This window comes from Aythya marila (genome assembly GCF_965140915.1).
Source record: "Aythya marila genome assembly, chromosome: 11".
NCBI classification, from domain to species: Eukaryota; Metazoa; Chordata; class Aves; order Anseriformes; family Anatidae; genus Aythya; species Aythya marila.
Genome location: NC_139052.1, coordinates 20,355,212 through 20,466,722, shown reverse-complemented (window position 1 = coordinate 20,466,722; position 111,511 = coordinate 20,355,212). Strand labels below are relative to the sequence as shown.

General features: G+C 47.1%; 3 protein-coding genes and 1 long non-coding RNA gene across 5 annotated transcripts in view; all 4 read right to left on the bottom strand.

Moving 5' to 3' along the window:
* Positions 1 to 1,036: 1,036 nt before the first annotated feature.
* Positions 1,037 to 52,146, bottom strand: PIAS1 (protein inhibitor of activated STAT 1). 2 transcript variants are annotated; one of them, XM_082768717.1, is made up of 14 exons: positions 52,110 to 52,146; positions 32,636 to 33,080; positions 19,830 to 19,914; positions 19,158 to 19,205; positions 17,592 to 17,682; positions 16,823 to 16,957; positions 13,901 to 14,006; positions 12,327 to 12,400; positions 6,919 to 7,079; positions 5,217 to 5,347; positions 4,720 to 4,897; positions 3,670 to 3,812; positions 3,308 to 3,345; positions 1,037 to 1,779 (listed from the first exon to the last, which is right to left on the bottom strand). In XM_082768717.1, the coding sequence occupies exons 1-14, from the start codon at positions 52,131 to 52,133 to the stop codon at positions 1,483 to 1,485; spliced, it is 1,956 nt and encodes a 651-aa protein (XP_082624843.1). In that variant the 5' UTR covers positions 52,134 to 52,146; the 3' UTR covers positions 1,037 to 1,482. The 2 variants fall into 2 exon arrangements, with proteins under 2 accessions (XP_082624843.1, XP_082624844.1); XM_082768718.1 differs by having other exon boundaries at positions 1,037 to 1,579.
* LOC309882051 lies at positions 38,904 to 51,297 on the bottom strand. Its single transcript, XR_014318226.1, has 4 exons — positions 41,855 to 51,297; positions 41,676 to 41,753; positions 41,389 to 41,521; positions 38,904 to 41,296 (listed from the first exon to the last, which is right to left on the bottom strand). It is a non-coding gene; the product is annotated as an uncharacterized lncRNA (long non-coding RNA).
* Positions 52,147 to 70,842: 18,696 nt separating the features above from the next.
* Positions 70,843 to 74,917, bottom strand: SKOR1 (SKI family transcriptional corepressor 1; the record flags this gene model as incomplete). The annotated part of the gene is made up of 8 exons (XM_082769476.1): positions 70,843 to 70,940; positions 71,062 to 71,127; positions 71,497 to 71,571; positions 71,669 to 71,743; positions 72,023 to 72,094; positions 72,185 to 72,292; positions 72,747 to 72,846; positions 72,935 to 74,917. The coding sequence occupies 8 exons, from the start codon at positions 74,915 to 74,917 to the stop codon at positions 70,843 to 70,845; spliced, it is 2,577 nt and encodes an 858-aa protein (XP_082625602.1).
* A 7,881-nt stretch (positions 74,918 to 82,798) lies between these two features.
* The window catches only part of MAP2K5 (mitogen-activated protein kinase kinase 5), a 127,060-nt gene continuing 98,347 nt past the window's right edge, over positions 82,799 to 111,511 (bottom strand). The window contains exons 20-22 of the mRNA XM_082769607.1: positions 105,200 to 105,261; positions 102,623 to 102,668; positions 82,799 to 83,437 (exon numbers count right to left, since the gene is read on the bottom strand). Coding sequence (XP_082625733.1) covers positions 83,333 to 83,437; positions 102,623 to 102,668; positions 105,200 to 105,261 — 213 coding nt within the window. The 3' untranslated portion in view covers positions 82,799 to 83,332. The remainder of the gene's footprint in view (positions 83,438 to 102,622; positions 102,669 to 105,199; positions 105,262 to 111,511) is intronic.

Genomic DNA, 111,511 nt, shown 5'->3' with positions numbered 1-111,511 from the left:
CCCCCACTCTTACTTTAAAGAATCTCCTGAAAAACTGCATTCCAGCTATTTACACATTTCTCTCTGTAACAAGAATGGATCAGCCCAAATGATCCACCAGTTCTTAAAAAAAAGATTTTCCTATGTCATGCACAACCTAAAAAAAAAAAAAAAAAAAACAGAAAAGAAACCAGGAAGTAAGTGTGGCTCAAAAAGTTCAACATAAACATACTGAAAAACTGGGAAATCAGTAATTGCAAGTCCAAAAAGAGAAAACTGAATATGAAACCCGCTACCCTAAGAGACTTCAATAGGCAGAAATTCATTTAAGTGCAGGGTAGGGCATTTGGGATTAGTTTTTGGTTTAGCAGACTCGCATTGGACATGTAGTATCAACGTAATTTTGATGAATGTGAAATCAAGAGACAGTGTACCAAAACCATTACCAGCTGCACAAACCATGCAATAGCGCGTTGGTATTTGTATTTTCTTCCTTTTGTTGAAAAGTTCGCTTTTAAGCAGGAATTTGATCTACGGCAGCTAAAAGTAGGTTTTCCCAGACAGAACGAGATAGGCCTCGCTTCAGTAGGCCGCTTATACACGCATGGCTAACTGGAAAGCACAAGCAGTTCCACAAAGTTAAAACTGACACATGCTTAATATTTTGATTAGGATTTTCAGTTATTTTCAAAGGATTTCATAGCAAGTTATTAGAAACAAAAACCTACAGTCAAATATGTCGATGCTTTTAGTCGGGGCTAGATTCTATAAAAAAATTCTGTCTTGTCCCACATAAGCACAGCCAAGTAATTTCTCAGCCTAAGATTTTATTGAGTCTGGCCCTCAAGAATAATTGGTGCACTAATGAGCTTGCAACATGCCTGATTGAAGCATGGAGTTCCAAAAAAATGTCATCTGAACAGAGGGTCACACAGAACCAGAAGTGACAAAACACAGTCCTGAAAGGCTGTCCTGCAAACAGAGGGAATGGTATGGAACAGTCTGGGTAGGGTTTATTCCACTTCAAGCATAATAAAATTCTGCACGAAAAATGAGATGGGGGAATTAGATTCCACCACCACATATAAATGTCTCTAAGAGGCAAAAAAAAAAAAAAATACCCTCCTACACGTTTGAACTTCAAAAGTTCAGTTCCTTTCCCATTTATGTAACTGTGAAGAAAAATAATGCCATTTGTGTCCAAACTAAAGGGGAAAAAAAGTAACTCACATGACAAATGCACAGGTGTAAAATCTTCAGCATCCATAAAATTGAACTGAAGTTCCTTCTTTTTTTTTTTTTTTTCCTTTTTGTGTTTTTTTGTTATTTTTACCAGTGAGGCCATTTTAGGTTTATATACAAAAGTAAAACTGAAAATATAGTTTTGTTCTCTGTACATGTAAATTTTTTTCCCTAAAAAAGGAAAAAAACTTGTCTATGTTTCTAACATAAAGTAAAATCAAGCACAAAGACTTCTGCCGACAAGTTCATTTGCTCCAAAAATCAGTCCAATGAAATAATGTCTGGTATGATACCAAAGATAGACGCCGTGTCCGTGCTGCTCCTACTTGCAACTGGATGACCATGACTCTCTCGCAGGCTGTTGGAGGAAACAAGACTGCTGTTACTGCCACTATTGCTACCATTTGTGGCTGGCAGAGAACTGCTTCCTCCTGCATTTAGCTGATCGAGAAACATCTGAGATGAAGTATATGGGAAAAAACGAGAGTGTAAGAGTTCTTGATCATCTGATGCGGAAACTGCCGCAGCTGCAGCAGCAAGAAGGGATGTGTTGTAATGCTGGGGGGGGAAAAACAACATTTTCAAGTTACATTTCAGACACCATAGTTTTGATTCAGACCAGCACAAGAGAATATACTTGTAAGCTACAGCTCTGACAGCTTCTGGATTTCACACCAGCTCGTCTACTCAACCTTTCTGTAAGGTAATTGGACCGATGCAGTGAACTTTTACCTCTGCAGCCCCTGATTTCTGAAGCCAAAGAAAAAATTGGAAATACTGGCATTAGCAAGCATAATCACTAGAAATGTAACAGTACTGCAAGACACCCAAACAGAATTTGTAAGAAGCAGCACTCTTTTACCTCTTCATAAAATTCCTTGTTAGAAAAATTCCTCAAAATTCAAAGAATCATTTTGCCATCCCTTTCCTCCACTCAGAGGTCACCAACCAGAGCTGGTAAAACTATGTGCTAATCACTGCTGGTGGAGGAAAGCATACTTCAGTGAAAAATACATTTAGAAATAGCACGTTTAGCTCCATCAGAAGGGAGCAAGGGCTGTCTGAAGTTAATCTCTTTGATAGGCAGCCCCCAAAACGCAAGAACTTCAGCTATCAATAATCAGATTTTAAATGCAATTTACCTGTAAGGTGATTTTACTCTTGGTATTTCACTTATTATCACTTTGATGAAACATCAAGCAGGCTATTTGGCCTTGTTCCCTGACACTCACGCACTGGTATAGTTATGCCAGATTTCTGTAGTACTCATTTCAGAGTAATTCTCATGTCTGTGTTTTTTATTGTATATCAGGATAGTCAAGACAGCTTTTCTGAAATGAAATTCTACTACACAGGCTCTAGTCAGAATTAGCTTTGTTATGGAAGTATCCCTTCTACATTTAATAGGATTCTCCCACCTGAGATGGCAGAACAGGCATGAAGGGATAAAATGGAAGGTGAACTACCCCAGACTCCCCTCTCTTCTTGAAGGCACAGGAGAAAAGCAATCAAATGAGAGGGCTTGCCAACCCAGACTCCCTTTGAGAATGAACCGTTTAGTTCCCAAAACTGGAGGAGAGAGCACCAATCTAGCCTGTTTCAGTAAGCACTTACAAAAAAGTGGCAAATGGAGTGAACAGGCAAATGACCTCAAAAAAAAGGAGCTGCCCTGACTCTCAGAATTGCATAGAGGACTGTCAAGAGTCCCAGTGGTGGGGCCCAGCGCCGTCAGGCAGCAAAAGGCCAGACATAAGGTCTGAAAAATTCAGGAGGTGGCTGGTGCATTGTAGAATGATCCTCAGCCATGGCTGCAGGTCCAGCTGCAGATGACAAGCTTAAAACCCTTGAGAAGTGAAGTGTTTACCTATGTTATATCTTATCCTACACCAATAGGGTGGCAATGCTTATGTCTGCTTACAGTTTCTCTGTATATGAAAAAGCTGCAGCCTGCCTGCACTCACAACTGCATCATAAGTCTGCTCCTTCCTCACCTAAACACTCATGCCAGCAACCCCTTCTCAGAAAAGAAGTCAGAAAAGAAGTCAGAAAAGAAATCTGCTATATGACTTGATTCTCCTCAACTTACCTGATTGTCTCCTGACAGGAAAGGGAAGAAGTCTAAACCTGTAAAGAGCCAAAAAAAAGAAGTTCAGCTTCTTTAAAAAAGCACCTCCCATTTTTTTTTCCACCCTATTTTCAAATGAAATAAATGTAATCAGCATAAAACTGATGACACTTCTTGCAACCTCTGGTAATGAAGAGAGTCTGAAGTCAGGCTTTTAAAACCTTAAGACACTAACCTAAACTTTCTTTTAAAATACCATTTCATCTTCTGTGGGTGTAGAATAGTATTTTGTAGTACTGGATTGTAAAATGACTGTTTACATCCTTTTGTAATGGTATTGCTTAGAGAACTGTACTTACAGCTATGAACAAACAGAAGCTCACCTTGCAAGTCATAAGGCATAGGTGTCATATGGAATGGATGCCTGTAGTCTTGGATAAGCGACGTGTTGATGTAACTGGTGTCAACAGCTGGAAGGCTTGGTGTTCTTGACACAGGAGATGCTTGATGTGGTAAGTTTAAAATGCTGGAAGAAACGAGGGCTTGTTATGAGTGTAAAATCTAATATTGGCTTTAAGGCTAAAAGTACAGCATCTGAAAGTTTTTACTGCTGTCCCATGCAGGTTATACCTATTCTCAAAATTAACACAAAGTCAACTTTTCAATACACATAATGAACATTGTGAGAGATGTGCAACAACTCCCCTACTAAATCTCAAAGCTTCACTGGAGAGTACCAAGATGCTGCTCCAGCACCTCAGTGAGTCTTGCACTATCTCCAGTGCTCCAGCACCTCAATGAGTCTGCACAATCCCTTAGATTCAGCCTCAATTTTCATCCCTACGTGTTTGTGTAAACAGTGTGCTATTAACAGCTTGGCTACTTAGGTATAATCAGGTTATTCCAGCATTCTTGATCACTATACTACTGGTAGTAATCACTGGCAAAACCCACACTCCCATACCACACCCAAGGTCGTTTCTCATTGCTCTCTCCAGATGTGCTGCTTTTCTGTTTCTCCATAGAACAAAAGCACTTTCAAACCCACAAAAACATACTTCTAAGCCACCACCTCTTGCATGGTTTTATACTCATTTTCACAAATGCAATTAAAAAACTCCACTGTTACACACCTAAAAACTCAGTTACTTTTTCACAACTATAGAAATTTGTATATATTTATCTTTATGTGCTGCACATCCCTTATATATGTAATAAGTATGATACCTTCTGTTACATACAACATATGTAACATTCTTGTATTGCAATCTTTTCAGGCTTTCCCAGAAGAGACTGAATTCCTTTGCTATTAACTTCTAACTTAGGATGTAATCTGAATACAGAACTTTCTAGATACAATTTCTCTTGAAATTCATCAATATTTCCATTGTGAATATGTTCTCTCTGCATTGGTCTGCATACTTAATTCTCACCCCTTATTATTCAATGGTGATGCTGGAGATATGGAAGGACAGCTTCTCTTCGCAGATGGTTCTTCCTCCTCTTCATCTGATGAGCTATCAATGGTTAAATCGATCACTTCTACCTTCTTATTTTTATTTGATTGTTGGTGAGAAGACACCTGATGTTCCATGGAAGAGCTTATGCATCCTACACAAAGTCAAACAACATTATTAGCTGTAGCTATCAGCAACCCTACAATCATCGTAACATCACAATTATGATATGCCTTCATACACAAAGCTTACAACTTAGAATAGAAGACAATATTATATAACATTGCTTATACCTTAGAAGTAACACCAGCCCCAAGCAGGTATTACTCAAGTAATCTTTCCCACAAATGTTTATCAAAAGCTACAAAAAAAAGGGCAAAAATAAGCACCTTGTATCAAAGTTAAAGGAATACCAGCAAGTGCAACGTTCAACAGTCTGACAGTCAGTCTGTATGTCCCAAAACATGACTTACCATCAACTCCATTGTAAGATGTAGTTACTTCCTGCACCTCCTTCTTCGATCTCATAGGAGCCCACGATCCATCCTCCTTAAACTGAATTTCATCGCAGTCTGTACAATACTTCAGGATCTCCATGAACAACCTGTCGATCAAAATTTTTTATCAGTCCTCAAAAAGAGCTTAGCTCATTTCTAATTCAGTAAATTCACTATCTTTATTATTAGCATAAGTTTGAATAAGTTTTGAAAAAGACTCGAGAACTTTTGTTGTTCTAACCTTTCCTTATCTGATTCCTTAAGAAACTATTGAAAAATAAAAATAAATTTACAATACGAATCTGCACATTCACTTAAACGACAGGTGTAGGATCCTCCAAATCTCAAAACACAGAACCTTCCATTTCCCAAAACGAAGGAAAAATGAAAAATCTCAGTTACTCCTATTTATATTCAACAATATTTAACTGAGGAAGTAATTAAAGCAATCCCTACAGCTGAATATTTCAAGGCTAGTATTTCCTCTTTTTCCTTTTTAAGTGAAAACTTCCTAACAAAGTCTGAGCATGGGAATCTAAACTCAGACTCTTCTCCCTGCTGTGCCTCCTAAAGCGTCTAGGATGCTGGCACAACATCACTCCCAGAGGGAATTCCAGCTTCTGACCAAGACTATTCATGTGGTTCTCGCCTAGCAAAGAGTGTTGCTTTAATTAGTGAGAAAGTTTGCTTTTTCCCAGATTAAAAGATTTTCTAGAAAGAACTTTCTCTCTGGGATTCTGCTGCTACGTCACCTAAATGCCACCATCCACACTGGGCAACACAAGAAGAAATAAGGATGATACTGTTTGAATTATTTACTCTTAGCCTCTATTGGTATAGGCTGTAAAGCTAGAAGAAGGAACCCTACAGTTCCTTGATCCAAAGCAGAGGACATGTAAGCTCAGGGCTCCCTGAATCTAAAGCAGCCTGTGGAAGCCTTAAATGTCTCCAAAAAGGCTTGTGGGTGGTTTTCAGTTTTGTTTTGTTTTATTTATTCTTTTCCATAAAACATTCATACATAGTTCTCCAAGATACTCTACCTGTTCTCCTCCTTTATCACACTCCAGAAAAAAGGCTCCTGTCTAAGGAATCAAACTGCAAACCCAGGAATTCTTATCCAGCATTTCTTCATAGAGACTGATATTTGTTTCCTAATGTTCTGCAGGTAGCCAGTAGGAGGGAATCAATCTCTGTCACTTTCTCTATATAGCAACCCCTCAAGTGTGAAATCGTATGTACGTCCTGGGGGCAAGGTGGCAGTATCAATTTGATCTAACATGAATGTCTTATCAATTGGCAGATCTGTGCAGTTGCCCCATTTAAAAAAAGGGAAAAAAAAATGGAATGTGCTGTTTTCACCTAGAAATCCAGAAATATGGAATGTTAAAAAGAATAACTGTCCTTTAGGCACAATAGCTCAGAAAGTCTACCTGGGATTGAAAAGAACACCTTTCATTGCTCTTAATTATAACGGTCTGACCACCACAATTCTTCCAGGACACTGAATGAAGATGCAACTCATTAATAGTTCTTAACAGCAGGGAAATTAAAAGACGAGGTAGCTTAAAGCAGCTCATAGCCGGATAACCAGGACTGCAGAGCAACATATTCTGTACTGCACAAATGCAGTAACATAAGTGTAAGTTATACCCTTCGTTTTGGTTTAAGCTGTACTTACCCATCAATAATGAGATGTTCGTAGGGAGCCTTCTTGTCGCAGACAGGGCAAACCCAAGTTGGTTTCTTTTCATTCATTTGGATATACAAAGTGGCATCAAAGCATTGCAGGTGCGAACAAGTCAAGGCCCTACACGGTATAGTTAGCCGCATTTTACCAAGCTTTAAGAGAAAAAAACAACAAGATTGCATCACTTTGTCATTAAATTAACAAGCAGGGCTTTTCTGTCTTCTGTCTGAATAGATACAGGGACAGGATGAATTCTACTTGAGAAGGAACTCACAAATTTAAGTTTCAATTAGAACAAATGCCATAGTACATTACTCCCTCCTTCCTCATATGTAGGTTTGATTGTCAACACAAATGTTACTAAAAATCAAATTTTTAACTACATTTGATCGAGGAAACTGAGGACTACATCCTCCATACTCCCCTCATCAACATGCAGAGCCCACCAACCATCTGTAGCATACCAGTGTCCTGGACAAACCACAAAAAACAGTTCTCTGTGATTGTTAGTGTTGTAAAATCTGGTGAACATGGGTCAGTCCTCTCCTACTCATTCATAGTTGACAACTGACAAAGTGTGCATTCAAACTGCTGTCCACCTTGCATCCATCAGGGCACTGCTATAATTACTTACTCGACTTTACACTCAGAAGCAAGCATACAGAAATGCATTTGCAGTGTTACAGCTCATTTCCTGGTACTTTTCTCTGTTATTTTCACTGCCTTCTCCAAGGAGCTGTCAGAAAGTGACTACTCACAAAATAAGTCACACCTGTTAACTCTTAAGAAGCTATTTTATACGTCCTCCCCTGTGCTAAACACCACTGCTATGCATACACTTGAGTTACCCTGAAAGTTTGCTGCCCTTTTTCTGATGTAAAATACAAACAGCTGACTATCCCCTATCACACATTACATCTTTTCAACTTTATAAAGTGTCTGCAAATGTTAGCTGAAGATGACATAGGAGAAAACAAGTTCTAAATAAGCCTTCAGACGGGGAGCACCCTTCCTTCGTGTTTGTAGAAGAGCAGGAGGGCAGCAGGGGTCTGCAGGCCAGCAGAGCTTCCCCAGGCTTACTACAGAAAGCACAGCTGGGTGCTTACACAGAGCAGACAGACACAGGAGTGGTACCCACAGGAGGTGTCCAGACTGAATTTAGGAACAGGAATATCTTGACTTGGATTAGATTGATCAATGATAAATCAATGATAACCCGAACCAAACACTGACATATGATTACAACGAATGCAAAATTGATTAGGCAGTGAAAGTCCTCTCTCATTAATCAGATATTTTTTTTTATTATTATTTTTACTCCCCAAAAAACAGGCAGCTGTTTGCTGATGAAGTGCTTATGCTGCAGTTAAGGAAGGACTTTAACTGACCTCACTAAAACCAAGAAGTAGGAACATCTAAACAGGACTTTCCCCTCGGTGGGGACAAAAAACAAAAACACAAAAAAGAGATTTATTAAGAACTATTTATACCAAGGATTTTGAAGTTATATGTAATTGATCAAAATACACGATTACTTGATTTGAAAACCTTCAGCCAACTGCAGCAGCAGCTAGGAGGAGGAACTGTTTTTGGTTTGGCCTAAGCAAGCGATGTGGTCATGCATACTGATTATGAGCAATACAAGACGGGTGCCACAGGATGGCACTCAATCTCAGAATATCAAAAAACTAAAAACAATATCAAGAACAAAGGCTCTCCTCACAGCCCACTACTTCCTCCATGATGCACTTTTTATTTTTTTCTTTTTGCATCTCCTGTAAGCAGAAACCCCTCCACCCTGTTCTCAGCAAACTCAGCTCAGCTACAAGATCTCGCTTGTTTTTCTTCCCCCCCTGGCTTTCAGTCACTGTCACAAAACTTGCCACCAGATGGGAGGGGAGCAGAGAACTCCCTGGGGAGTCTGCAGTAATGGTGCTGGAGAGCTCAGGCAGCAGGAGGTGCTGGATGCGCCATGTGGTTGGCACCCCCTCCCCCAAAATCCATGACCAAGCACATTATTTCTATCACATAATCAACCCCCGACAAAGCAAGGCCCCCTGATCCATGTCTGTTATGGATTCTTATCTCCCAGATGGCAGGTCAATGGCTCATTTGTCTTTTGGGCACAAAACGAGTCTCCTAGCTCAGCAAGGAGCAAGAGTGAGGGTAGGGGAGATAAAACCTGGATGCTTCCATGCGATGCAAAAGAAAAGCAAACAGGTCAAAGACACATGCTGCAGGGAGAACAAACGCTCCCAAGTGATTTAAACCAGAAAAAAATCACAATTTTTTGGTACAAGAACCGTGCCTGTAACTTCTATGCAGCAGTTGGCTTTGACAGAAGCGGCACACACAGCGTTAACGAGCCACGTCTCCTTTCCCCACTTTTGGCACTGAACATCCCGGATCAGCTCTGCCACACTGGCCAAGCTGTGCCAGAACTGACAAAAAGGAAAGGTCACAAAAGAAAGGATGCATCCCAAGTTTTGAAAAACTCTTTCCCAATAGTGTTATTGTTTGATCCCTGCCTCCCATCAGCTGAAGAAACACTGCATTATTATTTTTATTTTTTTTTTTACTAGCTTACAAAACACTGCTATCTCTTCATGTTAAAAAATGCACCCAGAACAGGAGCTAAGAATTTGTAAACAACGCTGCAAAACTTACAGTAAAATGCTAGATTTGGAATTTTTGTTCAGCTAAATATTTGGTCCTGCTGCAGAGCCCGAGGATTTATTTATTTTTAATCCAGGGGGGAAAGAGGAGGGGGACCATGAATCCAAGTGCCTTCCTGAAACGCAGATTCAGTCCAGCCTCCTTGCCTGCTGATTCTTAGATTCAGCCAGCAGTTAAGGGCAGCTTTTTCTCTGCGCTACACGGTCTCTGAGGGAGAGCAGGCCTCTGTGCTAAAAAAAGCTCAGCAGCAATCCAAAACACATTCGGAGGAAGCTGTCTCGCCCTGCGCTTTTTCTTAGGGCAAAATAAAGGTTATAAAATCTAAACCTGCCACTCTTATTTATCCAGCTATCCAATTCCACTTATTTTGTTAGTACGCACATGTACATAACATGACAGAATCACACCCATAATGAATGAGATACGAGGAACAGCATCTTCACATCAACAGACCCGAAGATGCATTATATTTTAAGCTTTGGTTCTGCTATTGGAGACTAAAGCATATTCAAGGCATACTTTCGAGGCATCCACTTTCCACTCAAGCATTAGAAAGTGAGCACAAAGTACAGGCAAAAAAAAAATCTGCCTAAGCCAAATGATTACAAACCAGCAGGTGAAAATATGGAGCTTATAATAAAAACGCATTCAGACCTGAGGACAGTCTGAATCCTGCTAGCCATCCTTCCCTTCACAGGACAGTTTGAAAGGGCCAGGCTCTGTCCCAAAGAGCTTTTGCAGTGATGGATTATTCCAAGAGCTACAGTGAGATCAAACAGCACAGAATTCGGAACGTGCTGGAACAAACTCAAGCATACACGTTTTGTAAGCAGTATTAAAATGACAGAGACAAATATGTTGCCACAGACTGTTTGTATGCCTATCAGATAAGAACTACGTTTCAAAGAGGAAATACTGAAGAAAGTAGCACTTCTGATAAGCTGCAGCCTAATGGTTGATTAGTTTTTCATTTTAATCCCTGACAAAACTGATAAAGACAAGTAGAACTTGACGCGTTTGTTTTTAGGATTGCAAGTTTACAAATACCTAATCTTGTATCTTCCTGCTTTAATAACTGATCTGAATCACAGTCAGCAAGGAGGAAGATGCATTTAGAAATCAAATGGACACAATTAGGGCAAACTGAAGTATGCCAGAAAACTTAAGACAGGACAGAAACCTGACTACCTGAAGTGGCAGTTTTGACAAACTAAGTATGGCTGAAGTAAAAAAAAAAAAAAATTACAAAAAAAAAGTAATTCCAGAAGATGCATGAAGATTAGGATAACGAATTAATCCACAGGTACTTCTAAACTCTTAGAGTCATTTAATTCCTACTAATTGTTCACTACTTTTGTCTGTATTCGAAACTAATAAAGTGGGAAAAACATCATGCCTGAAGAATGACGTAAAAAGCAGCGGGGTTATTGCTGTGATACTTTCTAGAATAACAAAGTATTGACTGCACAACAAAAATTAACTAAAGCGACTCAGCAAAACGAACTACCAGGTGTGGACCTGAAACACTTCAGTGTTCCACATCTGCAGTAGTTTCGATGTGATTCATAGTGTTATATGTTTCTAAGATTTCAAGTTATGAGGTTTTAAGTTTACAGATCAGGATTTTATCCAATTCCTAAATCTTATAGAAAGACAGAACATGCTTGTAAGTAAATATATTACTTGCAGTTCTCCATATTAACATTGATGGTAAGTGTTAAGACTGAAGATTGTGCAAATACCACACAGATAATCTACTTTTTTTTTTTTTTAATAAAAAGTAACCACTGTGTTAAATGTGCCATTAGATATAAAAGGTTTGCTTTGTAAAAAGTTTATGTTGTTAGAGTATAAGCAGGTATTTAGTAACTTGAAAAATCATTTTCTAAGAATAAATGAAGTCAACTTTCTTTAGATTTCAGAACTGAGAATTTCGTGTCAAGCTTGAGTGGATTGAGCCAAACCAGGAAACAGATGCATCCTTAATCTTGACGAGAGGTTAAAAAGTTATACGGCAATAAAGACAATGTGTCAATCAACACAGAACAATTCAGTATTCTGGAGGTGCATGATATTTAAAACAAGAATAGCACCATGTCCCAAAGCTTAAAAGAAAGCACACATAATATTGATATTGTGCAGTTCAGACAATGGTAACAAATCCAGGTACAACCTACTGCTTATCCCTGCATGTATTTGGTTAAACAATTAACAGGCCAAGAAACATTAAGCCTGCCTCTTCCACATTCACTGGAATTGGACTCTCCCACTTCAAAGCTGGGACAAATTTTGTTTGAACATCCTCTAGGACATTGCTTCATTTTTCATCTAAGTTGATGAAATATTTTAAGTGTACACACGTATATAATTAACTAAAAGATGCTCAACTCTTGGCTGCAGATGCCGCCTGAAGAGCTGTTTTTAATAGATCGATTCACCTACCTTACTGCTGAGAGTGGTTTTATCACAACCAAGGACCCAAGCTGCACATTCACATGATCTAGTGATAGATTTAAATGTATGCTTACATGTAATTTTGCACAGCATTTTCAAGTAAAGGGAGTAACTCATCTGCTCAGGGCCAAAGCACATGCTTAAGCTCAGTACAGAATCCCATCCCCACAAAGGTAGTGCTCAAGCTAACCTCTATAAACACTTGTCTGTGAACAGCTAGTTTTTTCCTTTTGATCAGAATCAGTTGTGAGGGTATCAAGAACACTTACTGGACAAAGAAGAGAAACTCTTAAGCTTGTTGTTGCTATTTCGCTGTCGGGATCTGCGGTCAGTTTCTCTTTAACTGTTATTTGAAAGAAAAAAAATGTTAACTTTATAGTGATTTTTTAAAAAAATGATGACAAAACAGATTTAAAACTCTGTGCTAAACAATTTACCGTATCTACTGGAAGCAAACAGCAGTACCTACTGTTTCAAACCTGCACAATGAATATGTAACATAAGTAGTCTTTATTAAAGATCATAAATGATAATTTAAGCTAAAACCAGGAAAAGTTCATCTTAAACTAAGATCCCTAGAAAAAATATTTACACAGAGATGTGTCTTTCCATACATACACAAATATATAGCTGGAAGTTACTTAAAATCCATCAATAAAATGAGCAACATTAACACTATTGCTAACTTCAAGAAAAAAAAACTTTGGTAATTCAAACATGGACAAGTCTATGTAAACCTCTGCAATACTCATCAAGCAATCCTGTGATTCAAGACTGAAGAGCAAACTGAGAAATAGAAAACTACAGAAGTACCCTGACAAAATTTGTGTTTTAAATAACTGCAGTGAAAATAACAGTGAAACTACAGAAGTCTTTCATCTCTGCCCAACCTCTATTTTTATCTATAAGGACTGTTTTATAAGCAGCTTTTGTTTAAATGAACAAGTCACAGCTCCACATTCTTCCTGCTCTATGAACCGTACCTACACCCATTGTCCCCTTGTAGACAAAAAGCAGGAGCCACCTGGAAAAACTCTGGATTTTTGTGCATTGTGAATCATACTGGATTAGCACGAGCTAATGCCCGGTGCTATATACCACTGGCTTTGTAGCACTGCATTTACTGGTGGGCTAATTTCTTCCCTCCTGTGGAAGGTCCCGTGCTGTGCACAACGCACATCATCTGAGCATCCCCCACCAGGGCATGAACGAGTCTGACCAACAGCTGCTGGCAGGTGTTGGTATTTTCATCCTTTCCCTTGAAAAGAAAGGTGTGTAGCAGATTCTGTTCGCATTTTTATTATACCGCTGTGTACTTGTCAGAGAAAACAACAAAGCAGCAAACCTCACACTAAATTTGGAAGGAGGGGAGTGGAGGGAGCATTGTGCCAGACTCTTTATCTCCAGGAGCCCTCTCCACAACCACAGTACCGTGCCAAAGGAACAGAAATCGTGTTGACGACGACCTTCCCCCAGCACTTCAGCATCAAGGTTCAGTATTTGCCATTTAGTTCAGCTTGCTCGAGGTACTGAATTACCAGTTAACTATGTAAATACAGTTGTTGTATTCTGAAGAAACAAAGCCAGCATGACTGAACTGAAAGAGATTCTCTTGCATTTTTCCCTACACAGTGTCAACAGGGTTCCTGGACTGGCTCCTAGTACAAACAAAAGCCTCTGAGTCTTTGAATTGGAACTGAATACAAAGAACACCACTATCAGATTCTCGAAACTCAGAGAATTGTAGGAAGTCCAAACCTCGGTTAGTATTTCTATTTCTATTTCAAATCTTCGCTTACAAAAGCTGTTTTTCCTTTTGAAATGAGAAGTGCATCAGACGTACTTAGTGCTCGAGAGTGGTCGGGGTTCCGTATGCCTTTTGCTCGCAACCTCTGCAGTAACACCGTAGAGGATAGCTGCTTAACCAGATAGACTGCCATGGAATAGTTCTGGAAAACAGGACAAAAAAATCAGAATAAAAACCGTTTTAATCAGGAGATAGCTTGCATCTTATGCAATGTTTATGCACTTTGTTACACGATGACAGGGCCCTGCAATTCTGAAGGAGTTAGGGAACGTCAGGAGGCAGTTTTCAACCTAAACAAAACCCACGGTGCTGCAGGAAGCTCACAGGGCTGCAGTTTTAGAGATGCAACAAGAGCGACTTCGGGCTTCACTGAGATTAGATTTAGCTGCAAAACAAGCTATTCCTTCAGCTATCAAAGGAGCACTTAGGGCTCTTCTACAAGTCTTACATCTAAATCAGGACATGTAGCCTACAGCCCATTTTAAAAGGGTAATTTCACATAAATTATGTTAGGTGCTACAGCTGTGCAACACATCCAAGGGAAGCTGTCAGACCAAATATGATCTTTTTTTTTTTTTTCTTTTTAAAAATAAAAGCTGATTTCTTTTTCAAAAGAGGAAAAAAACAACAGTTGTGTCTCTCTGAAAGTAATAACTAAGATGCATCATCTGGAGGGTCCCCTACTCGGTCTGGAAGCACTGTTCAGCCTTCCTTTCTTAATCCTCCTGCACTTATCTGTCTGTGAAATGTCTGTGGCTAATCCACTGCCGAAGCTCAGCAGCAGTAAGGCAGTGAGAGCTCAGCAGTGCCAGGGGGCCAAGGAATACTCTCAGGATCCAGCAAGGGGGGCAGGAAATCACCACTCCCCACCGCCTGTCCTTCCCCTTTGGCAGACCAGACCAGGCGAATGTTCCTTATTTGTGTCAGCAAAGAGCCGGAGATCTTCGCTTCTGCCCCTCCAGAAGGTGATTTGGCATGCAGGCAGGGCAAACACCTCCCCACCAGCTCCCCTTTTGCTACAGGGACAGGGCAGGTAGGACTGGCACCGTGCTCCTGCTGGCATCCCTGAGGGGTCTCAGAGCACCACCTACGGCTCCTGAAGCTTTCATTTCTCTTGCAAGCTACTACCAGCAGGTAAGACCATCCTTCTAAAAATGGGACGTTGTACTATGCATTCACCAGCATCATCACCACCACCCCCACACCCTAGAAACAAAAAGGGAAGCACAGAATTTGCATGCTCGCACTTACTTTTTGATATAAAGAGCGTTCTCCGAACCTGTAGCTGCATCCATATACTTAAAATTGAGAAATGAAAGAGCTGCGCCCCCCCCCCCTTAGCCCCCAGCAACTGTCATGTAGGTTTCCACTAACAAAACAAATCCAAAAAATCCATCCAGTTGTGACATCTACCACTATTTAGGATGTCATCAGAATCCAAAGACAGGATTTCAGTCATACATCTTAGTATAGAATTACACAAATGGAAATAGCATCAGAAACACATTTTAAATATTTTATTCTTGCAACGAATGCCTCTCACATCGTTAAAAACCACTACTGCTTTAACTTGTTTGTTTAATGCCTCAATTAGTATAGAAGTTAGAAAAAAGCTAATTAACATTGTGAAATTATTTACAGACAGCTTGAATCTACAAAGCTAGGAACTTGCCCAAGGCATCTTGTACAGAAGGCTCTTGAAACAGATTGTGTAAAAATCACCATTCTGACTTCAGGAAAGGTAGAGCGCACGAGTTGAGGCATGCAACTGACTCTTAAGGGGAGGGGAGGAGGGGAATTCAAATTTTCTTCCACACAGGCACATCTAAAAATAAAATTCCCCAGATTTAACTGTCAAGGCCTCCAACATTAGGAAGCATTAGATCTTAGGAGTGGGGAAGTTCTGACCAGCACATAATTCTCTCATCAAGGACACCAAGAATTTGCCCCTATCTTTGATTTCATACTGTAAATTAGAAGTTAGCCATTATACTCCTTTACAGCTGAAATATCTATGAAAGCTGAGAAAAGAGCTAGCTCACAAGGGAACAGCCTGGAGTCCATGCAGACTTGACATTTATTTTCCCTAAATTCATGTTAAGCAAAAGCACAGCTCCTTCCTGAAAGCAGTAACCAGATTCCTCAATTTGTGTGCAGATACTTCTGCAACAAACCGAAATAGGTATATTTTACATCATTATTTCTGACACCTGTGGTTCTCGTTAGACAAAAGACAACTTTGAAAAAACTCATTCTGCCATTATTTATTCTGTGATGTAACTGGCGGCTGTTTTACACCCCAAAGAAATCCATCATGACACAGAGGGAGTGAAATACCACCGGGATGTTTTACGACTGCCTGCTGTGCGTGGTTGAGCTGTGAGCATTTTTCCACACTGGTTCAGGAGTCCTGGGCTTTGCACACAGACCAGTTCTTGGACAAAGCTGCATCTCAGGACAATTCACAGGACTTCAAAAAAAGCACGGTTGCAGTGGCAAAGCCAGAATTTTTCAAGCCCATACAGATGCCATAGTGCACATCCAGTGTTTTGTTATCAGCAGAAACAATGCCCTGATTCAAGGACTGACTTGTTAAAGTTGGTTTTTGTCAAGTCCCCAAGTCAGGAAGTGCTTAATGCCTGAAGTTAGGATAAATAAAGAAGTTTTATTTCTTGAACTTGTTATCTGTGCCCTCACCAAGTCAAAGACAGGTGGGCAGTGGGTGAAGGAGAGCTCGCACTGCCAAAAAATTGGAGGACTACTGATCTAAGGGAGCGTGTCCTATCTGCCTAGCATAAAGTAACAGAAACACAACCAAAAGAAGGAACGTCCTACTGTTAAACCATGAAGCATTTTCTGCACAATTAAACTTGCTTATCTTTCAAATCTTTCAAGCAGATGCCAAAGCAGAAATCAGTACGCTTCAGACAGCACTGTGCACCAAGCAAAGTCACTTACTCTTCCGATTTCTGCAGTCCACGAAACAACGATTGTGTTTGGTACCGTCGTCGATAATCTGACGAGTGAGGTAATGTTGATTGGTCTGCTAGGTCGCTTTGGTTCAACACCATTTTTGGTTGGTGGAAGATAGCCCTGGGAATCAAAGTACTTTTTCTCTCAGCAAAATAAGAAAAGTGCTTTTGCCTTCTCCCTCCCCGCTCCCCCCAACCCCACGGCAGTATCTGCTGTGTCCCACCTGAGCCAGGCTCCCTCTTCAGTTTAAAAATACACCTGTCGGACAGCAAACACGAGATATTTCACAAGTCCTTCTTCTTTACGCTAAGCCTGACACTTTCCAAACCCTAACCCTGCCTGCTGGAATATTAAAAGGCAGCTTTGCTGTCTCTCAGTGCTCTTATTCAACCTGCCAAGCTAACATTGCTCAACCCAACCCCGTGCTTTGCCCCAGGACTACTCCTGTTGGTCACTGATGCTCTGTTCCCAGCACACGCAGCCTCCAAAATAGTCCAATTTTAGCCAGGCTCGGCGGATGCTTGTCAAATGAAAATTTACTGTCATGCTTTCAGAGTATTAAATCTTCCTGATCTACTGGCTGGTCTCCTGAGAAACAATTTACTTAATTACCTTTTTCATTCATCTATCCATCTTCATTCAAATGCTCCAAAACGTGAAAACAAAGGTTAGGATACATTCTCAGGCAAACTCCTGACAGACAGCTCTTACCACTGCTATCCAATTATGTATGTCAAAATAACATCTTACTTACTGGAAGGCTGCATGGTTTCCCATTTACTTTCACACACAGATTGGGTGGGAAGTGATCTTCTTGTGGACAACTGGTTTCTGATAAACAAAACCTAAAAGCAAAGAGCTTCCATCACCACTCATTTCTGATGTAATTTAAAGACCACCACTTGCTAGAATGAACATTTTTTCCTCCCACTGAGTTGTGAAAACATGCCAAATCTTGCTAAACAAAGTTCCCAGATTAGCTGTGCGGATCATTAAGCAGGAAAGCACCCCAAAATTACAGGTTTGGATCTAGGCAGTCAGAGGTTTCTCATCAAGATGTCTTGAATTCCTCAGGCTGGGTCTGCCTAACAATGGACTCATTCAGATGTGCAGGTTCCTGTTACAAGAGAGAGATCATCCACGTTTCTTTCCCACCACTTTTCAATGCAAGACCTTCGCAGAGGACAGCACATACAGCCTCTTCAACGCCAGCAAACACCATCAAATGCTATCTTGGTGCCTACCTCAAGCTTCCCAGTTAAGCTCGGACAGGCTTTGATATTTCAAAGGCTTATTTGCTGGTGGAGCAACAAGAAAAAAATACAGCTTTGCTTGCCCTATAAAACATGTACAGGCCAAGAGAGCAGACCATAGATATTCAGAGGACAAACCAAGAGGAGTTTCTTAGCTCCATTGGGCTTCTTCCAGGGGCCTTCCCCAGCCACCCAAAGCACCCCCTGTGGGGGTACAGCTACTCAACACTGACCCTAACAGCCTGCTGCTTGCAAGCAAGGGCTGCTGCCTTCTGCTCCCATCTTCTGCCATTCCCTCCTTGTCCTGTTGTCCACCTGCCCCCACACCAAGCCAGCCCGACCTGCTGATCAGCAGCAGATGGGGGCATCCCAGTGAACGAGCCCCAAAAGCAGCTGTTTTCTGCTCACTGTGGGGTCGTGCAAGCACCAGACCCAGTGCAAGAGAACTGAGACAGCCTCCAGGACCAGGAGGATGAAAGGCAAGACAGCCAGTGTGGAGGAGAGTAAGCTGTGAAGTCACCTTTACTGACTGCCTTACACAGAATTACATGGATGCGTAGGATTTAATCAACTTATGAATCAACTAAAATAACTGATGGGTTAAGACCAGAACTGGTCACTCCCGAAGTCTTGCCTTCCATTCCCTAAAAAAAAGGAGACCGTGGTTTGCCACAACCAGCAGATATTGTGTTTGACCTCTCTGCTGAAAAAATAACCCTCCCTGCACATAAATTGTGAAGGCCCAGGCACCTCAAACCTGAGGGTTGCAGCCTAAAAGAGAGGAGCGTACGCAAAACCAAAAAAAAAAAAGGAAGAAATTAGCTGGTTACAGCTAAGTACATGCAGACTTTTTGACGTGCCAGATGTTGGGCCACCAGGAGCTTCAGGAAAGCTGCGTGGAACAGAGACAAGTAGTTAAGTCTTCCCTTTTTTTCCAAGGGGGCCAACAGCAAGCTTTGCAGCAGGATGAGACTCTTCTCCATACAGGAAAGCCTGACATGTCAGGGAGAAAATATTTGGCTTTTTTAAAATCAAAAACACCGAGAACAGATCACAGGAATACATACCTTAGCTGGACCTGTACTGTGAAGTCACATTTGGTCCCAGAAATATCCCTAGCAAAGAGAGAAAACAAGTTACAACATGCTGTTTGTGTAACAGGTTCTTCCATGTTTTGTCAGGGTTTGCTGTAAGAGGTACGTAAACCCCTTTACATACCACACTTGCCTTCTGGTCAGTCAAAACACCACTCAAGATACAGTGCACTTTTTATTTTTCCAAGGTGAATAAACTGGTTATGTTCTCATCTGCCTACCTTTTTTTTTTTTTTTTTTTTTGTATACTATAAAGAACATTCTGTTGGTCACTTTTAGGAGCATCTTTACACCAAATCTACATAGAACTTAAAAGGATCTGACCGAGGGTGAGAAAGGGCTGCAGGTAGGGCAGTTATGAATTTACACAGCACTTAGTACAAAGGAAACCACCAGACAGTGGTGGTGTTATTTAGTTCCTCACCCTTTTCTTCTCCATCAGTGTACATGCAAAGGAGAAAAACATTCCCCACATGAGTATTCTGAGACACTTTGCATACATTTGTGTTGCTGAAGATCGCATTTTAAAATGAAAGATGTGGAGTGAGCTAGGTTTATGCGGGGTGAGCTAGGTTTGGTATTTGAGCTTTTTTTTTTTCCCCCCCTTGAAATTTAAATGCTGTATTTTTGGTCAAACTCACTTACATTGAGCTGCTGATTTGTTGCACTTGCTGTGGCGTCAGTGCAAACGCAAAGCAGGTTTCTCGAAATCGCTGACTGTTATCTGATGCTAGAAGAGAACAAGAGATCATCACTTTAAAAACAGCAAATAGAGAATAATTAATAGAACAACCTCCTTTCATTAAACCTTTACATATACATACACTCATTTTTATGGCAAGCCCACTAGTTCGGCTTACATCTGTTTCTGTAAGCCATTTTACAGCCAACAAGAAGTTTGCCATTTAATCCCTCTTGTAAATAAAAACACAATAAACAGATGTTATATTCATATATAAAGTATACATTAAAAAAGCAATACAGGCACAAGCAAAACTGAGATAAATCAGCTTAAGACCATCAGTCACGGTAACTCAACATTAAGCATTCTTTGATATTAAATAAAAACAACCCTCTTAGGAAGTCTCAATCACTTCATTTCCTTTAACACATGAGATCATGGATTACCCTGTAAAAGCTTGCAGAAAGACAAGTACAAGGCATGCAACTTCTCACATTTCCAGAATCTATTTTGTGGAGTTAGATGCACCAAACGTATAATATGCAAACAGCCCCAACGGAGTGCTTATATCAGACACCCCTTCTGGGGGGCTGCAGGCACCACCACCCAGCAGAACCATACCCAATGGCTATGAAAATGAAAAAAAAACACACACCAAAAGCATCACCATCTTCCCAGAGAAGTGTCTGACAGGTGACAACTTTCATTTCAATACCCGTATTGATGAGCAAGTTCACCGTTCGATTTCGTTATTAGCATTTGAATGTTCAGTACAGAACCATTGTTCATAGCCTAATAAAAATTTATCCTTTTTTGTTTTACTACAATACATTTCCTGACTCATTCTTAAGTGACAGCTGAGTGAATACTTCAGGGTGATACTTCAGATCCTTGGTTAAAAACAGCATGTGGTAGGCTGGAACCAACAAAAGGAGAGACGCTGACTTCGTATAAATATTAACAGCAGCAATCGCACAAAATTACATTTATACCTTTCTCGTATGACAGCAGTACAAGACCTTGGCATTTTATTACATTACATGCAGCATCCACGTGCAGTTCATTTATCAGCTGCTCTAAAGCCAGATGGGCAAGAATAGGCAATGTATCCTGAACCTCTATTTTTGTGAAAATATTAGCTATAGCCAGTGTTTCTAAAAGCATTAAGTTATATGACAAAATACTTGTTTTTTATATACATGTATTTATTTTTTTTACTAGTCGTTTCCTACACAAATATCGTAACGGGCATACCGTGAGTGCTCCCTGGAGTGCAGAAATAGGAAATAAAGCACAGGTATTAGTAACAGGTTGTGCTGTCAGGTCCAAAAGCTCTCGCTGGGCTGGGGTGCAGCACAGCCTCAAGTGAATGTTTCCTTACACTCCTGCCTGCAGTGTCATCCAACACCATTTTTATTTTAATATATTCTCAGTTCCATTTCTTCAAGTGAAAACACGCAGGACTCGAGATGACAGCCAGACATAATATCACAGTGTAAAGATTTGTGCAAACACAGCTTACGCAATGTGTTATAAAAGATGTCATATACGGGCCACAAACAATAAAAGTTATAGCTACTTTTAGTTACAAAAGGGAGGACCAGAGTTATGTCCTGTAATCAAGGCGAGATAAGTCAGTTATGTTAAATAATGCATTGCGGGCCAGAGAATGGAATGAATATAAATTATTTCATATTTTTAATATCTTTAAAAGTGGCCTGAATTTATTAATTTTGTTTTCTTCCTATGTATTATTTGCTTTATCCTAGAATTTGCCAGCTCTGGTTTTCTTACAGAAGTTCTGGAAGGTCTCTGGAAGCTTTTGTTGCTAACTCCAATGCCTTTAATACAAGGACAAGGCATCGAGCTAAGGCTATCTTCACTAAAAACTAAGAAAGTTAAACAGCAGTTCCCAAAAATCACAAAAGGAAAGTCTAAAACCAGATTTCCCAAGTAATCTTGTTTCCCTGTCAGCTGCTCAACTTTTGGCCTGCTCCAGTTTTGCAGCATTCCCAATTTAAGGGCAGAATTAACACAGATTTCTGCAAAGGCTTTCTGGTGTAGCGAGGAACACAAAGCAGACCAGCAGAAGTGATCCCAAAATTCATTCCCTTCCCTCTGTTCGTTACTGGCTAGTACTAAAATAATGCTTATTTTTGCTAAATAGTGGGATTTTGCCAAGAGAAGCTGTGGATGCCCCATCCCTGGAGGTGTTCAGGACCAGGTTAGATGATGCCCTGGCCAACCTGATCCAGCGGGTGGTGTCCCTGCCCGTAGCAGGGGTTGGCACAAGGTGGTCTTTGAGGTCCCTGCCAGCCCAAGCCATTCTACGATTCTTTGAAGTGAGTTTCCAGCTTCAGTTTCATCATGTTCCTGATTCAGTGAAGTTAAAGCATTATGTATTAAAATGGCAGAAAATGAGAGTTTCTTCCTCAGCGCTGACACGGGAGCTTTGGTAATTCAAGTTCAAGCTGCAGTTCTGGAGGTAAGGCAGTGAACTGCCTCTGCTTGAATCAAGTTCTTTTGCAACAGAAACCCAAAAGCTTTAAAACATCACAGAGGTGAGCGATACCTGGAATTGTGCTGCACATATTAGAGTTAAACTGACCCTTAACTAGAGCCCACCTCGAGCAAAAAAGGGACGGAGGAAGGCTTTGGGGCTGGGCTGGTTTCTTCCTAATATCGCCAGCTGAGGCTCCAAGAGCAAGCCAGCCCCCAGCACTACTTCTTATACTGGCTGTTACCTTCGGATGCACTCATCCCAACATCTGTAAGCACAAGTCCACGGCCCCAGTGATCAGCGATGAGCTCCACCACGCGCCGCTCAGCCTTCCCTCCCCGGGAAGCAGCATTAATCCCCCTCGCAGCGTTTCCAATCTGCTGCTTTGTGTACAAGCAAGCCTTGCGATTACCATGGGAGCGAGGCCAAAATGCAAAGGAGGAAGAAGCAACTTGTTAATTAGAGCAAGATGATCCAAACGCTGATCTTAAAAGACTGCAAAACCCTTGATGGATGGAGCAGTGCAGCCAGAGGAGGACGACGTGCGGCCACACCGCCCAGCACCTCTACATTATGCTCTTGGCATACTGGGAACCAGCAAGAGCAAACAAACAGCCAGGAGCAACAGTGGAAACCCGAGGGTTTGGGGCTTGGTTTTTCAGGTTGTTTTCTTCCCCCTCCTGTTTTTAGGGGGTGTGGGGTGACAGCTCACACATCCTCACGGCGTGCTGCAAACAAAGCGCGAGGCTGTCCCGGGAGGGGAAGGAGGATTTTATTTTATTTTTTTCATTTGTGGTTTTCTCCATACATTTCCTCACTATCTTTTTATATCCTTATCTATTATTTCTGTATCTATTTACCCTACAAACGATGCATGAAAGTTTCAACAAAACAAATTAAACGGAGCTAATTTAGCAGCTCCACCACTCAATGCGAGGCTTCCAAGCTCATCTCTGACTGTACGAGCTCCCATTTCTAAGGATTTCAAGATTTCCCACAGAAGAGATACTGGAAGCCTGGACTTCAAGAGAGTAGAAGAGATAACAGGTTTCTGTTAATTCACCTGGTGTTATCTGCTGGATTTAGGAACACCAAACAGATCCTGATGAGACAAACAGGGTTTATTTTCACAGTTCTGGAGTACAATTAAAACCAGAAATAAGAAAATACAGTTTCATACTAGAAAATCATTTTTTTTATGGTTAAAAACCTCCAACCATGCCCTGCAAACAGCTATGATTATTTAACAAAAGAAAAGCAGAAATAGATCCCCAACTGCAAACTGAGCAGATTAAAATAGAATTTGTAATCTAATAAACCTGGAATCTAGCCAAGGCAACAGTTCAGATGAACACCCTGACAAAAGTTGCCAGAAGCTTTTTTTTTCCCCATAATTATAAATTATTCAATTTTATAACCTTTTCTCCAGCACTCTGTGAACGCTAGAGCTTGCAGGAGGGGTTTGTAGGCCACTTCTCTGCAATCTCAGGGAGGAGGCACGGCGCACGAACGTCTAGCGGGTGGGTTTTTGTTCTGCATTTACATATTAAGAACAAAGAATTTCAAAAAAAAAATGCCATGAGTCGCAAGTATCGCTTCACCTTGCTGCTAAAAAGTTTCCTGAATAATTCAGGAATTTGGAAGGGTAGATTTTTGAAAGTGCATACGAGAAAAGCTTTCCGAGCAAAGTTGTATAATTAAATGAGCATCAGCGGGAACGGTCTCAGACAAGCCATACAAATACCCACTTCCCAGCTCACAGGGGGTGCTGCAGGGAACGATTCGCTACTACTTCATTCAGCCAGCTTCGAGCTAGGAAGAGCAACGAAGAAAATACACGTTTCCTTGTGGACACGTACATACATTCATCAGGAATCAGCACATGCTCAGATCTGTTGCCTCTGCAGGTCCCCAGCATCAGTGCAAGACGCGCTAACATGCCGAAACGTTGCACAAACATTGCAGAGCAGTGTTTTTCCTCCAAAATAATTCTTTTTTTTTTACCATTTCACTACCACCACAGTCTCCCGAATTATTTCGTGCTTTCCTCCTTCAAGTAATGATCCAAACAACATATGGGATTGGTATGCATTAAGGGAGAGTGACTCAATTACGCCTTGCTGCTTGCATATTTTATTGAACGTTTCACACAAGTGATGAGTTTTCAAAATTTGAGCAAAAAACTAGTTTAATACATTGGAATACCACTCATAGGGCTACAACACTTTATTAAAAAATCTATATGAGTATTTTATATATGAAGATAATGAATATAAGTAATAACGATAAATCTACCAATTCTACTCTTTATTTTGAAACAAAATAAAATCTACAGCATCAGAGTGAAAAAAGAAGTGGCTCGAATGCAGCTCAAGTGGCTGCATTTTCCCCAGCTCTAAAAATATTCTGTTCCACCTCACCAGTACCCACAGCTAAAAATAGCCACACAATCTCTCTGCAGTGAAATACCTCTCGCTGTCTTGAGGAAAAAGCCAGCCTTTAAAGTCCCATTCAAACCCAGATACCTGCACGCCTTCACCGATGCTTCCTAACGCGACAGCAGCTGACCATCAGATGGGCAATAAACTGAGGCTGATCTTCATCCATCTGCACGGAGAGTAGCTTATTAAATAGCAAAGGGAACTCATTAATTTCTTATGCAGAAACACACCGGCTAAAATTAAGCTTGCATTTCATAGCATAACAATTACCTTCGCCTTTCTGTTGGCCTGAGCTCTCTGATTTGGCCTTTTCCCAGCGATTCGGAATAATCGCATGTTTATTTCTGGGAGCAGCAACAGTTATGTTAAGCAAGAGGAGCAGCACTACAGCAAATTTTTGCTCGATGCTGTAAGCTAAACAAGAGCTGTCTAATTGGTTATTCACTGAGCTAATCGAGTACGTAATTTTGATCAGTTAATTTTGTCAAAATATTGACCAGAAAAGCCTAAGCGCTGCAGAAGCTGTCAACCCAACATAAATACTCGTGTGCATCTCCCCCCCCAGCGTAAGGTGCCTCATTTTGTTGCACCAGACATTTTGTTTCTTCGTCCTTTCCAGCTCCTGCAGAAGGCGTTGTACCAATTCACGTTCGAGCCCCTTTCAAGTAGCACCGCTGAAAATTTAACACGCCGGCTCCACGCTAGGAAGAAAATTGCCGTGTTCAGATGGAGGCACAGCAAACATTCACCTTTTAAAAAGGCAAAATTCAGGCAGGCTTTGGGTTGTGCTCAGCAGCAAGAGAACCAGGAAATTCATAACATAATGTACGTAAATACTGATAATGCAGCTCGCCCAAATCCTCTTGCATCGATCCAGGAAGGGGCTCAGCTGCACACCTGATTTTTGGAGATTTTTGGGAGGTGAGACCGAATGCGTGCTACAGCACCTGGTAACAGCCATAGGGGGAAAAAGCAAGCTGCTGAGTGGCGCAGAACCGAGGAGACACCGATACACCTTCACTGGGGACCCGCAGCACCTCCGGATGCCCCAGTAGCGCTTTTAAAACCACCACAATTTATGAAGCTCGTGGGTAATGCAAGTGTTTATCCGCCAGCGCTTCCTTCCCATTAACCGCAGCCTTTCAGCGCCGAGCAGCACCGCCGCCACACCAAGCGGGCCCAGAGGTGCTGGGGGTGACAAGGACCCTGCCCCAAGGCCCTGTGATGGGCCCAGGCCACCCACAGTCCCCACCAGCCCACTTTTGGACACCTCCAGCAATGGGGTACTCACCGCCACCTCTCCGGGCAACCCGTTCTGGGTCTCACCTCCTCGTACCCAACTCCTGAGGGCCACCAGAGCTGCACCAGCCCTGTTTGAAGCAGGACCGGGTGCCAGGCAGGGCAGAGCAGGGCCGTGGGGCTGCACAGGGCTCTTCCTACCTGAGCTGTGGGCACCGGGACCACCGCCGAGCCCAGCCCCTGGCACCCTGCGTGTCCCCAGCTACCACTTCTGCATCACCCCCCTGCTTGCTGCCATCCCTCAGTTCCTTTACTTCACCCCAACCACTTACCCCAGCAGACACCGCACAACCTTGACACCTCGAGGCACTTCGAGACCCCTCAGAGGGAAGTGTTTTAAGGAAATTTAAACCCATTCTGCCTTTGTTTGCAGGGCCCAGCTCCCAGCCCGCTTCCACGGCTCACAGCTGCCCTCACAACCACATAGCATTGCTGTCAAGTGACAGCATCACATCCTGGGGCTTAAAACAGATAAAAAATGAGCTCGGGTTCTGGTCAGTCTGCTGCACTCATCTCTGAGGACCATTTGCAGATTCTACTTGACTTTAGTCACCGCTGCTAACAGTTAATACTCAGAAGCAATAGGCATAGCTACAGTGGGGGTGGGAAAGGCAGGGAGTAAAGAGAGCTTATTTGAAACAGTGCCTAAATATACACGTACAGAAATAGCCTGGAAATACTCCAAGGGCTACAATTAATTCATAAGTATTATGCATTTTATAACTTCTCATGATATGTTGTATAAAAAGACTAGATCAGCTGGAAGCTCCGCGCAATTGGACAGACATTTATGGGGTTTTTGGTTTGTTTTCTTTATGTCGGTCACATACTCCTGCGTTTCTGAGCAACACGGATTTCTGGCGACCAACAGGGCCAGCTCCACGCCGACTGTGAGTGCCAGGGCTCTCCCCCTGCCATCCCACCCCATGCACTAAGTGGCCCCAAACCCCATGGGCCCACAGCTCCCCACTGCAGACCTTTTCCATCACGCTGCTGGAGGGAAGGAGCCCACCGGAGCCTCCAGACCCTGCTCAAGCCTCTTGATTGACCCAGACACCTCAATGCATGTCCCAAAAACTCCACTGCTGCCACTCGGGCTGGGTAGTCTTGGCTTCTACCCCTGTGAGCAGAGGCAGTGGGTAAGGACCCCAAGGGAGCCATGCTACGAAGCTGGCACTGCCACATCACTGCCCACCCCCATTCTAGCGTGCTTTTGGTCTTAACAAGCTAGCAACGAGTTTTATAATCCTAGGAGGAAGGCAAAACAATAAATATGAAGTTTATGATTAGATAACAGAGTCCCTGCTGAGCTCGGTACTACGAGCAGCACAACCCACAACACCTTTTCCTGAAAGCCACCCTAACGGGAGGTTGAAGTATCTGTAAGGGTCCAAGCTGAAGACTGGAAGTCCCAGCAGCACTTCTAGCATCTGTGAAGTGATACCAGCGCCTCAGCTGCAAGTGGAAGTCTTAAAAATACACCTTGTAATAGCACAGCTTCCTCCCTCACGCTGTGTGAGCAACACTCCCGAGCCCCAGCACACTCGGATCCTGCTCCGAGTTTATCCACCGAGTGCTCATGGATTCCTTGTGTATTTTGAGTAAATTGTGTGGTCTGCCATAATTCCTTCTACTAAAATTATCAAAAAGATACCCTAATCTGATCCTGGGAAGCGAGGTAGCTTCCTAGCTCCATTTATATCAGAGTCCTGGGTCCTTGGAACCTGGGCATCCAAGCATGGGGAGACAGCAATCTGCTGGGGTGAAGAGGAAGAAATAATTCTCCTTTTCTTTTAACACAGCTGGGTAAAACTACCTCATACTCGAGAGAAACAGGCTGCAGTCGATGGAAAGATTCTCTATATGTGACCTTGAAGCATACCACATGCAAATAAAAGCTGAAGCCAAAAAGAGAAAGCCCAGCGCGCTGTAGTTCGAGCTCTGCTCCAGCACGAAGCAGGAGCGAAGATTTCAGCTCACTCTTGCACAATTAAACGCTGTCGAGCAGGAAGTCAGATGGCTCAGGCCCGAGCTGAGAATGGAGTATTTTGTTGAACTTCCTCCCGCAAAGCACATTTAAAAAAATAACAAACAGAGAAGACAGTAAAAGCGTGACTTTCATCTAAACCATGATACCGATTAGACACAGCAACAGATCAGCCTGCTGATAGACGAAAGGGTGAAACACTCGCCAAACAAAACTTTTATACCTCCCAACCTAGATTTCTACCTGATTTAAATTGTTTAATAGCTGTAGCTAGAACTACAGCCACCCTGAAGATTTTGGTCAGACCAGTTTCAGGCTCTGCCTTCAGGAAGGCATCGTGTCCGTGATCAATCGCGTGCAAAGAAACGTAGGCAAAAAGCCCCATTTCCACAGCTCCGATTTAGGGCCCTGATTTAAGACCCACCATCGTGTTCTGCATCACTTAGCACAGAAGCACAAACAAATTCCAGGCTGATCTTCCCTACGTGTTTCACACAGCTTTACAGGAGTGTGTACGTACATCCCACAGCATAGCCTGTAACCTCTTTAATCCCTGAAATTGCAAAGAAAAGGTTAATCTCCCGGTACAGGCAGGTAAACAAAGACCTATAACCCAGTCACAGCGCTTTTTGGAACAACCACAGAGCTAAGGCAATTAGCAATGACATATGCTGTAACGAGAAGGATTTTTAAGATGTTGTTTAACGATCTGATGTCCCTTCCCTAAGAATCTGGCAGAATTTGGGTACTCATTACTCAGCTCATAGTAAACACGTTTCACCACACACGAGATATTATCTGTGATAGAAGTTTCTTTTAGAAAATTGGCCCCACGCTTAAAAACCAACCAATTAGCCATTCCTATGCACTCACTGAGGGCTGAAAATAAGGAAAAAAAAATAAGTGAAAGCTGCAGCTTCGCTTGAGAAACTAACAACCAAACTTCTCCTATTTAAAGGAGTTCCTATGTGGAAAACAAAGGGGAGAGGCAGTTTTCATACATTCACCGAGGCCAAACGGGATCTCTCTTCCTCCAAAAAAGAAGTGGATGACATGGAATCGTTCACCACAGAGCAGTGTGCCCAGGCTCTCCTTACTGCTGTGAGAGCTCAGGGTAAAGATTCACCCACCACCGTACATTTTCAAAGCAGAGCATCCTTTATTGACTCGTGCACAAAAATACCAAAGATGGTGCTTCCTTGATTTTGCAGTGAGGATGACTTATCAAATATGGATCAAACTGCACTGCATTTGGAGAGCTGCTCCTCCTCTGAGCTAAGCAAGGCCCCTGACAGTCTTTTTGGGATAAGGAGAACGCCGTCACCCCCCAAGCCCAGCTGACACAACCATGACTGCCAGTGTTAGCTGCACGGCTCCGAGAGCACCACGCAGGGGTTTTGTGCTTGAAACGCTTGGAAGGCAAAGCAAGAGACTGTGCTAACCGAGCAGGGCAGCAGCAGGAGAGGAGTCCCACCGTCAGCAGCACCTAGGTGCTATCTGGGGCTCTTCAAAGACGAGCAGGTTGAAGTAGCAGAGGCCGAGTTTACAAGCTCAACTAGCTAGGCAGCTCCGCAAGCATCCCACTCGCTGCTTCCAGTTTTATGGGCTGCTGGAGCCAGAGAAAGTAAAAAATAAATAAATAAATAAAAAGTTAATCAGGAGCCTTCTGCCCTTGATTTTTTGCACGTGTTTCAGAGGCAGAGGCGTTGCAGAAAGGCTCCTCAGCTACTGGTGAGCAGGGCACGGGAGATAAAGCACCGAGTTCCCTCCTCCATGTGAGTCCTGCCCAGCCAGCTGCCAGCGCGGGGACCTTATCGCAGGTCAGAGCTACATTTTGAGGAAGCGAGTGTAAGAAGGTAACATCCATTTCCTCCTTTTGTTCTTCGCATCGAAAATAATAGTTAGCAGACTTAATTTCCTTATCTGTTATTCACATTAGCTTGCGCACTGCCTACCTGCGTACAGTAGCTGGGCACAGAACGCATGCTCCAGTGCCCTGCTCTGCAACTCCCTTCCCCACGGCTTTGTCAAATTATTGTTTGTCTAATTCACAATTACTTCTGGAGGGGACAGAGGACTACCAAGGGCAATCTTCAAACAGCCCCACCTTGAATAGAGAAAGACCAAGGGAGAATCACATCCAAAGATGAGCTTCACTCAATTTCTACGTAACTATTATTTCAGAAGAATCCAAATACTGCCAAACCAGTGGGGTTTTCCTCATTCTCTCTCACACATCTCTGCCATTCCAGCAGGTTCCACTTCAGCAGGGAGACGATCATCCAAAATCCCTCATCAGCTCCTAAGTTTGTTCTTGCGGTGCAGGGAAACGAAGTAAAACTCAAAGTTTCTTGTGCCACCTCATGACGAATCTGCCGGGGAAGAGCAAGCAGGAGAGCCTGCAACGCTGGCCAGGAGCCAAGGAGAAGTTCTGAGTTTGCAGCATGCATCTGCCATTCGGAAACAAAGCCAGAGAACCTCGAAATTTGGTACTTGAGGAAACTCACACTGCTTGCAGCACTGAGGAAGCTCTAACCATTTGGGGCAAACATTCACAAAATCATTTTTATTTTAGTTTTTTTTTTTAATTGGAGAGCCAGTAACTGTAGAAATTGATACAATTAATTGCTTTTTTTTTTATGTAGTTAGAAATCCAAGTCCGCTCTGCACTTCCATTTAAAGCCCCTGAGCTGCACAGCCCATTGCTCCAAGTTGTTCTGCCCTGGGCAGCCCCCACAGGTAGCCCTGCCTGGACCACCTGGAGAGGACCAGATGGAGCCAGAGGGCTCAGCCGTTCTGGGATACTGTGAAAGTGCATAAAAATGCATGTTGCTGGTTATTAATCCAATCGTTTTTGTCATCAACATATACATTAATTACTTTAAAACACCCTCATGACATTTACAGTTCACAATTTTACAATCCGTAGCCACGTTACTTTCCATCACAAAAGGAAACAAACGTCTCTCACGTGCATGGACACTGAAGCTCTCTTCCCCACAAAGCACAGGGTAAATCAGCTTTTTAATAGGACTGCTTCAGACAGACAGAAAGACGAAGAATGCATGTGCAAAACAAAAACCCCAAACATTAACCGAAAAAAAAACAAAATAGATTACTTAGAAGGTGCTTGGTTGGAGTTTCATCCACTTCCATTTTCTTACCCTAGCACTCAGAGTCCACAAAGTGGGGAAAAAAAAATCTCCTATTGTATGTGAACTCCTCAAGCAATAAGAAATGACAGAGCGTGAATTATGGTCTCTTAATTCGGGGCTGGTTTGGCAGGCACGGTGCTGACAGCCAAGCGTTCTTACCGCATCTAGGAATAAATGCATGCCATAATTCCTGTATTGGAATGTCTTGTCGAAATTACAGCGTTATTTTTAAGTATTTATAATGTAAAAGTGATGAAACACATTCCAAGTACCTAATTATCCCGTACCACCAGCACTGTCTGGAATGCTTACCCATCAATCAGATTTTAGACTAGAGCTAAATAGATCCAGCATACCTCTGAAAAGAATACCTGGACCTGAATGCGTGACTCTCTATTTTTCCTCACAATGTCTCAGATGCAGCAGTTAAAACGCGTGTGACAACTGTGCAACAGGCTTCAGAAGCCTGCAGACAACCAGCACTGCTCACTATCGGGCCTCCTTCAGCAGCTCAGACTATTGGGGTAATTATCAGTGTGAATTACCTGCTCATTTTGGCTTCCGAGGGATCCCTTCTGCAAAGGGCAACCTTTTCAGTCACCACCTTCCTATTGCTCTCTGAAATCTCTTCCTCCTACTGGCTGTTCTCAGAGATTTTTGTGCAGGGTTTCAAGACAGCAGAAGGCCCCAGCATCCGAGCAGCCCCTCCGGGAATCAACAGGACCATTGTATTTCAGCAGTACTTACGAGTATTAAAAGTTAGCCACGCTCTGAAGTGCTAAATGGAGTCAACACCAGAAAAATCACCCACTGTTATATAATGCTCCGTAAGCATCAGATGATTCTCAGCAGCTACGCGAGTGATTTATACCTTCATCCAAAAAAAAGCGTTTCAAGAAAAGTCGCCACAACAGCAAAAGAACCATAAGTCATCCTGAACTCGGATGTCCAGGCCCTAAGGAATCACAGCAAATATCTAGCTTGGCATTCTTTCCCAGCACAGACGAGAAGATTTTTGTGGGCCTGATGGACTCAAGGTTTGTTTTTTTTATAATTAAGCTGAATGTTTTTTAAAAACCACTCAAAGCAGACAGATGTGAGTTGTTGTTTTTATTTTAAGTTCCTTTTTCTAAGGTTCAGTTGTTTCCTCTCAAACTCACCCCTTAAATATAACAGAACTTTGAACCACATTTAGTGGCTCAGCTAAAGCAACTAATGAGCGTTACGTAAGATGCCTCTCCATGTAGAACAATCTGTTCCAAAAGTTACCAAAAATAGCAATTCTCTAAACACCGATGTGATGCAATATTTAACCAGTTACTGCACGAGCGGATTAATTCCTCCATTACTAGTTTAAAAAGCCTTCAAATGTTGTTTGCAACCTTACCTAGGCTGGTAGGCTTGATCAGCTCATCCAACAAGTCATAAAAAGGTAACTTCTGGAGTTTTATGTCGGGATGGACAGGGTGGAGCGCAGATGTGAGGTGGGGGAGTTCCAGTTCGTGTTTAGGTCCCAGGAGCGAAACGGGAAGCAACGGTGACGTGGCGGGGTGGCCATCGTAACTGAGCTGTGGAATGGTAGACGGAGACAAAGCGGCTGGCATGGAGCTTGAGTGCACGCTGGGGATAGATAAGTCTGCAGGCGTCATGATTTTCTGCGGGAACCTTCGCCTATAGAGTTCTTTGATTTTCATTTGTACAGCGGGACTGCAGCCAGCCTTTAACAAATGCAGTGCTTTTGTGAGAAGTTCGTGTTTTCGTCCGTGCTTGTTCCTCCCCGCGTAGCCCAGAAGTACTTGCAGTTCAGAAACTCTAAGGCTCATAACCATTTGCTTAAAAGAAACAAAACAAAAAATTAGTATTCGAGTTACATCAGCCTAAACACTAACATTAGGATGCGGCTTAAGCCTGTTAAGCATAACATTTTTCAAGGCACACCACCACTGCTCTTCTCCCACTGATTTTCTGACATGCAATGAAACCAGGACTTGCTCACAGAGAGGTGCATCCACTTCCAAAGTCTGTAACGAGCAATTTTCAAGGGATTTCCATTTGCCATAAGGAATTCAGGACAGCAATACCGGTGAAAAACTGAGCCCGGGACAACTTGCCAGTACAAAAAATTAAACTTGTAAACAGAACTATTTCCTAATCAGTTTTCCGCTAACGTCTGTAACATTTAACAATTTTATTCATCTAGCTGCAAGTCAAAAAAAAAAAAAAATCACGGATTGACAATACCCAAGTTTCCAGTGCTTGCACTTAAAAGCAGCGCCAGCCCTTAACTCCAGGACCCTACTTCACTTCCAAGTCCCTCTCTCACTTTTTGCCATGCAGCATAACTATTGCACACAGGTTCAAAGGAAAGGAGGGAAATGATTGATGCTAAAAAGAAGAAATTATAACTTGAGTCATGTGTAACCCCGTATGACCATTACTGAGTTACAGGGAACTTCAGTTTCGAGCTGCTAACTCCCCTTCTCCCATCAGAGCCACGTGTTTTGTTTTGGATAGGGCAGCTTGGCTTTGCCCTCTGGTAATTAGCATCTTCATTTGCAGTCTTTTACTGTCTCCCAGTATGGGCTAATGAATCAGACTGGTAGGACTTGTAAACTGCTTCACTTCTTCAGGAACTGAGAAAAGCACTATGCAAAGCAGCGAAACCAGCAGTCGCCTGCGCTCACTAAGTACTTCCCCGCCGGTCAAGCAGGAGCCAGAAAGTCAGCTCACCAGCCCGGTTTCTATTTTAAAGCCTGTTTCAGCCCTTGATAGTGGCTTACTCACCATAACAAGGCCCACGACATGAGCTGAAATGATATTCCTGCGGAATTTTGGACTCGCAAAACATCCCGTGAGAGTAAGACGCCTACAACCCGTTGCCACAAGCGGCTATCTGGATCTTCTGCCTGAAGCCATTCAATACCCTGAATACTTTGTCATCAATTCCAAAAAATCAAGTTCTAAATAGTACTTGCAGGATGTTGTGTGTGCTAGTTAATTCGGCTTATCAGGGTCCTGCAATATACCCTCTGCTGAATAACCAAACTCAGCACGGGCGTTCGCAAACAGCCTTCAGAGTACAAATGGTCTCATCCTCTCCAGTTCTTCACTGCGTTAAATACTCAGACATGTGTTACTCAAGGTCTTTTGCCATCAATTCCTACAGCTGAAGTGCCCCTAGTAGGAAGCACACTATACCTACTTCAGTGAAAACAGCCTGAAACTCCTACCAGCTCCTCAAACCTCCAGATTTTCACCAAACGGGTGTCCAAAGGAACTATTTCCCTATGCTGAAATAGGTCGTGTTATTTAATGGTCCTAGATTAGATGATTCATGTACTTAATGAGGAATGCACCCAGGTAGATTTACCTAACTGTGCCACAACACTTGTGCTCTGATGAACTGCACCAACAGAACCGAGCCACCGTGCTGCAAATCCGGGAGAAGCCTCGCTGCAGGCTGGCTCGAAGACTTCAGCTCCTCCAGGAGGCTGCTGACATCCCTTCCCCACAGGAGGCTGCTGACATCCCTTCCCCAAGCCCCAAAAACCTACTTCACACCTCCAACTACAGGCCTGTCACGGAGCCACGAACGGGAACAGCCGAGGCACTCCGTAAGAGCCGCAACGCCTTACTCTTTCAAGACACCTCTGCTACGGGCTGAAGTGTTGACAGCTGAAAGGAAAGCGAAACAAACAGCTCTGAAACACGGAGAGGCACACCACAATGCTTAGCAAGTATTTCTTCAGCAGAACGAGGAGCTGCAGTGAAGGGCTCCGCCTGTGACCGTCACCATCAAGCATCCCCTCCTCGGCAGCCGGCTCCCGGAGCTGCTCCGTGGGCTTAATTTGCTATAAACTTACAGGCCCCGTTGGCAAAAAAATAAAATAAAAAAAATGCTGAGGAATAAGAAATAATTGAGCTAAGTGAGAAACTGCTGCTACGCCCTGGAAGTTCTCCATTTCTGAAGTTACAGGCGAGTGAGGAGTCAGCACACCAACAGCAGGGCCGGTCGCGCAGCCAGGCTCTCGAACCAAAGCAAACAAAATTCCTCAGATTTTCCCCACCCTGAAACAGTCCTTGCGAAGAACACAAAAAATGTTGCTTGCAACGTTAGGGGCACCGACAGATGGGTCAATTAGCAACAGTCAATCACAACCAGCAACAGAGCTTTGTGGTTTCGCTCCGGTTTGCATTTTCCTGGCCAACCTCCCCGCCAGGGCAGCAGCCCCCCGCAGGCAGAGCAAAGGCTCACGAAGCACCAGTCCATACGTTTTTTTTTGCCACACCTCGTGGCAATTCGAGCCCTTTGCTGGCTCAACTACATCAGCAAAGCCACGAGGCGTTTTGCTTGGGGAAGCCTTGCTGGTCCTGGGCGGCCACGGCTCGCTTGGGGCAGTGCAGCTGCTTCCTCCCGACACCAGGATAACCAGGACGAGACCCGGCCCTACCTCTGGCTGTTTATCAGCACAGGCAAGAGGCTTGTTTGCTCCTTCCTAATGCTAGAGGAAGGAACAGGCAAAAAAAAAAAAATAATCAAGGTTGGTTCGAGTTAAATCCAGATATCAAAGAGGGAAAGATTTGCAAACTGCAGTTACAGGTAAGGAGGTGTCGTGTCCTCAAGTACATCCCTGCTCCTCCAGACATCGCACCAGAGAAGGGGAAATTGGGGCCGTTTGGCCAAGAAAAGGTTAAGCTGCTTGCGTAACTGGAGCAGGAGAACCGGTATCAAACAAAGGGGGTGTGCTGAGGGAATCGTGCATTTTGGTACCCAGCATCTAAAGTTTGGAGAGAGGGTGAGGAAAAGAGGAAAAACTTTCAAGGAGCAGAAGAGCAGAAACCAGCTCTGCAGAAACTCGCCGCAGTTTAGCGGAGCGCTTTTTTGACTCACTGCACAGACCTTCAGAGGGTTTAGAAGGTAACCCTGATCTGCACACACACACAGCTGACATTTCCTGCTCGACAGCACAACACAGCCACGTGCTCCCCGCAGACGTTGCGTTAGTCACCAGCATCGCCTGGCTGCTTGCAAACATCCCCCCAACCCACAGCCCCTCGCCCAGGGCTCCCGAAGCCAGCAGAGCCCTTGGGTGCCCCGACAGAAGCCACCACGTTTTATTTATCAGGGAGGAGGGTCACGGAAGCATCCCGAGGCTGCTTTATTTCCCCCCTGTTCCCAAATCGGGGCCGTGGCTCTCCCGGCCAGGAGCCCAAGCACTTGATCCAGTTCCTGCCCGCTGAGGAAACCGAGCTCAGCCACCTCAGCTGGAGCCAAGGGGGCATCCATCCTGCTCCACGCCTGCTTCAGGTAACCGGCAAGGGCTGAAAGAAAACAGCTTCAGGATGCAAAAGCAACCCACGGGCGGCATCCTTCGTCAGCCACCCACTTCTCCCCCGAGGCTGGCGATAGGAAAGGGCGTTCTGCCCCCAGCTCCTTCCCGCATTGCTGCTCCTTCAGTGGCTATACCAAAAGCTCAGGCATGAAAACTTTAAGTCCCCCAAAGTCTAGAGGTGAGGTTTTTACAAGCCTGGCACACACCGCGGTGTCACTGCGCATTTTGCAGCCCCTGACCCACTCGGAGCAGCAGCATTTAGAGCCCCAGCCATCAGACCAAAGCTTTCTGGAAGGGGTTAGTGCTCGATGGCCAGGGATCAGCCTCAGGACCTATCCGGAGAACTGCAGTTATTTCCGGATGCTTATGGTAACCAGAAGCTGTGAACAGGCTCCAAAACGCATTCGAAATATCTGCCAGGACAACCAGCACCATTTGGCTGGGTACCACACCACAGTGTGTGCCTAGAGCTATGCAACAGGTCCCGCACGGCTCCCTAACCATCACCACCAATGCTGGAGGAGGAAGAAAAGTTAGGAACACACCTCGCACCAGGCGGAAGAGAGAAAAAGAAGAAAGAACCAGCATTGTTCTTTTTTTTTTCCCTAACAAAAGGGACTAGGAAGCATTAGATTACTATGGAAATGGTCTTGAATTAATCTCAGCGTGTTCCCAACATCCAGCTGTAAAAATACAGGAGAGTTCCTGCATGCCATGAACAGGCTCTTTAACCCGTGACATAAATCTTCTGGAGAAGAAAGCTGCGCATGAGCTACCTCTGCTCTCACAGGCTGAGCTCCTGGGCTCCTCGAAACGTCAGATTTGGGAACAGGAGAGACCACGAAGGTAAAAATGTTCCCGTCTTTTATGAAGGCACATCCCCTCGTTTCTATCTGCAAGACTTGTGCAAGGAAACTATCGAGGTGAAACTATAAAAAAAAAAAGAAATCAGTCCGCAGAAAAGCTGCAGGAGGGAGTGAAACAAGCGATTCGTGGAAGCTCAAGCGCCTCTGTGACAGGTTGTAACTCCCTGCGTTTGTCTAATGCAACCAAACCACTAAAAGGTTGAAGTCACAGTAATTCAGGAGGGAGGGGAGGCAAAAGCCCAGAAGAACGGCCGTAAATATGCAACGAGCTGCAGCCTGGAAGGAGCCTCTTGGTTTAATAATGAGAAACTCAGCTGTCGGCCAGCGTGGTGCGTCCCACGGCTTGGCAAGGAGGCAGCACTCAAAGAATAGGTGCAAACCAATGGCAGGTACAAATTTTATTTGCCTTTTATTACACGCAGAGGGAGATAGGGTTGCTTTGGTTAAGCAGCACTCGGTGTTTACCCGCTCTATCTGTGCTCATAAAGAACCTTTCACAATTGCGTGACCAAATCCCCACGTTCACCCAGTTGGCAACACAAATCATTTTAATCCGCTCGGAGCGCATCAGTGTGATGATCGTACACTGCAAATGCCACCAGCACTCAATCCGGGCTGTTTTCATCTCCTTTTGTGGGCTTCCTAAGGTCAGGTGCTGTATTCAGGACTTTCCTCTGTTCACGTATTTCTTCCCATGCTAGTGAAGTGAGTGAGATGCAAAGCTCAAGCTGCTGGGTGCTATTTATATAAATTTTTTATATATTTTTTTTGATGTGGTAGGGTATTCGTTATGGTCTCAGAAACGTGACATACCCTCTAAAAGCCTTGACACACACCCCCTGGCAAATGACTGCAGGGGACTGCCCCCGGATCTCCTCTCCATCCCGTTTCCCAATGCTTCTGCAAGAGCACAGCACAACAGACGGTGTGCCCGAAATGCCACTTCGGTGCCTGTACACTCAAACCCCAAATTCTTTTAACACGGTACACGTAAAACCCACACAGCAGCACCCCAACACGCTGGCTGTGCTGCAGGAAGCCTGCCCGACGCTCCCATCAAGTTTCAGTCGGGTTTGATTTAAAGCAAGGCCCATTTTTATCTTAATCCGTAACAAAAGTTTTATGGTTCTCAAGAGATTTGATCCACTAGGTGAGCTATATTAGTACGTTTGCTATTAAATAAGATTGCTGACAGTAGTAATCTTCTTTCCAGGTCTTGGAGACTCAAAAGGTTTTTTCAGCCGCGCTCAGACTTAATTGTCCCTCGTGTATTTATCCCTGCAGATGGGAATTATTTTTACAGAGCTATGCGCTAGCATAATTTTCATGACAAGTAATTGCAGAAATGCTAGTTTAGACAATCTCTGGATACAAAACAAGATGCCTCTCAAGACAAACAGCTTACACCTAAGGCTAATTATGAAGACAATTATTTGCAGCTATTTGGGAGAGGGTCATTGCCAGACAAATTTACTTTTTATTAACCGTGTTCTTATCCTTAACTAAGCCTTCCAACCGGCTGACAGAAGAGCTAATTCCAACGCAATAAACTTCAGCGGAGCCCAAGCCAGCCGCAAACACAGCTGGCCAAAGACCTGCCTAAACGCAGAGTGTCCTATTCTAACCTAAGGGGTAACGCAAAAAGCCTACACTGGTAGAAAAAAAAAAAAATCAGAATATAACTTCCACAGCATTCAACAATAGTCCAAAATATTATCTATTCACTTAAAAAAAAAAAAAACACACACAATTAAGACCAAGAAGTTTCAGCTTCTGGAAGCCATATGGGACATCAACACGCATTTATTCCTAAACCCAGTGATTTAAGTCAAAAAGGAAAATACACTTTTTTTTAACATCCAATTTAAACAAACAATGGTTACATAAACAATTGGACTGATTGGGGATTTCCAGATTTGAATTACCAAGCGAGGGTCTGCTCGGCTATTGTTTGTCAGCAGAACCCTAGGGAATTAAGCTCTGGGTAGTTCCTAAATATCTCAAATATCTGCCTGAAGCACGTGGAGCTGCTGGAAGTCGATTCCGAAGGAGAGCTGGGGAAGAATGCACCTGGAATTCGATGAATGCGCTCGCGCTGCAGCGAGGATAAAGAGGCGGCTCCCACCAGCAGCTCACAGACCCTCCTCGCAGTAGGCCAGGCAACAGCTTCAGGACTTCCACTCCTGCTCTTGGTTTTGTTTTTTGCTTGCAGCAGCTATTTAAGTCTGCGCTGCATCAACAGGCGTTATTCCTTCATGCATGCCAGCTAACTTCAGCATCACTTGAGTAAAACGGATTATTGTCATCATAGATGCAGGTTTTCATCATTTTTTAATACTACTTCCATACATTACAAAACTGCACAGAGCCTTATTCTGCACATGCCATAAGTTACCAGCAAGTGCTGCAGAGTTGGTTGTCCACTGCAAGCTTCATTATTCAGTTAGCTTCATCTGAGATAACACTTCATGGTATGAAATTATACACAGATGCCTAGAACAGACTTCTGTGAGCTCCCGTTGTTGTTTGGGGGTTTTCCTCCCTCATTTGCCCCATTTTCCTAGGGCATAACACAAGACAGAGGCTGCATCACGACTGACTTTCATACTGACATCTGAAAAAAGTTTTCATTAGTAACCATATTAAATTTGGATAACGATTTGCAAAATATTGAACAGCAGACTGAAGCCAGCCTGTAATTGATTCTCCTTTCCCTTGAAAGTAACCAATCGTGCCCCCAGAGAAGGAAAATTAAAAAACTGGAATAATCCGTTCACAATTCTCATTAAAATAAAAAATTAAAAAAAAAGCCAAAATGCCATGTGATAAAATTAGCATCTTCTATTAGATTTTAAAGCAACCCTCCTCAGAAAGCTCCACTGTGAGAAATGTGCCCCCAGGGAGGCAGCAAGCACCAGGCAGGATCCAGGCACAGAGCTAAGGGCATCGTGCACCACAAGGCAGCACCACCTTGTTCTCACCGAAGGCATCAAAGTGTTTGGTGCTTTCATCTGCAGCCACGTGAGCATACAAGGGACGGCAGCAACAGCAAGTCCATCAAGAGAAAATTGGGAAAAGGAAGCTCCGGAGGAAGCGAAGACCAGGGAAGTCAGAGATCAGATAAAACGTCGTGCATGGGGAACGCTCGGTGATTTATCTTTAAAAGATTTCCCTTTCCAAAGGGAGAAACGGAACCCAAAGGAAATAAATCTCCTGACACCAAATACTTACGAAACACGCTGCCCAAATACCCTACGCCCTTCTAATACAGGTCCACCGAGGATAATAATTTATTACCACTAACAATTAGTCTTAATTGTTATGGCAGAAATAAGCAGTGGAGCCAAAAGTTCCCACCGTGTCAATAAACTGAAAAACAAATATTCCATCAAGCAATCATACTGGCATCAATATAGTCTTATTTTTTCTTAATTAAAAAAAAAAAAAAAGCTAGTCATTCTGCACACGACTCCTTTATTTTTAAAAGTCTCCCATTATGGCCTTCAGAGGCGTACACAGAAAGGTGTAAGGAAGCCAAAGCACACACTCTCTTTAAGCAGACATATAGCAGTGAGTCGTCAGGACGAATTAAAAGCTTGAATAGTGAGAAATTCTCCTTGTACTGCTCCTCGGAGTACCAGGTAAGGTGCACCACGCAGTGAAACATCATCTCCCCTGCTCTGCAGGGGCTGCCTAACGCTGCTGGAAGCCGAGGAAGCCTGGAGTTTGCGTATCGGTGCTCCCAAAGCACAGCTCATCAAAAGTTCTCCTCTGCCTCAACGAGGGATGGATTTCAGAGGCATGTTCTAGCAAAGGAAGAGAGGGCATCAATCGGGGAATGGTCCAGCACTGGAACAGGACTTGTGACATTTACTGGAGGAATGCACAGGGCTGCACATCCGACCAGCCCCAAGTCACCCAGTGAAGTCACTCTTACCCACCTGATGTCCTGTCTCAACAAGGCATCTGGAGAGAAGCAACAGATCAGCAGGGTGCCAGCAGGAAAGCTGTGCCTGAGCCACACGTGGCCACCCAGTAACTCCAGAGAAAAGTTTTCCAAATGCTGCAGAACCGCTGTCAGTCACAGCACAACACGAAACACAAATCACAGGTCTGACGGGTTACAGAGCCGTTGAATGTACACTAAAAGCTAATTTATTCCTAACTGGAGGGACGCATTAAAAAAATGAATTATTTATTGCATGCAACAACACAACACAGAATTCACGTTTACATCAGATGGAGGCAGATCAATTCTGAAGTGCCAAAATGCATTTATTACTGTAGAGGCAGAATGAGTCCCTGGCTAAAAAAAAAAAAACACCCTTATGTCACTCGTCCAGAGGCAGGTGGAGATGCTGAACTCTGCAGCTCACCTCCTGCCTCCACAACCTCACCAGTCCCTACCGAGACAGGTTCAGGATCCTGGGTGAGTCCAGTTATTGAGATGTGGATGATTTTTGCAGTGGATGCTCCCGGTGCTATCACCCCACGACTGGCAGGAATCACGGCGATTTCAGCCTGGGAAAGCCACCCCTCTAAAAAGAGGCAGGGGACAAAGGCAGAGAAAGCAGGAAGCTCCGTTTTTCATAGCCCCCGCCACGACTGGTTTCTTCCCACTATGAAAAATGCAGAGAGATGATGGAATAATAGGAGAGGAAGCAGACCTTCCTGCCTTTCTTCTGCATTCAGACGAGGATAAAGAAAAGCTTCAAGTGACACCACCAGACAGCCACAGGCTGCCAAGAGGCATCCAGACTCCTCAGAGAGCTGATCCTAACCCCCAAGCCAATCTCGCCCTGCAGAGTTTGAGGTGTCCTCCTGCTTTCTGGGGATGACTACAACAGAAAAATGAACTTTTTCGTGTGTTAACTGCATCGTGTCACCTCCAGGCTCGGAGACGAGCAGGCAGCGCTTAAGAACCCATTAGTTAGCCGTGATTAATCCCAGGACAAAACATTCAGCAGTGAGTTCGAAAGCAAGCTAAGAATACATTCCCTATGCAATATTTTCCTGGCACACACAGCGCAGACGGGGCCTATAGGAGCACTCCCTCCAAAACCATGCCGGTGTGTGTTACGGGGACGCGCCAGGGATCCGTGCTCAGCGGGACGAGGGACACCCCATTTCCCCACACCATCAGTTCAGCACACCGACACCTGCCCCGCTGCTTCATCCCTCGAGCACTGCATTTTTCTCAGGATCAAAATAAGACCGAAGAAAATTGATCCGTTCACACAATAACCCCTGCCCTGCCTGGAACCGAGCCGCATGATGGAATGAAGGGTTTTATAAGCCAAGTTCCAGCCACGCCTATGATCTAAAATACATTAAAACCATCGCGAGTAAACTCCAGAAACGATCCGGCGTTTAACTTGGCTTTCCCTGCGAGAACAGCCAGGCTTGAAAGAGCTGCCTAAGAAAACTTTGATAGCGAGCTGAAACTTCCACGGAAATCCTGAGCAAGTGGAAGCGGAGGGCGCGGGGCGGCCCCGCAGCACTGCCCCAAAGGCAGAGCTCCTTCGCCCTCCCAGCCCCAGGCAGGGGGCAGGAGGGGGGGACACTGCTCCAGCCACCAAACCACTGCCCCACCTCATCAGCTGCACTCATCCAAATCCCTCTCTGAGCAGGAATTTGCATATATACCAGCCTTTTGTAGCTCTTTAATGTCATCCAAATAATGACTTTCCCATGTCCGTGTATTTGTACTCTGCCTGCCCCTTCTCACACACATGGGTCAGGGGCAGTAAGGAAAAAAAAGTTAGGATCTCATGGCAAAAGAAGCATCTTCTGGGTTTCAGCCCAGCATTTTAGTAGCGTCTTCACCCTTTTGCCTCCTGATGCACTCGCTCGGTAACACACAGCTTCTATTTCCAGGTAAAGAAGTTGTAAGCATCGCATTATTTCATAGCCTTCCTCAGCCTCTGTATCAAAAGAGAAGAGCAGCCTTGTATCAGGAAAAAAAATAACAAAGGGCTCAAGGAATGAAGCAGTGCTTCAACTGACATTTAGCTCAAGTCCTTCACTGAGCTATGTGAATGTATGCTGGGAAACATGAAGTACGTTTCAAGAAAACTTATCTAATTAAGTGAACACAGGGAACAAGTTCCAACACATCTCTGCTTCCCCTTAAAACAGCTTGGCAACACCTCCGAGTTGTACATATGTTTAAAAACAACAGAATAGTGCAGGTGGAAGGAAACTAGGAAAACCTAGTACTCACACAAACCAGGTATTCTTAGAGCATTATTAAAAAATAAAAAATAAACAGGCCAGAGATCCTTAGCTTGCCATTCAAAGTTCTTCTATCATGAATTTGTCCAGGTTGTCCAAACCAGAGAGGAAGGTCAGTTGTGGAGTTCTGCAGGGGCTATGCTGGAGCACGGAGCTTAACCCATTTGTTAACGACCTAGAAAACGAAGTAATCAATTTGTTGACAGAGCTGCTGACATTACGACGTGGTTGTAAGGCTGAAGAACCACTGAAAGACCTCAGACTGAAAGCAATCCAACGCGCGTAAAGGGAGAGCGATGCCCATGGAGACGGGCGGCCCTCGCTCTCCATGTGAAATGATGGGCTCTGCCGTGACCTTTCCCACTCCAGAGCAAGCTTCCGGGCCCAAGATAAACAGACAGACTGAAACATCAGCTCAGCAGCAGCCCAGCACACAAATCATTGCCAGAAATTATTAGAAAAAGAAACAGGACAAGCGATAAATCACTACAGGCTATGCAAATCCCTGGGTCACCCTGATCGCAAAGTGCAGGTGGCTTTGGTGGGCTCCCCTTAAAAAAAAAAAAATTAAAAAGTTTCGAAGTGACAAGGTTCACAGAAGGATGACAGAAGTCATCTGGCAAAAGCTAAGACTACTCAACCTTGAAAATAGAGAACGTAGGGATGTACACGACAGCGATTTATAAAGCCACAGAGCACAAGGAGAGTGGACAGGGATCAGCTGTTCAGCCCCGTTGTTCCACCAAACGGCACAAAGCTCAAATGAGAGGACTTGAAACGAGAAGGGTCTTCACACAGCCAGCAGCAGAACAACAGAAATGCCTGTCAAAATGCTGGGAACAAAAAAACAGCTTAGAAAGGTTGGGGAGGAACCTGTACGAGCACTGGGGAAAGCTCTGCCACAGCCTGCCCCGCTCACAGCCCCCAGCAGGTTCAGAGGACAGAGTCTGGAAGGATTTCAGGGAGGGGGGAAATTATTTCTCATGCTCGTCTCCCTTTCGCCCTTCCCTCGCCATTCACTTCTGCAAGCTGTAAGGAGACAGCAGGGGGCTAGCTGTACTCTCGGCCTTATATTCTTAAACTTCTGTTTATAACCCACGCCTATTTTTAGCCATTTCCAAATGACACTGTCAAGAGCTCTCAAAAATGCTACTTCTCAGCTGAAAGAGTCGAGCTTTAGCAACAAAGAGGTAAAAGTGAAAATTAAGAACTGCACGAAAACCTGGGTGTACACCCCTTAGAAAAATATTATCCCAAGTACTCGCAATTCAACCCGACAATAGCTCTGGTACTCGATTAAAAAAAATTTGAAGTCCTGCCATCAAGTGGCCTCAGCAGATTCACTGCGGAGATACTGCTAAATCAACATGGAAGCTAAGAAAAAGAACAGCTTTGTTTCTGTTCCACTGCTCAAGTTCCTGCATTTTTCATTTTGGTGCAATATATTTATAGGTGTACCAACAACTCCATAGATAGCCTGAGCAGAGCTGTCTCTAACAGATTTTTCAATAAGCTGAGAAAATCTACACAAATACTTGGACTCTTTCAAAGCCTCTTATTTTGCACCAGGGAAACCAGATACAACATCTGCACAAGAGTGAGATCATTTTGTCAGGGGAGTCTCAAGAAACTCTGTTCTGATCTATTCATTCCTCATACTTTCTCATCCACACAACTTTTTACGGCACACTTCTGCAGCTCAGATTACGAGTTTTTACCTGAACCAAACGTGCTGTCCCTCTTGGATTTAACCTCTGCTTGTGTGTGTCTTCTGATTTTCTCAAAAAGTGAGCTGCACCCATGCTAAATTGCCAAGCAAAACCAGGCTCACCGCTATTTCCATCCCACCTTGCATTTTGCCTGCTAGCAAGCGCTGTTTTCAGTCGAAGAGCCTGATTAAGTTTAGACCCCACCATACAGAGGGAGCGGAGGAACATCTTGCAGAAGACTATAAATGAGGTTAAGCAAGAGGTTTCGGCTCTGAATGACTCCCAGCTGACCGTCCCACCCTAGGTGATGCTGAATTCCTTTGTGTGGCAAGAGAGTGGAGGCAAGCTCTCTGCTCACGTGGCAAACCAGCCAAGAAGCTGTTCTGAAGAAGGAAACCACGTTTGCCATGCTAAACAAACCTCACCATATCCACAGTTTTTGCTCTGCTGCACGGCCTCACGTGTTATCCACATCAAGTGATGGATTTAAGATGCTCCTTTTCCTCCTCCCTTAATTATCGTTCTAATTCCTGTATAAATCTCTCATATATCATCTCCTATAGACATAAAGGTCAAGCTTTGGCTGACCTTTGGGCTAGTTCTGTTCCAGCTTTGCATTTCTTTGTTTCACTTACCCTAGATGAGCCCCGTAATACTCACCTGCTGCTGCTGCCTGCCTTACTCACGAGTAGACTGAGGCATCTCCTTAGTCTCAGGACGTGATGCTTGTTTACAGAGGCTCTGCTGTCCCTGCAGTACATGCTCAGGGAGGGAAGATAACAGCAGGGACGTGCCATCCCTAATCCCAGCAGGAGAATAAGATTAAGCAACTGGCTGAGAAATTCTTGGATCAATAAAACTGTAGCAGACACAGGAGTATCAGCAAAGGAGTAAGAACAGAAACGACAATAAAGGTCCACGTCACAGCACTCAGTGAGCAACAGTATAAGGTTACTTGGTTTAATTTGGTCCTGGCTGCTACCAAACATTTTGGAAGATCTGAGCAAGTGTGGATGAGCCAGCATCTCCCATCCCGTGCATCCTCAACTCTGTACAGTCTCCATTTCAAAGGTTTAACATCCTCCACTTTTTGTCTTAGCCCCAAAGCTTCTAAATTATTCTGAAATAGCCACAGGTTTGGCAATGACTGTAGTTGTTCGAAATAGCTTTGACAGCATCGAGTTAAGCCACAGAAATAAAATCCATTTTGTAAACTACCACAAGTCCTTTCTTCTCCTCACCCCCTCCTATCATTTTTACTTGCAAAAGAACCTACTTTTAAGAAGGGCGTTTATTTTTGTGAAGGTACTATATGCAATTTTTGCATTGTGAAATCCGGTTTTGTTTCAAAAAAGCCCAAATGCACACTTACTGCTCTACACAGAGCTGCAGCAGTGACATAGCAACGAGACAATCAATACCTGAGCTTGAAGGAGGACTCCAAAGCTGCTCGAGCACGTCCCAGCAGCCACCCAAACAACACTATTTCCCTTTTGTCTCCTGTTAAGACCTGGGCAAACATTTCTGATTCTTGCAGGCACGTTTGGGTGTTACCCGAAGGTGAAGTTCCTACTTACTGACAGCACGAGCCGAGGCAGCTGGACTGCAAAGCACACACAGTAAATATCAACAACCCCTTCACATCAAACCACATCCACATTCTTCACAAACTCATGGCTTTCTTGAGACTTTTATTTCTTTTTATGGAGGCCCATAAAGCAGAGCCTTCCTCCAGAAGGGCACCTGTAACGTCTTACATCAAAGCAGAAGTTTCTGAAGTGGAAGCACGGCAGCAAACAAACATTTCCGAGATGCCTGCAGGTAGCGAGCCCTCCCTGTGGAGCTGAAGGGCCAAACACCGGGATCACCGTGTAAGAAGAGCTGCAAGAGAACCCAATCCATTTCCCAGCCACGAATCCCCTGAACAACGGGTGACCCCAAGGCCCCACAAGCAACCCTTCTAAAGCACCGAGTCAGAGCAAGACAGGTACAAGTGCCCCAAATGCAGCTGCTGCAGGGGACGGAGCCCAGTGGCTCAGGACCAGGGAAGCGCAGCAGGGGCCGGGCTATCTCAGCACAATTACACAGCACTCACGTCTCAAGTGTTCAGAAGTTCCCTTTTATTTTTCACCATAATGGCACTAAAGAGAAAAAAGATCAGATGTTGACTTCTGCGAGAAGAGAGGATGAACCACACCGATCAGCTGCTGCCCTACAAACACCCCCGTACCTGCAGACATCTGTGTCTACCTGCTGCTTCAAGGGATGCTTTTAAATACTGCTCTTCTGTGGCTGATCCACAGCCATCCTCACCAGACAAGCTGTCCTCAGCCTCTCCGATACCTAGGGTGGCTCTTTTCCCTTTTTTAATGGCATAAAGCTAAACGAGGAGCCTTTTTACCTGTAAAAAGCTAAATGAGGAACCTTTTTACCTGTATAAAGCTAAACGAGGAGCCTTTTTACCTGCTCATTTCTTACCATTTAAGCTTTTTAACCACGATCACTAAATACCTTGGCAACCCAAACCAACCAGAAGCCCGCTGCTACGAAGGACTGGCTGTTACACCTCTCCTCCTCCTCACAAGTGGCAATAGATCAGAACTTTATTTGCACAGCCTACAAACACTTCCAGGATGGCCTGGGAGGGGTTTGCACGAGAAATGTGCTGACGCCGTATTTACGTGTATACAAGAAGCAAATCTGTTTTTATCGGCCATAAAGAAGCGTTATGGATTGGGAATCTGACAGCTAAACAGTGATGCCCAGCCGCCAATTTCAGTCATCTGATATCTGCAACTCCAGCGCTGAGGACCAAAAGCTCGGAAAAAAAAAGATACTGAGACCAAAATACGGGTAAAAATACAATTACAGTGACAACACGCCAAATTATGGGAATGAAAGTAACGTAATCCGTGGACTCGCATAACAATGAAAAGTGGATTATATTGCCTTTAATCACAGAAACACGCAACCCCAGCAACTTATAAAAGGATTAAGCAAAAATAGCTCATAATACAGAAGAGTAAAATTCTAATTGAACGCCGAAATAGGTAGCTTATGCTTATTAGCATTGACAATGTAATTTAGCACGGACACATTTCCATACCAGAGCTCTGCCTGGCACTAACACCACCGCCACCTGAGAGCTTCTCCCCTCAGCAAACTGCCCCCCTGCATTTAGGGGAGGGGTAGTGCCCGACCGCATGTTTTTCAATGCCTTGTTTTCCATCACCATTGTGTGCAAATGCTATTATGAATTTTCATTCAAACTCTTGGCTCACTTTTTTTTTTTTTTTTTTTTTAAGTATAAATTGTGTCTAACAAGAAACACACCAGGGATCTCTCCAATCCCCAAAGGCACTTTCTTAAAAGGAGAGAGAACAAAGGAGAAAACCTCCCAGCGTGTGCTTTCCAAAGCAGCTTCTTAGGACAGTATCAAGAATGACAATACTAGAACATAAGCTTTTCTTTTTCATTCTTTGATCCACGTATAATTGAATTGATTATTGCAAACTGTGTAATGATTTCCAAAAGACTGGAGGAGAAGGCAAAGATCACAACAATCTAATAACCAATTTAAGGAGATGTAAGAAATATTGAAGGAAAGATTTAATCACTCAAGTATACTCCTTCCAATTAGAAAGAGCTTTAAATAGCTTACCTGGAGATAAATTAGAGTCTGCACGCAATTATACACGAATAGTAATTAAGATGAGGAAAATTCACATATGCCTCTGCCTATAGCTAGGAAGGTAAGCCAGCAAAGAACAGACTTTGCAGTTACCTTGTTTCATCAACAATAATGACAACACATTGGTTCGATTAATCCAAAACTTCGAGAGCACCAAGGAATTCAGTAACCTCACAAGTCTGGGACCTGCAAAGTACGTTTGATCTTATCTCATTTTCTTCTTTTTCCAGCAGGACAAACATTTTCAAACGGGGCAAAAGACTGAAACACTCTTGATCACGGTAAGAACACATTACAGAAAACATTATTTTGTGAATTAAAATTGTGGCAAGCAAGAACGACTGCTATTTTTCTTCAGAGAAGCAAGACCTTTTATTTTACCTTGTGCATTTGACACACAACACGTGTTGTATGTCACGCTCCTATTTACACACGTATGCTACACCCACGCGTTACCCCACGGCTCTTTGCACAGGAAGACAAGTTTTAGAGACAAAAATGTGACCAAGTTTCTCTGACAAACTTCGCCTTGCACAGCCAAGTGAGTTACTGTGCAACTCTTCCATTTGATTTCAGTTTTAAAGGTCACTAGATCTAAAATCAATGCCACTCGCTAATTGATCAGAGGAGAAACGCGGAAGGATTCTACCCAAGAAAATTAAAATAACGAAAGGAATTCACCGCTCATTCTTCAAATAGCAGAGCCTTTATCACAAACCCTCTCCTAGCTACGTCTCCTTTCAACATTCAAAACCCAAGGAATGTAGAAGTGTGCTTTCTGGGGATGTACTCCTGCCTGCAAATACCTCGGAGCTGGGTGCAGCAGGTAACAGCTCTCCATCAGTCTCGTTTTTCCAAGGAGCACCAACCTCACCCAGTGCCCAATAACCCAGTGTGTGACAGCCACAACTCTGCACAGAAACATCACGCCCCCATCCTTCCCTCTCCCCGCAAGAGCACATCCACACACCTCTTTTAATTTGTACAGACTAGAGAAAAAATGCATTCAGGCCCCTCCACGCTGAAGTCCTCAAAGTATGGATTTATGAACTAACTTTTTTCCCTTTTATGTAAACTGCCAAGCCCTCCCAGCTACCAAAAAACATCTTTTCACAGAACGCAGAGCTACCCTCCTACAGTCCCAGCTTGCAAGCACCACTAAATATCCTGAGCAGCGAAGTGAGATTGAAAATAAACTAGTCAGCTTGACATTTACCCTTCGGATCCCTGAGGTAGCAACAGTACTTTAAGGAAAAAAAAAAATCATAACTTCCCTCCGCTGGCTCTCGAGAAGCAGGTTTCAGCAAGAGATCAATAAAGAAGTCAGGGATGACAAGCAGACTCCAACACACTTCCAGGAGAGCTCTGAGAGCAGGACGGGCCTCTCCCCTCCGCCGTGCTGGCAGAGAGCTCTGCAACACGTAGATGGACACAGAGCCCGGCAGCCCTGCAAGGGACGAGAGGCTTCAGATTTCAAAGCTCCCGAGATCAATAAGTTGTTGATTTTCATAGGAAAGCCATGCCTTTTAGCACTGCCCGTGGACCACCATCCTGCCACCTTACCACATATTAAAAAGAAAAACTTTATCCCCTAGTTCCTGCCTCTTCTCGCCGCACTCAGGTCAGGCTCGCGTGTACCCAAACCAGCTATTGTGCACCGAAAGCTCTAGAGCCACCTACCAAAACACACCACTCCACTCGGCTTGCCAAGATTAACAAAAGTTTAACGCTGGAATCAAATCTCAACCCTTTATCCCATTATGTGGGAAGCGTAATTCGAAAGAAAAAAAAAAATCTTGGGGGCAACATACCCTGAAAAACACAGAACAGAGGGGAATTGTAAGTGTTTGTCCTGACCTGGCAGACACAGACCCCAAAAAGTTGGAACACGCACAAAATATTTCTCCTCCTTTCCATCCTGCCAGCTCTGTAAGCACCTCAAAACGAAAGCACAAGGACCTCTGGTGCACGGAGAGCTGAGAGCTTCTAGGGAAAGACAAAAGGTTTCCTGGTCATACTTTTAGTTTCTGAAGCCTGTGTTATGTTTGGTACACTTCTGATCCGTGCATCCTCTGTCGTTTTGAAGTTAATGCTCCCAAAACGAAGCCCTCCTGCCGAACGACGACCCTGTGACAGCCGCAGGGAGCTTCTCAAACTTTCCAACACACCCGTGCACCGCAGAGCCCGCACCCCCGCCTCGCCAACGCAAAGCGGCTGGAAACTTTTGCTTTTTTAAAAAATTTTCTTCTTTTTTCCCCCCTTACACAGCGTGTCCCCCGCCACCCACCCCGCAGCCGCTGACGAGCCGCATCCCCCCCTCCATCCCCCTCCGGCTCCCACCGACTTTCTTGGCGGCCCCCGCCGAGTTTTCACGCATTTAGGGCAGAAACCACTTCTCCACGGGGCTTTTAGGGCACAAACAACTTTCCTTGGGAACCTTGCGGCCACAAATAACCCCTCTCCGACACCCCACCGCGGGCTGCCCACCACCCCTACCCGCGCTCAGGCCGCCTGTCAGCCCCCACACCCCCAACCCCGCGGCTTTCCCCGTGCCCGGTGCCGCTCCCGGAGCCCCTCAGGAAACTTCTCGGGGCTCCCGGTGCTGCCCCCCCCAGCACCTCAGCACCCCCTGAGCTCCCACCCCCGGGTTGGGGCTCCCGGCCGCCGCCCTCTCCTTGCTTCTCCCCCCCACCTCTCTCCACACCATCCCCGGGGCCACCCAGCCGCTGTCCCCACCACCACCACCACCACCACCGACAGCGGCTCCCCACAAACGAGGAGCACTGCCCGGCAGGGAAGACGGAGGACAGCTCCCTTCCTTCCCCGCCCCGCTCTTCGTCCACCTCAACCCCCGCTCAGCCAGCTAGGGCCCTTCCACAACCCCTTCGCCTTCCCCACGGTGAAGCAGCGAAGCCGAGCAGCGCCTCCCTGCTGTCCTCTCCCCCCCACCTCCCGCCCGCCCCGGGGCACGGAGCGGGGACGAAGCGGCCGCGGGGGGCTCGGCGGGGGGACGGGCGCTGCGCTCTACCTTTAGTTCCGCACTGTCCGCCATCTTGCGAGGCCGGGCGCAGGCGCAGTGAACCCCGCCGGGACACCGCCCCCCCCCCCCCTTCTCCCTCCTCCTCCTCCTCCTCCTCCTCCTTCCATCCCCGCCTCGCCCCCCCCCGGCACGCAGCGTTTGAATCGCGGCGCCATTTTGTGCCTCCCCTCTCGGGGGCCTATGGTGGATCGCCTCCCTTCACTCACACACCTAGTGCTCCTAGTGCTGGGGGTCGATGAGCCCCCCCCACAGCCCCTCAGGCAGAGCTCAGTGTGGAAAGTTTCCCCCCCCCCAGCACATACACACACAGACGGTGCAGCCCCCTCCCCTCCATCCCGGTGCTGTGAGGGGTCCCCGGGTTCCCCTCAGAGCTGCCCCCCAACCCGGGGTGCCGGGGCTCCCGAAGCGGAGCACCGGAGGGGAGAGGTGGATGCGCATTCCTACAGTTAGAAGTTGATTAAAAATGGGAATTCTCAACTCTGTTTCCTGCCACTGAAGCGGCGGCTTGAAACGCCTGAGGAGCGAAACAACCCGGGGCGAGCCGGGGGCTGAGGGAGCGGGGTGCCCTCCGTCCCCCAGTACCCGAATCCAAAAACGAGATCCAAAAATAGTTTTATTTTCCTGAACCGCTGCACAGAATTCTTAGGGAATCCATACAAGCTTCCCTGGGTTTTTCTCTTAATCACAAAAAGCAGCGAGTATCCACCGTTTGCATCTTTTTAGGGAGGCCTAAAGCACCAGAGCAGAGCTTTAAGATCTGTAATTGCCTGTGTCATCTGGTTTTGGGGTGGAAGCTGTACAACAGCACACCTGATAATATAGAGGGGAAAATGCTGTCTGACAAGATGACTGCAGCAGTTGTGAAGTCAATCAGCTTCAACACTAGCATCTGTCATGCCCCTTGCCTCGATTCGGCTGCCTTCTACTTGTGGCTTGCTCTGTAATTACTGAGCACCATGGCACTTTCTCCACTTGGCCTTCACCTTAGAGTATAGGATGAAAAAGTTTTCCGGAACACAAGGTCAATATTGTACATCCTTTTAAGTGTGCGATAGAGACCAAATTTGCTAGTTTTCCATAGCTTCTATAAAATTCATCATCATGCATTCAGAAAGCACTCACATTATCTGCATTGCCAGATATAAAAGCATTAATGTCTCCACTCTACAGATTGAAGGAAGCATGCTTGAGGCCACACAGGGAATCAGTGGTGAAGAGATTACCACTCATGATTATTACTGAATTATAATTTATATCTCCCATATGACCTGAATAGTTAGCCACAATTTAAAATTAGGCAGTTTCCATTGAGGAAAAAATGCGATAGCAGTATCAAATATCTTTCTACTAAGTAGCTTTTGGATACCATCCTGTTATTAGTAAGAATACAGGCGAAGTCCTGTTTCTCTGAACAAGGGAAAACAACCTCCATCGCTTCAAAAACATGTAATTTCTAAGCATTTCATCCAGAAACATTCCCCAGCTTGGTCTCAAGACCAGATTGACAGAAAGTCGCAGGTGCATTTTTTGACTTCTCTGGTACCCCACTTTCTTCTCCAGGTCATGTGTACGTCCCATTTCTGCTGCAGATACGCCAAGTATCCACCATTCTCATTGATTTCTTTTACCGTTTTTGGTGTTCAGCATTGGCATATCGAATAAAACATTCAGAAAATGAGGAGCAATTAGCAAAGGCTGATAAGTGATACTCAGATACTCTGGCTTAATACTGCATGTAATGAAGAGTTATCGTGGTGTCTAAAAGGCTGGTGTGGGGAGGGGGGAGGGCGCTAGGCAAGATATCTAAAAAAAATAAAGTCAGATGACTACCCAGTACACCCACATGTACCATAATTAGCTGATCTATTTCAGTGGTCTGAACCAGCCCAGTTTAGAATATTTCATTTCAATTGATTGAATATGTTTAATAAACACGATCTTAATATGTTAGTTTGTGTCTAATTTAAAGAATTTGGCGAAAAGATCTATGATCATATAAAGATTAATCCTCTTTTCATTTATTTTTTTTTTCCTGAAAGAAGCTTGCTGCACAGCAAACAGTTTTTTTTTCTCTGCTTCTTCACTTCCTACCAAATTCAGTGGGATGTGGACATGTGCTTAAGTGCTTTGCTAAATCATGGCATAACACTATCAAACCTGACACATGGCCATAAACCACAGTGTCCTCTTTCAAAAATTGCTTTAAATAAAACAGGCTGAGAATGTCTTCAGATACATTAAAATAAGGAAGCAAACTAAATGAGAGGATACAGAATATTCAGTTCAAAATAGTCCTCCCGAAGTACTGTATTTTTACAAACAAAGCTAGTACAGGCCCTTTGTTTTTGAGTTTAGACTTTTGATAGTCCCTTCTTTTTTAATGCAGTATAGACTTTGGTTTGAAGAAGGAACTTAATGTGAAAAACAATCTGTGCTTCTATTTTTACACGATTATTTACAAGTAATGAAACTTTGTTCCTCTCTACTCCTGAGACTTAAATGATGGTTTCTTTGCCAAGAAAAGACTTTGTCAACAGACAGTAATTTCCAGAGATGCTCTCAGTTGTTCCAGCTCTACTGCAGTTCTGTCGGTGATAGCAACATTCAGATTTGTCACAATTCTGTCTTCATTTCAAGATGACATGGCCCTCAAGCAGTGCAACAAGGCTGCTACCAGAGCAGGTTAAGAACAACTACAAAACAGACTTCCACTTGTTAGTCACCTCTGTTTTTCTGAGCAAAAACTGCAATATTTCCTTCTTTTAACCTCTCACACACACACAAACATCCGCCAAGGGAGGAGAAGAGGGATGAAAATAAAGATCAAAGGCTTTTGTTAACCATTCAAAGTTTGGGTATTCATAGTTTGGGTATTTAAAATTCTCAGTTTTCAGAAGTTCATTTCCTGCTTTGTGCCAGATTGCAGTAAAGTAAATGACTGGCCAAAATCTACCTTCCACCCTTGTATCTTCCATTTTCCTATTCTTTAACCTCCCCAGAAATGCCCCATGTCACATAAGTCACTTTCTGAGAACCATGTTCGGGTACAATAACATTCTTATACAGATATTCAGTTTTTCTACTGACATGTTGTTTTCATTAGTCTGAGTCTCCAAGACTTTCCCCTTTTTCCAATAGTCCAAACTTGCTTTCTGCTCAAAAGCAAGGGAGGGGAAGTGTTTTTGATCCTGAATATAAATGTTAAAAGTCACTTAAAGAGAGATTCTCAATGACTGTCTTTTTTGATAGAAAAAACACAATCAAGCCAATAAAAACAATTAAAACAATCTTTTATTTCTGAGACTGTTGGAAGCATAACATTATTAGATGTGTCACTGGTGAAAAAAATAAAAATAAAAAGGTTGCAGAGGTAGATTTTAGTGGAAATTACTTCAATATATGTGAAGAAATTGAATGATGGAGTAGCTAGTACAACAGGTGATAAAATAAGTCCATTTAATTCTTTATATGAAATACACATGGAATTGCTCAATGTGCTATACAGTAAGTTCAACAATGTGAAGTAACTCAGATTCAGCTGGTACACACATCTCCCTCTAAATACACATCCAAGTGCAATATTATATTAATTATATTATATTATATTATTATTATATATTATCACCATCTCTCAAATTAGGCCCAAAACAAGGGCTGCTGCTTATTTAGAAAAAGAACGTTCTCTACATCGTTGCTGGCAGTGTTATTAAAATTTACAGAGAGGGAGTTAATCACCTAAAATCCTAAATTAGAAAAAGATACTGAAGCACTTTGTTAACATTACCTATTTTATATCCTCAGACTTGCCAGTATAACAATATTATTGCAGTATGGAAAGCATATGTAAATGAGTTACTATAATCTTTAATTACATATGCAGCGTTACAGCGTGACACATACAGGCTTCATCTGCGTATTTCCTGTTTTTTCAGTTCCTAAATATCAACTCGCCTTATTACTGTACACATACGAGCGCAGTTTACAACGCCAAGCACCCGTAGCCTGCCTTGGCCGTGATACAAAACTCCTTTCGCGTTGCAATTTTGCGTTAATCTTTCAAAATTTTAATTGTGCTCGCTGCTATTTGAATGCCCTGTAGATTGTGTTCCCTGCCTGGGATTACTGATGCCAAGTCCAGCCCGGCTCCCTGTGTGCTCTGCTCTGCCATACAAAGTGTTGCAGCTGCAGGACAATAGTAATAGGCACAACAATTAGCCCATTCTCTACAACTATTTGCTTAGCCCTTTCCGCCCTAATATCAGCGGGTGATATGTGCTTGCTCATAGCCCTGCTGATGTCCTTAAGGCCCGTCCTTCATAATTAACCTATTCTATATTTGGGCTGTGTCAAAGGAAGCGTCGGTGATGTCAAGTGGAGACCACGTTTTTCGGTGAGGATGAAGAGAAGGAGGTCTCCCCATGGGGCTCCCTGGGGACCAGCCCCACTGCACCACGCAGCCCACAGATCCCAGTGGTGCTTTGCTGCTGTCCGGGGCATTTGGGGCTTTACACCCTCATAAAGCAAGGTGTGGGGGAAAAAAAGGCTTTAGGAGCCGAGGGTTCCCAAGAAAAGGCATTCATGCAGCCTCGTTGGATTTTATGCAGGATTACAGTAGTCACAACAGCTAAAGTTGTTTGTGCAAGGTGATTTCATGCCATAGGAGAACTGTGGTCTGCACTGAGAGGAGGCACACGAGTTATGGACAGTCCTAGCTAAGAAGGTGACAGCATCCCACTGGCCTTCCCACGTTTACTTTAATTACCAACAGTTAACTTCTGTAGCTTTTATCCGAGGAAAACTGCCCCTGTGGAGTGGATCCATTTCTATACATACATTTGCTCACTTTTCTCTGGCCTTTTATTAGAATTTGCATCTCTTTCTTTCTTTCTTTCCTTTATTTTTCTTTCCATGAAAGCTAGAAGAAATGGTCATTCCTGAGATATTCATCTACACTTCAAAAAGCATTTCCTTTGGCTGAGCTGAATTCAGATTTTGTCAACAAAATTCCACTTCACTGAGTCACAATTGTGATTTTTTCCCCATTAGCACCCATTTTCATAACACGTAGGCACAGTACAAGAAGAAAGAGTAAAGCAACTGCAGCGGGCCGTAACCGATTCAGAGTGAGCCGTGAAGTGTGCAGTGCTGTACCAAAGCCAAGCACCACCTCGAGTGTCAGATCGTTCAGGAGCTCGAAATTGGCCAAGAACAATTCAAAACACAATGACAGAAAACTACAGAAAGTTACATCTACTTCCAGAATATCTTCAGAGAGGTGAGGCAGGTTTATAATTAAACCGCACAGACTTATGACATGGACAAAAAAAAACAAGCTTTAACTGTGACAAACTCTTTCATTCCAATTAAAAGTGTTTTTACATGAGACTGCAAGGCCCCAGTGCTCAAGAATTTATTTTTTTACTGGTACTGAGCAATTCCTAACAAGCAAAGTTCTGTGGCAAAGAAAAAAAAAGAATAATAAAAAAATAAATCAAGGTGCTAAATTTTCCATAACTTTGAGAGTAAATGCCTGTTATGATGCTACACGTTACTCCCCCTCATACAGACAGCCTAGGAGTAGATTTTGCTTCTGCTCCTCAGCTCTTCAGCTCTCGTGTTGCCCAACGTGGCTCGGAGTAGGGCGGATGAAATGCAGAGCGAGACGTCAGCAGGTAGCCTCCACCCACTGCATGGAGATGGTATCGCACACGAAGCGCTCACATCTTTTTTTTTCTTTTTTTTTTTTTTAACCTAATCTCTATTTTTAAAGAATCACTTTAGTCCTGGGAACGCTGTAAATAAAGCCGGGTCCCAGCAGCAAGTAGAGTTCATTTCAGATGGCTCTTAGGAAAACAACAGAGCTAATTATACTGTAGTAATTACCTGAAAATTATATGTATGCTGTTTTTCCACCAGTCGATACTGCTATTTTTGAACTTTGCATTGTTCTCATGGATTGCTGGAGTCATGCTGTCTCTAAACGGTCTTCTCATCATTAGCTTAGCCTCTGGTTTGGGGAGAGTGCTTTAGAAGTGCAGCAGCGCCATGTGCTATTTAGCCCAGATCTTTCACGCTTAGCTGCGCTCTTCACCTCTGTACACCCTCACCTATGCTGTTTGAGAAAAATATTTCCATTTTAACTGTCTTTTGGGTATGGATTATAAGATTCCAGCACTACAACAGGGCTCTAAAACAGCCTCCAATTTAGATTTACTCCTGCAAGCTAGGAGACGTGGACACATGTCCCCGATCTGTCCCTCCAAGCAGCCCCTTTGTCCCCACGCTTACAAGGCAGGTGGGTGGACACCAGGACTCCCAGCAAACCTCACCCTAGCCCACTGTGTGCGATGAACAACTGCGATCATTCTGACTTTGCAGAGTCTCATTTCCTCTCCCATCCTGGGTGGGGCATGTTATTGTTGTCTATTTTTTTTGTTTTAAGAGCAACCACTGCAAGCACCTGACAAAGGAAGGCGAGCGCCGCGGGTGAGTGTCGCACCACACTCCCCAGAAGGGAATGTGGTCTAGCAGCAAGGGCAGGAGAATGGGAATCAGGGATTGTTGGCTCCTTCCCAAATAGATTCCTGCCATATGACCCGATTTTGACCAAGTAAAATGCGCTCAGAAGGACTCCTTTATGAAATGGGGATGATGATAATAAATATCTCCCGGGACTGTTGGGAGAAAATTTATTAGCACTTGGAAAGTACTTTGAGATTCTTGGATGAAAGATGATGGAGCTGGAATGCTGGCAACATTAAAATAAATTGGAATAATCTTAATGTTTATTGCATACAGTGCTTTCATCTTCAAAGTTCTTCACTAGCATGAGTGAATTAACAAAGAAAAATATTAATAAAGATCATATTTACTCATAAAATTATTCTCCTGGTGCATATATAAATAGATCTGCCTCCAGTTAAAAAATGTTATTAGGAGAAAACCCAAGCACCAACTCCAGTATTGTGCACTAAATCCCTAGTGGTGCTGTCCATAGCAAGCCTACTTAGAAGTATGAATTATTAGTTTGTACTTTTAAGGAGGATAATTGGACCCTGAGTCTAATCCAGCAGCAACAAAGTCACTGGGAGTTTATCACCAACTTCAGAGCAAAAAATCAGGACTGAGGAAGAAGGAAGAGCCCTGGTTAGAAGACACCTCTGATGTGCCAGGGAGGTTTGTGTGAGGCTGTAGTGAGCAGGCAAAGGCATTTCTCGCTGCCTGACACTGAAGGAGGCTATTGTGCTGAAACGGGGTTTGTTGTGTCTTTGGGAGAAGCCACAGATAATTCAGAAGCACGTTGTGCCACCGGGAGCGACAGGCAGCAGCCCCAGATATTTACTGTCAATGTCCAGAATTAGGGCATCCCAGACTAAACTAGCCAAACGTTGCTTGCAAGGGGTTGCAGACTTTTTTTTTTTTTTTTTCAAGTATATTCTTACTGGCATAGACATCACTATCACGTTATCACTGGGAAACACAGCCCAGCAATTTACTGAAAACCAGTAAATGAGACAGTCCTTCCAAGTGCATTATCTGCATTGATTTCAAACCAGTGCAGAAAGAACAGCAAGGGACGTTTCCCTCTGTGTTTCATTTTCCAGCCACCTTCCCCATCTCAGTTTCTCCAGCTGTAAATATAAATAAAACCAGAGAAAAGGCATTCTGTTGTTATTTTCCCCATTTATTTTGAATTAAACACGTTTCCATAGGTCTCCTTTACTCCAGGAAATAGAATCGCTGCATTCTCCAGCATGATGTGCTCGGACACAATCCAGAACGTAATGGACTATAATAGATTTTTTAAAAATCTATGGTGCACTTCATAGACTCTGGAGGTCATTTTAGGCAGCCCATCAATGCCCGATATAAATGGTTTTGTTCAGAGTGTTTTCTGCACGCCGATCAGAACTACGCACTTGCCAGATGCGCGTCCCACAAAACCAAAGCAATTCTCAATTTTCTCCAGACTTACTGTGGAAAAAAACACATTACCTGTGAAGTGCTTTGTAGCCCAGTCTCAAGACTGTATTGCTGTTGCCTCAGAGCTGGCTGAAGGCTTTACAAAGTTATTCACAGATTAAATTGTCCCAGTTAATCTGCGATGCAACGACTTCCAGGCAAAGCTTCAAATATGTCTGGGTTTGGATAGAAATCAAATGTCACCTTTGGGAAATATCCTTGTTATTAGCATTAGACATAGCTCTTGGTTCAGCCTTCAATAACTTTGCTGAATTATAAGGGGTTTGTTATTGGTGTTTTGTGTGCGTGTCCGTGTGTCCTGTGCTGATGTAGCACGCTTGGACAGACACCATTATTTTTTTTTTTTTTAAGTGTTTACTGTTTCTGGTACTACCAATGCTTTCAGAGGAATTTGCAAGCATTAACTATTTTATGCAACACCTAGCACATGGCAAGGATCCAGTTAAGAGCATATCTCCTCTCTGATGTGGTCCCACGAGGCTGGCACGCTCAGACACAGGTAGCATTTTGCAGGACAGACAAAACACACGGGCAGGAGACGGTATTTCTATTAGCAAATAGCTGCAGAAAGCAGTTTAGTGACAGACAAGACTGACATCCAGACAAACAGCCAAGGTCTTTTTCTCACCATGTGATCTTTTCATAATCCTCCATTTCTCCCCCAGATCAACAGGTTCCTCTTTATTTGTCACTGTCAGCTCTTCGCACAAAGAGCCTTTTGTCTGCGGCTCTGACCCAAACACACGAGATTTCTGTGGCCGTGCTTGGCCATATGCTTTTAAACGGACTAATGGGCTCTCAAGCTATAAAACAGGACCTTGACCCCAGGAGGGGAGGTGGTTGTGTGACAACATCGCTCTGTTTTGACATCATAATTCATCCCTGCACGACGCAGCAAAAGCGCTTGAACCTGATCCTCTACGGACACCAGCGCAGGTACTGCAGTGACAGCAGCCTCCAAAGCCACAGCTCGGGGCAGGGAAGACCCCAGGCAGTCCATAGCTGCTGCTTTATGCTGTGTCTCTCGTGCCTCCTCGGGACACAGCACGTGCTGCAGGAGAAACCACACTGGCCACAGAGCTCCGTGCCCCGCTGCAGTTTGTGCGCGCTGCTCCTTCAGGTCCTGGTGCAGTGAAACACCACGTTCTGGGGAAAGAACAGCACTTTTCCAGTCACCCTAAAAATGCACTGCTGAGGAAGAAGCCCAGAGGCAGTAAGAAGCAAGTTTTTGCAGTTTTCTGGAGTGCAGCACCACGTTGTGCTCAGCCTGCCTGGGGAAGGAGGGCGCAGGGGGCTGCTGCTGGCTCCTGTGAACCTCGCCGCTGAGTTTCTGCAGCTGAACACAGCACGAGAGGAGCTCATGCCCTTTAACTGGCACTTGTTCCTGACTGTCACAGAAACCCCTTTGTTTTCCAGTGGAAACTGCTCCAGAGCCAAATTCCTACCTGTGTCTCTCGGGGTGTGTCTTTGCCCCTCTGCCGCATAAACAACCGGGGGCTTGGCTCAAGGTAAAACCTTCCTGGAGCTTCAAGGCATCTTCTTGAGGGACGTGGTGTTGTGCGGGGGAAAAGAGGAACCTGTTCCCTGCTATTGCCCTTTAATCCTTTTCCCCTTTCAGTTCTTTCACCAAAGCTTTGTGTTTAAACACATCCGTCCTCCTCAGACAGGGCTGTGCATGACCCCTTGCACTCGGGAGCCACTTTCCCTTGTATTTCACAGACCTCGCAGGGTTTTGAGAGCTGACCCTCACCATTTGCTGGTGCTGCAGATGAAGGAGAAGGCAACGAGCCTCTTATCTCCCCTCAGCCTTATCAGGGCCTGGCAGCTGGGTCATGCTGGGGCAGTGCAAGGGGGAGGACGGGCAGCAAGCCCAAAGCTCAACGTCAGAGAAGGGGAAACCCTGCACCAGCAGCACCTCTCTCATTATGAACCTCTCCAGCCTCGGGGTTAGGGGCAGGCACACAGTGCCCTGGTCCCCAAGCTACCACCACCTGCACAGAGCACCCCACACACATCTTGTGTGGCCTTCCTGACCCTGGAAGAGCTCTCAACTAAACATTTGCCTTTCCCATAGCATTCCGCAGTGATTTTCCCATGCAAAGCAAAGGAATAAGTGGGTGAATTTAGTATTAGGCCTAAAAAGCAGAGTTGCACAAGATCCTCTCAGTCTGATGCCTCCACCCAGCAAACTCTTTCAAAACAGTAAGTTCTCTCTTTTGGTCGAAATTTCCTCTTTTAAAGTTGGAAGCCTTTCACCAAAAGGTCTTTCTTTTCGCTACTAATAAAAATCAGCTATTAATGCCATTTTCCCCTCTTTCATTGAAGATGTCCTGCCGTTTTCTTCCATCTAGGAACAAAAACCTCTTAAAATGATACCAAGAAATAATTGGCACCTCTTTGGCAGATTGCTCAGAAATGGTCCTGCGCCCACGTCTGGGCTGCCAGGCGATGCTCAGGGTGTTCCTGGGACATTACAGAGCAGACCAAGGGCCAAATTCTGTTTTGGGAAGCACAGTTATTGCAGAGATATCATGTCAGGGACAGTCCCGCATGGGGCCAGGTCTCGAGCTGATGTAAAAATCAGCTGGTAACAAGGCTCATAGCCAGAAAGCAAAGAGAGGATTAAAGAAAAAAACATAAAGCAAGCAAATATCAGCAATATCCCATGTCCTCCCTCATGCACAGCAGCAGCACAGCCTTGCCTCATGGTTTAAAGCCCTGGGTCTGGTTTTAGGCTCCCTGAGCTGTGGGCTGCCCACGTTCAGCACACCATGTCCCCCAGCCAACAGGAGTAAATTGTCAGTTTTTATCTGGGGCCTGTTCCTCGTTATCAGCTCCGTGGAGTCGCAGAGCGTTCGCTCGCGTGCAGATGCTGCCCTGATTACAGCCCGTTATCACCGCACAGCTCCACAGCAGCATGAGGAGAGCTGAGCCCCAGACCTGTCCCCTTGGCACTGCCAGCCCTCCTTTGGTGTCCCCTGGCAGCCTCTGGGGACAGCGAGGGGCTGGAGGCCAGAGCCCCACATTCTCAGCAGCAGATTCGATCTGTGGTGGCACCAGGCTTTCCTGCTGCTGCTTTAGGGCCTGACACAACGAGCAACTCAGCTAAGGATGCTCAGCCCTAGAAATGGGAAGATGGAGAGCCCGTATTTCACATACCTGTCTCCTCTCAAGGAGCAGGATCAGGCCCATGTACTCTCAGGGCCCTTCACAATCCAGCAGCCAGCCCACAGCTCCACCATGCTGAGACTTTGGTTGTTTAACCCACGGAAATCCACCGGGTCTCAGCCACCAACACCAACCCCACAGCCCTTCTCTGCCCTCACAGCAGCCCCCACAGCTCACCTCTGGCACCCCGCTAGGTTTGGGTGAAGCAAGGACCCTACAAAGGCTATTGCACACTGGTGTTGCTCAGGATGCTCATGCCAGTTTACCATCGGGGACACAACTCACCTGGCTCATGAGGACGGCCGTGCTGAAGGGAGCAGGAGCCACACGAGCAGGGCTGGAGCCTCTGCTCCCTCCCGCAACCCTGGAGTTAACAGGCATACACAGATTTCTCTAGAAGAAACCCTGCTTGCACTTTTAGCCTTTTCGCTTTTCTTTCAAATATTTCTTTGCCCGTGGACATTTTGGGGAAAAGGAAAAAAAAATCCATTTAAATCAACCCCATTGTTTTCACAAAACCGAACTACAGAAAGATTTCGGAACGTGGTTGTGATTTGCCACATCTGTTATTTTTATGCATTATTTTATTGCCAAGAATTTCATAAAAGGTGTTATATAACCGCGCATTGTATCACATAATTCAGCATGTTTCCACAATTAGGAGTCCACGTGAGCATTTAAGCAATGATCTTGCCCAGGGTTTTTTCTGCGAACCTTTCAGCCCAGCCAGCCCGAGATACAAAGATGAGCTGTGGCTGTGGTTTCCTCTGTTCTGCTGCAGACTACACTGCCATTTACTGACGGCCAAGTTCAGCTGTGGCCCGTGCAGCACGGATCTCCTCTGCATCTGCATTTAAAAAAATAAACTTACTTTGCTTGAATCCTGTGCGCTGCTCACCAGAACAAGCAGAGATTTTCCCCAATGTTATATACAGCTGGATTATCCATCTTCAAGACACTAACAGGTCCATTGCTTGCAAATTATTGCAAGACAAGTGTTTACCAGGTTAAAAGCAAAATAGATTCACACTGAAAGCTGCTGATGGACAGTTGGATCTAAGGCTGGAAAGACAAAGGTAGAAAACAATTCTGGGAGTGAAATAAAAAGCTGTATTTGCTGTTCACTTTACGAGCAGCTCTTAAAACACTTGGTGCTTCCCAGCTCCAGGTGAGTGCTCTCAGGGGAGAGGTCACTTCTGGCAGAGGATGCCCCCACAGAGATTATCCCATGGGTGAGCAGGAGTTTGGGTCTGCCAAGCTTTGCCGTGGAAGGGACTGGGTTATTCGGACACAATCCGTGCTCTTGCTGTAGGTGAACTGCTGAGAACTTTGGAAATTTCCAGCCTGGCACCGCTTTAAATGAAAATCTCCATCTTGTTCTCCTGGGTCAGATATTCTGCATGCAGTTTCTAATTTGGACCACGGCTCTGGAAAACTTGATTAGAGCTGTGAAAATGGAATTTTTATTAGGGAGAACTGAGATTTTGCCAAGGTTTATTTTTCAAGGGAGTAGGACCTAATCCTAGAAGTAGTTCCAGGGCTGTGCTATGCTGGATGCCCTTGCGATGGTTTATGGCAATTATGCAGCCAAACCTGGCCTGACTGGTAATGTTTGCTTTGGACAAGTTGCTACAGATGGCAGGCAACTGCAAATGTACTTCCCAGCCTGGTGCAGGCATCACTGAAAACGCATTTCATCTAAGCTGTTTTCCTCTTCATTTTACACATTATTAACGCGTTGCCAAACCCATACTACCTAAAAACAACTAAGAATTTAGAGGCATGGAGAGAATGCAGAGTAATGTATCTGTGTTCAGACAGAAGCCTGTGAGGTGTAAGCACTGGATAGACATCTCCCCGGCGGCTTTCTGAGATCAAGTTTCTGCAAAATCAAACGTGGACCCCCTCTCTGGGTGGCTGCCCTTCAGGGAATAGCACATGGGTTTCCTCCAGGGAACCCACGGGGCTTGCAGCACGGAGCAACCCTCTGGAGGGGCTTTACATCTCCGCAGCAAGCAGTAACCAGACTAAACTAAGCCATAAATCCAGGAATGCATGGGAAAAGAGCAAATTAAAACGTGCTATACTTGGCAGGTTCCTTTGCAAGCGTAGCACTCGTGAAAGGTGACATTAACGGCCCGAGCAGCTGAAGGCTGCTCTTTCTTCCAGAGCTGGGATAGCACAGGCAGGAGCAGCAAAGCCTTCCCCAAAAGCGCTCCCTTCCTCTCCCAGGAGGGTTTTGCCTTGGGTGCAAGAGCTGCTGCGGCACTGTGAGCACGATATCGCCCGCACCAGGGCGATATCGGCTTAATTCCCACACAGAAAAATAGTGAGAATTAATTTGTTAGTGTCAAACTATGCCTTTGGAGGCACGTGCTCACCTTGTGCAGACTTCAATGAAAGCCTGGCCTTCACATGTGCAGCCATGGGCCCTCGGTGTCTGTGGCATGCTTTGAAGCTGGGCAGCGTTAGGAGGTGTGAGATGCCCGGAGCAGCGAGCTCAGCGCCACGGCGCGCAGACAGCAAAGCGAAGCGCACACAACAGGCACAACGCAGGATGTCAAAGCCTGCAACTTCATTACAAGGCAAAAAGAAGATCAAAGGAAGGAGTTCTCAGCTTAAAAATGGGAAAATATGTTTTAAGTTTCCAGGAAACCGCAGAGTTCACTGTTACACGAGCGTAAATGTGAGATTTTGGAAGCGGCGCGGAGCTGCCATGCGCCAGCCTCTCATCCATACAACATGGAAAGCCTTGCTTGCGCCCAAACCTCCACCAAGTTAATTAAAGCCATTCCTCCCCGCATGCGGATGCTCCAGCCTGTTTACATACAGCTCACGGCCATCCTGTTCACACTTGTCCCTGACATACTTGAATTAAACCCAGAGCCCAGCCACGCACCCCCTGCACAAACCAAACCGAGCTGGTTCACTCAAAGCACTCGAGATGAAGGCAGGAGGAGCCTCCAGCCCAGCAAGGACCAGACCCTGGACTAGAAGGGATTTTCCCCCTTAAAAAGGGCCATTTCTGCTGCAGCTGCAGGTTTCGGCTCCGCTGTGGCCACCTGGGCAAACAAATGCCCACGGTGCCAAGGTGCCCACCGTGTCGGCAGGTGACAGCAAACCAGGAGGAGCTGGGGAGGAGCTGGGGAGGTGCTGGGGAGGGCGAGGAGGCTGGAAAAGTGACAGGGCCTTGTGGAGATCAACACCACGTCCTGCCCCTGGGGGCAAGCAGCTGGACAGCAGCCCCACAGGAAGGTCCTGGTGGGACGTGGTGCTGGGAAAGGAGCACACGACAGATGGGGAGATGCAGAGGGAGATGTTTGTTCAGCCCAGAGAAGAGAAGGGGAAGGAGAGGGCTTGCTGCTGTCTGTTCATCCCAAATGGGAGGGTGCAGATGAGATGGAGCCTGACTCTTCTCCCAGGAGCATGGTGAGAGGCAACTCATCAGCCCAGAGCCTGGGACAGCACTTCCTACAGCAGTAAAACTGCACGGAAAGGGCACGCTCCAAGTCAGGTGAATCTTACAAGCACTTCTCTTTTATGCTTTATGGAAGCATGCCGTGCTAGCTGAAGATTAGACCGACCCACTTTCAAAACAAAAATGAACAGGTGATTATTTTTCCTCCCTGTCACCAACAGCAAATAGGAGCTGGAAATCAAAGAGCCATATATAAAAATTTAACACTTCTAAGATGCTTGCCGGCAAGTTCTTTGTACTTAATGATTAGACTTTCCAAGCAAACACGTCTTTTGATGATACAGTTGGTAGAACCTAAATAATCCAAGGAGGCAAATTAAGGATCATTTTCTTCACTTTTAACTCGAGTTAGAGTACAGCACTGTCTCTCTGACACTGCTCCATGAATCCGCTAAGAGCCTGATACCTTTACTAAAGGTATCAGTCCTCATTTTGGGACAGAGCATCTTAGCTATCCACAGCAATACTGCTGATCCATGCCCAGCAGCAGGTCTGGGACCTCAGTTCAGCCCAGGTTTTGCCTGACACCAGGCATTTCACAGGAAAGCTGCTTTTCCCTCTCCCCAGGGCGATGGGAGCTTGTGAGGGGCACAGGAATCTCTCAGGACTGCTCCCCAGCACTGCACAGACAGGGGCTTACACCCACCCACTGCTCTTTTTCCTCCCATTATTCAGCGTATTTCACAATGTCACTGATGGACACCGCCCCACATCATAGCAGCAACACCCATCACCCCAAAAAAACCCACACACAGCAAGTTCCTGGGCCCCCATTCCCTTCCCTGCCCCTGGAGCTGCTTCAGGAGGGACTGGACACCTCCCTCACCGCTCACCCGGGGGGCGATGGCCCAACACTGCCCAACCGAGCTGCTCTGCCTGCGCCCCCCCAGGCCCAGGCTGCTTCTCCAAGGGGTAATTTTAGTATTTTCCACGGAGCTTGCAGAGCCCCTTGGCTGAGAGCCCTGGCAGGAGCGAGCAGCAGCGTGGCGCTGGGAACGCCATCTCCTGGCGTCCTCTGCCTCCAGCCTGCGAGGCAGCCACGGCTGAGCTGACCCCACTGTGCACGGGTCGGTGGCTGAATTTGGGGACCCAAACCACACGGGGACACTTGGCTGGGCCCAGCACATGCTCACGCCACAGCACGAGCATCCTGCATCCTCTGCGGGAGCCTGAAGCGGAGAGGGGATCTATGGGGTGCTTCGCATCGCTGCTGCAGCCCTGCTCGAGAGCCTCCAGCAGCCCCCAGGTGCTCCCACCTAGGATGGCACCCCGAGGGCTTTGAGCACCTCTCAGAACACGAGTCCAGGCTCCAACCAGCAGCCAGGAGTTTAATGTCGGGGTCTCTGGCACTTTCACCCCCCTCCGAGAGCAGCTCTGCAAAGGGGGCTCTCAGCTAAGAGGCAACGCGGCAGCAAAACCCAGCGCAGGCGCAGCTCCGTCACTGGGAGCCACCACGTCTGCTTGCCTCCAAACAAACAGCACAAGAGGGAAATGGCATATGGGGAGAAGCCTTGGCGAGGCTGGAGGTCTGGTGATCAGCTCCTCGGAGCTGCTCTGCCACTGGCCTGAAAGAACAACTCCATCAGCTGCAGCAAGCAGACCTTCTGCTTCCCCCGATTCAGAATTCATCACAGGCTCAAATACAGACACTCCAGGCTTTTTCCTGCTTTAATTATTTAAAAATCCTAACTCTGACTGTTTATTTTCATGGACTGCTACTGCATTCAATTATTTTAAGACCAAAAAAAATATATATATATTTGAAGCCTCTCCCTCATTCTGCTGCTGAAGTTTAATTCACTCTAATTATTTCATATTACTTAGACTATAATAGTTTCATAATTTCTAGTATATTAAGCACTTAATACGTTGTGTCATTTGAAGTCGCATATTAAATTCAGCAAAGTACATTTTAATGAGAGCTAAGTAGTGTGAAAATATTAATACAAGGCAAGAGTTGATTTTTGCACCCACGCTGGTAGGCGCTGGTGCCACACGCAGCGTGCGGGGCAGGTGAGTGCCGGGGAGCAGCAGGGACACGGCCCCGGGTGCCTGGAGCTGGGAAAAGGGGAGCAGGGAGAGGATGGGGCCCTTTTAACACCCCTCTCTAGGACCCCATAGAGGAGCCCATGGGGGTGCTGCAGCACGCTTCTCCCCGCAGCAAGGGATGGGATTTGGGGTGAGATCCTGCATGGTTCCCCCCAGGGTCGCCCCGTGCCACTTCCAGCCCCCAGGGAGCAGCAGGAGAAGCGCTCGAGGAAAGTCTCAGCTGCCCCCCCTGCAAGCTCCCGAGGCCCAACCACCCCATCCTCACGAGGCACCAACCTCTCGGCATGCAGAGCCCGGCTCTAACTTTCTATTTACTTCTCTGCCAGAGCCTCCCCAGCTGAGCACCCCAGCAAGACCCCCCTTCCCGCAACCCCCCCCACGAGAAATCCCACCGGGGTCACGCACCTCAGGCACCAGCTCAGCTCTGTCCTAGGAGAAGTCCTCAGAGACCTCCTCAAAACCTCACTGGCACCCCAAAAGGAGCCCAGGGGAAGCAGCCACCCCCTCGACCCCCGGCTTTTATCCGCGACCACCGCCCCCACCCAGGTGATGCTGGGCAGGTGCAGGGGCACTGCCCCCCCCCCTCCCTCCCTATCCCAGCCCAGCTCGGCCCGGTTCGGCTCGGTTCAGCCCCGGACCCGGCTATTTTTGCCCCATCCCCGCCCGGTCCCTTTAGTGGGGAGAGCCCCGGGCCCCCCTCGAAGCCCCCTGCCCACCGGGGGGGGGCTGCACCGCCGGCTCTGCCCACGCGGTGGCGACGCAGCCCCGCGGAACCCGGGATGCTTTAATGAGCGCCAGCCGCTAATTGCGGCAGCTCCGCGCTGCGCGACCGGGCAAGGCGCAGCTCACACCCCCCCGAGCACCCCCTGACCCCCCCATACACACACCCCAAGCCCCGGCGGTGCCCCCACCCATGACCCCGACCCCCGAGGGGCGCTCCCGGTACCGCAGCCCGGGGGCGCCGCAGGACCCCGGCTCGCAGCCCCTCTCCCCGGGCCGACCCCAGACCCCCTGCCGCCCGGTGTGGGGGGGGGGAGCGCCGTGCTAGGTTAATCCTGGGCTGGAACCAGGTATTTCGGGCTAATAGGTGTGCGAGCCCCCCCCCCAGCCCGCTCCCGGAGCTCATTAACGTAATACTTTCATGTGTGAAACGAGCATATAAATGGGCATTAATGAGCTCCCGGCTGCGGCGCGGAGGAGGAGGGGGAGCGGGGAACCTGGCGGGGGAGCGGGCGGCCCCCCCGAGGCTGCAGAGCCGGGGCTGGACCCCCCCAGAGCCCGGGAGGGCACCGCCGAAACCCCCCGGGGTGCGCGCCCCGACGGGGCGGCCCCGGCCGCATCCTGCGCACCGGAGCCGTGCGGGGCCACCGCGAGCGCCCCCCCATTCGCCCCGTGTCCGCGGGGACCCCACGGCCACGACCCCCCGGGGCCAGCCCCACGGACCAGGCGGCTTCTTAAAGTCGGTTTTTATTAAAGAACCAAAATCGCGTACAGAGGTGCCTCTTCCCTCGAGCGGGCGAGCGCGGTGGTGTCTCTGTCTGCGGAGTCGCGAACCGCCCGTTAAAGTGCTGTTACATCCATAAATGTACGGGGGGGGGGGGGGGAAGGAAGGAAGGAAGAAAGGGCAGGGGGGGGCTCGGGGGGAAATAAATATACATCATAAATAAATAAAAATCCAACAAATACTGTACCAAGAGAATCACAGTACATTTATATCCATTGCACATAGCCACTTTTGTTTCCAGTCTGGACGAGGGTGGAAGAAGCGGACACACAGGGAGGGAGGGGAAGACGCGGAGCGGGGGGGGGGGTCCCGGGGGGCGCGGGGGAGGGACGGGGGGGACACGGTGCCTTCCCCCCCCCGCCGTCCCGGGGCTTCTCCCCGCCGTATTGCCAGTCCGAGAGGGCCGAGCTCCGAGTCCTCTATGTACAAGTGTCTCCTCGTGGAAATGGCTTGTGTGGGCTCTGCCCTCGGCTGCGGCGCGCCGCAGGGCGCATGGCTTCGGGGTGAGGGGGGGGGTCCGGGGGTCGAGGGTGGGGGGCTCACTGGGGCAGCAGCGGCGGCTTGAAGGAGCAGTTCCCCGTGCAGTGCCGCGGGGTCAGCATTTTGCAGGAGAAGTGGTGCAGCGCGTCGTGGGCCTCTGCAAAGCGACAACGCCGTCACCCCACCGCCGGGGTCGAGGGTGGGGGGTCGGGAGGGGGTCGCTCCCCCCTCCTTAGACGGCTGCGCCCCCCCCACCCCCCAGTCCTGCCCCCCGGTACCTTTCAATTTCTGCTGGATGGCGTAGCGAGCTTTCCTCTCCTGGTCCAGCTCGTTGCACAGCGTATCTGGGGGGGGGGGGGTAAAAGCATCACAACGGGGCTGGGGGCACCGGGGTGCGACCGCCCCGTCGGGGGTCCGGGTTGTGCGGCCGGGGGGACGGCGCGGAGGAGGGAGCGGGGGGAGGGCCCGGCCGGGCAGCGCTCCCGGCTGATTTTGCGGCTCGGATTTTAATTTTTGCAATTTTTTTTTTTTTTTTTTTTTTTCCGGGAGGGAAATCGCTGCCTTCGGAAGGGTCGCAGCGTAACGATGCCTCGCAGCTCGCGCTGCCGAGGGGATCAGAGCGCACGGAAGGATGCGGAGTAAAACAAAAATAGGCGTAAATTAAAAAATAAAAAAATATATATATATATATAAACGGGTAAAAAAAAAAATACCTCGGACGATCTGGAGCTGCTGCACCATCTCCTCGCGGTACGCCAGCTCCCGTTTCATCTGGTCCTGGAAGTTGTCTGCGGGGCAGGGGGGGTCAGCGCCGCCCGCCCCCGGCCCGGCTCCCGCTGCCCGGTGCGGGGCGGGCGGGGGGCAGCGAGGGGGGCTCGCCGGTACCTTTCAGGCTCTGGAAGTCCCTCTCCAGCTTCTTCCTCAGCTCCATTTGCTCCAGGACCAGTTTTTGCAACTCGTCTGTTTAAAAATACATGGCGGGGTCGGGGGCAGCCCGCGCCTTCCCAGATGGAGGCGGCTCAGCGCGGCGCTAATCGCATTACGTTACATTAATCACAGGAGTTAATCACTCCTGCCGAAAACCTAAATACCTCGAGCCGCGAGGAGACGCCGGGGGGTCCCTCCTGCCCGGCCCCGGCCCGACGGGAGGGGGCAACGGGCGCCGTCGGGGCGCGGAGCTCCGCGGAGCGGCCGCTCCCCCCCCAGCCCACCCCGTCGGGGGCCGCCCCCCGGCCTCACCTCGGGCCAAGTTTTCGATGTCCTTTTCCACCAGCTGCGTCCCCGCCACGTCCATGCCGAGGCCGTCCTCTCCTGCGGGGTCGGGGGCGCGCACGGGGTCAGCGCCGCCGCCGTCGGGGGAGCCGCGGCCGCGCAGAGCCCCGCGGAGGGGCCGGCGCTTACCTCTGTCGGTATTTACAGGGCTGGGATGCGAGACGTTCCTTTGGTCCTGATAGGATTTTCTGGTCTCTAAATCCTCTGCCGTCGAGTGATTGTCTTCTTTATCTTGCTCTTAAAGTTAATAAACCGCTTTTCAACCATAAGCAACGAAAGTATGGTCCTGATATATCCTTAATTACATAATTAAGGACAAAGCCCTCGTTAAAGCCTTCTTAGCGGACATCCTAATCGCTTTGCCGCTGGAAAGTAGCTTGCTGCCGGGAGCTTGGCCCCACCGCGCCGCGCGGCCCCGCAGCCCCGGCCCCGCAGCCCCGGCCCCGTCCCACGCCGCCGGCGGGGGCATCCCCGGGCCCGGCGGGGGCCTCGCCCCAACCCCTCTCCAGAAACCGTTCGCTCTCGCTCTTCTCCCAAAAACCCCCCAAAACGAAAGCGGCGGCCGGGGCTCCCCCCCGGGGCCGAGCGGCGGGGGGAGGCGGCACCCAGGGCCGCGCCGTCGATGGGCACCGCGCCGCCACCCCCCCGGGGCCCCGGCCGGGAGCCCCCCAGCCCCCGCGGCGAGCTTTACCCTTGGCCTCGGGGGTGCAGAGGTAAGCGGCCGAGGCTCCCAGGGAGGCGGCGGTCTTCAGCGGCTGCAGGTGCTGCTCCCCCCGCTCCGGCGCGTAAACCTACAAAAAAGCGAGTTCAGGGCCGGGGCGAGGGGGGGAGGCGGGCAGAGCCCCCCCTCCCCGGGGCAGAGCCCGCTGGGCCCCGCACCTCGTAGGCGCTGCCGCTGCTGCTCCGCTCGGGGCTGCCGTCGGGGGGCTGGCCGCCCTCCTCCGCCGCCGCCTCGCCCGCTTTCTCCTCGGGCCCGTCGGTGGCGGCGGGCAGCGGCTCCTCGGGCCCGGCCAGCAGCCGGGGCGGCGGCGGCTCCCGCTCCTCCGGGGCCGCGGCGGAGGCGGCGGCGGCGGCGGCGTCCTCGTCGTCGTCGTCGGGGAAGCGGTTGGACTCCACGTCCACCTCGGGCTCCTCGGCCGTGTCCCCCCCGGGGGAGAGCGAGCGGTAGCTGGAGCTGCCCTCGCTGAGGAAGTCCGGGGAGAGGTAGCCGGGCCCGCGGGCGGCCCCGCCGCCGCCGCCGTACGCCTCGCGGGTGCCGTAGAGCTTGGCGATGCTCTCGGTGTCCTTCACCACCGGGCGGAAGGCGGACAGGTAGCTGCCCTTCCTGGGCAGGGGCAGCGGGCCGAGCAGCGCCTCGTCCCCGGAGCGCTCCTCCTCGCCGGCCGCCCTCGACAGGGCGCTGGAGCAGCGCTCGCCGTCGGCCCCGGAGCCTTCCTGCGGCGTGGCGCTGCTCCGCCCGCTGCCCGACGGCTCCGAGCCCTCCGGCTCGCCGTGCCGCCCCGCCAGCCCCGACGGCTCGGCCGCCGCCGCCGCCGCCGCGGCCGCCGCCGCCACCACGACGGCCGTGGCCGCCGCCTTGGCCTGGCTCTGCGCCGGGTAGGGCGGCACGGGCAGGCTGCCGGCGGCCGGCCAGAACATGGGGAAGGACGGGTAAACGCCGCCGTCCTTGGCGGCGCCGGGCTGGTGGGGCGGCTGCGCCGGCTGGTGCGGGTGCGGGTGCGGCGGCCCCCAAAACATCCCCGACGGCAGCGCGCCGCCCTTGCCCGGCTCGCCGCCGCCCGCGCCGCCCAGCGCGTCCTCCTGCTTTTTGGGGCACAGTCCGAAAGCGGCGGCCGGGAAGCCGTACGGGTGAGGGAAGAGCGGCGGCGGCAGCTTCTGCAGCATGCCGAACCCTTTGCTGGGCACCGGGATCACCGGGTAGCTGCGCACCGCGCCCGCCCCGCCGTGCGCCCCCGCCGCCCCGCCGTGCGCCGCGGGCAGCCCCAGCGCTCCGCGCTCGCCCGCCGGCTCCTGGCCGCTGCAGCGCAGGCTCTTGTGCGCCGGGGCCAGCTCGGGGCCGGCGGGCGGCGGAGGGTGCAGCGAGGCCTTGGCCGCCGGCGAGCCTCCGCCGGGGCCGGCGGCGGGGGCGCCTTGCAGGGAGAAGGTCCGCTTGCGGGTGCCGCCGTTGAACATGGCCTTGACATCCTCCCAGGCGTGCGACAGCTCCTCCGTGGCCGTCTTGTCGCTGAGCTTGAGGTGGCGGCGCCACGAGTTGAAGTTGGCGGCGTCGGGCTGCGTGTACTTGGAGTCCGGGGTGCGGTGCGAGTGGAAGATGAACTTGTTGGGGGAGAAGTACATGCTGCAGTAGCTGCACTTGATGCACTTGGCGCGGGAGCTGTTGTAGCGCGCCGGGATGAAGCTGCCCCGCGAGCCCCAGGCGCACTCGTGCACCACGTCGAAGGCGAAGTTCTCGGGCAGCTTGGGCGGCTTGTGCTCGCCCAGGAAGGACTTGCAGAGCCGCTCCGCCTCCCGCTTGGTGATCATGCCGCAGCGGCGGGAGGAGATGGGCATGGCCCCGGCCCGCCGCAGGATCTCCAGCTGCACCGGCGTGCACTGCACGCAGGTGATGCCCAGGGCCACCCGCCGGTTGTGGATCTCATTGTAGCTGTAGTTCTTGAGCAGCGTGTTGGAGATCTGCGCCAGGCACAGCCGCTCCTGCCCGTCGATGACCAGGGACACGATGGGCACTCCGTACAGAGAGGTCTCACCCACTTGGTTGGGCTTGAGGGTATTGGAGCCCTGGTACGGCTGCAGCTCTTGCTTTGAATTTGGGGAGGAGCTTGCATCTCTCCCATTTCCCATCTGACTGGCGATCGCCTCCATTCCCCCCAAAACGCCCCTGCAAAACAAAATCGGGGAAAGGCGCCGGTTACCACCGCTCCCGGGGCCCCGCCGCCGCCGCCGCTCCCATCCCGGCCCGGCCCGGGGCCGCCGCGCATCCCCAGCGCCGCCGGTCCCGGCCCCGCCGCAGCCGGAGCCCGGGGGGAGGCAGCGGCCGCCCGGGGCAAGGACGGCCCGGGGGGTGCGGGGGGGACCCCGCTGCTCGCCCCGGGGGTCGAGCCGCGTCCCTTTGTGCCGGCTCGCCGAGCCGTGCCGTGCCCAACCGAGCCGGGCCGTTGCGGCGAGCCCCGGGAGGGCTCCAACGAAAGGCACCGGCGGAGGCTGCCCGGTGCGTCCCGGTGGGTCCCGGCGCGTCCCGGTGCGTCCCGGAGCGCCGGGACCGAAACTTGCCGCTCGCAGCGGGGCGGGCGCCCCTTCTCCCGGTGCCGGCGGATCAGGGCCCGGGGCGGGCAGGAGCCTCCGCACGGAGCCCGGGGAGGGGGGGGAGCACAAATGGGCTTAGCCGGGCTCTAAGCGGCTTCCGCGGCCATCACGCGAACCGCCGGCAGCGGCTCCCCGGGACGCGCCCGGCCCCGAGAGCCCCCCCCCGGCCCCCCGCCGCCCCGCGGCACTTACCGGGGCTCCGAGCCCGGCTGGACGGGCGGCCGGGGGGGGGCTCTCCTCGGGGCTAGCGGCCGCCTCGCAGCCCCGGCGCTCCGCTGCCCACCGCCGGGGCCGCCATCCGCCGGGGGCCGCGCTCCGCCGAGCGGCGGGCGGGCGGGGGGGGCGCCCCGGCCCCGGCCCCGGCCCCGGCCCCGCCGAGCCGCCCCCGCGGGGAGCCGGGCGGGCCTCGGGCACCCGCTGAAGGCTCCCGGCCGCTCTCCGGGGCCGCCGCCCGCCCCGCCGCCGCCGCGTCTGCCCGGGCGAGATGCAACAAGAGCGAGTGGCCAGCCGCGCCGCCGAGGGAGGATCCGGAGCCGTACTTGGAGCCGCCGCACATTGATCCGGTGACAGCTAAAATAACGGGAAGACACACCCACTTAGCACCAGCATATTTACATTAACTGCCTCCGGGACCCCGCGGCCGTCAATCACCGACGCGCTCCAGTCAATCACGGCGCGGCTCTCAGGCACGGGGGGGCGCGGGGGGCCGCCACCGAGCGGGGACCCGCCCGGGCTGCCCGAGGTAAGAGCGCGGCCCGGCCCCGGCCCCACCTGCGAGGGGCTCCGCGGGCCCCCTCCCCGCGTCCCCCCCCCAGTCCCTCCGCGCCCCCCGGCAGCCGCCACCGGGAGGGGCTCGGCGGGGGCACCCGCGGGGGGCCGCGGCTCGTTGCGAGTTGGCGAGGGGCGAGGGAGGCAACGAAAAGAGGAGCCCGGGGGGGGCGGCGGAGGGGCCCCATCGAAATCGCCGCCGCTCGGCTCCCGCCGGGCCCCCCCCGCCGCCGCCGCCGCCCCCGGGCTGAGCGCTCCGCCGGGGCTGCGGGACCGGCCGCGGGGGGATGCGGGCGGGGATGGGAGGTGGGGGGGGGGGGGGGGGAACCGGGCCGGCAACGAAATCGCCGGGCGGAGGCGGCGGGGGGGGCACGGCCGCGGGTTTTCGTTCGCTCCGGGGGCCCCCTCCACGCCGGCAGCACCGGCGGCCACCGGAGCCGGGGGGGGGGGACACCCCAGGTCCTACCGGCGCGGAGGGGGCCCCGCAGCCGCGTCTCCGCCCTGGGTGGGTTCCCGCATGCAGCGTTCGTCACGGCCACATTAATTAAACTGTAATTAATCATCGCGTCCGGCCGCGATCGGCGCAATTACACTGATCAAACAGAAGTTAATAACGGCGCGGATCGCCCCCAGCTATCACTTTTGTCCCCGGCGCCGGGAGGATGCGGCGGAGCCGGCGCGGAGCGAAACGCAGGTGCGGAGCCGCCGATGCCGCGGTCCCGGAGGCTGCGGGGCCGGAGCCGACCCCGCTCCGCTCCCCCCGCTCCCCGCAGCACCGGGGCCGGAGCGCGGCCGCCGCTGCCCCCGGGGCCCCGCCGCACCGGGGGTCGGGACGCCCCGTCGGGGGGTGGGGGGGGGACACACACAGACGGGATGGGTGCTGCCGGCCGGGCCTTGCAGCGCGGCCTTCCCGCGGCGATGGCAACCCGAGCCGGTAATTATTCCTCGCCTTTTAATTATTTATCCGCTCCCTCGTCCTCCAGCCGGGCGGACGAAGGAGCCGGCGGTGGGAGACCTGGAGGCGCTGCCCCTCTCGCCGCCGGCTCGGGGTGGTCCCCGGGGGCTGGATGCCCGCAGTGCCCGCCGAGTCCCCCCCCCTCCGGGCCGCGGCAGCCCGGCTCCGGCCCCTTTTGCTGCTCCTCGCCGGGCTGCGAGGCACCGGCGGCCCCTTCCCGGGCTGGATGGGGGGCGGCACGTCGGGGGTCCCCAAGGGGCAGGGGGCTGCGGCTCTGCCCCGGCCCCCTCGGCCGTGCCCCGGCCGTCCCCGCTCCCCGCAAGGCTCCGTTCCCCGCAGAGGCTCCGTCCCCGCACGTCCCCGTTCCCCGCACCGGAGCCGGCCGAGGCCGCCCCGACAGCGCGGAGCCCCGGGCCGGGGAAGCTCCGCTCCGGCCCCGCCGCTCCGGCCGCTCTCCCCGCCGGCTCCCCGCTCCTCGCCGTATCTTTTAACAGTTGAATTGACTGCAGTTTTTGTCAGTTAATTAGGTTTAATTTACATAATTAGTACAGTATAAAGAGTATTGGGGATAATCAGGAGGTACGTCTCGCTTACTGTGTAAACACGGATTCGGAATTAAAAATCAGATGTAATTAAGGCGTGTGCGCGCGGCTTTTAATTGTAATGAATTTCTAATTAACGCTCAACGATCGCCGCACGCGAGAGCCGGGACGTTTGCGGGCGCCGCCGCCGCCCCGGGGCCCCCCCCGGGTCCCCCCCCTCCAGGCCCGGGGGTGCGCGGCCGCCGAGGGGCTGCGGGCAGGGAGCTGCGCCCCGACGGGACCCCCGCGCCCGTGCCGCTGGCGGGCGAGGCCGGCGGATAATTTAGGTTAAAACTTAGGGAGCCGTGTCACGGGTGTATAAATAAATAATCACCCGGGGCCGGCCGCGAAAGGCCCTTCTCTCCTGGAGGGCTGCGCCGAGATTGCCACATAAATCACGGCGGTCTAATTCAGTGGAAGTTTAATAAACGCCTCCTATTGGAAATGAATGTTCCCCATTTAACAGTTGTATCAGCACCATATAAAACCATGACCCCAATAAATTTAATTTTAGAGGCCGATCAATCCGGGCTTCTCTCTATCGATCCGCAGCGGCTCTGCGCATTTACAGCCTCTTCCGCGGCCCTTCCCGGGGAGGCGGGGGGGGGGAAGGAGCGTTTCGATTAGACTCTTTATTAGGAAAAGATTGCTCCGAGAGGCCTGAAAATTAAACGGTGACATTTTAATTACTGGACATTGACAAAGGAAGCGGGCGGCGGCTCTCTGCAGGCCGGGCACACTCCGCCCGCCCCGACGTGCTCAGCTCCCGCTGGGCAGGGGGGGCGCGGGGACACCCCCGGGACCCCTTCCCAGCGCCCTGGCTGTGACCCCCCCTCTGCTGCTTCCCCCCCACGATTCCCCCTTTCTGCACCCCATTGATGCTCCTCAGCCCCTCGCCTCCTTTACTTCCCCCTTCACCCCCCGACGGCATCACTGCCCTTCACCTCTGCGACTCCCCCGAACCTCCCGGGCCCTGCCTCGGGACCCCCCCCCACATTTTTTCGGGGGCTGCGGGGCTGTTCCCGAGCCCCTAGCACCCCGCAGCTGCGACCCCCGACGGGACGGGACGGGACGGGACGGGACTCGCCTCCCCCTCAGCTTTGTCTCCGCTGCCACGAAGTCCCCCCCCCGCCCCAAAACCCCCCCGAGATCCATTTGCCATGCAGCGGCCCCGGGGCTGAGCGGCCCCTTATAAACCTTGAACTTTCGCTGCAGGACGCCGCGGGGGGGACCGGCGGAGCGGCAGCCGCTGGGGTAGGCAGTGAGGCTCACCCCATAAATCCCGGCTGGGCGCACCCCGGTGCTTTATGGCCGTCCCTTTACCGCCTGGAGGTAAACCAGCCGCGGGGCAGCTACACCGCAGCACTCCCTCTGCAGCCTCCTGCAGCCCAAAATATTTGGAGATTTTTATATATATATATATATTTTTTTTTCCTCCCCCACCAGGCTTTCACCCACCTGGCACTGCAGCACCGCCAAGCCGGGTGAGCGGGGTCAGGCTCTGATCCCCTCCGAATTTGTGCCCCGTGAGCCCCCTCCCCAGCTTGAAAAGTCCCCAGTGGAGGCTGAGGATGGGTTATCCAAAAATAACTGCTGTGACTCAGCACCCTGCCACCACGCTGCGGGGCACGGCTCCTGCTCGGTGCCACAGAGCCCCATTGCTGCCCAGGGCCCGGCTCCTGCTGCTGCCCCCTCATCTGGGGCTTTTGGGGTCGTGCTGGTTCTGCCCAGGGCAGGGGGAGCTGTGTGGGGTACGGGGGGGCCGAGGGAAAGCAGACAAAAGGGCGCTGAGCAGCTGGAGGCTGCAGCCCTGCTCCTGTACCGCAGCAGGCAATGGAGAACCACCCCCAAATAACCTCGCACAACAGAAGAGGGACCCTGAGCCCCCTCTGGAGCACCCTCTGGAGAAGCTGGGGGTCCGGAGCTGGTTGTTCTGCGGCTCTCCAAGCGCTGGGGGTGTCTGTGACACGTTTAACTCAGCACCGTCAGAGCCTGTCGGGTGCCAAGCCCTGCACAGGCCGGCTGCTGGCGGTGCTGCTTGAGTGGGGGTCTCGCCCGTGGGGGTCTCACCCGCGGGGTCTGCTGGCTGCACACCTTCGTGCGAGCACAGGACGAGCCTCTGCACAAAGACGCTTTGTCCCCAGGAGGCTGAGCCGCTCTGCGCCTTGCGGAGCTCTTGCAGGGAGCAGCGTGGGGGCCGCCTGCTTCCAAATCCCTGCAAAGGCACGGGATTTGCGGCTCCGATTCCCTGAGCCCGAGGGTGCCTCCACTGCCCTTGGCCCCTGCGCTGCGGGGAGCAGCCACCGGTGGTGACCCCCCTGAGCCCCCCACCGTGGCTCCTGCAGCAGCCCCCGCCTGCCTCCTCCCTCCTCTTCCTCTCTGGCTGAGGCCGAAGCCTTCCTGGGCGCCTTGGGTGCAGCCCTGGGGGCTGGATGCCGGTGGCTCCCCTCTGACCTCCTGCCCCAAGCCTTCGCTCTCAGCCAGCAGGTTAGATTATTTTCTTTTCTTTTCCCACAAAGACCCAAATACCCAGGTTTTGCTTCAGAGGTGCCCCCCAGGCTCCCTGCATCACGGAGAGGGTCCCCCACAGTCCATCCCCTTCCCCTTGCTGCCTCCCGTTAAACTTTCCCTGTAGGACCACAGAGCTCCACGAGCTGCTCGCAGATTCCACGCTCCGGTTTGCTTTTGCTCTCTGATGTCAGAAGGATCAAATGAAGCTCCTCGGCGCTGTTTCCAGTGATTGCTCGGTTGCAGGGGCGGCCGGTCGGTGCTGTCCCTGCCCCACAGACGTTAAAGCCCACGGCGAGGGATGGGACAGGGACCGCACGCAGCCCTCGAAGCCGCAGCCGGCCGCAGTCCCCACTTTGTGGTGCCTTTGGCAGATGCACGCGTGCACGCAGACACACACACACACGCACGGGCAGCTTTTCAGGCTGTTATTCGGAAAACAAAGGCTGCCACTTTGCCTTTGGAAAGCTGACAGCAGGATGGACTTGGCCACAGGACACGAGAAACAAAATCTTTTCTAATTCTGCGCCGTGTGTAAGGGCAAACACCCCCCCGGCTTGTCTCAGAGGATGAGCGCCTGGCAAGGATCAGGGGCAGAGAAAACTGGAACAGTTGAGGCCCTGGCACCGATGGGCATGCCCAGTTTTTCCCAGAGCCTGGGGGCTCCCCAAACACCCCCCGATACCACTATGACTGACGTTACGGGGACGGGCACGTGCAGCAGCCAGCACCCGCAGCAGCACCCAGCGCCTCGAGCTCTGCCTGGTGGCTGGGGAATCCTCCCTGCCTGTTCACCTCCCATTCCTGCAGCAGGTTTTGGGGCTGGGATGATGTTGGTGCAGGGCTGGAGGCAGAGCAGCCCGGGGCTGGGCTCGCAGCAGCACATTGTGCGCATCCTGCTGAGAGCAAAGTCACCTCTGCGAGCGCGCAGAGCCCGGCCAAGGCAGGATTTCCGCGGCTGAAATGCAGCACAGCGGCTTGCAGGGTGCACGCCGGGGGGGTTCCTTTGTCCGTCTGCGTGGGTGCCCCCCACCAGGCTTAACCCAGCTCCCAAAACCCCACAGAGCACCGGTGTGGGCTCAGCACCCACTTGCTGCAGGGAGAGGAGCCCAGAGGAGCAGGGACCCACCTGGCGTGGCTGGGAGCACCCAGGGGAGGCCAGGACCGAGCTCAAGGACTTGGGGAGGGAAATGGGACAGAGGCCCCAAACTTCCCCCATGATTGTGGGATTGATTAAGCACACTGATGAAGACAGCAAGGTTAATACCTGTGCCAGTGAATTATGCCACTGTCAGCCTGCTAGCCGGCAGATTTGTCACGTTCCCATCAGCTGGCATCCAGCGCAGGTTTTCAGGGTGACGTCTTCCCCTCGCGACCTCCCTGCCAGCGCCAGCGAGAGGAAAAGCCTTGGTTTTACTGACTTTTTAAGTAAATCTGAGGGAGAGACTTTTTATCCAGAGAAAGCTAATGCAAACTGTTAGAGATAAATAAATGAAAGGGCTGCCTGTAGTCTGGTTGGCTCAAAGGGAGGAAATTTGTCTCACTTTAGAAAAAGGACCTGAAGGTATCGGTCCCGTTGACTCATTCATTGTACTGTTATCTGCCAGGGAGGTTGTGACATCAGAGCAATTAAGACAAACTTTAGTCTATAAGTTCATGCCTGCAACCTCTATACATCAAAAGAAGACAAATGATCCCTCCAAGGAAGGAAACAAATATTTTCCAGGCTGCTTCCAAAGTAACATTTAGGATTTGTAGCGCTTTGGTGGGAATTTTTCACTGCGTGTTTTTCAGGCTGCTGGTACGTAATAAATTACCTGAGCTTTTCTTTTAGCAAAAGTTTATTTCTAATGCAAAAACAAGCAAACAAACCCCTCAACCTCCTCCCCTGCCCACGTCGCAGCAGTGCTCAGTTTGCTGACCTAAACCCCTGTTTACACCCCAAGCCTGCCTGTCACCCTCCTCTTCTCTGCTGTGTTTTTGCAGGAAGCATCCGAACACAAGGACTGATTAAACGGGTGCCAACCTGTTGTGAAAACACACACAGACACTGCAGGACTGACAAACACAGCAGAGATGCTCATGTCTTTTTTTTTTCCTCTGCAGTAAGAGCAAAGCCAGGAGCTTTGCCCAGCAGCAGTGAGCGGTGCTCCCCGGCTCCTGGTGGCCACCACCACGCTCGCTCGTGCCCCCAGCACCAAGCCCCTTCCCCAAACAGGCAGTGGGGACACGTGGGGAGCACGGGGCCAGCTTCAGCCCTGCTGCTTGCACCTCGTCCTTTCCCCCACGAGGTCAGGGGATGCTGTGAGCCCATGTTGTGCTTCTCAGCCTCCTCGCACGGTGCAGCAGCAGCACCCTACAGCTGCTGCCAGCTCCCCGTGCCCAGCCGGTGCTCCCCTCTTAGGAGAGGGCTGCCCTCGGTTGCTCCCTCTGCACCTCAGCAAAGCCACCACGTTGGTGTGGCAAGGGCTGCAGTCACCTTCCTGCACACGGGGAGCACCCCGAGGTGCCCGAGCCATGGCTGGGTGCTCTCTGCACAGGGCTGGGCGCTGCCTTCCCTGCGTGGCTCTCACAGCAAGCCCCCAGGAGCACAGAGCATCACCCATCACATGAGAGCACGACTCCTGATACACCTGACATGCTTTTATTCCCTCACCTCCTTGCAGGATGGGCAAATCCAGACACTTTCTTATTTTTTTTTTTTCCCTTAAAAAACAAACAACAATCTCAAACAAGCATTTCGTGGATGTCTGCGCTCAGAAGACAGCCAACAACTCCTTAGGAAGTCCTCCAAACAGTCAGCGTGTCGCTCTTACAATAGCAAAAGACTAACAGTTAAAAAATACTCTGGAGCCATGAAATATACAGTACATTCAATAACAAAAAAATATAGATAAAAATACTTGCTTTAAGGCTGTGTACAGTTTAACTGAAGATTAATCTGAGGACATTAAATTGCTCAGCAATAAAAGAAATGTGTGAAGGAAATTCCTTAATGTGTGTGTATGGGAGGGAGGGAGGCATCAACAAACATCCTGAAAGATTTTGCTGATGCTTCTAGAAAATATTTTTAGCAAAATATGATCCAGAAAGACTGAGAGTCCGAAGCGAGGGACTGCTTGTGCTAGTCCCCGACGAGCTGCTGCCGTGAGCTGCTCCAGCTCACTGCGGTCCTTGCGTCGATCGCCGCTCCTCCAGCATCCTGCACACCCACATGGACACCACCTCGGCGTTCCCGTCGTTGTACTGCATGATGAACGGGTGACCCTGGAGAAGGGGACAGGCAGAGTTAGCCAAGAGAAGCACAACTCTTCCTAAGAAAAGCCAAATAGTTGTTTTTCTATCATTATTTGTAATGTTCGGAAAAAATGCATTGGAACGTGCTGCAGTTACATTCATAAAAATGCAATGAAACACCTACTCAAGCCAGAGGACTTTTAGTTGGATCCATATTATCCACGTACATCATTTATACAGGAAAGGGAAGGCTGGGAGAACCCAAACTCTGCTGAGGCCTTAGCCCAGCATGCCTTGAAAACATCAGGTTTTCTTTTTTTTAAAAAAACATTTTGAGCTCACCACGGTTTGGAACAGCTCCTTGGACAGCCTGCGAGGCTCTTCAACTACAAAATCACGTTTTGATAAAAAGATATTCTGACAAAAACACTAACCCACACGTCTGTTTGTTAAAGTCCACGATTTCTTAGGTTTCTCTCTTTAATAGCCCCTTTGTGCAACTCTCCTGCTCAGTAACAAAATGCAATCCCTTGTGCAGAGGACTTGTAAGACCCTTGACTTCTGCCAGTAGGAACCTTCCTCTTCACCTCACCCTTACACAGATGGTTGTATGAACTATCTAGGAAAAGCGATGCCCTTCCTGGTGTTAAATTCCCCCAATTACTTGAGCTCTGTGCCTGCAGATGCAGCAGGACCAGGCTCCAGCCTCTGCAGCACTCAGCAGCCATCAGGAGAGGCATGGCGCGTGCACACACATGCAAGCCCAAGTCCTTTGGAGCAATCATTTGACAAAGAAATTAAAATCTCACCTAAGCATTCCCCTAACAGGCCTTCAGGAGAAGCTACTGCAAGAACCAGAGTACGATGGAAGGAGGGATGACGATAAAATATTCTCACCCATGAAACTATACGGCTACCGCAGACACCGCGGAAGAGTTAAGGCACCTCCGAAAATCAGAACAGCATCTCAGGATTAAACAAAAATATGGCCTGCAATTTCAGCAGCCAGCTTAGGCAGCTCATGCCTCAATCTGGCCCCATTCCTAGAGATGGGAACACGCCATCTTCAGCTGAATCTCAAATGAAGTATAAAAATCCACAGGAAACCAAGCACCGCAATTACAGAAACGGCTGCAAGAAAGCGATCGCCAGGAGAAACCATCACAGATGATGAAAACCTCTCCCTCCAAATCACTCAAAAGCAGCTCAGTTCTTGCAACACTAAACTTCATGGCTCTCGCAAACAATGCCTGAAAGGAATCGGAGTCGATCTGCCGGGGAGCCCGCGGGGACGGTGACGTACATGCGGGAATTACCGGCACCGAGCGGGTCCGACACGGGGCCCGGGATGCCTGCGGTCGGCCGGGGTAGGATGGCACCGAGCGGAACAATGAAGAAGCAACTGGGCTAAATAGAGCACAATAAATCCTCGCAGCGCCAGCTTGAAGCAATAAAACACTCGGCGGGCCAGGGCCAGCGAACGCAGGAGGCGCAGGGATAAAACACACCGCTCAGCGGCAAGACGCACGCGGGAAGGGCGAGACGCTGGCGCTTCAGCCCTTTGGGATGGCTGGAATCTCAGCTACAACGTTTTTGGGAGAAGTCTGAGACGTGGGGAGCCCTTCTTCGAGTCTTACTGGGACCTGTAAGACTCGGGTTGCTCGCCCAGTTCACCTCTGGGAGGAGATGGAAGCAATCCTCTGGTGGAGGTGCTTGGCTGAGCTGGAGGTCCGCCACCAGGGGAACACCACACGGACCACGAGGAGCTACAAACGTCTCAAGTGTTTTGTTTCACAGCCTCTGGTGCCCTGACAGCTGCCTAACAGCCCCGGCAATGAGTTTCTCTGAAGCACAAACCCCTGCCAGCCACAGCGATGCTCCAAATTCGCTCTTTTTAACTGTTACAGAAATAGATATTTTTTCCCCCAATATTCAGTTCTTTTGAAGCCTCCTTTCAGGCACGTCTGGCTTCAGGGAGCAATGCTAAGTTTGTTCGAGGGCTCTGAATTTCAGGTGCAGGCAAACACGTGTGAGCTCGGCCCCCATCACTGCTGGGAAAATGGCCCGCCGAGGACAAGGAACATGCCCAGAGGTCCCAGAGTCCGTTCGAGAGCTCGGAGGATGGCAGCAGACACTTCACTGCTACCCAGGGAAGATGGATGATCTTCAAATGATGCATTTGAGTACACAGACGCTCGCGGCACTGAGCATATGGACAACGTCTTTTCCCTTCCAACACCTGGCTACCAGAAATCTTCAGCTTTGGTCTTGAATGTCTAACGTCAGGAACAACGATGGAGCAAGACTACACCCTCTGTTTTTTTTTCCTTACTGCAGCTATCCCACAAACATTTGGGTTTCACTATTTAAACAAATGCAACCTGAAACGCTCCCGGTTTTGAAATATGCCTCGATTCCTACCTAGGGCACAATTCGGGAGGGAGCACGACCTGGGACCCGGAGGCAGGAGTCCTGGGGTTTCTCCCCACGCTGCTGCAGATTTTCCAGCCTGACCTTCAGGAGGCTGCTTCACCTCCCGCAGCCTTATGGCTAAAAGGGAACACGCGATTCTGCTCTCTCGTGGGAGTGCTGAAAGGATCAGCGCAAGCGTGGTTTGCACCACGCCGCCACCTTTTTGGGTGCAAAAGGTGCAAGACTAAGGCAAAGGCTTATTATTATTAGCAACACAGCCTAGAGGTAGCTGCTCTGCCTCTTACACAAAACAACAGCCAAGGACACCCGTCAGAACTAGGGAAAAACAACGGAGCCCACAGACGAGGAAGAGCAGATGCATTGGGGCAATTAAAAAAAAAGCTATTACAAGACAGTCCGCTTCTCCCATGAATCTCCTTTACGACGGAGCGGCTCCCCGCAGAGGAGACGTCTCCCACCCACCACATCCTTGCCGTTCAGCTGCTCAGAGCACGCAGGGAAAGCTCGCCACGCTGCTCACCCTGTTTGCTTTGCTTTGCGGGGTTATTCCGCTGAAGCCTTGGGTTTTACGCACTCGTTTTTCTCCCTAGAAATAAGTTTCACCCGAAACCACTGTTTAGATTTCTCTCATTTTTATACTGCCCTAGCGAGGGTTTTTCTCAGCCTGAAGGGATGTTTTTACCAGGCTCTTTTTTTGTTGTTGCTGATTTTTTTTTTTTTAAATGGGGAATGTGAGAACAGACATCTCCACCAAAGCTAAGGTTACAGCGTCAGCGGGACCTGTATTTGCAGATCTTGGTAGCCAGCCCACGGCACGTTGAGGTCAGGCACATCAAGTAGGGAAGTCACAAGGAGCACAGGGTGCACAAGGTCCACGGATGGCCCCAAATCACTTTCCTGCCTCTAATACCCGGCCTCACCAGACCACACCTCGCTCAGAAGCACCTTGCTGCTGCAGTCACACCTGCAACTGCAACAAAAACACACAAAGAGCACACAACTGTGGACAATGTGTGAACCCATCAAACCTGCCCTTGGCCTGCTCACAGCAGCGTTTAAGTTGAGATGCAGTACGAACTATCTAAGAGGTACTTGTAGTCAGCTCGGCATCCAGAAATGTCTCGGGGAAAACAATCAAAGTTTCCTCCGAAGGCTCAAATCACCATGGTTGCACCAGCAGCAGTCTCCTCTACTCTTCGCAACTTCTTCACAAGGTCACCCCGTCGGGTTCTCCACGTTTTGCCACTATTCTGCATCCAGTCCCTGACTCCATCCCTTCTCAGGCACCTAGAGAAGGGCAACCATTAACTCCCACAAACCAAACCATGCACCTCAGAAAGCAGCGAATTAAACTGGAGATGTTTTTTGGAGGGGAGTGTGGAAAGAAGGGGAAGGGAGATCAGGTGAGGAGGGAAGGGAAAAACAAGGGAAAGAAAGGTTTAAAAAAAAAAACCTGCTGGAGGAGAAATGCAGCTGCACTGCCCCAGAGCATGCCCAGGCTGCAGGATGGGGCTGGGGATGAACTGTCACTTCAGGAAACAAAAAAGCCAAGGCAAGCTGCAACACTGGAGGTCAGCTATCAGTGAATTCTGGTCACTGAGCGACTCAGCAACAAACAAGGATCCCAGCCCTCACTACAACAGTGAGCGATGCCTTCTAAAATAAACACAACCTGCTGGACTTAAAAATCCCCGCGTAGATTTACTTTGCTTTGCAAGCTAACATCGACAAAGCTAACATCGATAAAGTTTCAATCCTCCATGAATGCATGGAGGATTGAAACGTGTTTTTTTTTTGTTGCAGTAGATGGTTACCAGTAGCAGGATGGCTCTCTTGGTTTGGGTGGTGCACGTACCTTGCTGCAGCTGCCATCCGTTTTTTGACGCGTTTCATTTTTGCAAATGCCAATTCTTAAATACTCACCGTGACGAATATTCAGCAATCAGCACACCCAGCAGACCCAAGCAGCAGAAAATACGCTCAAAAGCCAGCACCAAAGCGCTCCCCCATCCTGGCCAGGCACTGATCCGCCTCGCCCCAGCCCTGGGGTCTGGCTGGGCACAGCCTGCGGCGATTTCTGCTGCCGGCGGCTCGGAGCAGAAAAGGTCAGGCAGGACGGGGCTGGGGATAGCCACAGAGTGAGTGTCAGCCAGCCTAATTTTGTGTGTCAACTCTGAAAATTAGATAAACAATGACAAACCAGGCTTTTTAAATGAACTTGTCTCATCTCGTTCTCTTGATAAAGGGTACATTTCTCAAGTTGCAGTGTCCCGTCAGACAGGTTAACTCTTTCGAAGGGGAGCACCTCGCAGAGGGGGATATAAATGATTTAAATATCTGACATGAAATTAAAAGGGCAGCGCCCCCCTGAACACACAGCCCTGGTAATTCGAACTCGTTGCCCACACGCCATCAATCATTTAGCCCAGTCAATTAAATCGCCATTATTCAAGGGTAAAAGTTCCATAATTTTACCTACCCTTAAAATTCAGTAATTTGCTTTCATGGTTTTCTCCTCCGGCCTAAGAAATCTTCATTTTTGATATTAATCTGCACAGAGCTTACTGCAACAGACCCTGAATCGTGTCCTCGGCAGGGCTGCAGGCACATGGGGTGCTTCCTGCCCCCAGGGGCAGCTCTGCTCGTGGGTTCCTCTGCCACTGACTATGAAATGTCCACGTCTGGATGGCACCACGGTGGTTTAGACCTACACCCAGGTCCATAACCACTGCCACAGGACAGGCAGACAATAAATAACATTGTTTAAGCAATGCTCCTGTGATTTCAGAGGACTTTGCAAGCACAAAGCAAGTGTGGGTCAGGCTGATTTAATGGGTCCAAGACATATGCAGCTGCTGACCTTAATCAGGATGGTGAAAAAGCAGATTCCCAATTTGAAACACTAATGAGCCACCTATTTCCTTGCAAATCTGCAAAAATGACAGGGTGGGATCTCCTGGAGCAGAAGACATGGGGGTACATGGAGGACACAGAGAGGAACGTTAGTTCCAAGCGGTGCCCAGGGACACTGCTCTTATTTTGATAATACGGTCAGATCCAACCCCAGCATCACCTCCCTAATTTTTTTTCTGCTGGGCGGTGAGAGGTTAATTGGGGCAGCACAACTTGCTCCTGGCTATCCTGGAGAACGTGCTGGGATCAGGGCTGGCTCACTTCATTACTCAGGGGCACGTGAGCCCTTCAAACCTGCATGGAGAGCTGCATCCCTGCAGAAGGACACGAAGGTTAAGGGGAGGACACCTGGGAATGCCATCCCGTGGCCCCTCGAGCTTACGGATGGCTCTGGCCAGAGCAGCACAGGGACGAGCAGCGCTGTGCCTGTCCTGCCCATGCCACTGCCAGGATCACAGCCAGGTGCCCCCATGGCACCCACCTCTGATTTTGGTGGCGGTGAAAGCAGCAGCAGGTTCCTGGGGTGCTGCACACCCTCCCTCCTTCCTCCTCCCCAGCAAAAAAAAGCCATGCCCTGACTTTTGATCCTGCACGGCCAGGGCCAGCCTCTCAGCAGCAAGCTGCAAAGACAGACCTCAGCACGAACCTGAGGGGTATGGAGGAGGAAGGAGGGACACCACTTCAGGGCCCAAAACCTCCTGGTAACAACTGTCTGACACCCAAACGTGATCACAACACCTGGCAAATTGGAAACGACCCTAAAGGACTTCACGCTTACGCAAGGGATGTTAGGAAATAGGCAGCACTGCTGTTGGTTGCACCAGCGCGAGCCTTTTCACGCTCTCTTTTACAGGAATCCTCCCAGATTGTGTAGTAAAAGCACTGTGCTCCATTTATTACGGAGAGGCACAGACAAATTATGCATTTCATTTAAAAATTTGAATTCAGTGTAACAAAAAATATAATAAAAAGATCCCAACTGTTGCAGACATAGACTATCAAGACGATGGCAGTGCCCTTAGACAGCATTTCAAATACAGTTTATTAGCCTGTGATATGAAAAGGGTATTTTTATTGCATGATATAATGCAATGGGACCTTGGGCGCTCTGCAGAAGGACCTTGCACTCAGAAGTGTAATGAACCCATAGTCCAAAAAACATTATACTGTACATTAACCTATCATTAATGGCACATTAGGGCTAGGGGCATTGCACGCTTTCTGGTCAGGGCTCCATCAGGACAGTATGGAGGAAACCACAGTCTTCACAGGCTTAAAACAAATAGAGAAAATAAATATTACTGATGGCTACAGGCTGCTTTAAGGGAAGCTCACTCTCCGCTCAACACGCGATTCTGATGCCATTTTTTAAAGGGGGAGGGAAAAGACAATGCAGCAGTTTATTAGGCAATATTGGAGCCGGCGTGTCACTGCTCTGCAGCACCGAGTATCTCCGCGGTGCATCAGATGCCTCAACGCAGAGCTTTTCCTGCAAAAAACATGGCAGCTCTGAGCACTGGGGCATCTTTTAAGAAAAAATGAAAAAATCAGTGCCCTTCCCTCACCCCTGATGACACGGGTAAGGCTTCCCTGGCAGGTGGAGTTAAGACCTTGGGAGAACTTGCTCTGCCCCAGCTCTGCACAGCCCCATTGCTGCTTGCAGGACATCTGTGACCCATTTCCACCCCACCCCACTTTTGCTCCTGAATCAGCTGGGATGTCTCATGTCTTACTCCACTGGAGGTGCCCTCTGTTTGAAGGCAGGCTTGATCTGTAAAAAGTCTGTTTGGCAACTCATCCCTGGCTATCTAAAGGAGTGCAAGCCCTGCAATTATTGAAAATAAGAAATTGGCTGTAAACTAGTGCACCACAGTTAGCATCCCAGCTAGTTCTCCGATTGCTACTGATGTTTTTATGCTATTTACAGCTCTTATAATTAAATGAGGGCACATATTCAAGAGGAAATTCTTGCCCACTCCCATCTTTAGTGGGAATACAAGTCAGACCTCCAAAATGACAAATACAAACCTCAGCTCTGGAGCTGTTTTACCTCCCCGGATGCCTGGAGAGACAAAGTGTTCAAGCAACCCAAATTACCCCCAAACTGACCCTGCGTCCCCCTCTAGTGACCTCTGCACACGCAGGATTTCATTACTACTGCCTCCAGTCGTGGAGGATTTTACATCTAGAGCTTCTGCCTCCAAGGACAAGCCAAACTAAACGCTGTTCTAATTATCTGTGCTAGCTATCCACAAGGCCGATTTCTGCTCCCACAGCCAGGAATAGCAGCGAGGAATCCTCAGGCCAATACTCTACTGCTGACTCCCAAAACATTGTTAATTCACAGGCACAGAAGGTGTCAGAGTCCTCCTCAGGGGCTGCGCCATGCAGCTGCCTTCCCTCCATCGCTCTCTTCTAAGGCTCAAGTGGGGTAAAAAATCTGAAGGCTCCACATGCTCACATTGATCCGTGGAGACACAGGATATATACACGAGTAGGAAGACCCTAGACACTACTGAAGTATGATCTGGCTGTGGCATCCCTTGCTTCACTTTTGCGATTTTAGGATGTGTTTTGCCCACAGCAGGTAACCAAGTGTTTACTGGCCCAGATCTCTCCCCCAGTTGCCACCCTCTATATATTGACTACTCTGGGCAAGGGCTGCCTCTCACTGCACTTGGCAAAGAATTCAGCACACCCACAAGTCCGTCCTCAACTGGCTGCTAGAGCGAAATGTCCCATAGCATGGGCCAAAAAGACAGGGGTCTTCATATAGATCTGCAAAGCTGTGGGGGGCAGAGGGACTTCAGCAATTAGAAGATGATAGCATCCAGAAGATAATGTTTTCCCAGAATTTCCCACCCCACAGGGACATCACCTGTAGCTTCTGCCGGCTTGGAGAGCACAAAGCACCCATTTGTCTAGGGTATGGTGGGGGTATTGAAGTGGGTCAGAAACCACACTGATCAGTGGCTTTTCCTGGGTGTAGATAAAGCAGGGACAAGAATACACCTATAAGCAAAATCAAGTATCATTAGTCTCCTTGAAGTTTGTGCTCTCTTTCCTCATTCCTTATTCTGAGCAGTTAATAGCACGGCCCTCGCCTGCTAAACAGTTCCACGCAGAGTGTCGGAAAGTGGTGAGTTTTGTTTGTTGCATGGCCTCCCTAACATACACTGTAATTAAAATGTTGATTACTAAACAGTTTAAATATATGACAGACAATGCAGTTAAAGCCTACAGTTAGGTCAATATGTGATTTAGATTTGCCATTTAAAAACTCTCATTTAAATTTTGCATACATTAATCACTACCATACTTCAATGTTCTGATATCCACCTGACTACACTATTAAAATAAAACTTGCTGCCCCAGGGAAATCCTACTTATTCTTAATTGTTTCGAGGCTTTGATGGGCTTTTAATCTAAGATTAATTTATGCAATTTTAAATAACTCTTCTTATGATTAATAAGCTTGAAAATTAAAAGGAGTCTAAAGCAATTATAATGAGCATTTGGTCATAACCTCATTAGGAGAAGGAGTGAAGGATACAGCTCTGGAATTCTTACAAGACTACAATTTAAGGTTACTTTCAGAGGAGTCAAACATAGTTCTTGAAATTGCAAAGGCAGATTAGCCTAGGTCAGTGCTAGAACTGCGGCTATCTAGATTAGCACACTAATGATTTTATCCCTCTGATAATATTTAAGATAGTGAGGAGATGATACAAAATGTACTAAACAATGATAAATGAATAACACTATAAAATGCTGAAGTCTTGGAGCTCAATTTCCTATATGTATTTTTTTCCTCTGATGAAGACTCCTTTCACTTTTTTCCATGTTACTTCTCTGAATGTAGATGAACTTTTTCCAATGCACTTTTAGTTTTTATAAAATAAAATTAATGGTAAATGATTTTCAGAAGGTTTAGTAGTTTTGTTGATGCACCAAAATTCTTCTGCAATTTGCAGAACTTGTCTTTACATAATAACAATTTCCAAGCACAATGGGTGGATCCAGAGGAACAACAGCTTAACTTAAACCTGAAAACCTTAACCTGAAGACAAGCTGTGCACAAATCACACCCAAATTTCCACTTTTAAACAGTAATATACATCTTCCATGATGATTAAAACCCCTTTTATAACCTTCTTCTGAAGCTCTGGATGTTGGCCGTAGCCAAATAACGTGCTGGTGGCCCTAAAAGCAGCCCTGACCAGTGTGTCTGGGCCGGCCGCTCAGGACAGCAACTTATCACCAGACTCGGAGTCAAGAGGTGATTTTCTTTCAGATCAGGTTAGCAGCAACTAGTACAGCTCCTCTGACTTCTGTAGTACGGACTTGACTTTGTAATTCAATTCCTCCATACTGCAGAACCCCAGGGTGCGCATGAGTGAGTCTGATTTTTGCTACGTTCTTCCTGTTGTGCATACTCGTCTTAAATGTGCAATGGAGTTTTGGTTTTGGCTGTGGCACAGGCAGATCTATTCACCCATCTGCAGATCATTCTTTCTACAGCAGTTTTGCTTTTGATATTTGCCGTTAAACCAATAACTGTGCTTGGCATGCTTCTTGGTGCTTAGCTAACAAAACGAGCTAACTCCCAGCAAAGGTATTTTTCATGATGACTCTTAAAAAAAACTAAGGCAACCGAAATATAATTGGAACATGCTTTTGCAAGTGTTGCTGAGGTTAAGAAGAGCTGTAGAAGAGGAATAGAGAGAGTGGCCCAAGGCTGATAGAGTATGTCAACATTAGCAAGCTGTCGACAACAGAAGCAGATCTGCAGAGTGAAATGGTTGGTGCAGTGTTTCAGGGATGGAAGAGGTTTTACTTTTGACCAGCTCTGGTCTGGTCTATGGATGCAGTGCCTATTAGTAGCTGGAGCACATGAGGTATGTGCCTGGAGCACATCTTCTGCTTTGGTTTCATTTTAAATTGATTCGATTCATGAGCTTCAAGACCCATCTGTGATGAGAATGGAAGTGCAGTAGCTCTGAAAGATGTGGAGATTCAAACCAAAATGCACACCTGACCTAAACTCTAATGTTAATTCAGATGCATCCTCAGCAGGGTACTTTAGCTCTTGGCTCACTGTGACAGTCTTGTTGACACCAAGCAGACAAACACTAAAAACTGATGTAGTGTTTCCTTCAAACAAATTTCCCAGACAGGGAAAGAAGGGAGAAAAAAAATGTGCTTTCTCCAAGTTTAAAGAAACTGTTTTCTACTGACTGAGTTGGAAAAAATTGGAAAAGTATCCTCCAACTTTGGAGTAGAAAATGCTGTGTGAATACATGTGAACGTACATATACACACCAACAACAACCAAAACAATGACAACAAAACAAAAAAGATGATTTGACTGGAAACAAAAAGGAATAATGAACCATCCCACACGTCACTGGCATAGGGAAGTTTCTGCAAATTAACAGGTTGTTTTTAAAAGTACTCCATAAGATCATATCCCATTACATGCCTAAACACTATCTAGCGCAAAATAACACGGCTATGTTTGCCGGGTTTCAGTAAAAAGAATAAATAGAGCAAGTATTAAATGTTGAAGCACAAACATACAGTCTAACCATGCTGCGTCAGGAGCTGACGACCAGGTACAAAACTATGTGTCAATAAATGTATGGAACCCTACTAAAAATACAGGGAAGGCCATAAAATAAATAACCACTAGTTGGCTTGGCAAAAAAAAAAAAAAAAAAAATCATTTGAATTCCACACAAGGTCAGTGTGCAAACGACCAAGGCCATCTCGACCACTTCCCCCAGACCCCACTGGGAGCCAAGCTCGGCTCCGATGCCGGCAGGGCCGCGCTCCCCATGGCGCAGGCAGGCACTGGTGGAGCCGTTCCGGCCTACACCAGCTGAGCATCCACCCCAGCATCCCCCATTAAACTGGAAGGGGCAGATGTGTGTTTATGGGACAATGAACTTTTCCAGGGCCTCGGCTCGTCGCGCTTTGCCGTTACGGCCTTAATAAACCCGCGCGCTTCCCGCTCTGCGGCAGCTGCCTTCGGCGGGAGCGCGGGCAGCCGCTTCCAGAGGAGAGGCCGCGGCTTCAAAAAATCATGTTTAATTTAAAAATTAGAAACTGGAGCAGGCTGTGAGCGCAGAGGTTGATTGAAACAAAATTTAAATTCCTGTCAAGCCCATTTAAACACAGGGGCCCTTCATAGACAATTAGCTGCTCCCTGTGAACGCTGAATAAACTCAGGCCTGGTCACTGTTAGAAGAGAGCAGACCTACTGTGAGGAGCTGGAAAAAAATTAACTAAAATCAGGCTGTATGAAATATTTAGCCTCCCAGTTTATCACAGGGGTTTGAAAGTGTAAACAAGACAAAAATCGATTCCTCGGTGCCCTCCAATCAATCCCCCAAAATGGTTAGGGCATCTGTTTCTGCTAAATTTTGTTTACTCTGGCAGATTTGCCTTAATTGCAGTTGTTTATCTCCCATTGTCCCCGGGGCCCTAATCTCCCGATTACTAATACTTAACACTCATTTCACATCTAAAGCTACTTCTAATCCTCAACAGGTTTCTGGGGCTCTTAAAATTATTGAAGCCATGGGGACGGGAGATGCAACCTCTTTGTGAGAGGGACATTTTCTTATCTGCTACCAGCTGGGTCCAATCATCACCAGGGATGGCTGCAACAAAGGTGCTAAAAGGCTCTTTCACAGCCACTGCTGCTCCGCTGGGAATTCAGCGGATAAAAAAGAGCTTTGATGGAAAAAATCCGAACAAGAGGGCTATAACAGTCCAGCCAAATAAAGTTACTGTCATAATCAAGTGCTGTCAATCACAATGAAAATCCAATTAAAAATCTTTCAGTGCGGCCCTCTTAAGTAGAAAAATGTTCCCTATTTATATGCGTTTTTGTCAACTGCACAAATTAGAAAGTCGTATTAATTGATTTTTTACTACTTTAGGCCCTGATCCTCCAGCTGAATTTCTGTGGATGTAAGAATCAACTGGCACAAATCTGATTAAGGGATTTGAGGCATAATGCACACAGGTCATAGGAAGCCATATCTGTATCTCCTGCTTTATACTCTGCTCATTCATAGGCAATTACTACTCTTATTTAATACTGCAGGAGAATCTTGAGGTGCTAATCAGAACGCAGGCCCACTGTTGCTGGTACTATACAAATGTCAGCAATTTCAATCTGTTCGGAGTGTCTGAATCAATTTAAAATTCCAGTTTCATTACACAAATAAATACTGTACAAAGATTTCCAGAGCCGCCCATTACAGCAAATTTTGTGATGAATTTGGAACAAAAAGGAAGGATAGTATTCTAGGAGGTACAGATATGCCTCTTATTTTGGAACTATTAACATTTTCTTTCTTTTTAAAAAAATAAATATGTAGGGAAGACAATTGACATAGAAATATTAATATCATAAATGCACAACTTCTCAATGTATCATAATTCAAAGACTTGTAATTCTGCTACCAAAATGAGTGAGATGTAAATATTTGCCTAAGTGTCTGGAGAACTACAGTACAACTAGAAGTGCCAAATGGAACATTTGCTCAAATTAAACTGCAAAGCCCAAGAGACTCAAGACACCAAAAATATTAACTATCATCTAAGCTGTATCACTCTAAGCTGTTGCCAATTTGTTTTTGCCCAATTTCCTTAGATTTTCAATACTTCTTTGTGCCAGCTCAAGTTATTTCTTTTCACATTTCACTGGAAAATGCCACTATATTGTGCAGCTTTAGGGCATGTTAGAAAGAAAGAGTCAGATTTTCACATTTTCCATAAAAAATCAGCAGTGGTATGAGCAATGGGACTGCAGAAGACAGTGAATGAATATAACACCTTAAAACTCTAATGCTAACAAGTTAACCTTGTCACATTCTTAGTCTTCTGTAATTGCTGGATTTAGTGACACTGATAGAATGTATTTCTCCATTTCGATAGCTGATTTCTCAAGTGACAAAGAAGAGCAAATCATATCCCTAAGGACAGAAACAGCAGAGAGAGAGCGAAGGAAAGAGAGAGAAGGGAAGATCCATAACCCACCTTCCCCTATTTCAGCAGAGTGTTGAGTAATGCAGCCTCCTGAAATAATATACATTTTTTCCTCCAAATCTTCAACTATCCTGACCAAGGAAGATGACAAACACACAGTAACAGGAACACCTCGAATCCTAGTGTGAAATCCCAGCATTGGTGAAGTCAATATAAATTCTTCATTGACTCCAGCATAGCCAGGATTTCATCCAGGACTCCTTGTCCACTGTGTGTCTGTGATCGATTGAGGACACAGTTTAATATTTATCATGTTTACAACAGCTGAAATACCTGGCTCTGTACTTTATTTTTCCTTAGGAAGTCAGGAAAAAGCCCTTTCCTTTACATCTGGTATGTATTTTGGTGTCTGTCAGAATTTCTCCTTGTCATGGGGTGAATGAACTGGGATCATTGTGACAGAGGACAGCCTAAATGTTTGCAAACAAAGCTATCCATCACAGGTTCAAGCACTGACAATTTTATGCTGGACAAATCATCTCTGATAGGTGATCCTGCACTGGCTCGGGGACAAAAAAAATATGCTTGTAAGTAGCCAAAGAGTGAAAATTCTTGGCTCAATGTGATCCAGCAATGATGCATAAACATCTAGACAGATCGAGACAGAAAACATTTATCTGTAAGCTGTCTTCAGAAGATTTACTGGATGCACCTATGAAAAGCAAAGTGCAGACAGCCCTCTGCTTTTTGTTAAAATTTAAGGTCATCAAAAAACCCAGCCTGTTCAGCGCTCTCAGCTACTCAGTCAGTGATGCCACTGCTGTAATGCAAAGCCAAATTAGCTGTTGGGGGAAAACACTGTTATTGACAAACACGAGTGGAAGTACGCTATTGGCTTTATTCTGAAGGTTTACAGGGAAATTCAGGTAGGATTACGCTGATCCTCCACTTGTTTGTTTAAAGCACTAAAGTATTTCCCACAGGCTACAAACTACGGTTTAACACAACAAGCTGCAAAAAAATGTAGCTCTACCTGGTAAGAACTGCTACTGATCAGACTCTCTAGAAAATGACTACTTAAAATAGTGCTACTTAAATGCTTCTCATTTGTTGCAGGTAGGGGAACAAACAACCAGAATCCATATTTGACAGTCTGCAATGTTCATGAAAACATATTTAAATATAACAAATGATCTATGAAAAAATGCCCACTGTAGCTAATAAGACCAAGGTGCCTACCTAAATGTCATTCCTGAAGTGTACAGAGGGATTGCTGAATGCACAGGAATAGGGAATTTCAATATTGCACTAGGCGTTTAAAAAAACAAACAAACATAATAATAATAAACAATAAAAAAATATTTTCAGCAAGTCAGTGGTTTTGACACAGACAATGTACAATTTATCATACAATTCTGAATTAATCACGTGCCAACATGAGAAGTATCATGAATTTAAAGTTTAAAAAAAAAAAAAAAAAGGAGAAAAGCTAGAAGTTGTAATTCCTATTTGGAGATCTAAACAAAAATGAGGAGATCTGTGCAAAAGGAATCAAGTGCAGAAGCTGACTGGATCCTTGGCCAAAAGCACTGCCTCTATCTGCCCAATATGTCCCTCAAGAAATCCAAATGGCATCCTAATGACTGTACTTTGAGGCATCCATGGGAAAGCATAAAGAAATAAATGCTACATGCTTGACTTTTGGTATTTCAAATACAATTTCCTTAAGTAAATCGCTTTCATTTATTCAGCAATATGTAGCTTAGTAGAGTTCAATGCTGTACTAACAAAAAAACTCAACCGGAGACTTCAGCAAATCTGCTGTTTTTTTGAAAAGCACATACAATCTGCAAAATAAAAGGCCAAGCTTCCAGCTAAAGAAGAGATTTTAAACAATTACCAAAGCGGGATAGTGATATCATAAAGGCAATTTCTGCGCTAGCTTGTTTTCTGAAACTCTCTTTGCCTCTGAACAGCTAGAACAGATAATAACTATTAGTAAATCAAACTCCTGCAATATCCAGCTGTGTCTCACACATTTACATACAGATAGAATGGGTATATGTTTTTAATATGTATGCGATACGTACTTTTACCACAGCTGAAGTGCATGTACAAAGGAGGAGGAGAATGGGAATGGAATCAGCATGAGATAATAAAGTGGCCTAGATAAAGTATTAGCCAGCGATTGATCTCAAACAGGGGATGTTGCTTCTCTCTGACCTGATTACTTACTATGCATAGATTCCATTAAATAGAGCTTAGAATGGAAAGCTTCTGAAAAATACCGTAAATACAGTCAGATCTACAGCTTCCTGAGCCAAACCAGCGTGCGGATGCCTACCCATACACTCGGCACAAGCAGGAGCTCGAACCTTCCCCGTGCCGCCACGTCGCGCTCGCAAACTGCATGCACCCCACTCGTGCCTGTCCGTGCTTCCCCAGCAGCCTGGCTTGCAATGCCAGATGGCTCCGTGGTTTAAATGAAAACGGGAAGTTCACAGAAAAAATACTCTTTACAGAGAAGAACTGCTGAGATCTTGCTTTTCTGGTTGGAAGGGGAGGGAAGAGAGATGGAGGAATACACTAAGATGTGCAGATTTCCATGGTGCTGAAACAGGAGCAGGTTCAATTTAATTGACTCTATGCCCTTCTTGTCTTAAGAAGGAGCAAATTGGAGACAAAAGAGCAGACACAGTAAGAACAATGTTCAGAACAACCACTGGTGAATTATAAAGATCATTCCTTCCCCAGAACGGACATTTTTCCCATTGCTTGGTGAAATTACGTTTTTTTTTTTTTTTTTTTTTAAACACTCCTGTGGAAAAAGTATGCTAATTGGAAATACTTTGAATCAACTAAATTGCTGATTATGTATACACAGAGAAACTGGTGTTATATCATTTTTGTGGACAGGTGTAAGGAAGACCGGGTATAAATAGAGGAAGTTATTTTTTGTCAGCTGTTACGGAAATCTGGTGTTCGCTTCCACAAGAATACCTATGGTACTAGAAAGCCTGATTTTATACAGGAATTTCATACAGCCTTGGCTTTGGCCCTATTTTCTAACAAAATGTGTGTAGTGACTTTTATAAAAAGAAAAAAAAAAAAAAAGGAAAAAAAAGGGCTTCTTAGCATGATAGACGGGGTAAATCCATCCCTGATGTAACCCTGTGACTTCACTGGAGTTGCCAATCTGGCTCTCCAGGTATTGTTAGTTGGCTCTTAAAATGCATTTAACAATTCACTGATTATCAGGAGAGCAGAAAAAGATTGATGTTCTGCTCCCTTCATTTTGCTTCCAGTCTTTAATTATACTAAATTGGTTACAAAATAGTGACTTCCAGTACGGTTAATGTCCATAGGGGAGAAAACTTGCACTCCGCTGTTTTGTCTGAAGCTAACGATGATTACACGTTACACCTTTCGTCCTTGCTAGTACATTTCAAAACAAACAGCGAACAATGTGAAATCCTGCTCTCAGTGAAATCAACGGTAAGCTGACCTTGAGAGGTCCAGGATTTCACTGATAGTATCTGCATCACTCTACCTGCTACTGCTAGTTAACACAGAGATAGCCGTCAGAATTACAACAGAGGCTTCAGAAACAGAAGATGGGGAATTAGAAAGGCTATTGCGGTCACAAATTCCAGAATTCAGAGGATGTTTAAAGGTTTTGGCCCCGTTTTCCAGCTAAGCATGGAAATGCACATACACATATGTATGTTCTGATATGCTTATGTACGTGTATTTATTGCATATATATGCAAATGTATGTATGCATATAAATATCAGAAATGAAGTGCTCCTTGACAAGGCTGGGTCAGTGCAAGAATGCAAAGGACCCGACCGGAGAGCAACTACTGAGCTAGCAGAGAGCCTGCTGCAGAAAAGCACAGGGTGCTCTGAGCCCATCCGGCTGGGAGAGGGAATTTAGGCCAGCTTATGAGGGTCAGCCACATTGCAGGCAAGGACTGGGTCACTTCTCTATTTCAGCAGCAGTCTACTTCATGCTTTAGTATTTGCTGTTGCAAGTTCATTTATAATTGAATAGGAAGTAGCATGAGGGAAAAAATGTGTTAAACAAAAGATTTTGTTTAAAAAGTAGGAAGGCTTTTTTTTTTTCTTCTCTCTTTTTTTTTTTTTTCCTGGGCTGCTATAATTTTAAAATTATTTTACAAAATACCTCCTTAAAAGGGGACTAGCACACTCCAGGGCATGTAGTTGTAAAGATAAATCTGTGCACTTCCCTGGTACTGCAGGCACTCACCCTTTGGCCTCATTTTTATGACTCTACACCCTGGAGTGGTGTTATTGCTTACAAACATACATATATACTTATGGGGGTATGTGCGATCTGCAGATGTTTTATTTATAAGTGGCAGGCCTATTGCATCACTGAAACATGCATTTACAAACAGATACAGGTTTTATGAAACCCTATTCCGTTGTTTTAATAGCTAAGCTATCCAGCCATAGCATAATAGTGCACAAGGTAAATGTGTCTACATCTCTAGAACCTGTTCCAAGTTTTCTCAGATGTGACTAACTGCAAGAATTTTCCAACCATCAAAAGTTAATAAAAAAGACAAAATAAGGCAGAGTAAGCCTTTCATATGAGACACACACCACCACAAAGTGGAGGGGCTCTGATAAACTTCAAGGCCTCATTTTGCCAAGGTATTTAAGCAGGTGCCTAACTTCAAATGCAGCTCTATTTAAGTTAATATCCTTAAAATGAGATTCACAGTTAAATACTTTACTAACCAGGGTCTGCACTGAGACTAGTCTGGATTGTGAGATATCTGCCCCAGGGCATCTGTGGAGATTAGCCTTTAACTAGAGAATCACTGCAGTAAAAACAATTGTTTATTTTACTTGTAATTCGTAGCATGTAAGCAAGAAAGGAAATGACGCAAACACGTTCCATGTCTTGTTGAAGTCTGCTAAAATTATTCCTACCTATTCAATGCACAGAAAATAAATTATAATATTTTTACATAAATCTGGAAGTGCCAGGAAACATAGCACATACAAAAAGTAATGAAACACTTGAAAACCAAAGATACTTGATGTGAATCAGAGGAGACTACAACTCCTATCTCCCATATAAATTATTGTAAATACTCAAAACAATTGTTTGATTCTGTATTTTTCTAGTAGCTTAAAAACAGTACTCTGCACTAAATGCACAGCCACAAGGGACCAGCTTAAGAGCAGGTACCCCATTATTGCCTTAGTGAAAAAATGACATTTGCTAGAAAAAGAAGTGGTCTCTGAGCTCAGATGCCAACACTGAGAGCCTTTCTATGGAAAGACCAAAGCAACATATTAACTCAATCTTCTGTAGCCAAACTGATTTCATTTTACATGAATATAAGTGAAAACAGTAGCTTCTGCATTTCATTAAAAATACAGTATTTTAACCACATCCCCTGTTTTCAATCTTCAGATTTTGAAAGGTTAAGACTAGCAAACGATGACAAGGAGTGACCTACATTAAGCTGTAATCCCTGGACATACAAACTGAAAAAAATGTGTATTAAGCATCACAATCGCTTTGATTGAAACTTGATACGGGCTGTGAAAGTTCTGTATTAACTCCCCAAACCACAAATGAAGCTTTGGCCACAACAAACGTAACAGCAAAACATCCATTAACTTGAGCAGAATCAGAATCCCACCTTTTGTTTGGGTGTTCTCTTTAAGTGTGTAATTGCTGCACAGGCCAGAAACAGTTCAGATTTAAATTTGTACATGCTGAATAAAAAACACAACACAAAAAATGGCAAAAACTCCACTTCCCTATACATTAATAAAAAGCACTCATACAAAAACCACACTGGAGGGCTCTGAAGTTTTACTTACCATTAAATCTTCGGGAGCTGGTCTTTCCTTTGGTTGCTTTTTCATGCTATATAACATAAAACAAAATGTTCATATATAAACAAGTGTTTATTTATTCCATTTGCTTAAATAGTGAAGACACCCTCTCTTAACAGAGACAGACTGTGTCTAGAATTTCAATGTATTTCTTAACTTTATCACATACCAACAGAAGACAGGGCTCCTAATGGTGGCCAAGATGTTAATCAACTTCTCCTCTCCTCTCTCTCCCTCGTGGTCAGTGTTCCTCTATTATTTTGTTGACTGTTAGCCAATTTTCAATTTTCTGTATGTACATGTGTCTTTGAAGTTCCCTACAAATGTCTAGGTTTCATTCATCATTTTTGAAAGACATCATACCTACTAATGCCTTCCTCTCAATGAGACGTAGAGACAACAGTTTCCCTTTTATTTATAGGTCTACGCTGCTTGTAACCATGAATATGTGTAAATATGAAGATCATTGAAAACCAATCAGCTCAGAAGGTATAATAAGTTGATTCTCATTTTGCTAGGGATTATTACATAGCTTGACATAACATATTATACAAACAGGTGGGAAATTTAACTCTAACACTAAACAGCTTCAGGAAAACACACAATACCCTGGGGTTTCTACCTTAATTTTTTCACATTCATTTCCATTACACTGCAGGGTGATAGTTCATTACACAGCATTAAGCTGTTTATAAGATCATGTTTCTCATCCAAATAGTCCTAGTTTTCTGTGCAACAGGTGCAATTAGCTATTGAAGACTGTGCTTAGCTGCATGAAGGAACACAATAACATGGCACAGAGGTGACCATCAGGAGCTGCTTACTGACTAATTGGATTACATCCAAACAGCCAGTGTTTATGGCGTATCTGGTATAAAGTCATAATGTCTGATATGCTGCTCACTTGACATCTCTAATACTTACTAGAAATTGATTGCTTAAATAGCATTCAGAGTTTGCTTTTTTAAACAGTAACGCCTCCTTCTAAAAAGAGCTGTGTGCTCTACAGCCTACATAACACTATATCTAAAATATTAGATAAACCACGATGCAGTTAGGTTGCATTAATGATACGATTTACCTTCCCTACAAATAACTACACGCACCTCAAATAATGCAGGCATGAGCAAGTAAAGCAAGCTGTCTGACGAGTAGGTTGGTAACAGTTCTAATCTGACAGTCCAAAGTAGCTGCGTCCCCAGGGAAAACAAGGCTATTAGCCACCATCAGTTATGCTTCAGTTTGACATCTGTGGAAATTTTAACACAGGTTATCCCTCCCCCAGCCTCAATGAGATTTTTTTTTTAGTTTAAAAAAAAAAACAAAAAACAGCCTGTCGTTACTTTTTGAACGGATTAAAAACGTACAGCTTCATGCGCATCAGTTGTGCTGCAGAATCCCCCGAATGGAGGTGCTCTTTGTAAACTGAAACTATTGAAAAAGGAGGCCTACGTTATGCAAACTTGAATTATTTATTTGCTTTAATTAACTGATCATCAGACTGCTTTTTGTTTCTGTATTGATTGTTACATACTATGTCAGACCTGGAAGGCACTCTCTCCTATGTTAGCTATTCAAAACAGAAATATTTTAGATGGCTTTTTCTGCAGTGGCTCTCGCACACAGTACAGAGAATTGGAAAACGCTGTGAAGCCTGACCTACAGATCTGCGTGGAGCCAAGGGTTTCGAGTGCCTTGTTTTCGCTGAGAAAACATCCCTGAAGTAGTCCTCTCGTCCACGCGGCTGCTGCTCAGTGGCACACACTGAGATGGCTCCATCTGATTTAGCACAGCTGAGCATCCTGGAAGTGCATGCTCACAAAAGGGATGCTTCTCTGTCAAACAAATCCTAAATGTACAAAATTCAAGCTTGTTTTTTCTGCCATACATAAATGACTGCCCATTATTATTTTTTTTTTAAAGTGAATGACAGTTAAAAAAGATTTTCCCTTCACTCTGTTTCTTTAGGATAGCTTACCCATAAGACTTTTATTCTCCTGTCACTAGAGAAGTGTATTCTTTATTCTACAAATTCCTCCTTGCCTATTCTCCTTTAATTTAAATGGTCTTCAATGAACTATTCAGTTTAAGGAAAGAAAATATACCCTATGGTGTGTTTTAAAATACGATTCTCAGTAAAAATTACTTACTGCAAAGCCAATGAATTAATCAAGGCTACTTGCCTTTCTAAACATTGTGGCAATTTTATAAGTAATATTTTAAAAAGCCCTAAATAATGATATTATACACCTGGGTTTTTGTGGCCTCTTTACCCTCAGATGAATTCTTAAGAGTCTCATTGCACAAGACTGCACCCACATCCAGGGCAGGTTTATTAAAACAGGAAAAACCCTTGTAAGTACTTTTACGACCCTTTGTGTAAATAACGTTTACATAATTTAAACAGTTTGCTTAGCTTTGCTGCCCCATCTGCCCAAGGCCCCCAAGTCCCTCTTCTCTCAGAAAGGATGCAAGGAAAGCCATAAGGTCTCGCAGAGCTGCAGAGTTAATGGCATGTATCATTTACATTGAGGGCATGGCATGTTTGCAAACTGAGCTTACCATTGAGTGATGAAGTGTACAAATGGCTCAGAGAACTCCCCGACTGGAAGGACGGGCGATTCCTGGGATTGGATTGAAACAAGAAGCAGAGTCAGAAGCAGAGAAGACAATTTTTTAGAAGGAGAGTAATATAACAGCGACAACAACAACAGCCAAAAAAAAAAAAAAAAAGGAATCAACAAAGCCTCCTTTTCACACAGAGAATTTGAGGGAGAAAGGTACAAATTCTTCCGAGAATGTGTTATAAAACACTGAATTTCAACTAATGAGTATTACACAATGGGTAAAAACATGTGGAAAGACACTGAGGGGAGGTGAAAAAAGGACAATGATAGCCACAGGGTAAAAAGGAAGGTAGGGAAAGTGTAAATGAGAAATTAATGATTATTTAAGTAACACACAAATGGTCTTGTAATTAACAAAGAGCTGTGAAATTATTCTTGTGTTGACCTTTGTTTCTTTCACTGCATTTGCTATTTATTTACACTCATGTTTATTTACACTTATTCATTTTAGAGGCTCTCCTAATTCGCAGTCTGTTCTAGATTTAAAAGATGAAATAATTTTTAGGGGGAAAATATGCAAGATTTACCAGTCTAGTGAAAATAACCACTCCGTTTTTATGAAAGAAAAAAAAAATTAAGAGCACAAGGAAAAAATATAGAAATGGGGAACAAACAACATCACCATTTGCAAAGAAGGGCTTTACGAATTTAGGAGTTTTTCCAAGAATGACAGAGAGCTCCACTGTGTTTATAGTGTAACAGCTCAGGATGTAATGAAATTACACTGCAGAGTACTTTAACAGTGTCATCTCATTAGACCTACAGTTGGAACAAGAGAGCCACATAAAACAGGCAGCTGCAAATGACTCCATTCTCATCTATTCTCATTTGCTATTAAAAATACCTTTCGGCGGCTTTTTTCCTCCCTGACATCCCTACACAAAGTACCCTGCAAAGTATGATACATGCACCTATTTAAATTAACAAAGGAATGACTTATTTTAATCTCACTGTGCTTTGGAGTGCTTTGGCCATTTGGATGAGCAATATATCATTACATACAACCTTCCAGCGCTGCAGGCAAGAAACTCAGAGCGTGCAGCATTTGGTGGGAGCCAAACAATTTCTCTAGCACACAACTGTGTCAAATGCATGCATGTATTCATTATTGAGAATGTGAGGAAATAGCTTTGATGTAGTGGAAAAAAGAAGATGATAAAAGCACCTCTGCAATGTGTGTGCCATTATCAATGGTGGCAGATAGACACAACTGCAGAGCCTCCTATGTGATTAGTAAATATACATATAATTGCTGTGGCCAATTATCAGAAAAATGAGATCGGTAATTACAAGACAGAAAATTAACTAGAACTCTTATTAAGGCTTTGTTTCCAATTCAAACAATTGGAAACTGCTGGAAAATACAATTAAATCAAAAGTAAGTGAAGAGTAAAAGGAGAAGCCAAAATTGCTTTACAATTTTCAAAGAGTTCTATTAAATACAAGGACTGTTTGATATACCATGCCCAAATTCTCTTTGAACTTAGCCCGGGCGAGGGAGAGGTTATTGTCTCCAAACTTATAAATGACATCAATATAGGAAGGTTTGCACTGGAGAGCGGAAGGAACACAAGGAAATAAACAGCGCAATTAAACTTTCTCCACTTCAAAGGACCGTGCATGAAAATTATTCATATTAATACAGAGAACGCAGAGCCAAATGTCAGGCTTGCTTCCACTGCGTGGAGCCCAGCAGGTTTATCCCTCTCCCCATCCTTTTCTCTTGTCCTGCAGAAGTCTTCCCCTCGCTGGCACCTGGGGTGGCAAACACCGCCGTCCCCAAGAGGGACAGAATCGGGGCAGGAGCATGAGAAAGATGCTGGGCACATGTTACAGATCACTGAAAATTGTAAGGCGAAGCTACCGGAGCCCTCTCCGTGGGGAAGTGGCCCTGCCTGGCGATGTTCCCCCGCTGTTTCAGCACAATGGGAGCGAGGAGCTCCTCGCGAGCATCCCTCTGGCGGGGCTGCCGGCGCGGATGGTGCGCGCTGGGGGAGCAGGACGGGCACGCGGCACTTCGCACCAATTTGGTAGGTGATAATTTCTGCAATCGCAAAGAGATGACGGACCCCTAATAGGGTGAAGCTTCATTATGAGAGCTGAAGAGAGGCTGACGAACTGCTCTGAAGCCACCAGCCTCTCGCTTGGGCTGCGCCAAGCAAAGCCAGCGGCAGGGACCAGGCCATGAAGACCCACACGGGTGCCTTCATTCGGTGGCTCTTGAACTACAACACAGCCAGAAGATGAGGTGCTCCGACATAGGCATGCAAGAATATCTCACCGACCCCAAACACTACATTTTGGCACAGCTTTCTGTCAAAACTCAAGCATTTTAACCTCATCTGGGCCTAACTTCTACCCAGGCCTGGCAGGCATGGCCAGGTCTTTGCTGGCCTTCCTTCAGGAGCTCAGGAAGAGATTGTGGAGGCAGGGAGATAAACCTGGATCTCAGCAGTATGAAAACAAGATGCTTTCATGCAGCCTTCCCAAGGATTTCAGACTGCACGTCCCACACATTTGTTGGTCGTTCACTTGATGAATTGCGAGTCTTTTGGGATGATACATCGATCTCAAGAAAATACTCGCTAGGAAGTGTGTTTGAGGGCAAACAGATCCGTGGAAATAAATAATTCTACTCCAGTAAATATGAGCCAATTCTTACTTTACAGCATTAGGTAAGTCAGGGGAGGAGGCTGCAGATTTTGGTTTTAGGTGAACCAGGAAAGCATGAGATCTCAACTACTTACAAAGGTAAATGCTGAAAAGTTCCTTTTTTAAAACAACTTCAGGAACAGAAAACATCCCTTCAGTTATGATATCTACCTGGGGAAACCGGTGACTGAAATATTTCTGTTTCTGCCGTTGTTCTATTCAAGAACATTTGAGTAGTGGAAAGATGAGAGTATTTTGTACTTTGAGCTATTCCAGTGAAAGACGTGTTCCTATTGCTGCCTCTGGAACTCGAGCAATTGCGATGCTGTTGCATCAGGTATAAGCAAAATTTTCCCAAACTACACAAAATAAGTACAGCCTGTATTTTATCATGATGTTCCTCAGACTATGACTCTGGCTGACTCTCAAAGGGATGGGAACGTTTCGTTTTCATTAAAGACAACATATTTAACCAATATCTTGAAGAACAATATATTGTGGATGCTGCTAAAATGGCAGTAGAGTCACAAATGGTTGCAAGGGGCAACGTACCCATTGCCTCTTACATCCCCTGGCTGCTTATTCCCAAGGCTGGCTATTGTACCAAGCCCCCGAGCAACATTTCTGCAACTGGGATCTGCTGCAGGAGAAGACAGGATCAACCTCAGTGATTTCTCTGTGATCAGCCTCAAAACCAGCCGAACCGTGCACATACGGTGCGAACGGGGAAGGGCAATAGGAAAAAAAGTTTGAGTGATGCCTTTGCCTTGTGAATAATGAACAGTTCAAGAAGGTCAACCCATTACAACTGAAACCGTTTAATTATTAATTATGCACAATCTATGAGCAAAAGGACAAGTTCAGAATGTTTAATGTGTGGTAACTCCGACTGGACCCTCTCTTGGCATTTTGTTATTAGCACTTGTCAGCAAGGTGCTCAGGCATAAAGAAAAAAGCACAGCGGCAGAAAATCCGAGCTAGCAGGAGAAGGGAGGGCTTTAAACTTCAAACACTGATCCTAATATTTAATTTATGGAGTGCCAATGCTCTGGTATAAACCTTATTGACTTCCATGGAGTTAGGAGAAGTCCCATTATTTAGACAAAGATGTGGGAAGATGAACACTGTAACAATCCCTTCAAAAGCCCTTTCTTTTGAAGGGACTGATGACATTACTATCTGCATCTTCTTTTTTTCCCACCCCCACAGGTCTGAACAAAGAGTGAACAACCTAGTAATGTGTCCAGAAGCCAACCAATCCTTTCCTGTCTGTGCAATAAGAGTTCAAATGAGAGGTGTAAGCATTATTCTCACCTGCTTCTCAAGTCTGCTATCCGAAATGTCTGCTGATCTGTTTTGCTCCCATCAAGCAGAGCAGTAGCAGAGCTTCTGCTGAGGCTCAGGGAAAAAATAATGTACAGCAAACTCACAAATGATGGAAAGAAGAATAAATATGGATGAGGTACCTTCCTCTCCTTTCTGTCCAACTTGAAAGTTTCCCTGGGTAAACCCAAATTCAAGCAACAGATACAGCTCACAAGTAGTTTTGCCTCCTCATCTGCTAACTCCCTCTCCATGAAGGGTTAAAATTCCCCATTCCCCACAGCTCCAGAGCTACTGCGATTTTGCAATACTCTCTCCTCAGTGTGCGTGCTTGTGCAGAAGGAAATGCCATGGTCCTATGGCTCTATGGCCACAAGAGGGAAGTTAGCAGAACCGAGTAAACCGAACTTCAGCTACTCTCTCCTCTGGGTTTCCCCAGCACACCCTGTCTTTGAAATTATCATCTCCTCTGGGCAGATATTCCTATTCTGCAACTTGTCCATTGATGCCGAAATGGCAGTATTTAATAAATCATGTGTGCGCTTTACAAAGCATTTTTGGCTTATCACTTCAGCCTAGACAAATCTCTAGGACTGAAGAATTTGTATGCACTCCTGCTTCCCTGTTGCTAAAGCTTTCAAATAATACCCTTACTTGTTTTTTACTTTGCAGCCAAATAGTGATTTTTTTTCAAACAAACTTAAGTTTTAGCTGTACCAGAAATGCTGCCAGTTGCAATTATGTGTAATAACCGCACTGCAGTTACAGAGCTGTTTCAACGAGAACAGCAAATTACAATATTGTACATGTTCAGATTTACTCCTTCAAGGTCAACTTCCTTTTACAGCATTCCTAAAAAAAAAATTCCATTGCTGACTTTTAGCCAATCTACTTCAAAAGCCCTGCACCAGCCTAATGGCAGGTGAACTCTTACAAGTAGCAAGTTTGCAGAAAGCAATGATGTCTGGAGGGGGCTCAGAGGCCCAGACTTAAAAGAATTTCTGGATTGTCCCCATTATACTCCCACCCCTAGCAGGAAGGTGAGAGATGATTACATCTCTGCGCCAGGTCGCTTCTTGCTCTTTTCTTAGTAGCAGATGCCAAATGTGACAAATTATACGTGGGGGCATTTTGGTGTGAAGTTCCGTCTGCTGGGATTGGAGTGTCAGCAGTAAACTCATTTATTTCCAGATCTCTAGCTGGACTGGAACCAAGGTCGAAAGGCCAGTGTTTTATCCACCAAAACCCTCAGCCTACCTCTAACACCTCAAATCACGTGAGAACCAGCTATTCTCTCAGGCAGAACTACCTGCACCCCAAGTTCTTGAAAATACACCGTATGAGTAACCTACATTTGTACGGGAGGCACGCAGACATTTGTGGTTAAATTCATCAGCAGGTACTTGGAGCTATTGGCTTGTCACTTCTGCAACACTGGCTGCCGTGGGATGTTTTTCAGAGCCCAGGACAGGCAAGGAAAGAAGCCGAGGAGTGTAATTAACATTAGGAATAATCTAGAGTGTACAACATGACATTTTCTACCTCTTACCAAGCTTTGTACTTGTTAGTGAGGCTCTCTAAAGGGCCTTGCGGATAAGCGTACAGGTAGCTGGAAAACAGGTTAATCCTTTAACCGTAACTGTAATTGCTTTCTCTCTAAAACAAACATAAGAATTTTTTCTTCTCATTGCTGGTCTCTTGTCGATCATAAGCTAGCAGAGCACAGCAGTGTTTTGGGTAGATACACACACATACGCACATTTCAAATAGCTAAGGCACAGCAGCATGAAACGTAGCCTCTACCTGTTCGCACCAAAGGGACTCAATTGAAAAACTAAACCCATTTATTGTTCCCTTTTTCCTCTGTACACTCCCAATGCATTTTTATTGCTTTTTCATAAAACACTGCTGCAAATAATCAAGCATGACCATTGACATCCACAAGATTGAGTTTTAGGAACCATTAAATGAGCTTGCCCTCTTGGGAAGGTTCTTGCTCAGGTTGGTCTAAAGGTAATTATTCAGCAATTCCTACCTGTGGTTTTACCTTGTTCCTATATAAGTCCCTGAATCTCATACACTAGTAAGGTCACAGTTTTTGTCTCAATAAAAGCATACCCCAAAACAACTTATCCACAGGACAAATTACGGTGGATATGCGTACACATGCATAAACACGTGGGTATCCTCTAACACCAGCTTTTCTTGTATGGAAATCTTCAAAACTCCAGAAATTTTCAGGGATAAACAGAGAGATCCATACATTCGAATC

Coding starts and splice junctions, on each gene's coding strand:
- PIAS1 (XM_082768717.1), bottom strand. CDS start 52,133: ATGGCGGACAGTGCGGAACTAAAG. Junction 19,206..19,829: donor CAACAAATCAGCAGCTCAAT/GTAAGTGAGTTT, acceptor TCTCTTTGCTAG/GGATATTTCTGGGACCAAAT. Junction 5,348..6,918: donor GAACATCTCATTATTGATGG/GTAAGTACAGCT, acceptor TTTGATCGACAG/GTTGTTCATGGAGATCCTGA.